The following is a 109,981-nucleotide window of genomic DNA, read 5'->3' as shown; positions in this document are numbered from 1 at the left end:
TTAATTTTTCTACGTCCATTTTGAAGCTCCGATACTGGAGTTCAGCTAGCAGAAAAATGAAAAATTTAATTCTATCATCTATGCTCGTTTATACCAGCGCGTATGAGTCACTAGTCGCAGCTTCGTTGTGCACGCTCACATTTGAATGTATTATGTTTTTCTTTAAGCGCTGATGCCTCACTGCTACCATCACTGCTATCATCTATGCTCATAGCTCCGTTGTAAACGTACCCTTAGTTTACTCGGCTAGCGGGACACCTTTATGTTAATGGCCTCTTTACTCTATAATCAATTCTCCTCCTCCCGCCTTCCAGAAATTACGTTGCTTGAGAGAAAATGCACTGGGTTTTCCACAAAATTACAAATAGAGGTACTTCCTATTTTTCCTTTCCTTTCGGTCTTCCTTTGACTCTTAAACTGTAAGGAAGAGGGGGGATCACTGGTATAATAACTTCTCCCGTTTTCATAACAAGTTACACACCTTTATTTTATTAAAGAAAATTAACACAAAAAAGCAAAACCCTACAACTTCCTTGGCTGACAACCTGGCAGTCAAGTTTTTCCAAAACAGGCAAAAGATCCGATGAAAAACCGCCAGAGTTGAAGCACACCTCTCTCCATCACAGCCGGCTTGCTACTCTCGGGCCATGCCTGTCCACTTGCACACGCGCCACACCCCGTATTCTATTGTTCATCTATTAGGGTTTTATTGTTTACAATATTCTTACATTTCTAACTATTTTTTTTTTCGTCGCTCTATTACACTGCGAACCGTAACAGATTCCGTGTAGTGTAGCCCTTAACCGTATGACTCCAGAGCTTTAACCAGTTAAAGTACCAGAATTCGCAGTTATTTTTTAATAATGTCCGTTCCCTAAAAGTTGGCAATAGTCCTTCTTTTTAAGGCACGCCTGCTGACTTTTAATCCGTACTTACTAAACGCATGATATCTGAATGTGCAGGCACATATTGAATTATTTATTTGAACCCTCGAAGAAAGGAAGCGGCTTATAATAAGAAAACTTTTACCTGAACCAAACCAACTATTTGAGAATTTATTATCTTCACTGCAAAAAAAAACAGCAGTCTTCGAGTAAACTTTTTTAACAAGCTGGGAGTACACAACAGATCTTCAAAAAATTAGGTTGCATTTATTTTTTAGTAATGTTACAGTTATTTACCACTAAAAAGATTTGCATTTCAGAGTTTTTGAAGCATTAACTTTTGTGAAAGAAGATCTTGTTAATAGTTTAAAGTTTGAGTGGCAGAATTGTAAATAGATAACGGTCATGAATTTGTAAATCTCTAAATGAGGCAACAGAATGCGCTGTAAGCTTTTTAAAAAATTAATTTAGGTTTTAGTAGATGTAAAGTTGTGAGTCAGTGTCAGCTTGCTGTCGGTAAATTGTATTTCTCACTTTGCTAACTTTCATTATATTTGCTGCCAGTTAGGCAATAATGGTGTCTCACTTTACAAACCTATGACTTCTGTTCAAGTTTCTTCGGTATCAATTCAGCTAAAGTAGAATTAGTTATGTATCGCAGTTTGAAAAGTAATGCTTTTTTAACACTCATAAGTGTTGAACTGCGCAGCCTATCTCTCTCTTCTGATCCACAGTAATCCCCATGTTTAATATTTTTCTGCAACCTCATTTAAACTATTCTTAACTTAACAAATCTGAGGATTAATTTTGTCTGCATGATATTTTTACTATCATTATTATTATTTTAATGAATGGGTTATGGCTGGATTTCACTCGCCAAAGTGGCGTGTTTAAGAGATTTACTCGGATAAATAGAACTAGAAAAAGAGGCCAAGATGAACCAAGAACAATTAGTGCTAAAATATTTTTGTTAAGTACCCGAATAGAGATACTTCGTAGAATACTAATCTACTACTATTAGATTAGATTACAACATGGGTAGGTCCATTCAGTTACTGCAGCTAGAAGAGGCTTGCTGTGCTAACCCCCTGTCTAGAACAGGTGTTCTCAACCTTTTTTGTATCACGGGCGCATTTGAGCTTGCAAAAAATAGTGGCGGTCGTAATCCGATTTATAAAATAAATGAAAAATATCATAATCGTAATAGCATAAAAAAGTGATCAGTTATGCAATTTAGCGAGTTTTATTTTCTTTATTTTTTTTTAATTTTATATTAATTTTTTTAAATAGGTGCATCGACTGCATTAGTCATTAGCGCCGTGTCGTCGATAGTCTTCGCGAACAGGATGGCCCAAAATGTTTCGAAACATCCATCACGACTTCTTTATGAAGTCAGTAAAGCTTAAGAATGGTAGCGTCAGGCTAGAAGCTGCTCGTTTCGATGCCAGCTTCGCCAGTGAGGCCTGGAACCCATGTAAAAATTACTTGAGATTGCAGTTGTATAAGAAGATTGTATTTTTCCTAATAAATGGGTCTAAGGAGACTACATCCCGAAGAGCCGTGAATGCACTTGATGAGCCCGAAATGATCATTACTTTACTGTGTTTATTATCGAGTGATGTTTGGAGGGCCTGGACGATTGCGTGTAGTTCTACTGTATATACAGAGCTATAACGGGGTATTGTGTCCACGTTTCTGTGATTCTATATGAGTATATGGCACTTCCTACACTACTGTCTGCCTTTGACCCATCCGTGAATATGGATCAATATTCTTCAAGTTTATGTAGAATATATAATAATTCTTGTCTATACAAAGTGGAAGGAATGTTTTCTTTTCGATGGGCCGCCACTTTCATGTAGATGATGGCGGGTGTTGTTTGCCAAGGAGGAAAGTCATGATGTATTCCTCCACAGGCCCTAGTTACAGGCTCTCCGCCTCTAATAATTCCTTCACCCTTGTCCTTAGAGGTCGCGTCCGGGTCCTTTGCTGGCTGAAATCATCATGATTTGTGTTTTCGAACAATATCGCAAATAAAGGGTGCCTAGGTCAAATTCCAGCAGCATAGGTTAGCGTTAATTGTTCTCTCCGTAATTTGGGCGGCAGCATACTAGACTCTACATAAAGATTTTGGAAAGGACTTGTTCGGAACGCTTCTGTGACTAACCTACTTCGTTGTAGACTTGATCGATTACTTATAGCCGTGACTTGTAGATTTGAAGATACCGAAGTTTCACATTCCAATTTTGAACGAGTCATTGACATAAATATTCTTTTCAAAATTTCCGTTTCCATTCCCCATTTATAATTGCTTAGAAATTTCAATAGATCAAGGGTTCTCTCGGTTTTTATAGCAGTGACATTCAAGTGTTGCTGCCATGGCGATTTCTCATCACAAATAAGGCCCAAAAATCTCATACTTTCTTTATACATAGTGGGGTGTCTTCCATGTACAGTGTAGATAGCGTGGGTTCGTGGTTAAGCCTGCAGAAATGCAGGCATGCAGTTTTTGAACGTGATAACTTGAATCCTTTCCCTGAAGCCTTGTCAGAAATTCTACTTATGGCATCCTGCAGGGCAGCGTGGACCTCGCATAGATCTATTCCAGGTAGATATATAGCAAGGTCATCCACATACGTGACACTTTAACTGGACGATCTATCACTTGAACTAGGCAGTTCACCGCTGCTGTGAATAATGTTGCGCTGAGTACCGATCCCGGAGAAATTCCATTTTCTAAGGAGTGCAGTACTGATTGGTCTAGTTGTTTTCTGAAGGATCGTTCTACTAGAAAGCTGCGTAGAAAATTTGGCAAATTTCCTCTATGTCCCCAGTCATGACATTGTAGGATTGCGAATTTCCATGTGGTATCGAAGGTTTTGTCAATATCGAAGAATACAGCCAGCACGTATTCTCGACATAAGAAAGCGGTTTGCTTATAGTTTTTGAGGGTAGTCATCTGCTCTATTGTGGATTGATATTAGCGCAGTCCTGCCTGATATTGGCGTCTCTTGTTTCTAAGTAATGTATTAGTCTGTAGTTTACAATGGATTCGAGGACTTTATACAGGCAGTAAGTTAATGATATCGGTTTGTAACTCGTTGGATCGTTTGGATTTTTGCCTTCTTTTAGGATAGGTGTTACGATCGCTTCCTGCCAACCTTTTAGATATTGACTTGTCTCCCAAAATTGGTTATAGAGGCAAAGGAAATGCTGTTTTGCAGCTCTACTTAAGTTTCTGATCATTCCTTCAGGAGTAGAATCCCTAGTTTTCTTTAGAGCGTTTTCTAGTTCCGTCATGGTTAATGGAGAATTAAAGACTAGATTATTATTTTTTATTGTTTAATTTATGACTGGTGTAGGCGCATGTAAAAAGTTCCTCGGGCGCATATGTGTCCGTGGGTACAACAAAGTGAGAACCCCTGGTCTAGAAGAAGAAACCAACCTCCCCTTTCATGAAGTTCCAGGATTTTCCCCAACAATTGTTTTTGCAACATCATGCTCTCTTAAAGATCTATAGCAAACTAGTGATTGTAACGCAATAAACAAGGTGAAGGAGACAATCTTCTCGTCCTTCTTCCACTACATACTCAAGGTTTGTTGAGTTGATTAGTCCCTCAATTAGAGGTGTAACCTTCTCTTCCCTTTTAAAAAGCACAAGGCCAAATTTGTTCGATATGGACACTAATCAAATCGGAAGCCAGCATGGAGGGTACAGAATGCCGTGACCTACAGAGGTTTATTAGCCTTCTCATTGGATGGGCTACTTCAGCTCAAAAGTTCAAAAAACCATAGATGGCAGGGAATGTCCCGCAACAACCGAAGGGTATTTTTACTGTAGATCGCTCTGATCACATCAAACGACTGCCCCTAATTTTAGGTTGTTGGAAACTCTTACTAGAAAACTTATTTTAAAAACAAGACGTGGAAATGAAGGGAGAGGTTTAGGCACAGTGAGCTTACTTTCTCCCGCCAAGCACTACTTAACTTTCTGGTAACAAGTCACTAACTATTGTAGAACCAACATGAAAGAATTCCTTATAAATTTAACTAGTTAAAGATATTGAAGATCAAATGAAACGGAATTAAAGATGTCTTTGCTCCAGTATTGCACGTTACTGTAGCGTAGACAAGCTAAATGAGTAAGACACCACCTTACAAGCTTTTGCAGCTCACATGCATTGTTCCGTAAATATTAAATTTGTAAAAATACTTCCCCTAAATTCTGATCATACTCACCTGAAAAAATAAAAAGAAGGTTTTAAGGGAGTTTGTTAAAACCCTGTGTAGTAAAGTTATAACCTGCTGGTTTAGCAGTCGTGAGTTAGAGGTTACATAGAATTTTTAATTTTATCTCTGGCAAGAGGTCTAAAAGTCCTATCTTCACAAATTTAACAAAGTTTGTTACTTTCTTCATAGAGAAAGTATTGCGATCGTGCATTTCGAATTTGAGTTTTCACTGTAATAAACGTTTTGAATTTAACTTATATAACTTGATTGTCTCATTTCTTATTTTTCTAATTCCTGTAAGAAATATATATATATATATATATGGTGTGGAGATAGTACATTTTTTCGCTAGTGATTAAAAAAGCTAAAAGTTTATTGAAACAAAAATATCAGAGTGACTTTTTAGTACCTGAGTGTAATCCTGCAATTAATTGGTGCAATACGTTAGAGTAAGCATGCTCCAAACTGAACTAAAGCTCACACAGATCACACCATTACTTTAAAAATCTAGGAAGCAAACTAACTCAGGCTGTTTTTCTGTAGACAAAAATACAAAAATTAAAAAAAAAAATTAAGCCCAAAATAAAGAAATTAAATGAGAAGAAATTAAGTGATAGTTTGTAGGTAGGTAACTATAAGCAAATTTTGTCTTTCGCAGCCCACTAATTATCAAAGTATAGATTTTAAAAATCTCTTCAACAAAAAACTTACTTAAGTTTAAAAAGTAAAGTATAATGTTGTTTTATTCCACTGATTTCTGTATAACACATTCTTACAAAAAAAAATCCAGTTATTACCTTGCTAAGGTATTCCAAAAAAAACGAAAACTAATTTCTATTAAGGCCCAAGAACACTAGAAATAATAATTTCTCTAATTGCTTTCCTTTTAAACACAAATAGTAACTATAGATTAACGCTCAACATAAACACAAATTTTTGAAGAGCGATTTAAAGCGTGTATTCACTCAGCGACGGTGGCGCTACGACTCCCATTTTTTTATTTATTATTACTACTTATTATCATGTCTTATGGCAGTGAGGAAAAATTGCCCGAATTTCAAAATTCATGATAGCCAGATTTTTAATCACATGTATCTTCCGCAAGCTGGCGTAAGTTATAGTCTTGGATAAAATAATAAGCTTATTATTGGTAAACATTAAAAAGTATGTTTGAGCATTCAGAGAAGAATACGCAGACTTTCTTGCGCCCTATAGTGACTGCCGAACCTATAGTTATCTCTTTTGGCATGGAAATACCCTGTCATCCATCTTAGGTTGCTTTTCTTACTTCTGATCCCATTACACTGCTCCAGCGATCCTTACTTCATCGAGAAAGAAGTGCGCGCGCACACTTCGGTTTAGCGCCCACAATTTCAACGGTGTTTTTTTTGTTATTTTTTGTGAGTACAGTCATTATTGACTTAATTTTTCTAAATTATTTTAAAAGTTTGGAAAATATAAAATGAAACTATTTTCATTTAAAAATTGCGTTTTTTTGAAAATAGCTTTGCAGTAACTAAAAGTTCTACATACTAAGCTAATGTGTATTTTACTTATGAATACCTTGCCAGTGAGAGGCGGGTGTTGGTCTAGTGGTCAAGAGCGTGGCTTTGTAAGTGGGAGATCCCCAGTTCGAATCCCGCGTATGCAGGCATTCTTATTACTTCAAAATAGTAATACTTTTTTTAATAAAGTGTAATCACTCGCGGGATTCGAACTGGGGATCTTCCACTTACAAAGCCACGCTCTTGACCATTAGACCAAAACCCGCCCGTCATTGGCAAGATATTCCTATCATAATCATAGGCCAAGAAATCTTGCATATGGGGTACATTAAAATGATGTGATGGTTGCTTTCATTGATGATAAAACAAATTTATTCTGATTCACCCACAACAATATTACATTACATTTTTTAAAATTTTCAATTATTAATATTTTTGTTATTTGCGACATAAATAACAATTTTGCAGTCAGAGGACCTCCCAAAACGTGTATTTGTGATGGAAAATTAATATTGAAAACCGTTCACGAACAGATAAAATTGTAACTTTGATCTTAAATATCTCGACAAATTTTAGGGATATCGAAACCGGGTCAACGTCATTTTCCACAGTTTTTTATGTAGTTTTCATAATCATTGTCAAAACCAGTGGTCCTTATGAAACCCCGATCAGGGTTTTGCCCGTAGCTCCGCCAAAAATGAAGATTCAGCATCGGGGGTAGAAAATACGAAAACTAGACCAAAAAGAACACATAGTTTACTTCGTGGGTTTTGTCGGAATTGCGCTTTCCTAAAATGTTATTAGCGATGGTGCTTTTTAAATGGATCACCCTGTATACATATAAAATCTCTTCAATTCAAAAATGATTTGTTTACTCACTTTTCAACTTATTGCTGAAATTTATTATTTTGTGTGTCAGACTAGCTAGAGTAAAACTCATAATTCAAGTCTTCAATTACTGAGAACGATTAAGAGACCCGCTCTTTTGCGTTGTTTTAGCTGAATGAAGTCTGTGTTCGTCTGTTACCGCGCACTGACAACAATGAATGGAGCTGTCGTAGTTTTATCACGCGCCATCCTTCATTTATAATAATAATAGTAGTAATGTGTTTATTTAAATATTAATTTACAAATTGCAGAGATTTTATTACCTTCCAAATACTTAGGCATGGACTCAATCCATCTGCTACAGATGTGTTGTACATTAATTAATATTAACAACAACTAGTGATAACTAAACCAAAGAAAAGTAAAAAAAAATAAAAATTAAAGATATTAAAATATTTATAAAACCAGTCTGTAAACAGTTATAATGAACTTAAATTATGTTGCCATCTTCTACTGTAATAAATAAAACAATTTCTAAAGTAAATATTTACAAACATATAATCTCGCTCAAATACATACAAACTCATCCACACATAACCACAGCACACACAATAAAAAAAAACAAAAAATAAATTCATTTAAATTAAACATAAAATAATTCTTGTTAAAAGTTAAATTCCTCTACCAAAAACTGTCGGTACTTCATTGCTTGTAAGTGATAATAATATAACATTTTCCACTTCTTACCATTTAAAATTTGAATTACCTCTTCAGTTAATAAATCCTTTCCTAACCACCTAATCCGGAATTCCCGCATAACAGGGCACTCCTCTATATATCCAGTTACATAATGAACACTGTCTTTTATTTTCTGTTCGGGAAACATTAAAGTTCAAATTTTTCAATTGGCCTCTAAGCATAAATATGGACCTCATGAAATTAGAATTGTTTTCTTCCGTTGTGTAATGATTCGAACCTAAATTCGTTTTCAAATCTTTATACAAGGAGTGAAAATAAGAATTTTGGGCCCTACTATTTAACATTTCCAAAATATTAAAAATTAAATTTCAGATACTTAATGATCTTTATTTTTCACAACTTCCTCATAAGAGAATAAATAAAATTTTAAAAACAATTCCAGGTTTATTTTATGCCAATAGATTTTCTTTTTCATTCTTTCTCTGCTAGAACTTTTGGAAGGCGGTCATTTGGTAAGTTCAGAACTTTTCTGATATAATTTAAATATAAATATTTAAATTAAATATAATTTAAACGGAAAATTTCGGCCTCCAAGTAGATGATATAATTTGGGGCATTCCTAGATAGGGAAAAGTAACTTTTGAATAAAAAATAAATTTTTCAACTTCCTCATGATTTTCGAAAAATTAAGACTGCGCACCATAACAAATAATTGCCCTCATTAATGAGTTATACATTTCAAACTTACTGGAAATGGGGACCTGTGGTTTCTTCAGCAAATTTTTGTAAGTTGAAACTATGGCAAATTTGGCGGAGCCCATTTTTTCTTTAAAATATTTTGTAAATGAAAGTTGTGGGGTCAGGCCAACGCCACAAAACTTGTAATAATTTACTATTCCTATCTTGTCTCTAATGTCCATGATTCGTTTTTCCCCCCTCCTTCCACCTCTCCTTAAAATCATAACTTTGGACTTACTTAGGTTTACCTCAAGGTTCGCATTTAACAGTATTCCGGCAATCATCAATTTCACTGAAAAGCTGTACTTTTCTTGCGAATAAATGTCATCAAAACAAATTGAAAAAAGTTCTACATCGACTGGTACAAGATTATTCGAAAAAAATTTTGACTGAAACAGATTTTTTAGAAAAAATTACACGAGCAATACTCGTCTACACTCTATGACTGCACAACAACAATTTATTCATCATTTATATGTTGCAAATCTTTCTGCTCGGGGGATGGGTACTGATAGTTGGTTTTATCTAAGCTGTTGGGTCAAGTCAGCTAGAGACTTGTGAGGGGAAACGTTTAATTCATCAGATAACCTGCAAGGATCCGCTTCTACAGCTGGTGACAAAGGAGGTGATTTTTAAGTTAGAGAACTCCCTAGACCATGGTTACTTGCCTGCCACCTCATATCTCATACAGCAAATTACTTATAACTGCTTGAGCGTTCGTACTGGATCGGAACCTTCTGCTTTAGCATAGTAATTTTTGGAAGCAGTGAAACGTTATAGCTTTTTATTCTGTTTTTGTTTAAATAGTGACGCATAGTCATCTGAATGTTTACATTCAACTTATCATTTAATTTAAATCACGTAAAATCGGGCAAAGACTTTGGAACTTGGACCGCCCATTATGTTCTGTTCTCATAAAGCCTGTCCAGTGTCTTGCAAGCAGAGGTTTATCGAGTTCCATTAGTAGGGCAAGTTCAATGTAAAAAGTTGAATTAACTTTGGAAAAGACAAAAGCTTCTAAACCAGAGTTCACAGTTGCAGCTGTGCGCTTGCTATCTCCAATCTGCTTGACAACTCACGTTCCTTGCATCGCTGTCATTACTGTACATGTATATTAAAAATGTTGTAACTACATTGTTCCCATTCTTCTGTGCCTATACCTTAATTATTATATTGTGATATCTTCATGCCTAATCTACTTTAACAAAAATAAATAAATATATAAGAAAAGAAAAATAATAAACTCACATTCGGATTAAATCAAAATTTTAATTATAAGAAATAAATCTTGCAAAGTTGTAAGAAGTAATGTAACAGTGTTTGAGGTTATGTTAGAGTTGGGAAAGTAGAAATGTAGAAACGATTCAAATTTTCTTATAACGTTTTTTGTTCCTAGAGATTGCTAGTAGCAGTAGACTCTGAGGGGTTCTCAATATAGTGTTTCTCACTGACTTTCGACATTGCCTCAGATTCACTGTCTAATTCAAGTCTCTGGATATATTTATAAATAGTCTAGTAAGTAGTTAATTACTGTATTATTTTTTAAAAGTTAAATTATTCAATTTCAAATGGACCGCTAGGCTAGGTCTGTAAAGGATCCGCCTTATGCTTTTGGGTTACGTATCAAAAAAATGAATGTTTTTGAAATTAAAAATATATATATATATATTTCAATTATAATTTTTTTTTATGAATCTTCACTAAATAAACCATCCTATCTGACTGATTATCGTTAGGGATTCTTCTGCCTTCCGGCTGTTGGATTTCTTGCTCGAACCATTACTTCTGCTTGGAGTCAAATTGGCCTGCTCTTCAGCCTCAATTGAAGTATTTCATTTTCTCCTGCAAAAAAAAGTGTGCCTTGGTTCGAAATATTGTCTGGACCAATAGGATGGTTGATACAGAATTCAATGGTATCAAGTTCTTTAATTTATGTTCAGCAAGCAGTTAAGGTTGGAATTCATGTCAACTATCCATGAGAACGAATTCGTGATGACTTATTCCTTCATAGTTCCAGCAATGCTGTTAACAAACGTTGATCATCAGACTCTGGATTTCATTAGTAAAACCACTTCTCTAAACGGTACTATACTTGCGTAAAAGTGCATGTCTAATGGTTATTTAAGAGAAGTTAGTAATGTTTATTGTAGGACAGCCTGTTGAGGTATGCGTGAACCTAGACTATATTTTCTTGGCCATACTAGCACCGACGGCTTCCATTTCAGCCTAATAAATCGCCACAAATAAATTTTTAAATCAACAAACGAAGTTTCTTGCTGGCCAGATCCGCACCCTTGCCCTTTTCCAAAATCAAGGGATCTTGAAATTATTTTGTAAGTTGAGACAGATAATTACTACATTCAAATTAATGTTGCTGAATAAAAATAACGTATGAAATCAATATATATATAAATATTGAATCGTTTCTGCATATTTTTACTTTCACTTATAATGTTTTGTAATTTTGTTGCTTATGTTTGTAATTTTTAAATTTATTTTCACTTTGAATTGGAATTTTATAAATTTGTTTATTTTGTATTTAGCAGTATTGGGCGCTGTTGGAAAAACCCAGAGATGAACATTATTTGAAACAATTCTAATTAATTCTAATTCGAAACTTAAAAGTAGTAGTTATTTGAAAAAATGTTGAACTCATGTGAAAATGAATAAATTAGTATTTATTATTAGTGTACCAACATACTACCAATACTTCTATAACTATTCTGAATAGTTCGAAATTAATTTGCCTTCAAATTAATACTTTTCTGATACAGCTTTTTTTTTAGCTTTTTTTTTAAAAAAAATTAAAAAAAGCAATAATGAGCGCACTGCGACCTTGCTTTTGATTCTTTGTGCCCCTATTAGGTAATTTAGGACGGACTCTCCTGCACTCTTCTTTCTTAATGAATTCTCGTCTGACGGAACACAGGATTCGGGAGGGTTCTATGCATCTAAATTTTCTTTGAATAATTGCATTTTAGTCAGTTAGAAGGTTTATTCAATTTTTTTCCACAGGATTTTATGTCATCTCATCCCAGCCTATGGCCCTTTATGGAAGTCAGATTGCGAAACTTATTTTCGCTCAGACTGAGGCACACCTCAGATCTCTTCTGGTTATCATTTCCTAGAGAAAATCACAGTGCGTAGTATTCTAACTTGTATTAATCTATTATTTAATTCATTTCTTGCGGAACCCATACCCAAATGTAAGTTCAGCATTTTCAAATATTTTGGATATCACTTAAAATTATTTAGGTACTAATGCTATTCCGAATGAGTTCTAAATAATCTACCGAACGGCGGAATAGAAGTGCGAGGATTAATAATTCTCTCATCAGTTTTATCATACAAAAACCATTAGATGCGCCAAAATTTTGAAATATTTAACAGCAATTTTATATTTTATTGTACGAAATTGGGTATTTGAAATTTTGGTTTAATAATGTTGTTCAATTATATGTAAACGGGTCAAGACGTTCGTTAAGATATACTTTTATATATATATATAAAAGATATATTTTTATCTTTCCACCTTATAATTGATAAATTATTTTGCCAGTTCGTGGGTTTTTTTGCTGGTTCAATGACCTCCAATTCTATATTGTTATGGGTTAATCTTGGGCTTTATTATAATATACATAGTTACTGGTCACTCCCCAGCTTGTCATCAAATAATTAATGTATTTTATTTTAAATTCCTTATCACGTGTTCATTTATTGATTGTTCCTCTTTCTCAACTGATGTAGTACAAATAACGAATTATTGATCTCATTATCAGAAGGATTGTACTTCTGCCGGTTGGGTTTTGGCTTAAATTTTGTAGCTGTTTTGGGGGGCTTGGGTTGGTACTTTAGAAAGCAAACCTTTACAAAACAATTAGATTTTTTGCACTTGTTTGTACACCTTTTACCAAACGCAGTACATTCTTCATTGAATGGTTGTCTGTGCAGTTAAGATAGATATTGATCTCATTATCAGAAGGATTGTACTTCTGCCGGTTAGGTTTTGGCTTAAATTTTGTAGCTGTTTTGGGGGGCTTGGGTTGGTACTTTAGAAAGCAAACCTTTACAAAACAATTAGATTTTTTGCACTTGTTTGTACACCTTTTACCAAACGCAGTACATTCTTCATTGAATGGTTGTCTGTGCAGTTAAGATAGATAACAATTCTAATTATCTGAACAGTTTTTGCCTAGCCTGAACCTCAGTTTTAAATTGTCTATGGCCAGAAGCTATTGTTTCGACAACTCCGTACATTTCAAGTAGTTTGCCATCTGCTCCAGATACATTCCATCGTTCTGCGAAATAATTTAGTTTTTACATCTTTGTTAGCTGTATCCAAGCACATAGTCAACTTACTTTTAATCCAACGTCTTCTTGATTAATCAAGGTCACATTGAAGTCTAATAGTACTGCTGATAAAAACAGCGTTGTACCAAAAAACGTTTTAGCGCATTACAGTTAAATTCTTTTTTAGATCAAAATGCCTTGGTCATTTTTATAATTCATCAGTATTCTATCCTTTACCGACTAATTAAAGGATTAGAATATATTTAAACATTTATTTTCTATTAAATCAAGTATTTTTACTTAAGTGTTAAATAATTTTGTTGGGCTCACAATTTAAATTGTGTGATTTCTTAAACGTCTTTCCGTTGCTTATCGAACAAATAATTCCTTTCCTAATTGCCATGGAATTACATACCATGATTGCAGCGTAGTTAATACAGGCAATGAATCGTCCCTGGTAACTTGTGTTTTTCCAATATTTATTAAAATATAAAATATTTAAAACGTTTAAATTTTGACATCATTCTTACCTTATCTAATAAATGCAGGTTCTAATGAGAACGTTCAAAAATTTTAATTTGAGAGGAAAGTAGATGAAAAAAGGGGTCTTCTAATTAAGGTTAAATACAAGCCAATAAATAGTCATTTGCTTAAGAAGAGGTTAATTTATTCGTAGTTGGAGCAAAGTTCGAATAATGGTCATCACTAGTATTCAGTTTCTCGGTACGTGGTTTTGGAATAATGAAAAGACATTTAGGCAGTAAAGAAGGCCGCAACGTATCGTACATACTAAAATGTCCTTTCATTCAAAAACTAACGTGCAGCAACTAAATTACAAAATAATCAAATCTAATAAAAGAGGTCAATATGAAATTGACATATTTGTTTCAGTTCTTTGTTTATAAAATATTGAATTAACAAAAAACTTGAAATTCCGATCCAAGTTGATTTTTTTAAACAATATTTTGCGATGTACTTGATGTTTTTGACCTTCATACATTCAATATAAAGAAGTTTTTGAATTTAACTTAATTGGTGGTGTAGTTAGGGAGTCGCACTCCAATTAATTCTTTACAACTATTAAGTAACAAGTTTGCGCACAATTCTTTTTGATATTAATTATAGAATTTGTATACTCAAACAAAAAATTGCATATATGATTGTAAAGTACCTGTTCTTAATATACATTAAGTGATTAGAAGTATATATTGTGTATTTAATTACAAGTAATTATTAATTTTTATTTTATGTTTTTTTTTTAACAATCCTACCGCACAGGTTTCTATCCAACCTATATTTTAATACAATTTTTCACATTATTAGTCCCAGTAACGTGGTGTGACCGAGTTTTCGAATTGTGATGAAATAATAACTTATATTTCAATTTGTATTTTTGTAAGCTTTTCAGTTTCAAGACGATTATGTATTTTGATGAACTGAAATAAAAACTGTTTACACCAGTTGAAAAAATATTACTTTGTCAATATTTAAATTATATACATATATAAAAAAAAGATTTTCTTTCTTGAATAAAATATGTTTTTGGTTGTTTTGTTTTAAAACTGTGTGTTTTTTGTACTCAGAAGTGACATAACAAAAAACTGATCCGGCAAAAAAGTGGTAACACTTACAGGACTTTCTCCTAATTCAATTCCCAGTTTTTATCAAACATCGAATTTTGAAGTATATGTTACTGGGCGTCAATTTTAGTTCGCAACAGGTCTTCTCACACTCAAGTTTATGAAGTTATTGTTATTAGAATTTTTATGACAGGCACACACCACATAAAACCATGCGTTAATAACAATTTTTGTTTCTCCGGGGCCAAAAACAGAAATTTCCAGTAAAAATTCAATTTCAAAAATTGGACACCACTTTAAAGTTCCTTACTAAGAGTAAAAGAATGTCAACAAATTTACTAGCTAATAAAAATAATTAATAGAACTATCATAGCTTCAATAAGTTACACCCTTCGAAAATTAAGATACCCTATAGAGATTTATCATTTTGAATCAGAATTGCCTAAAAATTTCTAATCACTACTAAATTCTTAATCCTTAACAAAAACTTACAGTTTAAAATGTTAAGTAAAAAAAAAAGAAAAAAGTAAAGTAATCGCCTATTTTTTCAGGCGGGGCTTAACGTCCAACTACCATTTACTAGGTGTCGTGGACGGAGGCGAATAGCAAACGTACTTTACTATTTCTCATTTAACCATTAAATAAAATCCAAGGCCAAGACCAGGAATCGAACCAGTACCACAATGCATATTAGCTTTGCAGGTCTCGCCTCTTAACCCGCTCGGCTACCGTAGCGCCTAAATGTTAAGTATAAGGGTTGATTAAACGCCAAAAGGTACACAAATCAGCAAGTACCCAACATTTCATTAATACTTCATTGATATTATTTAAGTAATTTTCCTGCATTAACTTTTCCTTCACATTTTTTAGAATTTATTAGATGTCACAGACCCTTAAGCTGGCCATTTTCATCTACAAAATATTTGTTCAAGTAACACTGTAGATTGACTTTAATATCTATTAATCTATAATAATCAAACTATTAATGACATGTTAAAAAGAAAACGTTATAAAAAAATATTTATGATGCTAAAAAAATTAACTTTTTAAAAAAAATGCTTACATCAACATACATCAATGATTTTGTTTATTTTATTTATTTATTTTATTTTTAAATAAAAAACGTCGGTTTAAGTTCATACTTCAATTATAGTAATTGTTATTTTATGTAGTAATCAAACGTTTATAATAATAGGTTATAATTATATGGCTTTATCGCAAATTACATTCTCAATCTAGATGTTCTTCCCACAATGTTGTACATAAAATATGTAATAGAAAATAAATAAAATATGCATATTTTTAGGACAGCTAATTATTCCAGTATTTTACTATAAGTAAAATTAGGTGGACTAAATTAAATTACTACTTGTTATTAACTGTGAGTTATTTGTGCTCACAAATATTTCGGTAAGACGAATTCAAGACTGAAATATTGTTTTAAATCCGTGATTCAAATTTAAACAGTAGCAGACTCTAACTTTGTCTTTTTCTACTTTTAACATGCATGTATGTGTGACTACTCAGAATAAAGGGCATATTATAGATAAATCAGAAGAATAATTTGGAATAGAGTTAAAATAAAGCACCTGTTTAATAACGAAGATATAATGTACATTTTATCATAATTATAACAAAAAAATATTATGAATAAACTGGCCAGCATAAGGGTCTGTGACATCTAATAAATTCTAAAAAATGTGAAGGAAAAGTTAATGCAGGAAAATTACTTAAATAATATCAATGAAGTATTAATAAAATGTTGGGTACTTGCTGATTTGTGTACCTTTTGGCGTTTAATCAACCCTTATACTTAACATTTTAAACTGTAAGTTTTTGTTAAGGAGATTTTTGTACCTTTTGGATAGATTTTCATTTTTGTCTATTTTGCAAAGTTACATATCTGATTTACAGATTTTTTAAAATTTGGAATAAACAATTCTATCATTATAACCCGATAAGGTGTTAAGTCGGAACCGTAACTACCACTGGAGAGAACTTTTTAAAAAATGATTATAGTTGCGGTCTCCAAACCATCCTCAATAACAATTTTTTTGAGAAAGCGTTTTGAATAAAATAGGAAGGTATTTGTACGTAAATAGTAACATTAAACTGCGATTTCAGTACTTCCTTTTAAGAGGAGTAAGAAAAATAAACTGCGATTACAGTACTTCTCTCTAAAAAGTAAAGAGGCAAAGATTTTGTATCGAACGACAATTCATTGATGTAAATCGGTTCACTCATTGATAATTTTAACGATTGCAGTACTTCCTCTTAGTAGGTGTAAGAGCATGATGGTACTTCACAGCCACGTAGATGAGCTTTAATCACTTCTTCGTGCTAAATTTTATCAAAATCGGACTGAGCGTTACAGAAATATTGGTAATAGTTTTAGAAAGGGCCTTACTTGGGTGGGACAAACTCCCCTCCTTATGAGGCACAGTGTCGAGGCTTTTAAAGTGCAAATCTGTACAAAATTTCGATTCGAATGACACTTCATTCATGAAAATCGGTTCACGTATCGATAATTTGAAACGATTGCTATATTTCCCCTTAACCAGTGTAAGAGCAGATCGTCGCTTTAATGTTACGTAGGGGAGCTCTAACCCTATCATCCTACCAAATTTTATCAAAATCGGGCCAAGATTTACAGAGTAATTAGTAATAATAATTTTGGAGGGGGCCTTACATAAAGGGGGCTAACTACTCCTCTCCCATACGATGTACAGCGTCGAGACCCCCAAAAGGCACATCTACATAAAATTCCGAATCGAATGACACCTCATTCATGAAAATCGGTTCATGCGTTTTAGGCGCTACGTAGTTGACAAAAAAAGTAACAACTAGAACAATTTCTGAAAATGCCGTTTTCTCATTTTCGGCAACTTTTTTCTCGAAATCTATTAGATCTGGGTGGTTGCAAAAAAAATTACAGTTATAAAGGAGGGTTTGCCCTATATTTTAAAGAAAATTTGGGAATTTTATCTTTTATAGAAAAAAAGAAAAAAATTGTCAAAGTTGGGTGTTTTTCAACGTTACGCTTTTTCATGCAGTTTTTGACGATCAACCCTTATACAACTGTCCTACCGGACAGTTTTAATCATGACTAAAATTGTGAAGTAACGTCAGTTGTTCGTTATGGCTAATAGGTCATTGATTATTATTCAATTTATTCTTTCTCTTACTAGGTAATTAAGGTATTGCGAAAAATCATGACAAATTTTCGATTTCGATTTTTCATCAGGAATATTCCTTTTGAGTACCCCTGAGTAGTTTTCTTTTATCAGTTTTTAGAAATTTGGTCTTCATGAGTGTGAATTGGACAAAATATCAAACTAAAAGTCACAGGAAGCTGAAGCTTCTTATTTTTTCCAGAAGACATGATGAGAGAACAGAAGACTCAAACGAAAGTAAATCTTTATTAGAGTTGTTTTATCCTTCAATTTATTCTTCAGTGATACTTTACGTGAGCGATGGAATGCAAAAAACACTGCAGCGAATCATCTCTTCAAATGTATGAAACCTGGTTTCGGAACATGTTCTTGAGAAAGTAACAAACTATATATAATATTAACTGTATATTGTAAATAATATATGCAAGATTCAAAGTAGTATTATAGGCGGGGAAACAATTTTTCAAACTTTATGAAATTATTTTAAAGTTCTAAGACAAAATTAACATGTGACTTGTAATTAATCGCCTATTAGATCAATATAACGCTAATTGTACTGGAACTTTTTAAACAGTGTCCAATAAGTTATAAAACTAAATTTTTATGGCTGGAACATTATTACAAAAGGAAAAAAAATATTGCCAATCTCAGTCATTATTTTTTTTATTTTTCGCCAAGCTTTCAACTTTAGGACTAGGTCATCTACGGCTTATGTTATTGACAATTACATTATTTTTTCTGCCATATTATTTTATGTAAATGTCTGTGCTTTGTTTAAAAATATCAGTTTCAAAACCATGCTTTAAACTTTTGAAGTATGGACGTTACTGAAATGAGTTGTCCGCAACCAATAAATTAAATTAGATAAAACCATTGTATTTATATTTATATTGTTTTAATCGACATAATTTCAAGAGTAACTGAACAGGTGGCAGTTTGCTTCACTGTGTGGTGATTTGCCGGCTTGCAATCTTCACCAGATCTTCGCTCAGTTACAAAATAGAAACATGCAAATACCAGAAGCACATACGCCATTGGTTTATAATTTCTTATATATAAAAGCAAATTGAAACTATTTAATATACAGGTCTGACGCCGCCGTTGAGGTCATAATTCTGCGGGCGATAATAGGAAGAAAGTGGATAAGAGGTTTGCGGATTTGTGCGTACACTACTTCTACTATTCAGATGTTCCCTGATAATTTCTTTCATCTTATCAGCTTTCACTTTGCGCAGGTGCATGATCTTTCTTCTCTGCATGAAGCGTTCAAGGAAATCATCAATCTCCACTGATCCATCAAGAAATGATTCAGCAATGCCCTGCAAGATAAGGAAAATATATAATTAAATAAAAATATCTCGTGGGACGAACTATTAATCACTCTACTTTTCTTTTAATGCGATCCTCAAATCTAACTTGCTAATTTTCTACAAGATAAAATTTAATTGTAGTTAACTTTAAAAACATTTATTTCAATAGTTGGAATATGTAGAATGGAAAAAAAAACACAAGTTATTAGGGAGAGATAACAAGTTGGTGGAAAAAAATGGAGACTGAGAGCAATGTTGTGGGATAAAGTGATAAATAATTACATTCCATAAGAGAGATAATAAAAAAAAATCGCGATTTCAGTACCCTCCAGCAAGAGCGGTCATATAAATTGTGATGTGATAACATTACTTTCTCTTAAGGGTTGTAAGAGAAATTAAGCTGTGATCACATTAACTTTTTATAAGAAAAATTATCTGCAATTACAGTTCTTCTCCCTAAAAAAGGCAGAGAACTAAAACTGCAAATACAGTATGATTGCAATACTTCCCCTTAGTAGGTGTGAAAGCAGATGGCACTACGTGTCACGCCTTCTAAATTCTTCTTCTTACCAAATTTTATCAACATCGGGTGAAGATTTATTAATAACTCCTTAACAAAAACTTACAGTTTTAAAAGTTAAGTATAAGGGTTGATTAAACGCCAAAAGGTACACAAATCAGCAGTTCCCAACATTTCATTAATACTTCATTGATATAATTTAAGTAATTTTACTGCATTAACTTTTCCTTCACATTTTTTAGAATTTATTAGATGTCACAGACCCTTATGCTGGCCATTTTCGTCTACAAAATATTTACTCAAGTAGCACACCATTTAACTTAGATTGACTGTAATATCTATTTATCTATAATAATCAAACTATTAATCACAGGTGAAAAAGAAAACGTTATAAAAAATATAAAAAAAATAAGAGGCTAAAAAATTCATAAACTTTTTTTACATCAATGATTTTATGCATTTATTTTTATTTTTAAATAAAAATCATTGGTTTAAGTTCATTCTTCGATTAAAGTAATTGTTATTTTATGTTGTAGTCAAACGTTTGTAATAATAAGTAATAAATAATCTGGCTTTATCGCAAATAATATAGTTTTCTTCAATTACATTCTCAATCTAGGTGTTCTTCCCACAATGTTATATATATGTAATATAAAATAAAGAAAATAAAGATATGCATATTTTTAGGACAGCTAATTATTCCAGTATTTTACCATAAGTAAAATTAGGGGGACTAAATTAAATTACAATTGAGAAATGAGTAAATATTGTTGAATAATCTACTTGTTATTAACTGTATGTTATTTGTGCTCACGAATATTTCGGTAAGACGAATTTAAGACTGAAATATTGTTTTGAATCCTCCGTGATTGAAATTTAAAAAGTGGCCGACTCTAACTTTGTTTTTTTCTACTTTAACATGCATGTATATGTGACTACTCAGAATAATTCATCACTCATTTTATCATAATTATAATAAAAAAATATTATGAATGAACTGGCCAGCATAAGGGTCTGTGACATCTAATAAATTCTAAAAAATGTGAAGGAAAAGTTAATGCAGTAAAATTACTTAAATTATATCAATGAAGTATTAATGAAATGTTGGGAACTGCTGATTTGTGTACCTTTTGGCGTTTAATCAACCCTTATACTTAACTTTTAAAACTGTAAGTTTTTGTTAAGGAGATTTTTGTACCTTTTGGATAGATTTTCCTTTTTGTCTATTTGCAAAGTTACGTCTGCTTTACAGATTTTTTAAAATTTGGAATAAGCTATTCTATCATTATAACCTGATAAGGTGTTAAATCGGAACCGTAACTACCACTGGAGAGATCTTTTTAAAGAATGATTATAGTTGCGGTCCCCAAACCATCCTCAATAACCATTTTTTTGAGAAAGCGTTTTGAATAAAATAGGAAGGTATTTGTACGTAAATAGCAAAATTAAACTGCGATTTCAGTACTTCCTTTTAAGAAGAGCAAGAAAAATAAACTGTGATTACAGTACTTCTCCCTAAAAGGCAAAGATTTTGAATCGAACGACAATTCATTGATGTAAATCGGTTCACTCATTGATAATTTTAACGATCGCATACTTCCTCTTAGTAGGTGTAAGAGCATGATGGCACCTCACAGCCACGTAGAGGAGCTTTAATCACTTCTTCGTGCTAAATTTTATCAAAATCGGACTAAGCTTTGTAGAAATATTGGTAATAATAGTTTTAGAAAGGGCCTTATTTGGGTGGGGCAAACTCCCCTCCTTATGAGGCACGGCGTCGAGACTTTTAAAGTGCAAATCTGTACAAAATTTCGATTCGAATGACACTTCATTCATGAAAATCGGTTCACGTGTCGATAATTTGAAACGATTGCTATACTTCCCCTTAACAAGTGTAAGAGCAGATCGTCGCTTTATTGTTACGTAGGGGAGCCCTAACCCTATCATCCTACCAAATTTTATCAAAATCGGGCCAAGATTTACAGAGTAATTAGTAATAATAATTTTGGAGGGGGCCTTACATAAAGGGGGCTAACTCCTCTCCCATTCGATGTACAGGGCCGAGACCCCCAAAAGGCACATCTACATAAAATTCCGAATCGAACGACACCTCATTCATGAAAATCGGTTCACGCGTTTAGGCGCTACGTTGTTTACAAAAAAGGTAACAAGAACAACAACAACAACAACAACAACAACAAGAAGAAGAAGAAGAACAAGAACATTTTTTGAAAAAGCCGTTTTTGCTCATTTTCGGCAACTTTTTTCTCGAAACCTATTAGATCTGGGTGGTTGCAAAAAAATTACAGTTATAAAGGAGGATTTGCCCTATATTATAAAGAAAATTTGGGAATTTTATCTTTTATAGAAAAATAGAAAAAAATTGTCAAAGTTGGGTGTTTTTCAACGTTACACTTTTTCGTGCAGTTTTTGATGGTCAACCCTTATACAACTGTCCTACCGGACAGTTTTAATATAGTTTAGGTGGGGGCTTTATTTACGTAGGGCGAACTCCCCTTATACAGTAAAGTATACAGAATGAACACGGAGGAGAGGTCGAAACTTCGGGAGGTGATTCAGCAGCTCAAATGCAACAAAAAATATTCTATTAATTTTGCCCCGATTCTCAATAGTGTCCGGGATTTTTGCATTTTTAACTTTTCCGCCGATATTCGCGTTTTCCACCACAAAAACGGCCGTAATTTTTCTATCCTTTGAAAACTAGACAAAAAACATAGTTTATTTAATGGGGTTTTCCGGATTTCAGCTTTCCTAAAAATGTATTAGCTATTGGTGCGTTTTAAATTGATCACCCTGTATATAGCTTGTGAGGAGATCTAAATTAAGAACAACAAAATAAAAAGCGATTTTTTTTATAAGGTCCATGGCAAAACATTACTCTAAATACCCAACTCTAATGTAAACTTTTCTACGATTATTAACATTAATGGCATTAAAAAATATAAAAGTTCAACATATAAAAGCAATTTTTCAACCAGAACTGCGACACTCAAACTCTAGTCTACGACAAGCTGTACCTCAGACTCTTCTTCAATTTCTTGAGTTGCCATTTGTAACACGGACAGTTTCGTTTCTAAACTGTTCACACCCCACTTCGGTGCTGAAACAAACAAGCAAATTATATCGAATCTTATTCAAGTCTAAAGCGTCTGGTACTTTACAAATTACAGGGCTTAAACAAAATGACCATTTTTCAATAAACAAGCAATTTTTTGTTTTTTCCCTCTCTATATTTTTTAATGACAAAAAATTAAGCTAAAGAAAAACTTGAACATAACAAAATCACCTTCCTTTCCACCAGCCAAGAATTAGGGACGTAGCCTTAACCATACCATAGCAACCGTAGAGTAACTGAATGATGTAATAAAAACTAATAAAGTAATTGGCTCATAAGGACATAAAGAAAACTTAAGAAAAAGATGCAAAAAGAAATGATAACAGAAAGTTCTTCACAATTTCAGAAAATAAGAATAAAGCAGCTTGGAAAATTATTAGTGGTAATTAGAAAATAAATTATCATTCTACAAAGCAAAAGTGTTCGTTCACTTAATAAAGTTTTTAGGAACTACCTTTCAGTGAAGATAGTTCACGTAGAGTTCAGAATTTGAATTTTTTTTAAAAAGTGAGGAGAATATAAGAGAAATGAATAATAACGGAAAAAAGGACCTTCATACAGTCCTTCACGAATTAACAAATCGCTGTAATTAGTTCTATAAACTGCTACAAATTTCTAAAGTAGCACGTTTATTTATTTCCTACGAGGTTTTAACAACTGAACGCATTCAAATAGCCTCCAGTAAAACTGTAAATGCCCACACGTCGGTTTTGTTTACATTGCCCTATATTTATTGATTAGATGCCTCAAAAAATAAATCAGAAATTAATAAAAGTGACTTATTTGTATGCTATTTTTTGGGGGGTATCACAATAAGAACAATAGTAACTACAATCTACTCACCAGATCCACTGAACTTATTCTCAATGGATTTATAAAGGTCTTGACAGATTTCACTAAGTTCCACTAACTGTTTCTTGGAAAGAATTAGCATTGGTTCTTGATTTAAATTATACTCAGCCAGCGATCGATTCGACACTAACAGCATCTCCTTCTCCTTTTCGATATCCTTACACTGAAAACAATGCAAATTATCTTATTAGAACAGATTTGCATCACAAACAAGATACAAAAATAAAGTATTTTAAGAAATTATATTTTCACCTGTTTAACATCTTTGACCATCTCTTCTAATTTGCTTTCATCATTTAATACACTGCGCAATTCTTCAGTGTTTAGATGAGCCAAAAAGCCAAAGTTTTCTGACACTGACTTTATTTTATACATCATTCATACACGATAAGGACAGACTATTTGAAAACTGATGTTATTTTACGTGCAAGGTGCAGGTAACCTAAACCCACAATGTGTAACCTCCAAGACTACAAATTAGTTATGGGCTACTTGAGCGTACTCGGTCCACTGGAACGAATCTGATGGTTGAACGAGTTGGATCAAATCCCTATTTAAAAAAAGTGATTCCGCCCCGCCCCAAAAAATTAAGGCAAATAAAATTTAAATAAATAATACTGAAGTTACTTATATAGATGTTATACTGTAATACAATTTTCACCTGACTTGAAGCTATTATACATATAGTACTTAACTGACTAATATGATAACTAAGTTAAACAACTCCGGTTCCAATCCCAGCATTTTCATTGGTTAAATCCACTGGACCCGGTGGAGTTGAATCCGGAGTGATTTAAATCCTTTTGAGTCCGGACTTGGTCCATTATTTCGTTCACAGAATCTAGCCAATAGAAATGCACGCTATCAACTCTGGTTCCAAGGAACGAGGCCATTGTCAGGTAACCAGGACTGATTCCACTTGCACATTAGATCATTCTGCATTTGTATATTTTTTTTTTTTTAACATTCTTCGTATTTTATAAGAGTTATGGCCAACAAATTTTAAAAATGAAAATAATTTTGAGAAAGCGTTATAATGTTTTTTGCATTCAAATGAATATTTTACTAAAAAATCTTTCTGATCGATGAATGTTTGTGAAAAAAGTAAGAGTGGGAAGGATACTGTAGTAAGTAAACCAGTTAGGTAATACAACATTTTGGCTCAGTTTCACTTTGACCATCACTTTTGAACTTGTACTTCGCTAGTGTAGATACAAGAGTGTCCAACCTCTAAGTTAAAGATTATGAATTGAGCTTTTTCTTTTTCTAAAATAAGATAATATTTAAAAGCTTCATATTCAAATCTTAGTTAATAAATATTTCTTTTTTTATTAGTAATTATCATTTTGTTTGAAGGGTTAGCATTTTTTTTATGGGAATAATTTCCTAACCATTTTCGTTTCTCTGACTATCTTGAATCCTCTTGAAGCAAGTTAACTTCTGTCTTCCCGTGGTCAAGCTAGATAATGACAAAACTGCATTGCTTTAATTTTTATTCTGGCTAGCCTATTTTTGTGTTAATATTTGTGTTGCTTTGTTATTTATATTTATCAGAGTAATTGGAAATTAGGTTTATAATATCGTTTTGTTATTGACTGGAAAAGCTAACATTTAATGCTATATTTTAATAAATTGCGTGACATCTGTGCTAATGTATAGGGTAAGAACAGAACTGGGATCAGTGAACGAGTTGATGGAATCGATTCCAACCCTGGAACTGATTCAAATCTAACGATTCCAAAGGCGGTCTCATTCTGCCCATTACTAAAAATGTGACTTCGACTGGCAAACACATTTAAGCGTGAAAAAGTGACATTTTTTGTTGGTAACCGCATACTTGTAAAAATAAACTGTTCCTAACGTCATGGACCCTGCTGTATTATATTTTTTTAATTTACCAGACTGTTACAATTTTTGTATATACAGGCTGTTCATTTTAAGACGGCTCAAATGCATTTCATACTTAAACGGTTAATCTGAGCAAAAAATGGTAGAGGAAAAATTTGTTGCCCATCACCTCTAGTTTCAGAATATGTGACTTGATTTTAGAATCCTGCCCGCATACGCGGCTGACGCGCGACCAAAAGTGAGGGTTCGCAGTTGACCCCTATTTTCATATACACAGTTTCAAAGAGCATAAAAATGAAAGAAACTGGAAACCGCAATTTGATATCTTCAAAATTAAAGGTGCTAGGCCATTTCAAAATCTGGTATTTATTAATCATATTTCAATTTTTGAACTTGTTATCAAAAAGAAAGAAGAGCACGCGATAGGTCATTTTTATGTATTTTTTCATCCCCTTTCTACTAAAAATATTGCCAAGGCAGTAAAGCTAGTATTTTTCTGAATATCGGGAAATAAGTCGTTTTCCGAGTGATTTTTCTAAGAAAAATCAAATGTTAAGAGCTTTAGATGTTCTCAAGCATACACAAAATAGCTAAAAATTAATTTTATATCTGTTACAAACAAGAAGGTTTAATAATTATTTGGTAATTTTGGGAGAGTTGCGTTTATTTACTAAAGATATTGATCACTTAAATATGTGGCAGGAGGTTTCCAATTTTTTTTGGTAATTAAACGCAATTCTCCCAAAATAACATCCTGTGTATATCACGGTTCGCCTAGAACGATTTTAATTGAAAAGTTCACCAACATTAAAAAAAAATTTTTCTCCTTATTATTTGGGTCAAAACTAACCAAAATCCACTGAAAACCAAATCGGTTTACGTTGCGGATTTTTTTTTTTTTTATTTTTTAGGTAAAAAAAGGCTTTTTTTTGCATTGTTAAGCTTAATAAGGAAAAACAATACAGTTTTTTGCAAAACCAATGCATGCATTTTGAAGCTGAGGGAATTTCCGACAGATTGATGTATTTTATAAATGATAAAAATAAAATTTCGACATTCAAAATCAATAAAAAAGAAATTTTTGAGCAAAATAAGGCAAAAACAAAGTGTTTCTCGCATTTCAAAGCTTACTTAACAAATAAATCATCGTTATTTTGTGGAAGGGTATGGGACTTGTACTTTCCTATGAGTTTAATAAAGTATTAAAAAAAAAAAAAAATTGTAATCATTTGTCTTTTAATTCAAAAAGTTTCATTAAATGAATTTGAATTGGAAAATTTCCCTTTTTCCAGTGTATAAATATTGTATTTTGCAGGAATTTTTCTCATTTTTGAAAAGTCCCATTCCCTTCCACAAAAAAACGATGATTTATTTGTTAAGTAAGCTTTGAAATGCGAGAAACCCTTTGTTTTTGCCTTATTTTGCTCAAAAATTTCATTTTTATTGATTTTGAATGTCGAAATTTCATTTTTATCACTTATAAAATACATCAATCTGTCGGAAATTCCCTCAGCTTCAAAATGCATGCATTGGTTTTGCAAAAAACTGTATTGTTTTTCCTTATTAAGCTTAACAATGCAAAAAAAGCCGTTTTTTGACCTAAAAAATTTAAAAAATAAAAAATCCGCAACGTAAACCGATTTGGTTTTTAGTGGATTTTGGTTAGTTTTGACCCAAATAATAAGGAGAAATTTTTTTTTTTAATGTTGGTGAACTTTTCAATTAAAATCGTTCTAGGCGAACCGTGATATACAGGGTGTTCATTCTAAAAATGGTAGAGGAAAAATTTGTTGCCCGTCACCTCTAGTTTCAGAATATGTGACTTGATTTTAGATTCCTGTCCGCATACGCGGCAGACGCGCGTCCAAAAGTAAGAGTTTGCAGATGACTAGACTGACTGTCTGGAGACACTCTTTCGCTTTTTATATTCCCGTAGAATGTTCTGCAATTTGCTAGAAGTTCGCGGTATATTCTAGGCATGGCAGATCTTACTAGTTTCTTATAGTCCTCATCCTATGCTAGCTCTTCCTAGTGGCTCCTTCGCGATCTAGAGGTTCCATCTTCATTCAAGAGATGACGCCAAAGTTACTTCGTTGCAATGTTTTTTTTGTTTCACATTAAACTCACATCGTCTCTCTCGTCACAGGTTGCCCTGCCCAGTAATAAATTCCATCTAGTAGGGTGTAGGATAACGTTTTTCCCCAAGTTTTTGAACCGAACTAGGTATTTTCTTTTCCTCGGCAAGATATTCTTACTGTCATCGTAGGTCAAGATGTCTTGCCTACAGGGACATTAACATGACGAGATGGTTGCTGTTTTTGATAATGATTAAACAAATTTATCCTGATTCTCCCACAATCATTATATTACACTACATTTTTTAAAATCTTTAATTTTTTTTTCTTTGCGACACAAATAAAACAGTAATGATGATATAGGTTAACACCTAACTCCACATATTTTTTCAATACCCAGAAGAAGGTATTATTTACCATAACGTTGGTATGAAGAAAGAACTTTGTTTGTGAATTTATTAACAGAAGAAGAATAATAAATATTTATTATAAAAAATATATACAATACATAAAATAAATAAAGAAGTATAAATGTATAAAAAAAACATTTCAAACTTCTTAGCTAAGTAAATAAGAGAAAAGTTAGATGAGGAGGACCGGAATGCAGGGAAAAAGGAGGAAAAACCTGCAGCTTGTGAATTTATTGACCGCACCTCAATATTCCCCAAAATCATCAATTAACAACAGTCAAAAACCAAAACTATCATCGTCACAAATAACATTTTCTACAGTTAGAGGACCCCCAAAACATGCATTTTTGATAGAAAATTAATATTGAAATCTTATCACGAATAAGATAAAAAAATTTATTTAGTTTTCATAATAATGGTCAAAACCAGTGTTTCTTATGAAGCCCCGACCAGTTTTTTGTCCGTAACTCCGCTAAAAATGAAGCATCAGGGCTGGAAAATTTGAAAACTAGACAAAAAAAATAGTTTATTTAATGGTTTTTCCGGATTTTCGCTTTCCTAAAAAGTTACAAGCGATTGATGCGTTTTAAATGGATCTCCCTGTATAATTTATATTGGGGACTCCAGAATGTTAGGGACTGTCTCGTTTCTGTTGATACTTGGTTCGCGCTTCCAAGGAGAAAAGAACATACGTTTATGAAGTCGGTAAAAAAAATATGGTGTGACCCTCTCAAGACTTTCTGTTACCGCAGTTTACGCAATTAAATTCTCTTGAAACTTACAACTTGCACAAAAAGAAGATGAGTTTATAATTATAGATTTCCAATATGTAGTTAGGTCCACAATGTCTCAGCATGTGTAGTGTAGGACAGAAACATAGTATGAAGTCAAATTTATACACTAAACTCATTTACGATCATACTTAAATAAATACTTCTCATACTCAACAAACATATACATGCTTATTTGTATGATTTATAATCTGATGATAGATGAAAATCCTAAACCTGTCAGAAATAGAAAAACCGTGTGGGTTACAACGGATAAAATCAGCGATTTTGCGCATGTTCACTTTGTACAATTTTCGCTAAAAACTATTTTTAAAAAAATCTATTCAGTAAATGGCAATTTCGGTCACAAATATAATTTCTATTAGTATTTAGTAAGTGGCACAATTGAAGAAAGCTAAGAATTTTCTAATAGTGCCCAACTGGAATTTTTTTGAAAAAGTTTTACATAAAAGTTATATAACTGAATGCAACTGGTATACTAAGTTTAAAGAAAACGGTTGTATTGGTTATCAAGAAAATTCTAAAAGCTGAAAAATTTATTCAGCAAAGCGGTACTTTCAGTCTTCAAAATTTTATCGAAACCCAATTGTAGCGCTTCTATTGGCACCTAAACTAAAAATCAAATTTGAACTACCTGCTATTTTACTATTTTTGTTGCAGTGGGTATTCATACTCGCACAAAGAGGGTGAGAGGGAGAAATACCCTTTATTCTGTTTCTGGTGGCCAAAAAAGTGGGTGTTTCCGGTAAAAAATCTTCACGATTATAATACTTTTACTTTTTTTACTACAGTAGACTAAGAGAAAGTAGAAAGTGATTTATCGCGTGGGAATCAGTGGGGCCGATTCCTGATTCACCATCTCTAAACCTGCTATAAGTAATAAAATAACCTGCTAAGTATCAGTTATATAACCTACTCAGATTTAAAGCATTTATTTACTTCTTATTTAAGTACAATAAGAAACCAAATTAGTTATTTTTTTAATTGACAGTATTGGTTCATTTTATCTGCAGTTTGTACGTTTTTTTTTTTACAATTAACTGTTACGTGAATTTACTCTTATTTCAAAATTAATAAACACATGTTTCAATTTTTCTTTGGTGTACTAAGGCGATAAATACGTTTAACTTGATAATCGTTCCATCAAAGATGTGACGTTAGCTTCTATTGTGATAACCTTGTAGCCTTGAAAATCATTAACTAGTTTTGTTACAAATAATATAGATTGAGTGATCAACAGTGACCAGTGGAAGAGTTAAAACTTCAGTTCACAAGGTAAGTACAGCTTGTTTCTTGAGTCAACACAAAATTGTTTATACTATTTTTTAAATAAGTAAAAAATTACATGATTTTCATGCTTTCTTTCCATGTTAATTTTACTCTTACCATTAATTTTAAAAGTTAAAGCGAGAGAGTTTTAAACGTTGTTGGTTAATACTTTCAAATAATGGCGCCTCTGTTGTCAACCCTCTCCACAAACTTATTTTATTTCAGAAATTTTAAGTATATGTATATTAGTTCGACTTTCTCACGCACACTTCAATTAAAAATGGGATTTATTAATACATACGTACATAACAATATAAAAAATGTTCATATTATCCTTTGTTATTTTTAATGTGTTCATTGCATAGCCAGTTGTCACTGACCACGTACTGTACAGGCAGAAGCCTTTTTTTTTTTAACCCTCGCTTAGGGATGAGCGATACCTGTGTAAATATCGATAGTAGGTATTGCAAGACTGAAACCAAATTTGTAATGCTGGTAAAAGTTTCAGTACTTCTAAAAATGGTATTCAGAAATTACTTGTTCAAATGCCTAAAAAATGCTTTATTTTTTGGAAGTGATTATTTAACATCAAAGGAACAAAAGTAAAGAATTATTTGGTCAAGTTATTAAAACTGTCCGGTAAGACAGTTGTATAAGGGTTGATGGTCAAAAAGTGCACGAAAAAGCTCAACTTTGAAAAACTCCCAACTTTGACAATTTTTTCTTTTTTTCTATAAAAGATAACATTCTCAAATTTTCTTTGAAATAAAGGGCAAATTCTTTTTTAAAACTGTAACTTTTTTGCAACAACATAGATTAAATAGATTTTGAGAAAAAAGTTGCTGAAAATGAGCAAAATCAGCATTTTCAAAAATTAGTTTTGTTCTTGTTACCTTTTTTGTAAACAACGTAGCGCCCAAACGCGTGAACCGATTTTCATGAATGAGGTGACATTCGATTCGGAATTTCATGGAGATGTGCGTTTCTCAACGCTGTACATCGAATAGGAGAGGAGTTAGCCCCATATACTGGGTGTACACAAAGGAGAGGTTGAAACTTCGGGAGGTGATTCAGCAGCTCAAATGCTACAAAAAATACTATATTCACTATGGCCCGATTCTCAATAGTGTCCCAAGATATTTTCATTTTCAACTTTTCCGTCGATATTCGTGTTTTTCACCTTAAAAACGGCCGTAACTTTTCTATTCTTTATCCTACAACAAATCTGCTTATTGCAAAAGAAAGAGCATTAAATTTTCTATAAATCTGCTTAACCTAGAGCCTCAAAACGTTTCTTATTAACAATGAAATTTTTACTCTAATGTCTAAAAAATTCGTTCTCGATGATTTTTGTTAAAGTTTCTACTGTATTTTTTCAATGAGTCACCCAATTACATTAAAAGTTGTGCATTTATTAAGCTTCAAGACCATACGGATTTTTTTGGTTTTTAATAAAACCCTTCCACGAACTGAGGGGCGTAAATGCAGAAAACTGGGATGTTGCGTAACCGTCTTTTCGCTGATATCAAAATTTTAAAGATGTCTCCAGTGGTTACTTAACACCCATATCACGTTATAATGAAAGTATTGCTAGTTCCAAATGTTAAAAAAATTAATGAAGCAGATATTAACTTTACAAACTGACAAAAAGAAAAATCTATCCAAAAGGTACAAAAATCTCTTTAACAAAAACTTAAAGTTTAAAAAGTTAAGTATAAGGGTTGATTAAATCTTTAGTACTATTATCAATATTAAATATACTAATGAAACCCTCAATATTCCAAAATAAAAATTTAAAGTTTATATTATTAAACTCTATTGAGGAAACAATTTGGTTATTAGGGACAAATTACTTTGGAGACCATAGTACTAAATATAGTATCATAATACAGTTTTACTTTTCCTTTTTGGACAGTTATGACGTTATGGTTAATGGTTGTGAATTTAATTTGTAACATTACATTGCGGCCGTTAGAATCGTGCAATTATTATTCCTTTAGTATTGTAATAAGAAAGATTTTTAAACGATGGAAAATCCAACGTCCTTCTGCTGAAAACGTTTCATCTAAATACTTGTAGTTACTAGCCTGCTTTTGCTAGCCTTTTTTTGCAAATCTCGAACCATTTTATTATATTTAAAATAAGATTGGAAGTGCTAAATAATATCGTTCATTGTATCTGTTAGTAGCACACTATTTTTTATTTTTCTGACCGATTTCGGATTTTCTTCCTTCTTGAGGTGATTCTTCTGTTTGGTGTAGAGAATTTGACTTCCTTTGTGTTTCTGTCGCACACGTTAATTTGGAATGTCGAGGTAGGTAACCTCCTTCAAACTGCTATATTTGCTCAAATAATTCATCGATCATAACTTCTTCATCCGTTTTTTAAAAATAAATTATGTAAGAACAAAACGCAAAATATACAAAAGTTTGCCTGTGCCATCCTTCAGTTTTTTGCAAAACTTTTCACCTACATGAAGAGGCATACAGCGGTCATTCTGTGGATGTTCAAGCTCATCTATTTTTGCACATCTTCGTCAAGCGATCAGCTTCTTAATTTCCAAATAAAGCTCAATGCTCCATTGAAATCTTATTTCTTACTGCAGCTATTATCGCTACACTTAACTAGTGCAGACGATTCTGCGTGACTCATGCTACTTTCGCTTCCTAAAATAAATGAGTAAAAACGATAAAGTGCTTAGCTTCTTCCTTGATAAGATCGAGTGCCCGTGATATTACTGCCGCCATCCTAATTTGTGACTTTCTTGCCCATGGGAACCGATTACTTCTGTATACATTCCGGCCCACACTTTGTATCTTGCACCATCAATGAAAACAAGGAACTGTTCTGATAACAGTATTCTATATGTATGTCTTCCAAAATGATAAAGTTTAATTCGCACTCTAATTCCTTGTTTAGCAGCTGGAGGTTGCACTGTTCCTAACCTAGTCTGTATAGTAGTGATGGGCAGAACGAGTCCGCGTTTGGAGTCGTTGGATTTGAATCGGTTCCAGGGTTGGAATCGATTCCAACAACTCGTTCACTGATTCCAGTCTGTACTTACCCTATGCATTAGTACAAATGTCACGCATTGTAATTAAATAAATCATTAAAAGTTAGCTTTTCCAGTTAATAACAAAACTATATTTCTTTAACACACATTAAGTAGTTCCCTAATTTCCAATTGATCTGATAAATATAAAATTAACAACGTAACCAAATATTAACAAAAATAGGCTAGTCAAATATAAAAATTAAAGCAACTGCAGTTTTGTCGTTATCTAGCTTGACCACCGGAGTTAACTTGATTCAAGAAGAAAAACGCAAATGGGTAGGAAATTATTCCCATAAAAAAAAATTATAACCCTTCAAACAAAATGATAATTACTCATAAAGAAAGAAATATTTATTTACTATGAATTAATATCAAGCTTTTAAAATAGCTTATTATTTTACAAAAAGAAAAAGCTGTGTGCCAAATCTTTAACTTAGCGGCTGGACGCTCTTTCTCTTATCTTCATTGGCGAAAGTTAAATCGTGTACATGTCATGACGACGATCAAAGTAATACTGAGCTAAAAAATAGTATTACCTAACTGGTTTACTTACTGCTGTATCCCTCCCACTCTATCACCTATTTCACAAACATTCGACGATTGGAAGTAGGTTTTAGTTAAATATTTGTTTCATTTGAAAACAAAAAACATTATAACGCTTTCTCAAGATGTTTTTAAGTTTTAAAAATTTGTTTTTGTCCATTACTCTTGTAAAATACGAAGAATTTAAAATAAAATATAATGTACAAACACAAATGATCTAGAATGCAGGTGGAGTCAGTCGTCGTTGTCATGGTGATGGAACCGTTTAACGACTCCGGTTCCAGCTCCAGCATTTTCTATTGGCTAGATTCAGTGAACGAAAAAATGGAACGAGTCCGGTTTCAAAAGGATTTAAATCACTCCGGATTTGACTCCACCAATTCCAGTGGATTTAACCAATGAAATTGCTGGTGTTGGGCCGGAGTCGTTAAACGGTTCCATCACCATGACAACGACGACTGACTCCACCTGCACTCTAGATCATTCTGTGTTTGTATATTATATTTTATTCGAAATTCTTCGTATATTATAAGAGTAATGGACAAAAACAAATTTTTAAAAATTAAAAACATCTTGAGAAAGCGTTATAATGTTTTTTGTTTTCAAATGAAACGAATATTAAACTACAACCCATTTCCAATCGACGAATGTTTGTGAAGTAGGTGATAGAGTGGGAGGGATACAGCAGTAAGTAATCCAGTTAGGTAATACTTTTTTTTAGCTCAGTATTACTTTGATCGTCGTATTAACATGTACACGATTTAACTTTCGCCAATGAAGATAAAAGAAAGAGCGTCCAGCCGCTAAGTTAAAGATTAAGCACACAGTATTTTCTATATGTAAAATAAAATATTAAATAATAAGTAAAGTAACTACAGCATTGCTTTTTAATTTATGAGATGGGTGTGCCTGGTGTTTATTTGCAAGGTTCGCTATATTGGGTACGAAATTATTTTTCCTTCGACTCCCTGTCTTAGATCGACCCCTACTTTTGTTTAGAAATTAACAAAATAATAAAATGAATATTATTTTAGAATTGATATTCTAAAAAAACCTTCGAACCTTCTTCAAGCATCAGTATTTAAGCTCGCCAGGTTTTGTATTTTGGTGTGGATTCCTCTTACAAGTTGGAATGTGTCAGTGAACTTCTACATAGTAGCCTTAAGTCAGTTTTATTTTAGTGTAAACGACTACAGTATTAATTATTTTCATTTTAATTTGCCTCAATTTTTTGGGGCGGGGCGGAATCACTTTTTTTTAAAATAGGGATTTGAATCAACTCGTTCCACCATCGGACTCGTTCCAGTGGAACGAGTCCGCTCTAATAGCCCATCACTACTGTATAGTAGTGATGGGCAGAACGAGTCCGTCTTTGGACTCGTTGGATTTGAATCAGTTCCAGGGTTGGAATCGATTCCAACAACTCGTTCACCGATTCCGGTCTCTGTACTTACCCTATGCATTAGTAACATTGTCACGCAATTTATTAAAAAATATCATTAAATGTTAGCTTTCCCAGTTAATAACAAAACTATATTTCTTTAACACACATTGAGTACTATCCCTAATTTCCAATTGCACTGATAAATATAAAATTAACAACGTAACACAAAAATTAACATAAAAATAGACTAGTCAATTATAAAAATTAAAGCAATGCTGTTTAGTCATTATCTAGCTTGACCACTGGAAGACTGGAGTTAATGTGCTTCAAGAGGATCCAAGATAGAGAAACGGAAATGGGTAGGAAATTATTCCCATAAAAAAAAATCTAACCCTTCAAGCAAAATGATAATTACTCATAAATAAAGAAATATTTATTTACTAGGACTTGTATATCAAGCTTTAAAAATATTATCTCATTATCTTACGAAAAGAAAAAGCTGTGTGCTTAATCTTTAACATAGCGCTGGACACTCTTATTCTTATCTTCATTGGGTAAGTTTAACCGTGTACATGACCGTGAGACAGTCAAAGTAACACTGAGCCAAAATTTAGTATTACCTAATTGGTTTACTTACTGCAGTATCCCTCCCACTCTATCACCAATTTCACAAACATTCATCGATTGGAAATAATTTTTAGTTAAATATTCGTTTTATTTGAATACAAAAAACATTATAACGCTTTCTTAAGATGATTTTAATTTTTATAATTTGTTTTTGTCCATTACTCTTATAAAATACGAAGAATTTCAAATAAAATATAATATACAAACACAATGATCTAGTGTGCAGGTGGAGTCAGTCCTCGTTACCATAGCAATGGAACCGTTAAACAACTCCGGTTCCAGCTCCAGCAATTTCTATTGGCTAGATTCAGTGAACGAAAAAATGGAACGAGTCCGGTTTCAAAAGGATTTAAATCACTCCGGATTCGACTCCACCAACTCCAGTGGATTTAACCAATGAAAATGCTAGAGCTGGGCCGGAGTCGTTTAACGGTTCCGTTGTCATGGGAACTACGACTGACTCCACCTGCACACTAGATCATTCTGTGTTTGTATATTATATTTTATTTGAAATTCTTCGTATTTTATAAGAGTAATGGACAAAAACAAATTTTAAAAATTCAAATCATCTTAAGAAAGCGTTATAATGTTTTTTGTATTCCAATGAAACGAATATTTAACTAAAAAATATTTTTAATCGATGAATGTTTGTGAAATAGGTGATAGAGTGGGAGGGATACTACACTAAGTAAACCAGTTAGGTAATACTAAATTTTGGCCCAGTTGTACTTTGACCGTCTAGCTGACATGTACACGTTCAAACTTACGCCAATGAAGATAAGAGTAAGTGTCCAGCGCTAAGTTTAAGATTAAGCACACAGCTTTTTCTTTTTGTAAAACAATAAGATAATATTTTAAAAGCTTGATATTCAATTCTTAGTAAATAAATATTATGAGTAATTATAATTTTGAAGGGTTAGAATTTTTATGGAATAATTTCCTACCCATTTCCGTTTCTCTACCTTGAATACTCTTGAAGTAAGTTAACTCCAGTCTTCTAGTGGTCAAGCTAGATAATGACAAAACTGCATTGCTTTAATTTATATTTGACTAGCCTATTTTTGTGTTAATATTTGTTTTACGTTGTTACTTTTATATTTATCAGAGCAATTGGAAATTAGGGGTAGTTCTCAATGTGTGTTAAAGAAATATAGTTTTGTTATTAACTGGGAAAGCTAACATTTAATGATATAATAATATAATAAATTGCGTGACATTTGTTCTTATGTTTAATCGTTCCAAACCTTCTGCTGCCTCATTTTCATTTTTATTTGCCTAAATTTTTTGGGGCGGGGCGGAATCACTTTTTTTAAAAATAGGGATTTGAATCAACTCGTTCCACCATCGGACTCGTTCCAATGGAACGAGTCCGCTCAAATAGCCCATCACTACTGTATAGATATACTTCTCAGCAGCAGAAAAAAAAATATATAGCAGCAGTCAGTTCCCTTTCTTTCGGGGGATTTAATTTTGTAGGCATTTTAGATTTTCTCTTAGTGCTGTAATAAGTAACTAATTATTTTTAGTTTTGCTCGTAAATTTTTACAAGATAAAAAATAATGCTTTGAAATTAGAGAGTTGTTCAGATCTGTATAAAGCTGCTTAAGCTTATTTCAGTTGTGGTTCCAAACTTGCAAATAGAGTAGCGAAACCAGGCAATTGATTACTAGAGTATTTAATATTTTTAAGATGCTGTCAATACGTACATTAGTGAAGATGGGTGAGTTATGACGTCAACCTGCCCTTCTCCGAAAATAAAAGAGAATGTACCTTTCTCTTTACGATAGGATATCTATCGTAAAGCTATCAATATAATATGTAACAAGAAGTACGATCTATGGGAATATGTATTATCTAAGATTATTGGTATCTCTGCGATACTCAATGTAAACTGTAATTAATATATAAGGACATGCAATTATGAATATAATAATTAGTTTTAGTCATTCATCAGATCAGTCAAGTATTAGTCGAGAATTAGTAAACTTAGTAGTATTGTACGTTACTAGAAGTTAGCCTGTATTTAAATGTTCTCAGTTTGTGTATAAAATACCAATAAAAGTTTTTTGTGATTCTGCTAGTCGCGATTCTTTAATTGTGCACCGGAAAAGCCTTCAGATTCGATTGATGAGAAGGCCATTTCTATCTTTATATTATGTTAATAACACTTTATACTATGGACTCTTGCTCAATTCTGAAGGTCTTGTAACCGAAAAATAGTCGTAGATGGCAGGAGCGGCTACATAATGTAAATTTGCACTTTGGACTGCAAGACCAGGTGCTATTTACAGCCAAGATTCCAAAATATAAAAAAAATTCATTCTCTACCGTGCGTTCGGCCTGGCCAGTGCCTGCTTATGTTATCTATCGTCTGTGAGTTCTATATTTTTATTATTATTTTGTATCTAGTATAAGTTTTCCTTTTTGTATGAATTTTTCCTTAAGTAAAGGTATTTTGTCGTTTGGTTCATTAAGCACAAGAAAGAATATTATTTTACTCCCTATCGCCCCGGGTGATTGTCTCTAGGACCCTCCCTCCTCTCACCAGTGAGCTATCCCGCCAGAGGCACCCTTAAGGGTATTTTTCTAATTGAGGCTGGTTAGGGATATCGTATCTGATAGCTTCGGCTATCTGGCGCCCGCAAAGATATCGTCCATGACCGGTAACAGTAGTAATAAACTGCATACTTGTAAAAACGTTTGTGATGAGAACGATTACAGTAACTTTCTACGAATTGTTTGATATACTCTCGCACTTGCCCTTACAGTATATCATAAATTAAGCAGCTAAGAATTGCTTGTTTGTACAGATGACAGTAATTCACCTATACTCGTGCCCGGGACTTCAGTCGGGACGTCTGCAAAGGAAGAAAGAGGATTTGATGGCCCTGTGTCCAAACATTATTGAGCTAGTGACCGAATGCTGCCATAATATCGAAGTTACCAAGGAGCTCACTAAGAATGAACTGTCCATTGTGCACTGGCTACTGTCCGATCCGTTCCTTAACGAGAAGCACTCTGATACGTCCAGTCTTCTAGAGGAACCCAAGTCAATACTGGTGGAGATTGGCCCAAGGTAATGTACTTTTCGGCTTCAGGACAGAGTTTAGTGAACTCGCCAATGAGTGTTCTATTATTATATGTTCTGTTATTATTTTACAGGCTTAATTTCTCTACAGCGTATTCAAGCAATGCTGTCTCAATTTGCAAAGTTATCGGCATCACTTCTATAACAAGAATAGAAATATCTATGCGATATCTTATACGTTTTGATTCTAAGTTCTCCATTGATAAAAATTTAAAGTTTAAAGTAAGTTTTTATTTTTTACCAAAATTAAATACTTTAATCACATGTTCAATAAACTTAGAATTTTCACCAAAAGTTTGTGAGAATTTTTGGAACACTAAAATAAAATGGCGTTTGTTTATACCCAGAAAAATTACATGAAAACTGAAATTAAAACAAAAAGCACTCCCAAGCGTTCTGTTTTCTTCTTTGTGTGTTTTTTCCTTTACTGAATGCTTGAACGCACTTTGTACTATTTGCTGTTTATGTTCACCATCAGTTCCTTTATAGGCAGTCTTTTACTTTTTTACTTTTATTTTTAAACAAATTATTTCTAGAGATAAATGTATTAATTTCGAACAATCTAAGCCAGCGAAAACAATTGAATTGATAAGGCCAGTCAGCTGTATCCGTCTCCGAATGGAAAGATTTGAGAAGAAAGTGGTCCTGTGCATAAGGTGGTGGAACTACCAATGCCTCATTTTGAGCTGGTTTTTTGCCCAGCTAGAACGCGTACTCACAGTTTGGACTAAAAAATATCGCTTTTTCGTTACCTCGAAAAAGTGTACTTAAAAGAAAAGGCATTATTGTAATATATTCCCTATAAGTTATCAGCTTTAGAAGAAAATACAAATTATCAGTTTAAACTGTGTAACTTCTAAGTTGACTCTTTCATCGTTATCGCTTGTTATTTTATTTAATTTTATGGTGTGCGCCACCGAATGTGACAGTTAATAGATTTACTGCACGATAAAATGACTGAGTGCCAGTATACGAGCCCGCTGGATACTTTCTCGCACGGCATCACACCGGCCAGTTGGAGCGTAGTGGACGTTCTGACCCAAGGAAGAGCTGCTCTCCAGCGAGTCAACAGTGAATTAGGTTAGTCTGATTTGCTTAAAAGCATTCCATACTTAATGAGAATCCAACAACTTCATCTGGCAGTCTGTAGAAGGATTCCTGTGAAAGCTTGCATAGGTACGAGTTTGTCTTTTACAAAGCCAAACTATCAGCCATACATACCCGTCATACTGACGCAGTACAACGCTCCAGAGTCGTCAACCAAGTTAGCCGAGTTGTTATACGAGCGATAATTACAACACTTGTTTGTATCAGAATTTGGGATAAGAAGTTTCACGAGGTTCTAAAAACCAAAAATAGGTTATCACGGCTGGAATGGCAGATCGCCGCTTCATTGGAGCCGAGCCCTTTTGCGGTATAACTTCGTGAATAAGTCGCAAGAAGGATTAATGAAAAACTCCTCGTTAGAGACAGGTGGATAAGTTTATTTGTAGAATTACTCTAATAAGACAGGTTGAATGTTGGGCATCCTATAAACAAGGGCCTGGCCAGCCTAGTTTTATCCACTCTGCAAGAGCAGCTCTCTTGCCTTTAGTCAATGTGAAGGACTTGTATGACAAATAGTTCGGCTCCTCAGAGAGAACAGATTCTTACCTTCAATTTAATCAGCACTCCTTCTCCAGATTGCTGTCTGGATCACATAAACTGGTCTAAAAAATACTTATGTAGTGGCGGAGAGATTGCCTGGTCAGCTAATCCCCAGGCAATTCATCAATTTGTACTTCTATGTTAGATCTCTTGCTAAAGGAAAAATGAAAGAAAATTAATTTCAGGTTTAGCTTTCGATACATGGGACTTAAACTACTACACTGACCTGTTTAAGAATAAGTTACGTCGGAACCCGACAACAGTTGAATGTTTTGATCTCGCCCAATCAAATAGTGAACACAGTAGACATTGGTTTTTTAAAGTAAGTACATTTGGAGCCTAACTTGATTACTTATTCTTTTATGGGTCTTTTTAGATGACTACATAGCCACTTCTTGTACTCATCTAGTTGTAATGAAAGACAAGGAATGTATCCTCCGTATGATGATAATTGTAGTGAATATTTCTGTTTAGGGTAAATTATTCTTGGATGATTGCGAGCAGTGCACGTCCCTCATCGACATGATCATTGCAACACAGAAATCTTCCAATTCAAACAACGTCATCAAGTTTAGTGATAACAGCAGGCAAGTTTGCCGACAAATTAAATATTTCAAATCATCTTCATCAATGGTTCTTAATCTTTTTGTACTCGCATCCCCCTAAATATTCTTAAAAATTCAGTTAACCTGTGTGATCGTTTCTTAATCGCGCTCAATTGTAAGCATCACCTTAAATTTCAAAAAATTTGTTGTAAAATAAAAATACATAAATAAAGTTTTTTACGAATAACTTTATGAAAAATTAGAGATACTGCCAATCTGTTGAAAATGTTTATTTATAAAGAATTGAGAAAAACGGAAAGCTAGACAGAAGTTTTAAAGTTTTTGCAAAGTAGTAAAGGTAACACCATAAAACAATCCCAATTCATATCATATTCTTTGATCAACTTTATAATACTCTTACTTCAATTAGTTATTTAATGAGATTGTGCTCGGTTGTTGCTAGCTCTAATTATTTGTCCCATTTTTGGGTCACTCTTCTATTTTCTTACCGCTGTCAGTAAATAATCAGAGTGTGTTGATAGATTGAGTCAGAGATGCACAAAAATAATTTGAGCGGTAGTTTAGAGCTTCGGCGCTTAATAATATTTTATTCTACTGTTGACCACTAATAAAATTTTCACACTTCCTTTTTCTTGGTTAAGAAACATTGCTATAGAAGACAATTCTTTTTATTAATCTAAGTTGTACTTATTGTAATGTGAATATTCAATTAATATTCAATTAAAATTCTTGCAGCGCAATAGAAGGTTTTGAAATTACCCGTTTAATTCCAGAAGAGGTGTGCCAAGCGAGTGCTTTCAAGAGAGATACTGTTAAATTAAATTTAATATTTACTGCAGAAACTCACAACTTCCCGACTGGTGTAGCACCATTCAGGTAACTATCACTAATCTGGAAGAATATTTATGGTTAGAGAACTTGTAATCCTAAGGATACATAATATGTCACTTGCAGTGGTGCAACAACTGGTACTGGTGGAAGAATTCGTGACGTGGAGGCGGTCGGTAGAGGTGGCAACTGCATTGCAGGCACTGCGGGTTATTCTGTCGGCAATCTGCTCATACCAGGTAACTTTGACTAGAAATAAAATTAGAATTAGAAACGGGACGGGACCCCACGGAACCGCAGCCAAAAGAGGCTTATTGTGCCAGCCCCCTTTTTGGGGGTAGATGAACCTTCCCCTACTAAAGAGGTTGAGGACTTTCTCTACTAGTTCTTTTTGCGCTACTATCTCCTTTGGTCTCAAGGTTCCAAAGGTTTCATAGCGCAACCGCTCGATTGCAACGCAATCCAACAACAGGTGAGAGGCTGTCTCCTCCTCTTCCTGACACAATTTGCACAACGGTTCCTGAACCTACCGTGCCCCGTGAAAAGGCCTGTAATCAGAGAAAATCTGATTTCTACCCAAACACAGGGAATCTTTGGCTCTTTGCTTACACAGCCAAGGCATAATAGTCTTGCTATGTTTAACCCCAGGACACATCAATAAGTTCTTTTCGTGCTCCCTCCACATCCAATCTCTGAGAGCCGCATGAACCGCGCCCTTGGTGATCCCCAGGACAGGCTCCTGGTCGATGAAAGGAGTGTTAGCTCCGTTCTTGGCCAGTTGATCGGTTGTCTCATTCCCTTTAATCCTGACCCGGCACCCATTGCAGCCGAACTTTGTTGTGCCGAGCCAGTAGTTCTAGGGCTTTTCCGCATTCCCGGACTAGGAAAGAAGTAATTCTGAAGGAAACAAGGGCCTTCAGTGTAGCCTGGCTGTCCGAAAAGATGCAAATCTCTCTGTTTCTAGGATCCATCCGCAGGTTTTCCTCAGCACATATTTTAATCGCAAAAACCTCGGCCTGGAAGACTGTGCCGTATCTCTAAGAGATCTCTCAATGAGTACCTCGGGTTTGACCCCTACACTCCAGCCCCAGTCCCACAGGCCATCTTGGAATCATCGTTAAACCAAATGTCTTCCTTCCGGCTCTGTTCCGTCACTTTCCACTCAGTCCTTGATCTGAGGAACACCTGAAACGGAGCCTGAAGCTGAATATAGGACTTTTTAGTCTTAAATAATTAAGCGGAACTACTACTTTAATCAATTTTTTAGTTTCTTTTACATTTTTTTTTTATTTTAAATAAAATGATTACAATGATTTCGGTTTACAATTACAATAATAGGTTTTTGGGAATTTTGTGAAGAATAGAAAATTTGTTGGTTGTTCAGGCTTGTTCAACTGGGTTCAGGCAGTGGGTTGATTATTTCAATCAGGTCTTGAACCCTCCTATGCAGGCCTCGCCGATTTTGTATGCCCTCCCTATATTTCGAATGAATCTTCAAATAAAGCTTTTCAATTTCAAGAAATAAGGCAAGCGTTAAACAGAGCTAAGAATGGTAAAGCTCCAGAATACGACCATATTCCATATGAATTCTTTAAAAATTGCCCGTTTTTTTTTTTTATGGAAAAACTTTTGCACTACTTTAATTTGATTTACAGTAGTTCCAATATCCCATACAGCTTCTCAAAATCAATAATTTTCCCGCTGTTTAAGAAAGGGAAAACCAATACTGTAAGTAACTAGTACTTCCTTTTAAGAGGAGTAAGAAAAATTAAACAGCGATTACAGTACTTCTCACTGAGACGGCAAAGAGAAATTAAACTTCAAATACATACGATTGCAGTACATAACTTTAGCAGCTGTAAGAGTGGAATGGCCCTTTAATGTCACGCAGTAAAGCTCGAAACACTTCTTCCTGCCAAATTTGATCGATATCGGGCGAAAGTTATTGATAATAGTTTAAGAAGGGACTTACTTAAGATGGGCAAAGTACGAGTACCTTCCCTTTCTAATGTTGTAGACATCTAGATCTACAAAATCTAAATGAATGAAAAAATGAATGACAATTCATTCATGTAAATCGGTTCACGCGTCAATAATTTGAACGATTGCAGTACTTTGAAGATTGCACCTTAGTAGGTGTAAGAGCAGGATGGCACTTTAATGTCATGTAGAGAAGCTCAAACCACTTCTTCCTGCCAAACTTTATCAAAATCGGGCTAAAATTTACAGAGTTATTAGTATTAATAGTTTTAGGTAGGACCTTACTTACGTGGAACAAACGTCTCTCTTAAACAGTGTACAGTTCGAGACCCGCAACAGCCATATGTAGATAAAATTTCAAATTAAATGACATCATTCATGAAAAACAGTTCACACGTCGATAAATTGAAAAACTGCAATACTTCCTTTTAGTATGTGTAAGAAGAGCAGGATGGCGCTTTAACGTTACGTAGGGAAGCCTTTTATCGTGCCAAAATTCATCAAAATCGGCTAAGTTTTGCAGAGTTATTAGTTGAATAATAGTTTTAGAGGGAGGCTTACATAAATGGAGCTAACTTCTCTTCCATATAATGTACAGCATCGAAACCCTGAAAAGACACATCTACATGAAATTCTGAATCGAATGACACCTAATTCATGAAAGTCGGTTCACGCGTTTAGGCGCAACATTGTTTACAAAAAAGGTAGCAACAAGAACAATTTTTGAAAATGCTGTTTTTACCCCTTTTTGGTATCATTTTTCTCAAAACTAATTAATCTACAAGTTTTTTTTTTAATGATTTAAGGCGCGTCGATGTCTGAAGTTATTGGCGCCCTGAGCTTTTTTCAGTACACTGCTGGCCTCCGGACAGTGTTCTTTCGTTACAGACAACACTGTCCATCACCGGACCGTCAGCTGTAAAAAGCTCTTAGAAAGAGAAAATCTAAGGGCCAGCATCTGGGTTCGAACCCTGGATCTCCGCGTAGGAATCTAATACGCTAACCGCATAGCAAATCCGTTCCTTAAATCTACGTTATTGCAAAAAAAAAATTGTGCTCTGAATTTTAAAGAAAATTTGGGAATTTCAACTTTTATAGGCAAAGAAGAAAAAAAATGTCAAAGTGGGGTGTTTTTGAACGTTACGCTTTTTCGTGTAGTTTTTGACTACCTACTCTTATACAACTGTCCTCCCGGACAGTTTTAATTTGTAGGAATCAAATTTCTGACTAAAACTTCAAATATAAAGAAAATCTGTCTACCTGAAGAGCGACTTTACTGATTTTTTTTGTCGATTTTCTCGAAAAATGGCCGCAAAATTTGTTTCTGTAATGTTCGAGTATACATTAAGTAAACGAAAGCTTGTCATTTTTTTTGTTTTTCAATATTTAACTGGACAAAATGATGTTTTAGAAACTGCGTAAACTTCGACGTCCCTAGAACGTTGATACTAGACATGCTGACATCCAGTTTTTATATTGTTCTCACAGGATACGAACAGCCGTGGGAGAACACCAAATACCACTACCCGGACAACTTGGCTACACCTTTGAAGATCCTTATAGAAGCCAGCGATGGTGCGTCAGATTATGGTAATAAATTTGGAGAACCAATTATCGCTGGATTCACCCGAGCGACTGGCTTGGAAGCGAGTGGCGAGAGAGTGGAGTGGATCAAGCCGATTATGTTCACGGGTGGAGTGGGCACGATGGACCATCGACATACAGAGAAAGTGCGTCCGGCTAGAGGTAAGATTAAGATTAAGATTAAGGTAGTAGATGGGACGGGACCTATGCCCCAAGGCACCGCAGCCACAGAAGACTTATTGTGCCAGTCCCTTCTTAGTTCTAGTAGGCGAACCCTCCCCTCCTAAAGAGGTCAAGGACTTTCCCTACTAGTTCTTTTTGCGCTACTATCTCCTTCGGCCTCAACGTTCCGAAGGTTTCATAGCGCAAACGTTCGATTGCAACGCAATCGAACAACAGGTGAGAGGCCGTTTCCTCCTCTTCCTGACATAATCTGCACAACGGCTCCGAGCTGATAAGCCCCACCTTGCGCAGATGCTTCTTGAACCTACCGTGCCCCGTGAATAGGCCTGTAATCAGAGTAATCTGATTTCTGCCCAAACACAGGGTCTCTTTGGATCTTTGCTTACACAGCCAAGGCATAATAGTCTTGCTGTGTTTAACCCCAGGACACATCACCCAGTTCTTTTCGTGCTCCCTCCAGATCCAATCTCTGAGAGCCGCGCGAACCGAACCCCTGGTGATCCCCAGGACAGGCTCTGGACCGATGAAAGGAGTGTTAGCCCCATTCCTGGCCAGATAATCAGCTTTTTCATTCCCTTCAATACCCACATGACCCGGCACCCATTCCAACCGAACTTTGTTGTGCCGCGCCAGTAGTTCTAGGGCCTTCCTGCATTCCCAGACCAGGGAAGAGGTGATTCTGAAGGATACGAGAGCCTTCAGTGCAGCCTGGCTGTCCGAAAAGATGCGAATCTCCCTATTTCTAGGTTCCATCCGCAGGTTTTCCTCAGCGCATATTTTAATAGCAAAAACCAAATGGGACCCAGTCCCACAGTCCATCTTGGAACCATCGGTAAACCAAATGCCTCCCTTCCGGTACTGATCCGTCCAGTTTACCCTCCATTCAGTCCTCGGTTTAGTACACACCTGAAAAGGAGTCTCGAAACTGTATTTAGGACAGATACTGTCCCCTGCCATGTCAATAACCGGCCCAGGGTCGACCTTATCTGAAATAATCATATGGCCAATGCAGGAACTTATACGCCTCCATTGCCCATTGCTCGCCATTCTGTACGCACTGGCCCTTGCCTCCGCCTGAATAACATATTGAAGCGGAGCCAACCCCAGAAGTACCTCCAGCGCCGCAGTAGGGGTGCTACTAAAGGCCCCCGTGATTATCAGACAGGCCAGTCTCTGCACCCTTGCTAGAGCCTTAATTGCCGTCTGTTGTTCAGTCTTCCTCCACCACACCACTGAACCGTAGGTGATGATAGGTATGACTGTACGTGTGTAGAGCCAGTGGGTCATCTTTGGGCTAAGACCCCATGTCTTCCCACAGGTTCTAGTTATTCCACAAAGGGCCTGTTTAGCCCTTAATGTAACTCTCTCTATCTGCGCCTTCCAAGTGAGTCTGGTATCCAGGACAATGCCCAAATACTTGACCTCACCCGACACATCCAGAGTTTTACCAAAAAATCGAAGGTTTTTGTAGCTCTCCTTGTCCCTTCTCCTTGTAAAGGGAACCAGAGTAGTTTTAGAAGGGTTCACTGAAAGCTCTACCCTTCTACACCAATTTTCTATAACCTTGAGAGCTTCCTGCATGAGTTCAGCCACGATTGTCTCATGTCTACCCCTGACCACTACAGAAATATCATCTGCATAGCCAAGGACCGAGAACCCACGAAGGTCTAGCACCTCAAGTAACTCATCTACGACCATACACCAAAGGAGCGGGGATAGAACCCCCCTCCTGAGGGCACTCCCTAACTGTCGTCAACTCCAGCGATTCCCCAAAAAGGGTCGCTGTAATTCTCCTTGACGATAGCATGTTACATATCCATCTTGAAACAGTGGACTCTACGCCATTTCTATCCATCGCCAAGGCAATTGAACTGTAGGTAGTGTTGCTGAAGGCTGAAGACACGCCCACAGCTGTCTCCTTGCAAAATACCGAAGCCTCCAACTCCTTACCCAGGCAATGGAGGGCTGTCTCGCAAGATTTGCCTGTTTGGTAGGCATGCTGATTGGCATGCAGAGGCCGTTGCTTTAAAGCCACCTCCTTAATATACATGTCAATCAGTTTTTCTAGCACCTTCAACATGAACCGGCTAGAGGTAACTCTTCCAATTCGTGGCTAACCTGATGAGCAGGTTAACAAATCTTAGATGGGCTGCCCAATGGCCCTGACCATTTAAGCATTCAATAATTCAATTTTAAAGCATTCAATTCCATGTAGCCAAAAGATTATTTTACACTCGATTTTTTCTTTTTTTGTCAATAGGGATGAAAATCATAAAAATTGGAGGTCCAGTCTACCGAATAGGAGTTGGAGGAGGTTCTGCAAGTTCTATCGAGGTAAACATAAGATCACAGTAACAGTGATAATAAATTGAACTTGATTACTCTTGAGGGTGGAATGTTTCTGCTTTAAAGCATATTAAGACGATTTTTTGATGACTTCATTAAGGTGATTTCTAAACTGTGGGGCGCGCCTAAGCAATCGCAAGGGTGGCGAAATAACATTATCAGAAATGACATTTTCTAATCAAACAAACCACAAAGTTATAAATATTAGGTATGAGCCTCATTGGACCATAAAATAAGCAAGGAATGAAAAATGCAGAAATTCGCATGACTGAATTAACTAGTACATTACAATTAATAAAGGATAAATTTTCACTTTTTTTCACTAGGTAAGAAAATTATTACGGCCCTACCAACTGTTTAAAATACCTAGAAACATCCATTTTAAGGTTACCAGTGTCCAAAAAAGTGTGGTTTTTAAAAATGTTATCTGTGTAACATAAACAAAAATTTCTGCAAGTTGAAATTTTATAATTCAATTTGTCTTCCAGGAGACAAATTTCTTTCCAACCGGAAATACGTTTTTATTTTAAGTTTTTTGAGATATGCGCAATTTTATTTTAACTATGTGTGTTTACATTTGGAGTTGTATAACTTCTAATGACACATTTTCTCTGGAAAATTTGATTAAGAGCAGACAGGAATGTACAGTCCTGAGAAGTATATCATTAAGTATTATTAAGGAGGATCAAACGAATGGCTAAAATTCCGAATTCTAAAAATTCGCTCAACTGATTGTCTTGACAATTTTTACTTTTTGAGATTTTTTCGAAATGACCAATGATTTCCTCGAAACTTCTTATTTACATTACATGCACGTTGATCTGTAACTTTTATTTAAATAATTTATCTAGGAGAATTAAATTTTAAGCATTGAAGGATAGGTTCTTCTTTGAAGTCCCTCCAAACTCACATCATTGTATGGTTTTTATAATCTAGAAAGAGTTAAATATTTATAAATTGAGTTTGAAGAAAATTTACAGGCCAAATGTTGACTATAGTAAGAGAATGTCTATGTAATTTTACACCTATTTTTGTACTTAAGAACTTAAAATGTAGAATATTGATCCATTGAATTATTGTCACAAAAAGATTAAGGATTAAAATAGCTGGGCGGGACCTGTGCCTTATGGCACTGCAGCCAAAAGTTGTGCCTTCCCCCTTTGGATCTAGTAGACGAAACCTCCCCTACTAAAGAGGTTGAGGACTTTCCGTACTAGTTCTTTCTGCGCTACTATCTTATTTGGTCTCAAAGATCCAAAGGTTTCATAGCGTAATCGCTCTATTGCGACGCCATCAAACAACAAGTAAGAAGCCATTTCCTTTTCTTCCTGACACAATCTGCACAACGGATCCGAGCTAATAAGCCTCACCATGAACAGATGCTTCCTTAACCTACTTGGCCCTGTGAATTGGCCTGTGATCAGAGTAATCTGATTTCTGCCCAAAGCACAGAATCACTTTGGCTCTTTGTTTACACAGACAAGGCATAATAGTCTTGCTGTGCTTGACCCCAGGACACTTCAACAAGTTCTTTTCATGGTTTCTCCAGATCCGGTCTCTGGGAGCCACACGAACTGCACCCTTGGTGATTCCCAGGCAATAGGGGCACTGCTAAAGACCCCTGTAATCAACAGACAGGCTAGTCCCTTCACCTTGGCAGAGCCTTGATGGCAGACTGTTGTTCAGTCTTCCTCCACCACACTACCTCACAGTAGGTGATAATAGGAATGGCTGTTTGTGTAAAGAGCTAATGGGTCATTTTGGAGCGCCACAGGTTCTAGTAGTACTACACAGAGCCTGTTTTGCCTTCAGTGTAACTTTACCTAATTATGCTTTCTAAGTGAGTCTGGAGTCACGGATAACGCCCTGATACTTAACCTCAGCCAACACATCCAGAGTTTTGTCAAAAAGTCTAGGATTTTTGTAGCTCTCTACGCTCCTTCTCATAGTAAAGGGACCAGAATAGTCTTAGGAGGGTTCTGAGTAATATCTACCCTTCTAACCTAATTTTCTATTATCATGAGTGCTTGCTGCTTGAGGTCAACAACGATTATCTCGTGCCTGCTCCTGATCACCACAGAAATATCAGGAGCGGAGATAGGACCCCCCTGAGCATCCGCTAGCAGTCGTTATCTCCATCGTGAGGTGGGAAGATCAATGATCCCTGTGGCAGACCCCCACTATCACAGGAAGGCTATATTACAATGGGGTTTCGCCTGGTGCCCCAAGGTGATCGTTACCGCGCATACAGGGTGATTCACTTAAAACGCACCAATCGGTAATAACTTTTTAGGAAAGCGGAAAAACGGAAAACCCATTAAATAAACTGTTTGTTTTGGTCTAGTTTTCAAATTTTCCACCCCCAATGTATCTTCATTTTTGGCGAAGTTACGGCCAAAAAACTGATCGAGGTTTCATAAGGACCACTGGTTTTGACAATGATTATGAAAACTGCATAAAAATTGGTGAAAAATGACGTTGACACCGTTTCGATATCCCTAATATTTGTCTTGATATTTAAGATCAGAATTACAATTTTATCTTATTCGTGATCGGTTTTCAACATTAATTTTCCACCAGAAATACACGTTTTGGGAGGTCCTATGGCTGCAAAAAATGTTATTTGGGACGCAAAGAAAACTAATAATAATAATTGAAGATTTTAAAAAATGTAGTGTAATGTGGATACGGGGTACATTAACATGACGTGATGGTTGCTTTTATTTGATGATAAAACAAATTTATTCTGATTCTCCCACAATCATTACATTACACATTTTTTAAATCTTCAATGATTATTATTATTATTATTATTATTTTTCTTGTGTCACAAATAACATTTTTTTGCAGTCAGAGGACCTCCCAGTGGTCCTTTTAAAACCCCGATCAGTTTTTTGGTCGTAACTCCGCCAAAAATGAAGATACTGCATTGGAGGTGCAACTAGACAAAAAAAAACCATATAGTTTATTTAATGGATTTCTCTTTAAATGTAGTAAAAGCTACTCTTGTAACCAATTTTGTATATTGATTACAATAATATATATTGAATTATTTAATGGGTTTTTCCAGATTTCCGCTTTCCTAAAAAGTTATTACCGATTGGTGTGTTTTAAATGGATCACCCTGTATATTTTACTACCCTGTACGCACATAGCCTCGATACGAGTCCCCATCTCAGCTTGGGTAGGGGTCCGGGTAGCTATGCAGTTGCGTATTGCATTCCCACGCGGAAGTCCCGGGTTCGAATCCAGCTGCTAGCTCTTAAATTTTCTCTTCCTAGGAGCTTCTTACATCTCACTTTCCGGTGATGGACAGTGTTGTCTGTGCCGGAAGCCGGAAGTGCACTGAAAAAAGCTCTGGGCGCCAACAACCTCAGATGTTGACGCGCTTAACGCTTTCGCTCCCATTGGCTTGTTTTTGTCCCGCAAAGAATTTAAAAATTCTTGTGGAAATAATATGTCCCATTCTTATTTTTAAAATGTTTATTTCAGTAGTTTTTATCTTCGCTTCGTGTTAGAAGGTTATAACATTGAAAATAACCTGATTGTAATCTTAAAAATCTTGGTGATATTTAAAAAAAAAAACCCTACTGGGATATTAGTACCCCGTTAAAAAACCTTTTTGGGACATTAGTGCCCAACGTTTTCGACAGTATAATATTGTAAAGTTTTTGTCCTTTTACTAAAAACTTTAACTACAACTAGTGACTGCCACTAGTTAATTTAATGAAAGTGTGGGTACGATAAATAATAAAACTCGCTAAACTTATAAGTAGTAACCTTATTTATTAGCACATTAACATTACTAACACTAACATTAACATTTACTAGCAATTATCGCTATTCATTACATCTACCAATTACAACAGTCACAACAGTTTACTGTTACTTACTGACTACGTAAATACACCACAAAACTGTTCCACGACTGACTACTGGTCCGCACTGCACTGAATTGCACTAGTCTCAGCTGCACTAACAAAGCTCTACTCACTAACTGACTAACTCTGAAGCACTCCGCAACACTGACTCTCTCAAACTGTCACTAAATAACCGGCTAACAGCCCAACTGGCTAACTCCGACTCAACTCTGACTCTCTCCAACTGTCGCTCGCTGCAACTGTGTCTCCCTCACTCCAACTGCGACTGAGACACTCCAATTCCGACTGTCTCACTCCCACCTGCCACTCACTGACTGGGAAAACACATACTGCCCCCACCCCAACTGGGGCCGCTCCCTTAGCTTGCTTTTACACAGTGGTGGACCGTTATAGGCTTCGGTCACTAAACTCCCTGAACTATCTAGCCCTTTCTTCTCCGGCTCAGGTAAGTCTGGCCTTTTGTTTACACAGTGGTGGACCGTTATAGACTTCGTTCACTCAACTCCCAGAACAATCTAGGCCTTTCTTCTCTCCTCAGGTCAACTTTGTTACAATATGTTTCCAAAAGTATCACATTTTTTCGTGATTTTTTCCCTAATCCTCTCTCAATGAACTTAAAATGCATGAGAATAATTGCATTTTTTTAGATTTTTAAATGCCGTGGGGAAAGGGTTAAATCATAAAAAATAATAATCATCATCTTCATAGTGGTAATGATAGTTGGACAATTGGATTGGTTCCACAATGCTGGGTAAAACCAGTGATTTCATCATTCATGCATGTTTTCCGTAGTTCTGTTAGGTTTCGGACTTTCATCCATTTTCAGAGATTTGAAATTTCAGTTATAAAACTTCTGTCTGTGTCGCTGTACTATCTTATCTGAGTCTGATAGAATTGTAAAAAACGAAGTTTTCAAAATAAACGTAGAGATCAAATTTCTCTACAGAATAAAAATTTCAGAGATGATTTAATAAGATGAACTCTGAAGATGGATGAAAGTTCGGTACCCACCGGAATAACGAATAAAATGAAATCATTGACAAAATATTAATACTTCTTAATGTCAAGACCTGGATTCTTCATACTAACGTCACCTAAATTATTTCAAGCGAAAATGCTTTACTGGATTATAGAGAAGTACTATAAACTGAGGCAAATAAATTTTGTGAATTTTAGGTGCAAGGAGATAACGAGAGTGATCTTGACTTTAATGCCGTACAGAGAGGAGATGCAGAAATGGAGAACAAGCTAAACCGAGTGATTAGAAGCTGCATTGAGGACTCGCAGAGCAACCCTATCTTGAGTATCCATGACCAAGGAGCCGGTGGCAATGGTATTAGTATTAGTTTTTATTCTCTCTCTTACTACTTGTAGCAGGATGTGTTGTGGTAATGCCAAATTTTTGGTTTTGGGTTTCCGCTGAAAATAGATCCCCTGAGTCTAGAAAAAATGAAGTATAAAATTAGATCTTGCATTCATGCAACGTATTTAAAACATTATTCCAGGAAACTTCAATTTAGGTTACTACTGTAAGAGGGGTGGTTTGCTTTCCTCTTAAGTACTATTACTGTTAATTATACTGTCTAGTCACATGTCAAGTACCAGTAAGAATCAAAAGAGGGAATGAATTTCTAAATTTGAAGAATAATCGGATGACCCAAATTGACACTCACACTCACTTTACTTAATAGATTTTTCCGTTTTTTGAAATTTTTTCGACTCTTACGTTTTCATCTAAACTTTATTTAGTGATTGCAAACACATAAATCTAAAACTTTTACTAGAATTCACCCCCCCCCCCCCCACCGACTAAGGGTACTTCTGAGAGAAAGGGCGGATAGACTCCTTCAAAAGGGATGTGAAATAAACATGCAGAATTTTGCGAAAGTTTGTGAGTTAGAACTTTCAGATTTCTAAAGAAAACTCGGGTGAGTGTTCACACCTGATTGTATACAGGGTTATCCATTTAAAACGCACCAATCGCTAATAACTTTTTAGGAAAGCGGAATTCCAAAAAAACCCACGAAGTAAGTTTTTTTGGTCTAGTTTTCAAATTTCCCTTCCCCGATGCTGTATCTTGATTTTTTGCGGAGTTACGGCCAAAAACCCGATTGGGGTTTCATAAGGATCACTGGTTTCGACAATGATTATGAAAACTACATAAAAAACTATGAAAAATGACGTTAACCCTGTTTCGATATCCCTAATATTTGTCGAGATATATAATAATAATAAAGCCTTTATTTATACAAAGGATATACAAAAAAAGATATAATATATAATATGTACAATTTTAAATTAAAATAAATAATTATCCTACATTTCAGTATTATATGTATAAGAAAAATTAAACTTAAAACAATTTACTTTTCACTTAATTTTTTTATTTAATTATTTACAATAATAATTAGTCCCTTCCTGAGATCTGGTGGCCGCTACCTTCCTCAGAGTGGCTCTTTTATCACATTCGCGCGCATAGTGACCGATTTGCCCACACGCATAGCAGGTAACTGAACGAGCAGTACCACCTTTCCGCGGGGTGCGGACGTTAGGGGCTACTCTTCCCTGGGAGACCTTTGGTCTTCGCTTACAATCCCTGGCGAAATGGCCCTCTAGGCCGCACTCGTAGCACACGCCCTTTTGCTCTTGGTACGTCTGACCCGGAGACTCCTTTCGTATAGCCCACACCTCTCTGGGGTTGCCTACTTTCACCTTGACTTGCTCGATCCGGGCAGCTTTAGTCACAGCCTCCTGGAACGTGCCAGGAGGTGTGTACTGCAATTGCCGACCCGCTTCTCCTCTAAGGCCTTTAATATAAACAGCTATTAGAAATTTTTCTAAATTCGCTCTCGCCCAGGCTGCCTCTTGAGCAGAAACCCCTTGTTTGAGTGTCTTTTCGCCCAGCCTCTGACAACGGTCCGCAAATTGTAACGCATCTTCCCCCGGGAGCTGTTCTACTGCGTTTAACGCTATCAGATGTTCCTCTGGCGTGGCAGTTCCTGCGAATCGGCGCAACAACACCCCCTCGAAATCTTTGAAGGTGGACGTAGGTTCTAATAACTCAGGGTGTCCGGCTATACAGCTGGCTGCTGCACCCGTCAGTTTCAGCCTACAAACCATCAGCTGCTCTGCATCCGACCAACCACCATTTCTCGCCACTATGTTGAAGTTAGTGAGGAACTGCTCCACTGGTTCCTCTAATTCACCTCCTCCCCAGGTCCTAATAAGACTCTGAAGAGTTAAGTCCTTTTGTTCACGTTTTTTTGGACTAGAGGATCGTTGAGAGATAGACTGTCTCACACTATGAAGCTCCGCCCTCAATTCCTTAAGTTCGGCTTGCATGGCTTCCATGATTACTTCAGTCAAGGTTATTCCCAGTTAATAGAGCTCGAAGAGCTGGTTCGAAAGATACCCAACACTTAGATGTCGTAACAACGACTATACCACAATTTACAGAAACGATATTTTCCGAGGGAAATTTATATGTAGGAAAATGAACTAAAATTTAAGACGTTCCAAATTGTATATATAGGGATCGCTAAAACCAAAATTTTAGTCAAAATCGATGAGCAACGTTGCGTTTCCCAGATACAGGCCGAGCGCTGTTCCTGTGGGAGCGTTGCTACTAGCTCTGACCGCTACTACCTGTCACCAGTTGTAAACCTCTCTGAGTGCCAACCTACGGCACAGCGCGCGGTCCTTCAGACGCGCGCGCTCTTCTTCAGCTTCTGCACACACTCACACGGCCATTCACACAGGTAGGGGGGAGGAATAAGTTACAGTTAATTTGTTAGCTCTTTATTACCTAATGACTTATTCTACATACACTCAATATTTACAAATTCTCTTACTATAACTGAATGTCCACAACATAAAAAAACCCTGAAATAACTTGAAATAATAACCAACAACTATAACGCAAAATAACTAAAAGCCAAATAAACTTAATTTCTTCTAACTAAAAAAAATAGATACGTTAATTATTAATTGATAAGAGTTAATGCCCGAACCCTGGTGAGTGGTTAAGGGTACACAGAGGGCTTATTCTGGAGTCAGGCTCACCTCACGCCAATCGGGTAGAGATATAATTCTCAGCAACTTGTGGACTTAACTCGGCACTGGCTTCGCACCTCCTGCCTCTGTCACTCCTCCCCACCACTCACCAGGGTTCTTACCTTACTGCACTTTGTACTCTACCTACTCTACATATTTATTATTTACGATTATTATTATTATTATTATTGCGCACAACTAACACTTTACATTATTATTTTTTTTTTTCTTATAATTTTTTATTTTTTTACCTTTGTCGAGATATTTAAGATCAAAGTTACAATTTTATCTATTCGTGAACGGTTTTCAATATTAATTTTCCTCCAGAAATACACGTTTTGGGTGGTCCTCTGACTGCAAAAAATGTTATTTGTGACGCAAAGAACGAAAATAATAATAATTTATGATTTAAAAAAATGTAGTGTAATGTAATGGCGATGGGTGAGTCAGAATAAATTTGTTTTATCATCAAATAAAAGCAACCATCACATCATTTTAACGCACGCCTTATGCAAGACTTCTTGACCTAACACGGTAAGAATATCTTGCCATGGATGGGCGGGTGTTGGTCTAGTGGTCAAGAGCGAGGCTTTGTAAGTGGGAGATCTCCAGTTCGAATCCCGCGTATGCAGTCATTCTTATTATTTAAAAAATAATAATACTTTTTAAAATAAAATGTAGTCATAGGCAGGATTCGAATTGAGGATTTCCCACTTACAAAGCCACGCTCTTGACCACCAAACCAACACCCTGGCAAAAGATTCTTACCGTAATGTTAGGTCAAGAAGTCTTGCATACTGGGTGCATTAAAATGATGTGATGATTGCTTTTATTTGATGATAAAACAAATTTATTCTGACTCACCCAACACCATTACATTACACTACATTTTTTTAAATCTTCAATTATTATTATTTTTGTAATTTGCGTCGCAAATAACATTTTTTGCAGTCAGAGGACCCCTCCAAAACATGTATTTCTGGAGGAAAATTAATATTGAAAACCGTTCACGAATAGATAAAATTGTAACTTTGATCTTACATAACTCGACAAATATTAGGGATATCGAAACGCGGTTAACGTCATTTTTCATAGTTTATTATGTAGTTTTCATAATCATTGTCGAAACCAGTGATCCTTATGAAACCCCAATCGGGTTTTTGGCCGTAACTCCGTGAAAAATGAAGACACAGTATCGGGAGAAAAAAAATTTGAAAACTAGACCAAAATAAACATATAGTTTACTTCGTGGGTTATTTTGAAATTCCGCTTTCCTAAAAAGTTATTAGCGATTGGTGCGTTTTAAATGAATCACCCTTTAATATGTATATAATTTTCTTTTTTTTTTTGACAGGCAACGTGCTGAAGGAGTTAGTGGAACCAGAAGGCGCTGTCATTTTCACAAGGCTCTTCTCTCTGGGCGATGAGACAGTCAGTACCTTGGAGCTGTGGGGCGCGGAATACCAGGAGTCTAACGCTGTCCTGGTCAGCCAGGAGTCACTCGACAGGATCAGGGCGATGGCCCTGAGGGAACGATGTCCCATTGATATCGTTGGCACAGTCACAGGACAAAAGAATGTAAGTTCCAATTGTAGTCACATAAACAAAATTTGTGCCATTCCCAAAAAAAATCTGCAGACGAGCCTCGTAAGCTACATTAATGATGAGGAAGAGAAATATTTAAATATTCCACTCATGTTCGATTCAATCTAATAAATTTAGTTAAATGAGGGAACTTTGAACTTGGGACTCCCATTTGCAAGTCCACGCTCATGAGCTATTTTCACTGATTCCACCATAGTAGCCCCTCTGAGCCGCTGCCGCTCTCCTACTGATTTAGATTATAATTTTGAAAGCTGTGATTGCCACCAAAATACTTATCTTGGAAGGAAAATCTGAAGAGAGAGCATGATTTGCTCGGATAGTCGAGCTGATCGCACTATATTAACGTTTTTTTAGGTGGTGCTCTCTGAGGATGCCCCAAATGAAAACATCTACTTGGATGGAAGTTACAAAAACGCCGGTAAAATTCATCCATTCGACCTAGATCTGGATCTAGTGCTTGGAAAGATGCCAAGAAAGGTATGTATTGACCAATCTATTATATAAAGGCAGTTGTAATTTTCTCTTAAACTTTGGTTGCTTGTGTTAGCAATGGTGTTTGCCTTGTATATCGTGACCAGTTAAAAATAAGAGACGAAAGCTTCTAGGGCTGAAATATAACAACTTTTATTTGGCAAATAACAATTACATCTTCACAATTACAAACAAAATGTAGTGTCAACTCTTACACTGTGTTTACATTTCCCGACTAACATAATCACATATACTGTATTGTTACTTTTTTTTCATATATTGCTACTTAAAATGTTTACTTTTTATTTATTTGTTTTCAATGTTTTGACATTCAAGCTCCCGCGGTCTCCTCATAAAATTATAGTTTCTTTGAAAAAATAGTTAATCAAAAGTGAACTTGGTTAGTGCACTAAGTTCATTAAGAAGACCCATTGGTGTCTTTACCGAAAAAATCAGGAAACTGAAAAATAGATTATGCTAATTTGCATATACGGTGAACTGATTTTCTTGAAGCTCGGGATTTGGGTAATTCAATGCTAAGTAACATTAAAATCATCTTTTCAAAGATCGTAGCACCTCTCTCTTTCAGAATCCGTATCAAATGAATTTTACTGGAAGAAATTCTATATAGTAAAGTTGGCACTTCCGGTTGGTCGAAAATAGAGCAAACTGTTGTTAGAGCTACCTAGTTGACACCATTATCTAATTTGAGCTTTCCATGATTTTCCGTATTAAGGTTTATGGCAGTCCACATACAGATAGTCGCGTACTAATTTGTAAAATTCATTTTTTCGTACTTAGAGAACTTCACCATTTGTATTACCGTATAAATAAAAAATATAAAATCTTCATGATTGCAATACATTCTCCAATATGCCATGGTTGCCGAGAGGTTAGAGGCGAGGCCCGCAAAGTTATGATGATCGATTTCCGGACTAGGCCTTGAATTTTATCTAATGGTTAAAGTAGGAATTTAATAGTAAAGTATATTTGTTAAACGTCTCCGTCTACACCTTATTTGTTTGTGTGTAAAGCCCGACTGAAAAAAATAGACATTACTTAACTTTTTTTTAACGCTCTCCAACATTAGAAAAAAGGAGAAAAATTGATAAAATGTGATGGCTTTGGGACAGTATGCTGTGAATTCAGTAACATTCAGTCGTAACCCATTTTGGGTTCATCTATCCTATCCTGCCAGCATTTATTGTTTAAAAAAATTGATTTAGAGGTCAGCAGCGAGTCGAAAAATTTCTTTAACGTACAAATTAAAAAAAAAAAAAGATTAGTGTAGCTGACTCACTTCCAAACCCTAACTAAACTCAGCTGCAGTGATTTTGCTACTTTACCAATCATTTTTGTGCTTTTTTAGAACTTTATCCACATACCATACTATTTTGTTAGGTTTGCCCTGATTTATTAAACTTTTGTCCCAGTTAATGAAAATTCTGTGAAAATGTAAAAGTTGGAACAGAACTTTAGACACACCTGTTTTTAATTTGCTATCTTTTATAAGCATAGTCGACGGCGAAATATTTTGTAACTCTAAGAATGGAAAGCTGGATGATTAACTAATTTATCAACAGATATTAGAAGTAATACACGTGCCTTGGTTAAGTCTACCATGCACTTAGTTCAGGCCGACTGAATTTAAAGTTTCATTAATCTGGCTGATTTTTTTCAATTTGTTTTTTCGGAGCTTTGTCACAAGTAAACCAGATGTAGTAGGCACAAGAATTGTCTGGGCTTTATATTTATTTGTTTTAGTATACTATTTGTAATGTTTTATAGGTCTCCCGGTGGCTACCAATTGTCTAATTTAATAAACAAGTGGAACTTATAATTTAAAATTTTTAGACAAAAAAGAAAACATTAAATAAATTGAAATTGCAAATGCGAGGTGTGTTCAAAAAGTAACGGGAATTTTTAAATTTCGCGGGTTTGGAGAGTCTGATTGTAAATTTTTTTTTTATTATGTTGGTATACATGCCCCTGAAGTACGATAAAATTTTCAGTAATATTCATTGTTTACTTCTTAAGTGGCAGCCGTTAAGGTTAGACGTGTTTTTCGAGCTTGGCGATTTTTGTTTGTTAAAAAAAATGGATCAAAGAATTTGTATTAAATTTTGCGTAAAAAATGAAATAAAGTGTAATAAAGTGTGTGAAATGTTAATAAAGGCATATGGTGAGTCTGCTATGAGTAAAACAAGGATTTACGAGTGGTATAAGCGTTTCCAAGATGGCCGCGAAAACGTTGAAGATGACGAACGACCTGGACGTCCAAGCACATCAACAACCGATGAAAACGTGAAAAAAGTGAAAGAAATGGTTATGAACGATCGCCGAATCACAATCAGAGAAGTCGCTGATGATGTTGCCATATCAATTGGCTCATGCCATGAAATTTTTTCGGATGTTTTGGGTATGAAACGTGTGGCAGCAAAATTTGTTCCAAAATTGTTGAATTTCGAACAAAAACAGCGGAGAATGGAAGTTGCTCAAGAGTCACTCAATGAAGTCGACAACGATGTGGATCTACTGAAACGTGTTATAACAGGTGACGAAACATGGGTTTACGGATATGATGTCGAAACTAAGGCTCAATCGTCCCAGTGGAGGCATTCTGGATCGCCAAGACCGAAAAAGGCTCGACAAGTGCGGTCGAATGTGAAGGTTATGCTCACTGTGTTCTTCGATTTTAATGGCATAGTGCATCATGAATTCTTGCCACAACGTCAAACAATCAATAAGGAGTACTACCTACAAGTTCAACGCCGTTTGCGTGAAGCAATCCGAAAAAAACGCCCGGATTTGTGGCAAAACAATTCATGGATTTTGCACCACGATAATGCACCTGCTCACACTTCATTGCTTGTTCGTGAATTTTTGGCCAAAAACAAAACTTTAACGATGCCCCAGCCTCCATATTCGCCAGACATGGCACCATGTGACTTTTTTCTATTTCCAAACATAAAGAGAACATTAAAAGGCCGTCGTTTTACAAGCATAGATGACATTAAAAGCGAATCGCTGAAAGAGCTGAAAGCTATCACAAAGATCGAGTTTCAGAAGTGTTTCGAGGATTGGAAAAAGCGCTGGCACAAGTGTATTGTATGCGAAGGGGACTACTTTGAAGGCGACAATATTAATGTAGATGAATAAATAAATATTTTTTTCAAAAAACGAAAATTCCCGTTACTTTTTGAACACACCTCGTATATTGTATTTCGCAAACACTTCATAAACAAATGGTTAGTTTAGGAGAAATTTAGGAATAAAATCTTTACTTCCATTATTAGAAAATAATAATAATTATGCCTTAATAATGGAAAAATAACATAAAAATTACCGAAGAAAAATACGAAAAAAGTTTGGTGAGAAATTAACATCTCATTATTTATAAACAAAACTATTGTTCAGCATGGATAAATCAGCTTTGTGGTAAACCATTAATTTTTGTTAAGTTTTTAAAAAAGAACAATATAGAGGTAGAAAATAGGTAATACTAAATTATAATTAGATTGGAATGTGACCATTTTAAATGAGAATTGAAGTATTTTGAACATATCTGAAATTGTTTTGAATGTTTATAAAAACCCAGCGAAAAGAACGAGGAATAATCCGTCATAAAGGAAAAGGATCTTTACAAGTAGAATACTTTACAAGGTTATTCTACATAACGGAAATCATTCAGTCCTAAACAGGTTTATACATTTTTAAACACTGTCACCAGCTTGGGCTACACTGTCATGGATAAGATCTATGTTTATTGGAATTCTCTTACTTTTTACGTATTTATTTTTTCCTCCTAGGAATTTCATTTGAAGGAGAAGAAGATACAGTTGGAGAAGCTGCGGCTAAGCGCTGGGCTGACGGTGGAAGCCGCTCTGGAGCAAGTACTGCGCCATCCTTCAGTTTGCAGCAAGCGCTTTCTCACGAACAAGGTAGACCGCTGTGTGACAGGCCTGATCGCCCAGCAACAGTGTGTCGGTCCGCTGCACACCCCCATCGCAGACTATGCAATCACAGCGCTGTCTATGTACAACACGGTATCTGCTCTTTTTACTTGATTTTGTATATTATTTACTTAATTTAAGAGGATGAAAGACTGAACGGTTTTCACTTTACAATGTAAGAATGTGGGTACTGCTGATTTGTGCACCTTTTGGCGTTTAATCAACCCTTAACATTTTAAACTAAGTTTTTGTTAAGGAGTTAAAAACAGCACTAAAGTCTAGCTCCGTTATGAACAAATATGTGTCTATGATTTTTCCTAAACGGTACTGGCGAGGTCAAATATTACCTCTTTCAATTTTAGTACTGTCCCAATTAAATCATTAGTAGTTGAACTTTGTGATGAAAATTCTCCCGGCAAATATAGAGTTTGTCCATATACAGATTCTGCTACGCTAAAATCTGTATCTTTCCTAATTGTGGTACGCAAGCCCAGTAGCACGGTAGGCAGCTCTGTCCAATTGCTGAAATCTAAATGAGCCACTAGTGCAGACTTCATTGCTCGGTGCCACCTTTTTACACAACCGTTAGGTTGTGGATGGTAAGGCGTTGTTCTTAATTTTTAATTTTTTGAACTTAGAATGTTGAAACAATGCGCTCTCAAATTGTCTGACTTGGACGGTAGTCAATATTTTGGGTACACCAAATCTTCTATCCACCCTCGGTAAAATGCTAAAGCCACAACTTCTGCAGTTCTGTTTTCTACTAGTACTACTTCGGGCCAGCGGGTAAAATTTCTAGATCGATTATGTTTGCGTAATAAACTATACCGGTTGATGGCGGAAAGGGTCCAATAATGTCGATATAGATTTGCTCAAAACGCCCTGTTTGAACTAATTCTGCCAGTTTAGTACTGGCACGCGGTGTAACTTTAGATCTTTGACAAGCAAAGCAGCATCTGACCCATTTCAAAACATCTGCCTTTATGCTCGGACAAAAATATATTTTTCCGATTAATTTCCATGTAGCATGTTACCTATTTACAGGCCCCTGTCCGCGGCCAGCTACAGTGGAGACGGGGTGGATCAAAAATGAAATAAATAAATATAATAATATGAAATATGTTGAGCGCCACGCTGTTTATTTTGTTACCGTAGCAACAGCGAACCTACGGATAAAATAATAGACAAAAAAAAGGAAAAATTAAATAAACCAAAATATGTATATATTATACCAAAATACACTGCTCCACAAAAAAAGTGGCGCACTTTAAAAATGCGTTATTTTTTTTTCTCTGTAACTTTTTTATTCTACATTTTATTTTAGTTAGCAAATATAAGAAGTATAAAGTTACGGGAAGGCTAAAATAAATTAAAAAATGATCTAAAAGTAATGAAAACCTTTAATTTAACAAAAAAGTACTTCTCGGCAAAATATGAGTTTGAAAAAAAAATGTATTTCTTCCGATTAAAAAAGAGAAAAAGAATTTTAGTAACGTGTATTGCTCGCATTACTGCATCCAACCTCCTCGGCATACTCCTTATTAAATTTCTCACGAAATCTTGGGTTAATTCCTCCCATATCACCACCAGAGCACCTCGCAACTCTTCTAAGCTCCTGGGAGGATTATTTCTCCATCTTAATCGTCTACCCAGCTCATCCCAAAGATGTTCGATTGGATTTAAATCCGGGCTGCGTGCTGGCCATCTCAGAACACGAATGCCAGTATCGTGGAGATATTGAACAACACAGGCGGCAGTGTGTGGTCGGGCATTATCTTGCATAAAAATAAAATTCTCCCCAATAAATGGTGCATAGGGTATCACATATTGCTGCAAAATTTCCCTCACATACAAATCTGCATTCAAGATTGCCCTGTTGAACACGTGGAGCTCAGTCTTAGCCTCCATAGAAATCCCAGCCCACACCAGCACTGAACCACCTCAGAATGGTAGTCTACCAGAAATATTGCTCGGAGCGTAGCGCTTTCCAGGCCTTTGGTAAACCCGTCGCCTCCCATCAGGTGCATAGAGAGCAAAACGGGACTCGTCTGAAGAGAGAACGTTTCTCCAATCGTTTTCAGACCAGTTGCGGTGTTCTCTAGCGAACTCTAGACGGGCTCTCCGATGATCTACGGTGAGCAATGGTCCTGTGGCTTGCTTCCTAGAGCGTAAATTCATTTCAGCGAACCTTCTTCGTACGGTTTCGGCACTGACTAAAACTCCACGAACTGTAAGCAGTGTTTGAGCTGTTTCAGAAGCAGTTGATGTACGATTTCTTTGAGTGTGGATTCTAATAAATCGGTCATCAAGTGCTTCTGTGGCTCTTGATCGACCCGAACCTTGTCTGCGAGTGCAGAGGCCTGTCTCCCGGTAACGATGGATGGCTCTACGGTCGGTGGTCTCAGGCAATTCTAACGTTAGTGTTGCGTACCGCTGACTCCGTCCATCCTCAACTAATGCAATAATACGGGCCACTTGCTCTGCTGTAATTGAGAGTTTGCAATGCTTTCAGCTTGAAAAAAGTCGAAACGCAACTGTAGAGGTCAATAAATTTATTTACTGTTCACGTTGTTCTTTACACAAAAAGATCGAAGGGGATAAAACGAGGCATTGCTTCCCTATTTCCAAGAAACTTTGGACCTTGATTCGATTAATTGTTCCCTGACAGTTTATGAAAACAATTAAAACTAATAATCTTTCCCCAAAATGTGATAAAACAAAAAATAAACGCTTATTTCAAAGTGCGCCACTTTTTTTGTGGAGCAGTTTATATATGTTAATTAGAATAATGCAGGTATTAAATAGCAAATGTACTCTTCTCTATAACAATAAAAAGTAATTGAATAATAAAAAAAAATATATATAAATAGTCCAAACAGTATCTGGGTGAAATCACTCTCTCACCAAATAACCCTCTGCAAGAAAAAAACAGCACATACAAAAATAATAATAATGTTCGAAAAGTCTATGTCTAATAATGTTAATTCTAAAATATATATACACCAGATGTGAATGACTATACGTAAGGATGGCTTCTCTCTTCGGGCCCACTGCAGGAAGTGCCTTCCAGTTCTTCTACTTCTTCTTCGGAGACAATCCCTCACCGCTTGTCTAGGTAAAAGTCCAGAATTGCTTCCACGTGCCTCCTATTTCTTCACCTGAAGATTGAAACAGTATTTCCGGCAATGCGGATGTGCACTCGAAGCTCGCTTCAAAACTACTGCTCCTGGGTTGATCTTGGTCTCTCGTTGTTATTTCCAGATTTTCTATTGTTTGTTATAATTTCATATGGTCTATTGTTGAATTTTGGACAGTTGAAAAATACTGGTGCAACATGTGTTTTCTACTAACATCTTTTCGAATTTATGGGGAGTACATTTGCTAATTAAATATTTAATAAATTATTGTAGAATTTCCCTAAAAATCTAATGTATCCAATTTTTATCGGTAACAAGCACACACTCCAGGGTGACTACATCCGTGGAAAGCGCCGAAAATATCTTTCCGTAAACCTTCTAGATAGTAGATTTACCATTCGATGTTTCCCAAAGTATTGTTTTAGTGGAGGCTGGCAAGCTTAATCATTGCAAGCTAATCTGGAAGGTGTATTTCCTCTAACCACGATAAGGCGTCTGCTACTTGATTCGCTTCACCTGCCGCATGCTTTATATCAGTATTGAACTGACTTCTAAAGGTTAGCCATCTAATTCTTATTGGAGATGCCGAGCAGGATTTCTGATGCACGGCATAAATTAACGGTTTGTGATCAGTATAAATAATTAGTGGTGTTCCTACGATAACTGGCCGAAAGTGCCGTACTGCGGTGTATATGGCCAGCAGCTTCCTATAGTATGCTGAGCATTTCTGCTGCGCGACACTAAACATTTTAGGAAAAAATCTCAATGGAATTCAGCTCCCGGAATCTTTTTGTTGAAGCACAGCTGCCATACTGTGATTCGAAGCACCACAAGCCAATGAGAGTTCGGCTTCCGGTTTCTGATGTGCTAACATGTAGCGTCTTGTAGGCTAACTTTACTTTGTTTAAATGCAGCTGTGCCCTCTTTATTCCATGAGAGAGGTGACTTGTCATTTTTCTTACTCCCATGGAGATAAACGTTAAGAGGTTTTTAAATCGATGCAGCCTGAGGGATACATAGCCTATAAATAATTGTTGAATCCTTTTATGATCAGATTTGTTATAAATTCTAATTAATCGCGTCTTTAAATCTTCATATGGGGTATCACTTGGGTGTTTGACTATATCAGATACCTGTTGAAGCACATCAAATTCAAGTTGGGGAATAACTGTTCGAAATTTTGTCAAACTATTTCTTACCCCACAACGTGAGAACACTGCTTTTAACTGGCAAAACCAGAGTTTCGGATCGGGATCCAAAAAGGCGGAATATTATTATTAGAGGTTAAAGCTACGATCTCTTCTTTTGCTTCTTCCTTTCTACTCATGATTAAATGGAGCTAAGAAAAAAAAGAAACAAACAAACAAAAAGAAGCAATCCAAATATGAATAATAATAAATAGTTATTAAATCGAAGATAAATCGTAATTATGTCGGGTTCACCACTTATCATTATTATTATAGCTGCAATCAGAAAAAAAACAACCGCACAAAACAAAGAACACGAAAAAATAGATCTTGAAACACCTTGTAACCTTCCTCACATTATCGATAGCAGTTGTTATTACTTCATAGGAGGAATCCTCCCCGCTAAAAAGTCTTCGCAACTTTTGAGTATACATTTCTGAAACTAGACTATTATGTCCTAGGTGGGTACAGCCACCTCAATCGGTGAACAACCAATCAAAGGTCTGCTGTGTCCGCAAGCAGGAGCCAGAATGTCTGTGGCCGAGGCAGTCAGCAACCTGGTTTTTGCCAAAATATCAACAATTAAGGTAAATTGTAATTATTACAACAATGTCTGTGTCATCTAATGAACCTGTGTACTACAGAAACTAAATAACATCTATATAAAATTCTGTTAAAATTGCAGTAAGTGAAAGGTGAGGGTTCATACCAGATTTTTTATGACGTTTTCCAGGATGTTAAATGTTCAGGGAATTGGATGTGGGCAGCTAAACTGGATGGAGAAGGCGCCAAACTGTACAAGGCGTGTCAAGCGATGTGCGAACTCATGATCAAGCTGGGCATCGCCATAGACGGTGGTAAGGACTCCCTAAGCATGGCGGCCAGAGTCGGCCGACAAACTGTCAAGTCACCAGGTGTGTATCGAATAGTTTTGCTGTACTATACTTGAGCCGCAGTAGATCCATTGGGTCGCGGTGGCGTAGGCCTTTGGCCGCCCTAACTAAACTTGCACTTAAATCAGATGTAAAAAAAAAAAATGTCGGTAATTTAAGTCGGCATATGCTTTTTTTATTTGATTTTTTTTAATAGTTAACATCATAATAATTATATTTTTATCATTATTTTCTTTAAAAACTTGTGCATGAGTAGTTTAATACCTCCTAATGCAATCAATCTAAGTTAAGTGGGTGCTACACTTTACTGGACAAATATTTTACAGATGAAAATGACAAATCATAAGGGTCTGTGACATCAAAAACTAAATTCTAAATATTGTCACGGTGACTAGCGCCATCTCTTGAGAAAAGTTGGAAACCTCTAGTTCGCTACGGAGCCACTAGGAAGAGCTAGCGAAGAAAGTCTGCAACGATCTGGAATAATCTGGACTTACCACTCCGAGTAAAGTATCGTAGTTTTTGCCTAGCTTATACTGTAAGCTTCTTGCCGAATTTAGAACATTCTATGACAGTATAAATAACGAAAGAGCCAGTTTAGTAGTCTTTATTGTGAACTTATGAAGTAAACTTATGTGTGTAAAAGTGCTGTTGTGACTTTCGTGAATTGATTCAATAAGTTGTTTTTTTGTAAATGTTATTTACTTTGTTGTGCAAAAGATCAGTGTTGTTAACAGTTTAGTGAGCATTATCATTTACGTTCCTGCTTATTGGCTAGTGTCAAAAATACAATATTGTTACGAAGTTACTTTGGCGCTATCGCTTGAGAGGAGATGGGAACCTCAAGTTCGCTATGGAGCCACTAGGGAGAGCTAGCGAAGAATTTCTCAGTAAAGTGACGTAGTTTGTGCCCAGCTTTTATTAAATCGAAATTATGTCGGGTTCACCACTTATCATTATTATAGCTGCAATCAGAAAAAAAACAACCGCACAAAACAAAGAACACGAAAAAATAGATCTTGAAACACCTTGTAACCTTCCTCACATTATCGATAGCAGTTGTTATTACTTCATAGGAGGAATCCTCCCCGCTAAAAAGTCTTCGCAACTTTTGAGCATACATTTCTGAAACTAGACTATTATGTCCTAGGTGGGTACAGCCACCTCAATCGGTGAACAACCAATCAAAGGTCTGCTGTGTCCGCAAGCAGGAGCCGAGTCTAGAACATTTCATGACTGTTTAATCCAGGGGTGGCTAACACAGTGTGGCACGGCTGAGTTTTGACAGAGCACGCGAAGACTTACTGAAAAATTAAAAAATATCGAAATTATAATAACGTCGGCTTCAGGGACTTAATCAAATCCGTAAAAAAATTGTACCTTCCAAATTTACCCGATTTTTCTTCAGATATTGTTGTAGGTTTGGATGAACTAACAAATGTTTTTTTCCATTATGAACATAAAAAAATCAAAATATCGTTCAAGATTAACTGAAATGCCCCAAAACACCTAATTTTGTTAGCAACTCCAAGAACTAATCCTATTATAGATTTGGTGAAAAAACTACAAATTCAAAAGTCACATTAATTAAGTACTAACTCAGTGATTCTCAACCTCTTTTTCTGTAGCGGTACACTTTTAACAATTTCAATATTTAGCGGTACACAAACAATAAGATAAGTTTAAAGGTATTTTACTTATCCATAATACACTGTGTTAGAAATAGAAAATGTATGGGGAACTGCATAGAAAATGCACAAACACTAAGTTTCTTTATATTTTCACAAAATCAAACGTACAAAAATACTTTTAATATATTCACACATACAACATACATATACATATATCCTTTTTCCAACTCTCTACCGCGCAATAATCTCCTCTACACAGTGTTGCTCTCTTCAATAAGAAAATTCCCTCACCATTCCCAACATACTCCCACCTTTCAGTTTATTTTTACAAAAGAAATTGAAACACACGGACTATAAGTCCAGTTTCCTCGGGACTTGAATGATCCTTGTTCTAGTTCTTTTGACTTCCGCTGCTCCCTCCTTCACCACTTTCTCTGTTTTCTTTTCTACTGCTCGGGTCGCTGCACCTTGATCAGTACTTGACAACTCTAGTGGGTAGAGTCGTTGAAACGGTCGAGTATAAGTTCCTTCTGCGGTCTTGATCTTGGCCACTCCAACTTCTCCGTCTTTTCCTGGGAAGGTCTCAATAATTAAGCCTAAAGGCCAATTTATTCTTTTTACCTGGTCCGCTCCCACCAGTACCACGTCACCTACTTGCAGCTCCTTCCCTTCTCTCTTTCCTCGATGCACCAAATAGGCTAGGTACTCCTTTCGAAACCTTAGTCTTAAGGAAGTCCGTAGTCTTTGTAAAGAATTTTCGTCTATGTTATCTAGATCGGGTACCTCACTCGAAGGCAGATTATGAAGAAACATAGCAGGCGTTAAAACCCTCATTTGATCCACATTGTCCAAGATATATGTGAGGGGTCTGGAATTTATAGTTGCCTCACAGTCACAAATTATGGTATTGAGTTCCTCGTATGTGACTGTAGTTCTGTCTAAATTTCTTTTCAATAGATCCTTAATCATTCGCACTAATCGTTCCCATCAACCACCCCACCATGGAGCCGCAGGTGGGTTGAACTTCCAATCTATTCGATTAACTTGTGCAAATTCTACAATCCTCTCCCAGTCTAAACCTCTCAGAGCATTACTGGTCCCTACAAAGTTTGTTCCGTTATCTGAAAAAATTGTACAAACTCTCCCTCTCCTTGCTATGAACCTTCTCAAAGCACTAATGAAGGCTCCAGTCGATAACTCTTGCACAATCTCTAAGTGCAATGCTCTATACACCACACAAATAAATAGAGCGATTCAACATTTCTTCCCTCCCTTCAAATAAAGAGGCCCTGCCATGTCGACTCCCGTCACTTCAAATACAGAGGAAGCCTCTATCCTTTCACGGGGTAGAGGCGCCGGTGGTGTATTTGCCTCCTTCTGCCGATGCCTTTTACAAATTATACATCTAGATATTATTTTCTTAATCGTTCTTCTTGCTTTTATAATCCAAAATCGTTCTCTCAATTTTATCAATAATGTGTTAACCCCGGCATGTTTAAAAGACTTATGATAAAACCAAACAAGTTTGTCTACAATATGATGTTTCGAAGGTAATAGTATAGGAGGTTTGAAAGATTTGGTTATCCTATCCTTTAAACCTTCTTTTTGCGCTATCTGGATATCCTTCTCCTCCGCCCTTTGAAATTCAGTAAATGACAATTTTCCCCGGAGTGTGTGTCTAAATTGCTCAAATGACAATCCTTCACAAACAATTTTCTCATTCGATGGATCTCTCAACTTCCGAAGAAAACGCCAAATCCAGCCCACATGCGAACCATTTTTAAATAACTTGAAAAATATTTCAATCTATCGCTCAGAGTACTTTCTTCACACAATGTTGCACATACTACTGTCTTCCGCTTTTCGCGGTTCACTTCCTCTTCTTCTGCGGCAAAGACACTGGAAGGCCACAATTCCTCTCCTGCTCTCAACCATTCGGGGCCCTCCCACCAACGACTTTCGGCTAATACCTTTGCGTTGCATCCCCTCGATGCAAGATCTGCAGGATGCTGACTTCCTGGGATATGTCTCCAGTCATCCGGACAACTATTTTGGCAAATCTCTTTACACCTGTTCCCTACGAAGGTGTTCCAGTTACCTTTTGTTTTTATCCATGTCAGAGCTACAGCTGAATCGCTCCAATAATAACTTTTGAATTCCATTGATAGTGCCCTTTTTGTAGCTACACCTAAACGTGTTGCGATTACCGCAGCCATCAACTCCAGTCGCGGTATCGTCATTGCCTTAATAGGAGAGACTCTTGACCTCGCCTGTACCAGCCGTACTATTACTGAGTCTCCGCATCTACTTCTTATGAAGACGCACGCTGCGTAAGCATCCTTACTCGTGTCACAGAAGACATGCATGCTAACTTCTTCCCATGTTATACATATGTTACGGGGAATCTGACATTCTCGTAACCAGGCTACAGTCTTCAACCAGGCGTTGAACCTTTTCTTTAACTCTATGGGAAGATCACCATCCCACCTACATTTTAGTAACCATGCAGCTTGCAACAATAGTTTAGGTACAAGAGTACTGGGCACGCTAAACCAATCGGATCGAAAATTTTCTGGGCCACCGACAGTAAACTTCTTTTTGTGACAGAACCTGAAACAAAATCAACGCTGTTAATATTACAGTATAATTTATCGGAGGTGGTGTCCCACAGTAACACGGGTTCCATTATTTTGTTAGCTTGATTCACTGTTGGATCATTACAATTAGAGTTCCACTCTCTCAAATTGAAATGAGCTAAGTTCATTGGTTCTTTAGCTTCATTAATGAATTTTGTCAAGTCCGAGGTGTTCTCTACACTCGTGAGGCAGTTATCTACATACAATGATTCCTTCAGTTTTCCTGCTGTCTCTCTCAGATGTGGTGGTGCTTGCTCGAAATGGTGGGCTATTGTGGCAGCCAATAAAAACGGGCTTGACGAAACTCCTAAGACCACACGACAATGTCGGTAAATTTGTATCTCTCCCTCAGCTTGTCTTTTCCACCACAGAAATCTCATGAAATCCCTATCCTTTTCGTACAAACTCATCTGAAGAAAGGCCTTTTCGAAGTCTGCAATAACTCCGATAGCATATTTCCTGAACTTGATCACAATCTGAGGAATTAGCTCAATCATGTTAGGCCCCCTTTCCAAACATTCTTTAAGTGAAACTCCGTTTTTATCCTTTGCAGAAGCGTCAAAAACCGGCCGCACCTTTGTAGTTGCACTTGTCTCCTTTAAAATCATGTGATGTGGTAAATAATGACAATCAATTTCCTTCGGGTTTGCCTTCACCTCTTCAATCACTCCCAACTCCAACCATTCCTGTAATACAGACTTATACCTGTCAAAATTTCCACTACTTACTAGCTTCTTGGTGAGGCCAGTCAACCTCCGCTCAGCAAGATCTTTGTTCGACAATAGTAGGGGATGACTTTCCTTCCAAGGTAGACTAACTTCATACCTTCCCTCTTCGCTTCTTCTTACTGTTTCTTTGAAGTGTCTCAAGGTTTCAGCTTCTACTTCCTTCTTTATGTCATTTTCATGCTGATCTGTAATGCCTAAAACATCAGGTCGCCATAAGTCTGAGATATCAAGCTTATTACCACAATATAACTTGTAAGTGTACGATCTTCCATACAAGTCTGTTTGCCCAAGACAGTCCATCCTAATCTTGTTTCAACAGCTAGCAAACCGTTCTCAATCTCCTCTATCTTTCCTGTGAGCATGAGGCAACGTGTCTGCTCCTAACAATAATTTTATTTCCAAGTCACTCCGTCCCGTGTCTGTTAATAATATATCTTTTGACATTAAAGACTCTAAACATTTCATGTCTTCTAATCTAGGAACCCAACTGCAAATCTTTCCCTGATCTAACACAGACGTTTTACATGAAAAATGCTCGGCTAAATCCTGTAATTCAACCTCATAAACATAGTGGGTTTGCTTCTTGACTTCCATTCCACCAAAAAGGCTGTGCGAAAAAGTCTCCTTGCCGACCTCTTTGAGTCCTAAATATTCTACGCATTCCCTTTTAATGTAATACTTCTGCGACCCCGAGTCTATGAGCGCTTGGACGATAAGTTCTGATTTGGGACCTTTGATCTTTACCATTAGAGTTTGAAGCCTAACCTGAGCTGTAATTAATAAGAGAAGTTCCAATCTGCGTCTCTTTAGAACCTTCTTCTAAGTTTGACTTATGTTCTTTTTCCCGTTGCTCTGGGCACATGACTGACAAATGACGTTTATGGCATATGAAACATTTAACAAAATTCTTGCACTGTCTAGCTAAATGTCCTTGTCGCAGACACTGAAAACATCGTTTGTTCTGAACCAATCGTTCTCTCTTCTCTTGAAATGTTAGACTACCAGCATTAAAGCAATCTTGTGGTCTATGAGTTTTATCACAAAATACACAAGTTGATTTGTCTGTATTTATCAACGCGGCTGCTGAAGGTAATTGGCGTATACTAGCCCTCTCATTAGTAGCATCTTTTACGAAACTAGCACGCGTAACAATCTCTCCTCACACTCGACCTCTTGCTTCAAAAATATTAGTAGTTTTTCTAAAGATTTTATGTACTCCCATTTCTTGTTCATCCTTTCCTTCTTCTGACATTCTCTTTCTTTCCCAAATTTTCCATAAGTCTTCAGGCAAAGCTGATTCGGGCAAAGGATACAAAACAAACGAATAATTATCCATCGTCACACCAAGAGACTCAAGTGCTTTTAATTGTGTTTCGAGTTTGTCAAAAAGGTCGCTTAAATCACTCCTCTTTTCCTTAGTATTCTGTTGAAGAACTAACTTCAACAATTCTCTAATGTATACCTCCTTTAATAAATCGTCTCTTCCAAATTTTCTTTTCAATCGTTCTATGGCTGGTTGATAATTTTCTGCCGACGGTGGGAACCTATCGATAAATTTTCGAGCTTTCGAGCCCTCTTTCATTGATTGAATTAAATACTGGAATTTATCTTCTAAAGATAACTCATCATCGTCATGAATTTTCTTGAACTGGGCCCAAAAGTTTATCCATTCCTTTATGTCACCGCTAAATTTTCTTAACTCTAACTTAGGTAAACGTAAACATTTTTTTTAAAAAAAACTCCCCTTACTCTCAGTTTGTGAGTCTACATCTTTATCCTTTAATGATAATTTATCTGAAGCACAAAGCTTTCTTTCTACCTGATTCTTTAATGTAATCCACCTGTCTCGGTAATTTTGTACCTTATCATATTCTTCAGATATTTCTTCCTCCGTAACCTCTTCCCTAATAAAAATAATTTCACGTACCTTACTGTCCAGCCCAAATAATTCCATTGCTTGATCTTCCAATTTTCTATATTCTATCTCCAAAAGATGAAGATCTTGATCACTTGATTTTACCATGTCCTCCACTAAATTAGCTGTTACTGAAAACAACCTCCTCCATTGTGCTCTTTCTCGTTTTAATACTAACAATTTATCATACATTTTCTTTATAATTCCCCACAAGGGATGCCACTATGTTAGAAATAGAAAATGTATGGGGAACTGTATAGAAAATGCACAAACACTAAGTTTCTTTATATTTTCACAAAATCAAACGTACAAAAATATGTACTTTTAATATATTCACACATACAACATACATATACATATATCCTTTTTCCAACTCTCTACCGTGCAATAATCTCCTCTTCACAGTGTTGCTCTCTTCAATAAGAAAATTCCCTCACCATTCCCAACACACTGTGTAAAATAATTTGTTTATTTTCAATATAAAATTATATATTATGTACTACAAAAATGTTTATTAAGGGATTAATTACAAGTTAATAATAAGAATACTTTCAATAAGAAATTTGAGCTTGATGTTTTTTGATAATTTCGTTTATATTTGGTCGTATTTTTGTTTCATAATAAAAAAAAGCGTTACAATTTGTATTGTATGCATTTCTAAAATTTGGCGGCACACTTCAAAACTTTTGCGTGCCGCGACTCAGTGGTTGAGAATCACTGTACTAACTGTTATTATAATATTATAATAATGTAATATTATAATTATAATTATTTAGAACTAGCTGTACTCGGCCTCGCGTTGCGGTGGCTCAGATTGGGTAAATGGACCTATTCTATGGTAAGCTGGTAAGGCTGTGTCATTTTTGGATCGAATTGCTGCCAGAATCTATCAAATTATGAACGTTTTACCAGTTTCTCCTGGCGCGTCTAACAAGATTTCTCAAACCCCTTCTTGACAGTTTGCATTATTTGATCGTAAAAACCTTTTTGCTCAAACGTTAGCTTAGGAATATTTGATTGCACGTTTGAAAAAGATCACCAATGTTGTGATTTTGCTCACGACGCAAATCTACGTCGAACGAAACAGCAGCAGGTCGATTTGATGATGACATTCCCGATTGATTAAGAACTTTGTTCCCGATTTCTAAGCGCAAATTTTCAATCATTATCAACGCTTCGTTGTAGACTTCTGTTGTGAACGGAAAATATCTTCAGAATGTGCGATTTATATTTCTTCCATATTCCTGTTGGAGATGAAGGAGAGCACGCGATCAATATGATTGCAAACAATGCACGAATTTGATTTGTATGTGAAGTGTCAAGCGTTAGCTTAGGAATATTTGATTGCACATTTGAAAAAGATCACCAATGTTGTGATTGTAAAATGCCAATGTAACGAGGCACTAGAATTAGTTGCTATGTTTATGTTTACAGCTGTGTATTTTATTTGGAAAAAAAGGATTTTATTTATTTTGTTCATTCTGAGTTGGGACTTGCTGGAAGTAAGACAAGGACAAAACTGTTTGGAAAAACTTGTGTTACCTCTTGTTGACCTGCGAGTTTTCTCGTCTACGGCCCTGACGTAATTGATGTTATTAAATAATTTGTTAAAGAATTTATCCTATGAAACTATTCTGATTAATGGTAAGATTGGCTATCGTTACTTTAGCTTATGTCAAATAGTTTATTGGTCATAGCTCTCTCTGTGTGAGTGTGTGTGTGTGTGCGAATAGGATCATTGCCCCAGTAAGTGAGAATTGGGAAGAGTCAGCGGCTGGCGTACACCTACATCCCAGAGTCGGTCGTTCCCCAATAAATTCAAACCTTGACATGCACTGCGGAAGTGCATGTGTTATAACGCCGCTGACAATTTTCAATTGCTGGAAGACGTTGGACCGGACACATTTACCAACTGCATGCGATAAAGAAGCGATTGGGATGCACGATGTACAATCTGCCTACCGTTGTTTCTTTAAATATGCCAGGCTGTCTGTCGACTCGCTCTCCTCGTTTGCGTCGTTTAAATGATTTTCTATTCGCATTCCTATGTAATTCGTAGATACTTTGAATACAGCAGTGTTTTCACAAACGCGTCATTTTGACATATCGTGAAGAAAGCAGTTAACATTGTAACCGGTGGATTCAGGGCTATTTGTTGCGCATTGAAATCTATGAACATTCAATTTAACAAGGCAATCGTAAACATTGAAATGTACTGTAGGTAATTAAAAACACGCCCGTATTCGAATGCAACGTTGTCAAAATTTCAAAGCAATCGGTGAAGAACTTTCGGAGAATTAAGGTTTTGAACAAACGAACATTTACATTTTTATTTAAGTAGATTAATCATTTAACCTATTTAAATAAAAATGTAAATTATTGTAATGTAAAGTTATTCATTTTTATTTTATACATAATCTAAGTGACTGAACCTTTAAAAATGTTGATGACTAATAAAACTCAAGTTTGATCTTTTGTTTTATTTATTAATCCACTACTCAGACTAAAATGAAAAAAATGTGCTGTTTGCGAACCCATAATCAGCCTATAAATAACATTTTTTACCTTTTTATATTTTTATAATAATATTATATATTATTTATTATATTTTATACAACATTTTTTTAATAGTCGAGGAGTCTTTTATTGTGTACTTATAAAGGGAAGTGCTAAGAGGGTAAAAGTGAACTGTAGTAACTTTTGTGAATTTGTTCAGAACACAGTTGTGTTTTAGTAAACGTTATGTACTGTGCTGGGTAATCATTGTTAAACACTGCATTGCCAATGCTCGAATTTAGGCAGTTATTGTCAATGTGTGTTTGTAATATAAAGTGAATTTGTAAATATTTATTGAATACTTTTTAAATAAACGCAATTATATTATTTATTTTTTTTTATTTTGTTTAACGATTTAAGGCGTGTCAACATCTAAGGTTATTGCCGCCCGGAGCTTTTTTCAGTGCACTGCCTGCCTCTGGACAGTGTTCTCTCGTTACAGACAACTCTGTCCATCACCGGACAGTGAGCTGTAAGAAGCTCCTAGGAAGAGAAAATCTAAGGGTCAGCAGCTGGATTCGAACCCGGGACCTCCGCGTGGGAGTCCAGTACGCTAACCGCATAGCTAATCCCTTTCCTCCCTTCCCTATTATTATTATACTTAACTTTTTAGACTGTAAGTTTTAGTTAAGAAGATAGTATATTTTCATTGTTGCTCAGTGTAACTGCAGCCTGCTGGAGCAGTGCGTCCCACCTAACTTGATTTACTTACCTTGGCTCTTATCATCTGTTTCTGATTTTGCAGGCACTCTGGTTATTTCGGCGTACGCACCTTGTCCTGACATCACAAAGAAAGTGACACCGGACTTCAAAGGCCCAATTAGAGGCGAACTATCAGTGATAATTTGGGTGCATCTCTCTGCTAAATTTCGGCTTGGAGGGTATTTTATTTGTATTTATTTTATGTGGAGGGTATTATCTGTTCTAATTATTTCTCTTATTCGCGACTTTTAACAAATTATTCCGTGGACCTGCGCGTGGATGGCGTTACTTAATAACGAAAAATTTCTAAAAAGTCGATACTTGGTTGAGATGATATAGATGATTGGTGACAACCATTGTTATTTTGATGATTTTTCATTTTTTTGGAATTTAAAATGAAATCTCCAGCAGTTTTCTACACATATGTTGTGAGCTTTATTTGTAAAATTTTTGCGAAAAAATAATTTTTATGGCTCTAGAGGAAACTACTAGACGTGTCATTAAAGATCTAAAGTGTAGGTTCTATTGTAACTATCTACGGTACTAATAAGAATCGAATTCATGGTTAGAATTCTCAAGTTAAAATAAAACTGTTTGGATCGAAAAGTGACGCTACTTTATCATTAAAAGGAAAAAGAAAAGGAACTGATGTTAGTTAAAAAAAAAAAAATAAATAAATAAAATTATAATCTGAAAATAGGAGTGATTTTTGAGAAACGTTTTTCTTATTATTAAAAATGTAGTTAAATGAAAATCCAAAACTGATTACAAATACAGAATACAAAAAACCAGCGAGAGTTTCTTTAATATTTGTTCACAAACTAATTATTAACTTGACATATAAGTATAAGTCGCTATAAGTGTAACTTAATCGCTTTAATTGATTTTGAAAAGGCCTTTAATTTTTGATCGAACTTTGCTTAATCAAGGAGTACCCTGTATACAGGGTGTACACGGAGGAGTGGTCGAAACTTCGGGAGGTGATTCAGCAGCTCAAATGCAACAAAAAATATTCTATTTACTTTGATCCAATTCTCAATAGTGTGCAGGATATTTGCATTTTTAACTTTTCAGTCGATAATCGTGTTTTTCACCATAAAAACGGCCGTAACGTTTCTATCCTTTATCCTACAACAAATCTGCTTATTCCAAACGAAAGAGCATTAAATTACCTATAAATTTGCTTAACCCAGACCCTCAAAACGTTTCTTATAAACAATGAAATTTTTACTTAAAGGTCTGAAAAATTCGTTCTCGATGATTTTTGTTAAAATTTTCAACAATATTTTTTCATTGATTAATGAATCTAGGGGTCACCCAACTGCCGGCCTTAGATTTTTTCTTCCTACGCGCTTCTTACAGTCACAGACTGGCACTGGACAGTGTTGTCTGTGACGAGAGGCCGGCAGTGTACTGAAAATGTACGTGCCCTAATAACCTCAGATGTTGACGCGCCTTTAATAAAAATTAAAAAAAAAAAAAGATTATATGTAAATTAAAGCGATACCGCGGTAATTTTCACATAAGCTTTTCTAACACCTTTTAAGAAACTGTTAACTTTGAATAACGTTGTACAGAATGTTCTTCTACAGAGTTAAAGCGTATTTGGAGCCCTCTGCAGAATTTGACTTCTCGTGTTTGCCAACTGCTTCTTTTGCAGCTTTAAATGTGATTGTATTTTACAATTTCCAGCTCAATATTGGCTCAGACGTTCGGCCAGTTGGGTGATCAAGTGCCCGATGTAGAGGATGCGGCTGCATTACTTCATGCTTTCACTGTCACCCAAGAATTTATATCAGGTAAGATTAAAGATGTTAATTCAAAGCGTTTATTGGATTCAATATTAATGGCTTGATAATTTCAGATGGTTCTATACTGGCTGGCCACGATGTCAGTGATGGCGGAATGATTACTACTTTGATTGAAATGGCAATCGGTGGGATGAGTGGGTTCCAGGTGCAGCTACCCGTAGATGCGGCAGAGAGCAAGGAGATGTTGTTCGCCGAAGAGGCGGGCTGGCTGCTGGAGGTGAGCGCGCCGAACGTCGAAAGGTTCGAAGCCGCTTGTTTGAAGCACGGCGTCTTTACGTTCAATCTCGGTCAGCCCGCAGGATTCGGTTTGAAGTCCACCGTAAGTATACTTAATGCCTCTACAATGTGGTCTACGTTTGAAGAAAAGATTTATATATATTATATACCTATATTTTTTAGTCTATTATTATTTTTATTATTTTTTTATATTTTTTTTTTGGTCCCGGGCTGGTTCCATCAAGGAAAACGAAAAAGTGAGGTTTTTTAGTGGGCAGGGATCCCACATAATCGCTCATATGGTACCTTTATGAAGGTTTTCCTCACTTATAAAAAAAAAATTAATAATTATTATTATTTTCATTATTATTGTTATTATTATTATTATTTAGATCGCCCGAATTTCGAGATTCATTTCAGTATTTTGTAAAACGCGTGGATCTTGATATGCTGTTGGTAATGAACCTGGTTTAAAAGCTTTACTAATCTTGGTTGAGGAGAACCTCCTCTCCTTCTAGAGAAAGATTTATAAACAAAAATGTGTAGTCCAAAATGTCTCGTCTAAAGGACGAGTTTAGAGGCGAAGGTCAAGGTCCAACTTACGAGTTGTATCGTCTCTTTATAGAATCTGTTATACGACCAAGTTATGGCTTTGTTTATATCAACAGATAGCAAAAGATTATGGTATGCCTCCAAAAAATCATTCATACTAGATTTAAGATTTCAGCATCTTGACGTTGCCAAATATCCGTTCTACCTATAATGATAAGCTGCTTCATTTACCTCTTCTGCCCAGTTTAATAAGCTAGGCACCTACAAATTGAGCAATCTAAAGTAAAGAATCTTCGGATACCTAGTATTATTCATTTTAAAGATTGCATACCACCACCCTATCAGAGGTTTGAATACCTTGAAAGTCGTATGTACTCTACCTGTTTCCATTTTTAGGTAACAAATAGTCGTATTGAGTTGTGAATGGGGGATGTATTTGAAATATCTTAGTTAGCACTTTTTTATTTGGCCCAATTGCCCAAACTTTAGCCGCGTTTGACATATAAGGTGTCTTATAGGTTACATATTGTTATCCAATTGAAACATTTAGAGGATATAAGTATTTTTAGTACGACCACGTTTGCTGCAGATTTCACCTTAAGGAATGAATTAGCAGCTAATTTAAATTGGCCTGTGGTTGAGAACGGGATTCCTAGATAAGAAAAGTTTTTACAGATTTAAATCTGTTCTTGCTAATAAAAAAAATGTAACTTTCTCAGAGACCCACTTTTCCTGAAAGCCATATAAAAGATTTTTGTATTGACTCGCAGTGATTTTCCTTGGCCATATGTCTTTAAGATATTGACCTTACGTTGAGTGTCGCTCCAGCTATCTGCCAGGAGATTGTCATCCGCATACATATTAGAAAATGAACTCCTTTCATAGAGTACCGAAATGCGTCTTGCTCCTTGTACTTCTAAATAGTCTACAATGTATCAAAATGTATATTAAGCTAAATTCACAAATCAAAACTTTTGGGGTATAAAAATTATTATAGTACTCTACAAACCTTGCAATACTGAGTGAGCTCTCTAGAAAATTAAACTTTTTTTCACATATTATAGTTTATATTTACCATTAGTGTTCAGTAATGTGCACTAAAAGTGCGGGAAGCCAAGCAAACAAAACTGTATTCCCACTTAATGTTTAGAGACATCATACGATAATTTTAATGAATGAATGAACTTTAATAATGAATTTTAATGAACTTTTCCAAACTGATTGTGTAATAATTACTCGTTAGAAAGTTTTAAAACTTTACTTGATAGTTCACAAAATAATGAATTTTAAGTACACCAAAATTACAACTGAAAATTACACATCATTCAAATCATTAAACTGGATGACTTAGTTGTTATAGACACATTGCCCTGATGGTTACGAAAATCCCTAAGATGTTACTGTCTGAGTAGCTTTAAGGTGTCGGACGGCCGCGTCTTAAGTGGAGGATAGCGAGAGTGAGAGATTGTGGAGATAGAGAACTGGCGTAAGCCACTTTAGGTGGCCAAAACTCAATAATATAATGTAATGTCACTCTAGTGTAGAAAATTACCAACGTTAGACTTTATGGAGACATCACAAGAGGAGGGCCATTTGTCGTTTAGTTCAATCAAGATTGTAATCAGTGACGGTCTTCGATCGGTTATAGCCAGATTGTTTTTGGTTGCTTTTAAACCAGAGTAATTGAAGAGTATTATTGAGCCTCCAAATCTTTGTTTTCAGGCCACAATCCGTGACAAGCATGGATCACTTGTCTTAATGTCAACGGTAGGAAAATTGTACAAACTCTGGGAGGAAACCAGCTACAAATTAGAATGCAGACAGGCCAACATCAACTGTGTGATTGAAGAGTTCAACGGTCTGGAGAACAGAACCGGACCTAAGTACAAACTAACTTTCGATCCAGACAGTATGCCAAGGCAACAGCGGAACTTTACGAAAAGTAACTTATTATAATATTTTACTAAGGTGAGAAAAGTCTGTGCGTTTTTTATCTTACAACTGAAAAAGTTTTATTTACTCAATTATTAAGATTAAGCTTCCTCCTCGAAATGCAGGCTAGGACTTAAACCCTACTTTGAGTCAACAATTCCATGCTTTTCTACCACCAGTTCTCTTTGCAAACAAATTACTCCGAACATCCGTTTTCTCCTGTTATTATTGTTATTGTACAAAAAGTGAACCATGGAGCGGAAGAGGTGCTAACTAAGAGGTGTCTGTCTGGATTGTAAGCCAGTTCAGGGAGGCCAAAAGACAAATTTTCTATTTCTAAGGACGTTTGAGTGGTGCATGGCTTTAGGATGGTCATTTTCAAAGATTATTCTTCTAGAGTAACTAAATTTTCGCCCAAAACAGAGTGTTGACTTCTTTTTCAGGGGTTGGATACTACTGATTGGAATTATCTACCCTTCTATTTTGTATTTTAAAATTGATAAAGGAATTCACTTTTTATCACAAGTTATTATAATTCGTTTGCTGAAACGAGAATAATTCGGGTTTTGAAGAAAGGCTTTACATGTTTTAAGTAAAGGCAAGCTGAGGCGTTAATTGTTATAAAATGCTGCTACCAGCTGACCAAATGATTGGATTTCACCAATCATTGAGTGCTAATACTATATGCACGCTTATAAAGCTGGCTCAAAAGTGCTTAATTCTAAGAATATAATATAGGACGCTTACTTTCCACGCTCACATCTCCCTCACTAAGTTGTTTAATCAGATTTGACGATTACGTGTAAAAAAGAGTCTTCCCCCGAACTTCATTAATTCTAGAAGTGTTTTTATTTGCGTTGATGCTTTTTAAAGTAGTGACGTAAGATCCCCTGAATTTTTAGATTCATTTCAGTATTTTGTAAATCGCATGGACCTTTGATACAAACATCAACATAAGTTGAAGTTAAAAGGGATAGGTTATGTAACAGTTTATTGGCAGTTAGTCAATTTACTGCGGGCAGACCAGTCAGTATAAATCTGCCTTATAATCAAAAATGTTATGGAAACTGATAGTGAACACAGTTGATTAACAGCTATGAAAGCTTGAGTACTCAGAGAAAAAACGCACAGACCTGAGTTTCTAAAAAGAAATTATGAGAGCGTAAGATTTTTTTTTTTTTTCATTAGATCCTGTGGTGGCGATCATACGAGAGGAAGGCACTAACGGCGACAGAGAGATGGCTGTATCAGTACAAATGGCCGGCTTCGACGTTTGGGATGTGACCATGCAGGACTTGCTAAACGGCACAGTTACGGCGAACCATTTCACCGGTATTGTATTCCCAGGAGGCTTCTCCTATGCAGGTTAATTTTTTTCAGATAAATTAGTATTTGAAGCAGATCTGTGGTGTGATGTATTGGGGGGGGGGGTCTGTGTACAACGTTTCTTGCTACACTTAATTATTTATTTTATGTTTCCACCGATATCTTTGCCGATTTCAGCTATTCTGTGTCGAATAACCCACTTAAGTTTGATCGTATAAACGGACTATGTCATTTCTACTTCACTTTGGCAGAAAGGACAGTGGTATGAAGCAACAGCTTCAATGCTGTTAAGGTATTTGCTTTAGACACTATGACATGTCTTTGGAAGCAGACCACCCTAACGTCACACAACAAATTCTTAGGAATTGTTTTTCTGTGAAATAGATTTCTTCTAAACCAGTTTAGGTGAGCTCTAATAATTTCTTTGAAGTCCCTAGTTCTCTCGATTCAATTGGATGTGCTAAAATTTGAGAGTAGGCTTTCGTTGAAGGTTAGCCGACAGGCTGATACAATGAACGAGAAGGAGTTCCAACACGAGCTCCATGCAAATAAACTCAAGGGATGAATATTCCTTATCGCACCCTAAGATTCGATGAATGAAACTGCCATTACCGTGATTAAAAGGTATGGTACTTGATCCAGCACTTAAGACCTACTTTAACTGATAAAATCTTGTGTGGACCTCATCATTCCAGTTTTCTTTTCCCGTTCCATATTATATCTTCTACTTATCCTGGATTACAGTCAACACGAGAGGTAGCATTTTAATTCCTATAGTATCATACTTCATTATAAGGTCGATATCAACACGTGCAACAGCCAGGATTTTCATGGGAGATAGTTATGTATAGGAAATATCTGACAATTTTTGGTAGGATAGGCTAATCTGATGTAGTATATCACGAACACTAGACGTCAGTTTGTCTTTAGGCGGGAGAAAGAGTTTTGCATGTTGACTGAAAGGAGTATTTGGCAAACCTTAATAACCATTCCATAAACAATTTGGTGTAAACACTCAACGAAATTCTTTTATCGCAGTTTACTTAATTAAATTTTCTTGAAACTTATGTAGAGAGTAAGTATTACATTTTATGAACAGAGAGACTTCATTAGTTTATACATATATCATTGATATTATTTAAGTAATTTTACTGCATTAATTTTCATTAATATTTTATAGAATTTATTAGATGTCACAAACCCTTATGCTGGCCATTTTCATCTACAAAATATTTGTTCAACTAGCACACCATTTAACTTAAATTAATTGACTGTAATATCTATTTAGCTATAATAATCAAACTATTAATTACAGGTTAAAAAGAAAAACGTTATAAAAAATAAAATAAAAAAAATATGAGGCTAAAAAATTCATAAACTTTTTTTTAAAAAATGCTTACACCAACATAAATCAATGATTTTATTTTATTTATTTATTTTTATTTTTAAATAAAAATCGTCGGTTTAAGTTCATTCTTCGATTAAAGTAATAGTTATTTTATGTAGTAGTCAAACGTTTATAATAATAGGTAATAATTAATCTGGCTTTATCGCAAATAATATAGTTTTCTTCAATTACATTCTCCATCTAGGTGTTCTTCCCACAATGTTGTATATATGTAATATAAAATAAATAAGATATGCATATTTTTAGGACAGCTAATTATTCCAGTATTTTACTATAAGTAAAATTAGGGAGACTAAATTAAATTACAATTGAGAAATGAATAATTATTGTTGAATAATCTACTTGTTATTAACTGTGTGTTATTTGTGCTCACGAATATTTCGGTAAGACGAATTCAAGACTAAAATATTGTTTTAAATCCTGCGTGATTCAAATTTAAACAGTGGCTGACTCTAACTTTGGCTTTTTCTATTTTAACATGCATGTGTATGTGACTACACAGAATAATTCATAACTTATTTTATCATAATTATAACAAAAAAATATTATGAATGAACTGGCCAGCATAAGGGTCTGTGACATCTAATAAATTCTATAAAATATTAATGAAAATTAATGCAGTAAAATTACTTAAATAATATCAATGAAGTATTAATGAAATGTTGGATACTTGCTGATTTTTGTACCTTTTGGCGTTTAATCAACCCTAATACTTAACATTTTAAACTATAAATTTAGCACGAAGAAGTGATTAAAGCTCCTCTACGTGGCTGTGAAGTGCCATCATGCTCTTACACCTACTAAGAGGAAGTAATGCAATCGTTAAAATTATCAATGAGTGAGCCGATTTAACACCTTATCATGTTATATTGATAGAATTGCTTATTCCAAATTTTAAAAAAATCTGTAAAGCAGATATGTAACTGTGCAAAATAGACAAAGAGAAAAATCTATCCGTATCTTTTGGATAGCTCGATAATATCTACTTCACGCTGACAGCTAATGAATTTGAAAACTAAACAGTCAAGGGGGGGAAAGAGAAAATATCAATGTATGTATATCTCCTTAACAAAAACTTACAGTTTAAAAAGTTAAGTATAAGGGTTGATTAAACGCCAAAAGGTACACAAATCAGCAAGTATCCAACATTTCATTTATACTTCATTGATATTATTAAAGTAATTTTACTGCATTAACATTTCCTTCACATTTTTAGAATTTATTAGATGTCACAGACCCTTATGCTGGCCAGTTCATTCATAATATTTTTTAATTATAATTATGATAAAATGAGTTATGAATTATTCTGTGTAGTCATATACACATGCATGTTAAAATAGAAAAAGGCAAAGTTAGAGTCGGCCACTGTTTAAATTTGAATCACGCAGGATTTAAAACAAGATTTTAGTCTTGAATTCGTCTTACCGAAATATTCGTGAGCACAAATAACACACAGTTAATAACAAGTAGATTATTCAACAATAATTATTCATTTCTCAATTGTAATTTAATTTAGTCTCCCTAATTTTACTTATAGTAAAATACTGGAATAATTAGCTGTCCTAAAAATATGCATATCTTATTTATTTTATATTACATATATACAACATTGTGGGAAGAACACCTAGATGGAGAATGTAATTGAAGAAAACTATATTATTTGCGATAAAGCCAGATTAATTATTACCTATTATTATAAACGTTTGACTACTACATAAAATAACTATTACTTTAATCGAAGAATGAACTTAAACCGACGATTTTTATTTAAAAATAAAAATAAATAAATAAAATAAAATCATTGATTTATGTTGGTGTAAGCATTTTTTAAAAAAAAGTTTATGAATTTTTTAGCCTCATATTTTTTTTTTCTTTTTAACCTGTAATTAATAGTTTGATTATTATAGATAAATATATATTACAATCTACAGTCTTGAACAAATATTTTGTAGATGAAAATGGCCAGCATAAGGGTCTGTGACATCTAATAAATTCTAAAAATGTGAAGGAAAAGTTAATGCAGTAAAATTACTTAAATAATATCAATGAAGTATAAATGAAATGATGGATACTTGCTGATTTGTGTACCTTTTGGCGTTTAATCAACCCACTTAACTTTTTAAACTGTAAGTTTTTGTTAAGGTATGCTATATATGTTACCTGCCTGTCAATATGTTTAGTTTATTTTGTATTCCTTAATTTTGATAAAAGAATTGCTTTGGTTTATGTTTATTTTAGAATGTCCAAATATATCTATCAAACGTATCCGGTATAGTTTTTAATCAAAACGAGTATCTTTCACAGTCGGGCCAACACACTTCCAGACCAATTTGTCAAAAATTACTTTTTTGAACTCGTGGGACCTTAAAACGGTTATTTCTGGTGAAAACTCGAAATTGAAAATTATTCGCGATCGCAATATCCTCTTTCTAATATGGTTAGAGAAATAGATTTTGTTTTATTTTCAGATGTGTTGGGTTCAGCTAAAGGTTGGGCTGGCTGTTTAAAATTCCACAACAAACTCAGAGACCAATTCGAGACGTTCAGATCTCGCAGCGATACATTCAGTTTGGGCGTATGCAATGGATGCCAGCTAATGTCGCTTCTTGGTTGGGTTGGCCGAATTTTAAAAGGTATATTCTTAATTTTGATTTTATCTGATATATTTATTTAAAAGTAAGAAGTAAAAGCTCTTCTTTAGAAGTAAGAACTAAGCTTTGTATTCCTCTGCAGACAATACTGCCGAACAGGGAGTCTTCCTGGACCACAATCTATCTGAAAGGTTTGAGTGCAGATTCAGTACAGTAATGGTGGGTGATTCTCGCTCGATAATGACACGAGGGATGGAAGGAAGCTGTCTCGGAGTTTGGGTTGCACATGGTGAAGGTAATTACAAGTATTTTCTGACTCCGCCCTCGCATATTTTACTTTACCTTTAACAAACTTTATTGCAACTTATAGATTTTATTTTACAGGACGTTTCACATACAGAAACAAGAAAATTTTAAATTCATTGGAACAGAATAAGTGTATATCATTCAGGTATGTGGACGACAGTGGAAATCCAACAGAGGTGTACCCAATGAACCCTAATGGAAGTGTCGGTAAGAAGCACATGTTGTAGATTTAAAATTAATCAGTGTAATGAACGAGTGTTTGTAAAAGGACTTCCCACAAAGCCAAAGATGGCCGCACTCCTTAGTCTGTATCGAATTAGTACTAATGTTTAGATATAAACGCCGAGCAATGTGTAGATTTTTCCCCTTGGATTTATCGTTTAGCGGCACATCAGCGTACTCCTCACATCAACGTACGATTCATTAGTAATGACGTAATGAACTACTAATACTTCGCAATTCCACAGACTTTTTTAAAGTAAGCTTCACAACAGAAGTGGCTATTTGAAGGGTTTGGTAATACGTATAGAATAGCTCTGCTGAGCCTAAAGATAGAAAATGGTACATGGTAAGAGGTTTAAAGTCCATGGAACTTGAAAAAAAAGTTACTTTTTTATTATTCACCTTATTATATGACAACACTTAACACTATTGTATGTAATTTGAGGATTGATATACGGCTTTTACAATGAGTCTTGAAAATATCCTCTTAGTAATTTTTCATTTAAGATAAAAACACCATTTCCGAACAAATTTCTTGCTTTTTTTTTTATCCGGTTGCGGCTGGTCAACAAATAACGAATTCGGACTAATTGCTTCCTTCAACTTTTCTAGGTACTTAATGTGCTTACGACCGTCGAGCGGAAATTTATTTTGATAGGTTTGTATCGGTTTAGAGCCGGTGTGTGAGCGGTAATCCGCAAAATCCAGGCTACAGTCTGCGCAAGATCTGTTTTGAGATGGCCACATGTCGTTTCAGACATGACAATTTCTGGCTTAGTTCCATTGGTAGACCAACACGCGGGCTAATACCCACAGCATGAATGTTAGCTTGATTAAGGTGATTTGGCCATCTTTTCAAGAGCTTTAAAAGAAATTTTTGCTCGTCTTAGTACAGGCCAGACCACGTTAATGATAAGAGCTGAGAAGTTAATGTTTAGTATTACATTGAAGGCTTCACTAATGAGCTGGCCGAATGTAGCTAAGGAGAGAGATCACGTATATACCAATGGACTGTTTTGCAGGTGGTGTAGCAGGGATTTGTTCGGAAGATGGACGCCACCTGGCGATGATGCCACACCCGGAGAGGTGCACCCTGATGTGGCAATGGCCTTATGTTCCAGCCAACTTCAAACATCTCAAAGTCTCGCCCTGGATGAGACTGTTCCATAATGCTTATCAGTGGTGCTTGCAAAATGCTAATTAGTCAACGAGCTTCCTTTAACTGTTTTTAGGAACAATTGTAGAATTAGTTTTGTTATGTCAAAGAAAACAAGATTGATTCCAGCAGTAAAAGAGCTTGAATCCTCCTACTCTGCAATTTTTTTTATTTAGTAAATTTTGAAAAAGTCTATTTTTATTAATATTTTTAATTTCTTAATTTAGTGTGTCTATAGCTCTAAAGGACCCAAAAAGATCAAAAGCAGTGGGCCGATTCAGATAGTGCCCCAGAACAATGGCTTCAATTGAGAGATTCTAAAATCTAATCTGGGTAATTCTTCGCGTAAAAGTTTTATGTAATTTCTGGCGATTTGGTTTTTCATTTTTTACATTACATATTCTCCTTCAACATGATATATAACTCATCAGAATAAATTTGCTACCGTTAGCAATCTATATTACTAAACTGTATTAAAATTGGCGTCAATTTAACTCCCCAACTTTCATTTATTTTTTCAAAAAACTGTGGTAATTTTATATTGATAAACACAGAAATTAAAGTAAAGTATTGTTATAATTTTTATTTTTTTTTTAAAGGCGCGTCAACATCTGAGGTTATTGGCGTCCGGAGCTTTTTTCAGTGCACTGCCGGCTTCCGGACAGTTCTCTCGTTACAGACAAGACTGTCCATCACCGGACAGTGAGCTGTAAGAAGCTCCTAGGAAGAGGAAATCTATGGGTCAGCAGCTGGATTCGAATCCGGGACCTCCGCGTGGGAATCCGATAAGCTAACCGTATAGCTAATCCCTTCCCTTTAATAAAATTAATAAAATTGTTGTTTATTAACTTGGAAACATTATTACACTTCAAAAAATTATATAAAATAAATAAACTATGAGAAAAAAAATCAACAATAAATGCGGAGCGCTCAAAGTACAATACATCTAGAAATAAAATGGATCAATTTATTTATTTTATTAATTTAAGGAAGGTCAACATCTAGGATCATTGTATCAACAGCATTCTCAGAGCAATGCCTACCGTCGACTGTGACTTTCTCTACAGACAACATTTACATTATGAGCTAAGAAGCTCTTAGGAAAAGAAAACATAATGGCAACACGTCTGGCTTTGAAACCGGGTCCTCCGGCTTACTAATTTAGCATGCAACCAGTGAGCTAATCACTCCCTTCTTTCTAAACTAAATCTTATTTTAAATGAGCTAAAATATGAAATGGTTTGTTAATGTTCAAAATTGTACTTTTGCATTCCTCTTGTGTCCTGTAGTATAGAATATTTGGGGGGAGCTACCAAGGCAAGAAGGTGCAGCGGCTGCAAACAAAAGTTCGCTGCTTTTAAGTATTCATAGATTATGACATGACAGCTTATTTAGCTTAAAGTTGCCTGAACTGTGCCAAATGGAATGTCCCCCAGCAACTTAAGATGAACTAACAGTTTCAGTAGCGTAAATAGAAAGAACAGTCGCACACCAGTTTCGTTAAAAAATTTTATAAACTGTCAATACAGCCAGTAGAATACAAATATTTTAAAAATAAAAATAACCGATTTTAAGGGTAATTTTATGTATAAATATACATTATACCTTACCAAAAACTTAATTAACTATGTCGATGAGATACATCTTTTATTATTATAACAGAAAAATATTAATGAATAATAAAAGGCCAGCATAAGGGTCTGTGCCACCAAATAAATTATAAAAAATATTAATGAAAAGTTAATGCAGTAAAATTACTTAAATCATATCAGTGAAGTATTAATGAAATGTTGGGTACTTGCAGATTTGTGTAACTTGGGCACTTAATCGACGCTTATACTTAACTTTTATAACTAAGTTTTTGTTAAGGATATAGTTTAGGGTCACATACTTGGCGCTAACTCCTTTCCCATAGAATGTACAGCATCGAGATCCCCAAAAGGCACATCTACATCAAATTACGAATCAAATGACACCTCATTCAAGAAAATCGGTTCTCGCGTTTAGACCCTACGTTGTTTTTAAAAAAGGTAAACATTTTTGAAAATGCCATTTTTGGCAACTTTATTCTCGAAATCTATTAGATCTGGGTTGTTACAAAAAATTGAAGTTATAAAGGAGTACTTGCGTTACATTTATACAGAAAATTTAGGATTTTATCTTTTATAGAAGAAGAGAAAAAATTGTCAAAGTTGGGTGTTTTTTCAACATTAAGCTTTTTCGTACACTGTTTGGCGATCAATTCTTATACTATTGCCCTACCGGGCAGTTTTGACATGGGAATTTCTAAACTTGTTTTCTTATGAATATTGTTTCATTGACATCCTTACATTTATGCGATCTTAACAAAAACTTACAGTTCAAAAAGTAAAGGTAAGGGTTGATTAAATGACAAATGTATACAAATCAGCAAGTACCCAAGATTTAATTCATCCTCCCGCTCGAAATTTCAAACAATTATTTAGAAACGTTCGAAAAAGCTTATGTGTTTTATTCAAATTTTATAACAATTGATCATTTAAGTTAGCGTTTCCAACATCTTGTACGCGTACCACTAGTGGAACGCGAGTTGCTGGTTTGTGGTACGCGAAAAATAATCAATAATGGCGGACATAAAAAATAAATAAAAATTAAATCATAAAAATATCATAGAAACGTGTAGCATGTTGTACTACCAAATTGTACGCGAACCAAAAAAGGTTTGGAAACGGTGATATACTTAAGTATTTTTACTGCATTAAATTTTCAATAATATTGTTTAAGAATTTATTAGATATCTAAGACCGTCATTTCATTCATAATATAGTTTTTATTAAAATAATGATAAAATGTATATTAAACAGTGATAAATAGGCGCTATATTTTATCTCTATTCCAAATATTCTTCTGATTTATTTTGATTAAGCCCTCTATTTTGAGTAGTCATCACATGAACATGGATATTAAAATAGAAAAAGTGAAAGAGTTAGTATGATAAAATCGTAATTCCAATAATAGTTTAAAATGATCAAATTTGGGTGTTCTTCAACATTACACTTTTTCGCACAATTCTGACCTTTTGATCGACCCTTAAACAACTGTTTTAATCTGTATGGTAATAAAGAGAGTTGTCCTTAAGACTGTACCAGCCTTGGCACTAGTGGTAGTCAGACAAGAACACTTTCTAAAATCTGTAGCATGAATGTGGACAATGCTGGTTAGTCTGGTAAGTTCTTTATCAAGAACGTTCTGGTAAGTAATTTGCAAGAACTAACAGGTAACCTCGAACAACTCTCGCATTATGTGCCGGGCAACCATCTTGTTGAAAATACATATTTAGCCGACGTTGTAAAGGAATATCTTCAAGCAGAATGGCAAAATGTCTCTTAAAAAAAGTTAGATACCTTGCACCAGTTAAGTTCTCTCAGTAGAAGTAAGGACCGATTAGTTGATTTCCTAAAACTCCACACCAAACTTTTGTAGATAAAACATCCTGTACGTCGAATAACTCTAGCCTGCCTAGATCTTGACTTCGCCACCATAAGTGCTGCTACAAGCAAAGCGTGGAAGTCCAGAGTTTTGGCTTGCCTATCCGTTGATTGTGCCCAGTTTGAACAAATTCTTTAAAAAAAAAAAAACGTATTTTTGACAATAAACTTAAATTTGTTTTTCATATTTTAAATTACCATAACTTTTGAAAAACCTAACTGATTTCAAAATTTCTTTTTGTGTTTTTTTAAGGAGCTCAAATACTATAAAAATATGCAAAAAAAAATATAACGTTCCATTTGAAAAAACAAAGTTGGATGCTGTATCTCGAGATACTTGGGTTTAAAAAAATGGGTCAATCACTGAAAATAAACTAGACTAAAAATGATTAATACGTGTTTTTTATTTTTTCGAAATTTCCCGCCGTTTAAACAAAAAGTGGGTGGAGCATATAACTCTGGTCACCCTGTATATTTATAGCAATATTGTGAGTATTTTTTTAAATTTATTGTCATTTATTCTTAATATTATACTATACTTAATATTATTTCATGTCCCTGATATAAATTCTTACGGATAGATCCCTATGGAAATATTGTCCATTATGAAGAGGTATTATTTTTAAATTGATCTTTGATTCTTACATATAAAATAAAGACAGTGGGTCACTATCAATCAATAAGGAGTACCTTAGGATTCAAAACTTGTATCCAACCTCAATTGAAGAGATTAGGATACGTCTGAAAAGAAGCGACGAAAATGAAATTAAGACGCTTAACAGAGGCTATATCAGAAGGCCGCCGACTAATAATGGGCTGGCTTCCTTGAGAACATTTAAGCGATTGGCCCAAAAGTGAAGAATTCGATTAAAAGAATGGTTCAGAATAAAGAGAACCTTCTTTATCAGTTGGATAAGAGGCCTAAGCTCTTAGTTAAAGTTCATTAATTAAATGAAGAAAAAAAAAGGGTTGCTAGAATAAAACAGCCAGAACTGTAACAACTATATTTAATTTCAATAAAAATGCAATATTGCACACATTTTGTATATTGCACAACACTAATCTCTAAGTATAAAAAAATATAAATTTTTAATTTATCACATTTTGTATTATACAGGGTGTCCGGGCTAAGTTAAGTTGCCCACCCCCTTTTTCTCGGTAATTATTGATGATGGAAAAAAAGTTCAAATCGTAACTCTCTTTATTTTTTGAATAGTATCTAACGATATTACAAAAAACTAAATTCTGCTGCTTATATGCAGGTTAGAGAAACAAACTCTTTTTTTTCAAATAGGGAACCCCTATTTTTTATTATGAATTCTAAAAGTACTTTTTTTTGTACAAGACAGATTTACTAATTCCCAGAGCTCTAGCCGCATTTCGAACTGAAGTTCTCTTGCACATACAGTAATACATCAAGCTCAGTATCCCAAGCTTTTTGAAGATTTACAAGAGAGCATTTGTGTAAAAATTCAACTTGCATTTTTGTTTTTGCTTTTTGGACAAACCCTTTGCTTTATCCATGATCATTTATTGTTTTTTAATAAAATGCCAGCAGACAGCGGTAAAAAAAATTGTTTTTTTATTTTTGTTCAAAAATGCATAACTTGGGGACTACAAAAGCAATTTTAATTTTTCAAAAACAGTTTTTCTCCCCAAAAAAATGTACTTTTAGAATTCATAATAAAAAATAGGGGTTCCCGTTTGAAAAAAAAAGTTTGTTTCTCTAACCTGCATATCAGCAGCAGAATTTAGTTTTTTATAATATCATTAGATACTACTCAAAAAATAAAGGGAGTTACGATTTGAACTTTTTTTCCATCATCAATAATTACCGAGAAAAAGGGGCTGGACAACTTAGCCCGGACACCCTGTATGTATAAAACAGTCGAATTTGAAATGAACCTATATTTTTTATTCATTCTTAGCAAAAATAATTGTAGCTTTGTGGTAACCAATAAGTAGATCACTACATGCGAAGATTCCGAAACATCCAATGGGCTAACTCATCTACTGCGGATCTGCCAATACCCTTGTTCTCTCTCAGGATGTAATTCTCGTTTCGCACGCAGAAATATGAGGAGATTTGTGCCCTGCATTTAATAAAACTTTCTATGTGGCTTGTTGCATTGCTAATTTTAAATTCAAAAAATAAAAAGATATCTGATCTGGCACACTCACCCGACTTTCTCTTCTGCAATCAATAACGTTCTAACTTGCAAATTATCTTCAATTTGAGTTTTTACCATATGTTTAGATAAACTGGAATAAAATGGTCCCCTTAGTGGGAAGAAGCATTCACAGAAACTTTCCCTAAACAACGTTCTTGCCTGATTTTTAGAAACATCATATTTCATCAATTTTTATACTGTGTACTCCTATTTGGACCCAATTTCAAGCAGTAAACAGAGTACAGCTGGTGAAGCTATAGGGTAAGATCTTCTGGTTAGATCAGCGGACTAAGTCTTCAAAACCCTTGAGCATGCAGAGCTGGCTGTGATTAAAGCCACCATAACGAACCATCTTCAAACTATAAGAAAAGTAAAAGGAGATGAAGAGAAATTCTACAAGAACTCACATCTCAATGGGTCGCTAGGAAAATGTACATTTGCCAATGTCTCTTAAACTGCCATCAGTCAGAATTTTAGAAAAAATTAGTGAGATAAGAGAAGTGGATGTACAGGTGAAATCTTTTGACAGATAATAAGCAATAAATCGCCTGGACCAGGTGGAATAGCTATGGAGCTACTGAAGGAAAGAGGTCCGAAAATTATACAGGAACCGACGAGACTGGAAAGGATTTTGGGAGGGGACTCAATGCCGGAGGATTTGCGAATGAGATACATCTCGTCAATACATTAAAAAGGAAACAAAAATGTATGTGAAAATTATAGGGGCACTTGTGTTCAAAGCGCCATTTCAAGAGTTTTTGGAAAGCTTTTGAAAAATAAATTGAAAAATCATTATTTGAACCTAGGAGAGCAATGTGGCTTTACAGCTGGGCGATCCAGTATAGACAATATTTTTGTCCTTAGGCAGATCATCGAAAAGTGCACAGCCAAAAAAGCAGAGTTGCATTTAACTTATATTGATCTGGAAAAGGCTTACGATTATGTCCCAAGGTGCAAGGTATGACACTCATTGAAAAATGCAGGCATAGAGATAAGCCTAATCTCAGCTATACAAAAAATGCATGAGAACAACATGTATAGAATAAAATAGGTGGGAAATTATAAGCTTTGATGAAGGGGACCTAGAAATAAATGGACAGGCTTGTAGAAAAGTGAGTAGCTTCAGATACCTCAGAGCAATGCTGAATGTAAAAGGGGCTGCGAGCTGGAGGTGCGAAACAGAAGCAAACAAGCCAAGAGGGCAACCAGGATGCTTCTCTCAGTTCTGTGGAACAATGGCCTATCAAAAGAAAATAATAAAAGAATCTTCTACTCTATCATTGAGGGAATTTTAACCTACGGAGCTGAAACCTAGACTATGACAAAGAAAATGTGAACTAAATTAATTTCTGGAAGAAATGCACACGCAAGAGGCTCATTGAAAGTGAAGTACCCTTATATCCAGACCCTTAATTACCCTGAATACCCTTATATTCACGTCAGTTATTCCTCAAATAAAAAAAATCCAGTGAATCAACCTCTTAACATTAATGAAAATGAAACAACTGTCAGAATGGTAGAAAACAAAAAGCAGAAGCAAGTTATGACGGTTAAAATCATTAATAATATTCAGTAAAAACTGCGTTTTAAAAAATTTTGAATTTAAAAATGAGAATAGTTGTATGAGAAAGTCGGTGATGTTCAAACCAGATTATTTGAAAACAAAATAGAAAAAGCTACCTGCACATGGGGCAAGTGTTAATGCGGCTAAAACATAATGCACAAATGCAAGCATGGCGACAGGGCAGCAGCACTCGTGATAGTGGGAAAAATTGGCATACTACGCACAGCAGCTCTTCTTCCTCGCGCACTTCCCCATCGTTGAAGCCAGTCACTACATAGAGCAGCTGTAATCGGAACAAAAGTTAATATTTCAAAGATATCAATCCAAAAAATACAGTTGGCAAATAACTCTTTGCTTAATCGAAAGTTAAGGTGAAAAGGGTGAGTAAACAAAAAGTGGGAATTTGATTTTTTGATAAAAATAATAAGTAATTGTAAATAAAAATGTAAGATGGTATGGTATGCCCATTTGAGATGTATGGCCCTATGAGAACCTATCATGTTTGGTTGTAGTTTCCTTTCTTTCAGGAGTGTATTAATGCCGGTACCATGCTAAATTTATCACTAAATTTATTTTTTCTACAGAGAAATTGTTTTCTACAAATTAGGGTAATTATCTGGCGACTGAATGAATGATCACTGTTTATGGGTTTGAAGCCAAGAATGTTGAACTGCAGCTGACTTTCTTTAAATAGCTGAATATCCAGCCCTAAACGAAACGGGCCAGTGATTAGAACAAAGTTAATTTCTGAACCAAAGCTTCTTACCTACGTTCCATTTACTTTCTAAAAGGTAGGAATCAAGGTTTTGCAAGATGAGATGGACATAACAGATAATTTCCTCGCACTTGCTACAAATTAATTGACAACATCCTTTTTTAAGTTGATCTACTTTCTATTGGGTAGAAGAGAATGGTATTTATTTGATCAATGAAATCTGGATTAAGCTAGTAGATCCAATTTTTAGCGCACCTAACAATAAGATTGGAGAAACGACCATCCCGTGGTTTTTGAATTAGCGTGCGGTCAAGATTCTATTAACGCTTAGCTTGAGTTAGAGCCAACTTGCGATATTAATACCACCAATTTATAGTAAATAGAAACAGTCAAAGGTCACATGATAGTACATTCACCGTACTTACGGCGAGAGATACACAATCACAAATAAAAGTCGAGTACATTCTTTCTTTCCAAGCTACTGTGCACACTCTTGAATTTTTTGAATCAACGATTAACAGTTCATTCAGCGCTCTTCCCCTTCTTCTTTACAAATTTCCTTGGTTGCACGGGTGTAAAAACATTTTTTTTTCAATATATTGTCTCAGAAGCACTAATCCGTCATATTGAATAAACAAAAGCTAAACGCAAGAAAATGAATTGTACAATCATAAGAGAGCCAATTAAAATTAGAAATATCCTTATAGAACAATTTATCCAAAGTAAAGGATTTAAATAATATTACGTTTTTTACTAAGTAAAGACCAGAATTTTTTCTTTACTCACGCCAGCCATGATCAGGTAACAACCTTCAGAGTAATTTGATAATTTGACAAACCATGTTAAAAATAAAATAAAATTAAAATAATCTGCCAGAATCCATGCACCTAACATCGTAACTAAGTTTAAAAAAAGAAGTGTTTCGAGAGATAACATGATACTTTCCTAACTGATTTTTCAATTCAAACATGCAAAAGTATGAAATTAAATACTACTGCAGAAATCTTTTAGAAATTAAAATCTGTTTTTGTTTACTTCACTAAATTTATTTTCTCTACAGAGAAATTGTTTTCTACAAATTAGGGTAATTATCTGGCGACTGAATGAATGATCACTGTTTATGTTTTAGACACATAGTAATTTTTTAAAGTATTTTAAAAAATGGCCAACTTTGGTACGCAACTAAAAAATTATTTTATATAAACTACTATATATTTAATTTACTGCGGATAACATCTGTCGGCGCCTGAAGTCATTTCTGTTCAATTCCGGTCTTCTGACAGACTAATCTCACTACAGACAAACCTTGTCTATAAAGTACCGTGAGCTTAGTCCACCACGCTACCAACTGAGCTAATCCCTTCCCTACAAACTACTATTATAGTAGTAGTTTTACAGTATTTTAATTCAATGTTCTTAAGAGAAGCTTTAAAGAAAACCGTTTTTAAAATTAATTTAGAATTCAGGTAACAAATAAAAAAACAGCATTTCCCAATCAAAAAATACATCATTTATATACAAACAATTAGACTTAGATGCGGGATTTTAATATGAATGACAATTACAGATTTTTAACGGCGCGATTAAACTGCAAGTTTCGATTAGATATGATAAATTTAAATATGATAATCCGTGGAGGACTGACACTAAAAGTAAGTGCTCCCAGGGTTACATGAATGAACAAGAGAATTAATACCCCTTCCTGGGTGAATTTCCTGTATTAACCGAATTCAGGCTGTCATTTTTTAATAATAAAAATGTTATTATTTAAGAGAATATATAAAAAAAAAATCCCAATGGAAATGCTTGGAAAAATTGGTTAAAATCAGTTAATGTAAATAAAAGGTGTAGTTAATTGAATAAATGTATTTTATTAGCCTTTACGCCGAGAATAATCAAGTGTGGTTGAAACATCAAAGAAATATAACGAAAAAATAATAGCTAAATAAAGTGGCTATTGAAGGAAGAAGGGTAGCCACGATAGCCGAGCAGTTAGAGGCAAAGTCAGTCAAACTAAGATGTATGAAGTGATAGGTTCGATTCCTGGTCTAGGTCTTGAATTTTATTAAATAGTGAATACGAACAATTTATAATAACAATAAAATTATTTATGTACTTTGCTAGTCGCCTTCGTCCACGATATCTAATTTGGTATATGGAAGTTAAGGACGCCTGAAAATATGCATTACTTTATTTAGTTATTCAAAGTGTAAAGAATGGGTTACATGGTAACCACCTTCATTATCAATATTATGTTACATTTTAATACCTTATTTGTAAATTCTTCTAAGAAATGTAAAACGTAAACTTCACTTGTAGACGGAGCATTCCCAAAAATAAATAAAGAATAAATTGCTATTTAAACTCGTGTAAATATAGTTTACCTTTAAACAGAAGTGCATTCCGCTGTACTGCTTCATGTACTGAGCCAATACGCTCGTGGGCAGTGTACATTCTTGATCTTCAATATGGATGATACTGATTAGTGCTAACTGAAACACCACAAAATTAATCTGGTTAAAAACGAACATTGTCTACTGTACCGACATCTAACTCATTTTTTCGTTTTATGCTTTCAAATTTAATTCAACCAGTGGCGCTGAAAACAGATGTCGTCAAAATAGCCGCAGTAATAATTTTCTCGTTCTGGCCATTTACAGTACAGTAGTGGGTTGGTGCGCTGTAACTAAAGATCTCTTTGGACAAACTTGCGGTCACTCTTTGGGATCAAGATTTGAAGACGATGACTCCCTCGTGCTTACTACATAACGGTGATTCAGGCGCGCTAGTCAATAGTTACCCGGGCCAAGCCCTAATACCAAGATCGCACAAAGAAATTAATAAGGACGGCGATTAAGTGAAGTAGCACTTTGATCCTCAAGCATGTATTAACATTTTGGGAAGTACAATTACTTTATTTGTTTTATTAAGTTTTAATTTAAGGTCCTTAGATGTTGATCCAAGATCTCTGGTGCCCGGAGCCTTTTCCAGGGCACTCCCAGCCTCCGATGTGTTTTCTCGATAAGACAACACTGGACAATGAGTTGCAAAAAGCTCCTAGGAAGAAATAAGCTAAAAAATCCAGCAGCTGGATTCGAACCCGGACCACCGCGTGGGAATCAAGTACTCTTACCATTGAGTTGGTGGTTAATTATTCCTTTACTACTACTTTACTTTTGATTTACGGCACATCAACATCTGAGGTCGTAGGCGCCTGAAACCTTTTCAGTGCATTGTAGGCCTTTGAGCAGTCTTCTTTCGTTAAAAATACTGTCCATCACAGACAGTGGAAGAGAAAAGTTTCAGGGCAGCTACCCCAGTACTTCCACGAGGAAGTTCAGTGCATTACCTACTTAACTAATCCCTTCCCTAATGTCAATTATTGCTAACAGAGTGCGCCAAGGGCACAAGCTCTGAGCTTAGGGCATCAACTGTTGAACTACCAAAGTTAAACAGTTACAACTCCTAACGAGCTACCAATGCCTACTATTCAGAAAGAAACAATTTTTTGTGTATCCCAGCCCAAATACCCTTTACACACACTTAAACCTGGAGACCCCTTTTTTTAATCTCTAATTACCCTGTCACTGAATAGTTTTTCAACAGCTGGCTCAGGGCCTCAGTACGTTGCCGAGCCTAACCGACTCATCCGCTCTCTCACTGCTTTTTAACACAGCAGTGTTGATTGCTTCAAAGTACTCATCTGAACAAAGCTCTTGATTCCTCTCCCAAATCCTCTTATCAATTTGGAACTCCAGCATGGCTTGCTTAACAACTTAAACGCATACTGATAATCTGAAAATATTCTTCCCTCTCTAAAATCTCTCTGCCATTTCACTCACTTACGTAATATATAAGTGTAAAAGGTCTACTATAAAAACATCAAAAAAAAGGGAAAACTAGTAATATTTTGGAGCGCGGCTCGAAATATTTTCGGTTACATACCGTATCATCTATCTGAGCGCCTTCATCTGACTCTGTCAGCAAAAATATAACAAGAGGGTAATACTTCCTTGGAAACACCCCAAAGTCCAGTCGCTCCGGGGGTATTTTGAAGCGAATAACTTTCTGACTATGCTCTTTACAACTGTGGAAAAGAAAGAGAATTATTAGTGAACCAAGTAATTTTTAACCGGTGCTGAAAGTATAAAGTGATCTAGGTAATGAAAAGGAATGTCGGCAACTACTAGGCAGCCAGAGAAGTACCTGTAATGTGGACCCGGACACAAAAAGTATCCTCTGGGCATTGTTCCCTCTCGCATCTCGGCAATGATGGTGACCCATGATTGCCTCAGCAACATATGCAGCACTTGGACATCGAAGCCCCAATATGATATTAATTTATAGCCGACTTGACATGAAATTTTGCACCCAATTTCTAAAAATTTAAATTCTGTGAGTATATTTGGATTGCAAGATGAGATTATTATAGACAATTATTTATGTGTACGAATAGTAAAAGAAAGTGCACACATGTACATCTAGAGCAGTGGCGAGTTCTGTACCGTCAGTCGGTATTTTTTCACAAGTAGGCGTAATATCATACTAGTAGTAGTAGTGTGTATGTATTGCGTTGTGAGCAATATTATGTTAATTGCAAGCCTTTGTTATGGCTTTGTGAGACTGATAACATTGTAAGTATGCTACAAGAGTATTGCCTTTGAATTAGCTTTTACCCCAAAGAAGTCGCTCTCCTAATGATATCCTCCAACAGCGTCAAGTGCGGGGTAAATCAGATTATACAATATATCATATCATATATGAGGTTGTATATGATAACACAACCCTTATACAACTGTCCTACCGGACAGTTTTAATATTTATCCTACCACATATGCATGATTGTTGAATTATGCTTTCGAGTGTTCACACTCGCACGCGCATGCATGCACGTACATTTACACAAACACACAAATTAAAAGTGTCAGAAAATTACAAAAACAAGTTCTCATATTTAAGAATAGTCACGGAAAGGAAGTGGAGACCTTCATTAATAAAAATAAATTACTAGACAAAGTGAGCTGTATTAGATATTTAGATGCTGTTTCTAATACTTATCTGTTCAGTCTTGCCTCTAAGCCAGGGATTATTAAAGCGATCCAGCATAACTGCATCCAGCGCGGTTCGAGAATATTGGTGGCGAAACGTTACTTTAATTCATGTGCCGCCAAAATTCGTTTATTTGAAAGTACGGTTCGTTCGGTTTTGCTATACGCCAGTGAAATTTGAACCTTAAGATACTTAAACGACAGTGAAATAGTTAAAACCAAATTTTTAAGCCAGTAATTTCGTGGCCCATCGCTACAAATGGATAAAAAAAAAAAATTGTCGAAGTTGGGTGTTCTGTAACGTTTCGCTTTTTCGAGCACTTTTTGACGACGAAACCTTATACAACTATCTTACCGAACTAAAGAAATTTAAAATTACAAGTTTTAAATAGTAATTTAATATGTACATACATAGTATAATAAGCATGTAATGCTGAATTCGGCTGTTATGTACAAGTACGTAACAGTTTAATTTTTTTTTAAGGCACGTCAACATCTGAGGTCATTTGTGTGCTGAGTTTTTTTCAGTGCACTGTCGGCCTCTGGACAGTGTTCTCCGTTACAGATAACACTGTCCATCACCGAAATGTGAGCTGTAAGTGGCTCCCAGGAAGAGAAAATATAAGAGCCAGCAGCTGGATTCGAACCTGGGATCTCCGCGTAAGAATCAAGAATTCGCTAACATCTCAGCTAATCCCTTACCTAAAGAATTTATAATTTAAACTTTTTTTTCTTGAAAAATGTAAAAAAAAAAATTGTTAATTTTATTGTTTCTTAGCAGTTTTTGAGTAAGCCGTGCGGGAAGTGAAGGATTGCGAACAGAACACTACACGCTAAACAACACTAAACACACTTTAACGAATCCTAACGTTTTAAAATTATTATTTTACATACGGTCAATAGGCGAATTGGAAGTCGATCGAAAAGGTATTCGGTCGAACCAATCTTCTATGTATAGGAGTGGTGATTTTATAAGATGGGTTGATAAAACTGAAAATCATTTCTAAAAATGGATAGCTGGAGCACTACATGTATGAATTCATGGAAATGGATAATTTTTTGTAAAGTTTCTTTTTTTATTTATATAATTATTTTATAGAATTAATGTTAATTTATATTATATAATAAATTGAATGAGTATACATGAATTGATTACTCAATAAATCTATTACTGCGGATTTCAGTTACCCACCCTAAGAAATAGAGCGGTAAACAATGTGTTGATATGATATGACAAGTTGTTGTTATGAATCCAGTTTATACTTTTTTTTGCCAGAACAGAAACAGAAAAAAACTTTTTGATCAGATTATTATCATGGCAGTAAGATGAACTAACTAATGAAAACCAAGACACAGATACTGAATGAACAAAACATGGTTATGCAGTATACGAAAATTCGTTAGAGCATATATTAGTATACATATACGAAATTTTGGTTACCTCTGAAGGAAGTTAACGGGCTTTCTGCCAACTTCAACGTAAACGGATTATGAACTTTGTTCATTTTAATTTCTGGAACACCATTCCGAACTGTAGAGTGTAAGTCTCCAATCAAGACTGGTTCACCTCGCAACCAAACCGCCAATACATATCTAATAAACCAATCAACGCTAGTTTCTAGTTTCACATATGTACACAAAAATATAATTTTCAATATTTACAAAAAAAAGAATAATAAACAAATTATTCATATTTATGTATTGCAAATATCGTATATTATAATACTAACTTTATAAATAATAAAATCAAACTCCATAATACCAATTGTACAATCATAGCTGTTATTAAAGTAGAGCATTCAGCTAATTTGGCTACTAATTCACTTATTGCTACAATCATGGCGATTAATGTAATTAATTAATTTTAATTTGAAATAACGTAATTTTAAATTTTCTCCTCGTTTTTAGCAATTTATTCCATAATAAATCATATCTAGTTAATCATAATCAACACCTAAAGATCAAAACATTACATTAAAATAAATCCATATGAAAGAATATTTAGTATAAATTGGAATAAACAGGAAAACAATCAATTAATACCAACAAAAATCAAAATTGCGCCAAAAAAAAGGGTGCCCCTTAAAAGGGGCGACATTCGCTCAGTGTTTGCTAAAAATCTTCCCTTACAAAAGTCACATTGCGAACCAAACGAGAGAACTGTCTCCTGCGTTCAACAGTCAGCTGTTTTATCTCAACCACACAGGTATCAATAAATTAATCATACACCTATTTTATCGAAAGCTTATTCCAAACATCAAATTCAATAATCAATTGAAATATTAAAAAAGAAAATTTTTACTTCCATTTCAAATAATAACTTATTTCTCATAAATGTTTAATGCAAAGTTTGAAATGCTTGGGGGGCCGCCAAACATTTATTATCTGTTAACTTTCGCTAGTTTACACTTGTCGATAATAAATCAATTGCTTGAATTTTTTAATTAGAAATAAATTGCAAAATTTAGCCGACTGTGACTAATTGATGAAAGCGTAAGAATAGGCCTCTCAGTTTGATCGAGCCGTTCTTGCCGAGGATTATGTGAAAATAAAATAAAATTTTCTAATGAGGCCAGGTCCTGAACATTATGGTGTACGGTTGTGTTAATAAAAAAATAAAAGATCATAACTTAGGATTAGATAACATCTACTTTTATAGCTAGCAGCCTCGTCAGATATCAGATATCTATACGTAGAAGGTAGGAATCCAGCCGCAGACCTCCTGGTTTTTGCTGACTCAGTATTGGATTGATCATTGCTTAATCTTCACCACTACATTTACGATGCATAGTTGTTTTTGGCAGAATTATTTTATAATTTTTTGTTTTGTTTTTGCATCATTCAAATCAATGACTAAGACTAGTTCCGTCTTACGTTGTCAATAATATATTCTTAAATATGTCAACTGATGAAGTATGACTGATCAGTATGTTGTGTTGCACATCAATATAATTGGCCTGCCCCACTTATTGTTTGATCAATAACCATCTCTCTAAATTAAAGCTCAAGAAAAACCTGAGGAAGTTAAAATATATTATTTAAATTTCTTGATATATCGATTGAAAGGTTAATTTCCAAATTTAATGAGGTATTCTTGTATCTTAAGAATGTTGTTGACCGTGGGTTTTTGTTAGAATTTGAGGAAACAACTTGATTTATAAGAAGTTTTTTCAGTGTTTGAAAATAGGGGAAACTTAGCTGAAAACAGTAATGTCAGTTCTTGTAGCACATAAAAGCTGAAGAATTTACATCTATTAGCTTCATTTATTTACAAAAATAAATAAATAACAAATAAAATAAATAATAAAGGAAAGAAAAACCAGCTAACAAATTTGCTTAAAATTCTGAGGACTGACTGCTGATATACGTACTCCCTGCTAGTTCACATGCTGGTTAACGGAGTTTTCCTTTCTTTTTTCATTTGAATTCATTATTCAGCAAGGGAGGATAAACTTGGCATTTAGAGAGTACTCTGCCTAAAAGTACCATCAACAAGTGAAGATACAGCGCAGCAATTCTTTCAGGAACCAGCAATTAGCAACTAAAACTTTAAGAAGAGCATCTTTTATTTTTACTGAATGAGAGTCAATGTAGTGTTTTTGTTACTATGTGATTCTGTCGAATAAAACGCTATGGCAACTTGAATTTTTATTCTTTGAATTGCAGAAAAAGTTAGTTTATGTCTATTTTCACTTAATGATTCAAAATTCACTCAAAGTTATTATTTATTATTTTTAATAGTAATGGTAATTGCGAAATTCGTTGTAGCTAATAAAGTAGAGGGCGGCCGAAATACTCAAGCAGTCCCTCAATTAAACATGAGTTCAAACTAAATGGCGACCACACTATGTTGTAGGCAAGCACCTTACCGAATGATGAAACTTGTTCTCTATACTACTTGGTAGCTTGAACCCAACTTTAACAGAACTTAACTTGTACTCATGTAGGACTCTACCCCAGCTCTTACCTGCTCACAGCTTCATTAATCTATTATCCCTCTCACAGCTAATATGTACTTTTGGAATCCTACAGCACTGCATTTTGCCCGGGAAATTTAATTACCATATTAAACGTAACTGATTTTTTAATTTTTGTTGAAAATATAGGCCAATGTGATTGACATTTAGTGCGCTATTGGACCCCTCGCTCATATCATTCCTTCGTTTTCCAAACCAAAGCCTCCTGCAGCCGTACTAAAATTGTCTCCCTCTAAAAAAGTATGCCAAGAAAAAAAAAAAAGGCTACAGGTTTGAAGTAAAAGGAATAATATGCCATTAAATTATTCAATTTCATCTCTCTTTTGAATGTAGGCCGTCTTTCCTACCGACAATACGTGCAGTGCGGCTTATATCCTTCCCAGGGTATTCAATAACTGGTCAATGCGATTCAGCACCTCATTCTGCAGAGGGCCGACAAGAGGGGTACATTCATCCAAATGTTCACCCCCTTAACACCACTCGGCGTAATACCACTGTAAATTTTGGTGAGTACCTATAATGAACTTATGGCCTACATGGGGTTTATATTCCTGAACATAATTTCTTTAATGGCTGCAGTTTTGAGGCATTAAGCAAAAACGGCTCAAGTCACGTGAAAATTTACGATACCTTCCCAGGCCAAGCGATCTGCTGCCTTAATGCTCTACATCCCGAATTACCTGTCGCCAAAATTATTGGACAAGATGTTCTTATTTTTACGCTTTCTTTAACATCTAATTCATACCTGCTGTAAGGTAAATAAGTTGAAAGTTAATAAAAAAGTAATAAACATCAGTGTTGATTAACTTTGGTATATTTGGTATAGCTGCAGTTGTATTTGAGTGTACAAATTGCCGAACGCTGCAATGACGGACACAAGACTGGGTGGTCAGTAGGAGTAGTCGCGGTAATCGTCAATGTAGTCATCGTCCACACCGGGTGGCACTAGCGCCCCGTCTCCAACCTCTGAGATACTCTCGCCGAACCCGAACATCGTTGCAAAGCCATAAATTAATCTCAGCACAAATAATCGTACAAAATTTATTAGATTTGTCTCTCTTGGCAGTTTTTGAAGAACAGTGTCACGATGGTTGCCTTGAACACTTGAAATCTGCAAAATAATAATAATAAAACACAAAATAAGAAAAATAAATAAATAATATGTTCCAGTGCGCTTGTTAAATGCTAAATTCAAAACACTGGCATTACTAACTCCGGAACCTGGATATTTGAGTGTACCTTAACTTGGTTAGTTAAAAAAATCAGTTAAATAATTAAATTTCTTATATTTTTTTTAAATGCTACAAGGTCTAGTACCTCAATTTCCACAAACTTTTTTGTTTTTTGTTCTGTTTGGGAATTTGGAAAATTTGGGCGACAGTTCATCCAAACGTTCACTCGGTCTTGTCGATTTGCTGCCTTAATGCTCTATATTCCGAATGACCGGTTACCCCGTTGTAAAAGGCCTTATTCTTCTAGTTATCAATTCTTATCAGGTCCTTTATCCCACAGTAGCCTTGAGTAGACCTCATAGGACTTGATAGCCAGTAAGACCGCCTGGCAATTCAAAAAGATGACAAGTTATATAATTATGTGATCTCAACAGCACTTTGAAATATTGTGATTAGCTCTGAATGCATGGAAATATTTCAGTCGTATTTATTATGATTTAATTATTGATATCGTTTACAATTGGTAGAAAAGACCATATGTTTCCAAAAAAATCAATAATATATAGAAATGTATAATATACAGTGTTAAAAGTTTTAGTCATGTTTATTTCCTAAATACTTAAAAGACTGTGGATAGTCTACTGAGGAGTGTTAATCCTTGGATTGGTCCTTCACATACCGGCTCCTACTCTTTCTTTTCTTGTGGCTGACAGTTTACGACTTTAGGGTAACTGGTAGTCTTAGTTTCCCATCATCTTTGTTCGGTTTAAGAACTTTGAAGAGCTTAATATAGTTGAATTTAGGAGCTATTCTTTAGTTATAAATATGATGTTTTATTTATCAAATGGTTTATTTACCAATACTTAAACTCGAGGGACTACACCTTGACATAACTTTTTTTTAAAGTAATGTTAAAACTATAAACTAGTTAAAATGAAGATATCTTACGGCCAGAGCTAGGCAGACTGCACTGAACTGAATGAGCTGTGTCCAAGTCATAGTCACCTAGGGTACAGTAACAGCGTATGAAAAATTTATTCAGTTAAAGATAAAGTTGTAAAGACACAACTTAATAACTAAATTAACTCGAGAATTATATTTATTCTCCAAACGCCAACTTTGCAACACACCTGGGTGTAAAAATAACTCGCAAACACTCACTCAACTTTCTCTTATTGCAATTATAACAATGTGATTAATGAAATGTACAAATTATTATACTCAGTGGTCAAATTGGGCCAGAATGTGCGGGCTTGGTTCATTAGAGCAAAGATCTATAAAGTATACCGGATTAAAAAATAAGTGAAGAACAGTTTTTTAGGCAGTACTGGTTGCAATAATCGTTTGTTGCTGTAAGGGAGGATAACTAATTTCAGTGCCTTTTTTTTAGCACTCAGGCTATTAAGTTCTACTAAGTCAGTTCAAGGTCTATTTGGGACTGCCTGAACTTCCTCATGAGAATTGGTTACCAAAAATCGTGCTTGCCTAGGTACTTGGACGTTCAAGTCACAGAGGTAATTTAAGAAAATATTTACACTATCTTGACAGTTTAAATTTATTTATTCATCTATTTACTCTCTAAAGAACCAGCCTTAAATCTGATGGAAGAAGATGAACTAAACAGACATTGTGGTTTCGTTCAGGCCCTATCTTTAGACAAAAAGAGGACATAAATGAACTGATTATAATGAAGGATAGAAAAATAGGATATTTTGCGATTTATGTTGCTACAACAATAGTAAAGCTATTCCATGAAAATATTTGCGCTAAAGAAGTTTACAAACATTCCGGTTGCTGTGGCTCGGCAGGACTAGTTTTTGTAAGTTGATAAAAACCTATTTGTCGAGATCGCAAGATCGTTTAATTGAACGATTTTTTTAAAAAAAAAGAGTGACAGAAATAAAGATTAAAAATTTCGATCTGATTTAGTTTGAACTGATTCTTTTTCCGTTTGTTCATTTTTTATTTTGGCATTATTTACTTTTCTTTTTCTTTATATTTAATTTCGTTACTTCCAAAATAAGCAGATTAAAGTTTCACTCTCCAGTAAAGTAAAGTAAAGTAATCGTCTATTTTTTTCAGGCGGGGCTTAACGCCCAACTACCATTTCCTAGGTGTCGTGGACGGAGGCGACTATCAAACGTACTTTACTATTTCTCATTTAACCATTATATAAAATCCAAGGCCAAGACCGGGAATCGAACCCAGTACTACAATGCATATTAGCTTTGCAGGTCTCGGCACTTTCATCCCCAGTATGTGAAACCGTACCCTAAACTGGAGCGGCGTTTTACAGGTTCATACTTCCGATTGACGGTTTAAAGAAAAACGTAGGAGCCATTTTTTAAAAAATCTCAAAAAGTGTAACCTTCATTCTGTAGTGATACCTCGCGTTGATCGCTAAGTTACAGTCGGGCTTACTAATAGGACGGAAACCTAGTGTCAAAGTGATCGAAAAACCTAATTTGAATTCATGCAACTTTTCATTTTGTTTCTGTACTCTTACACACGTGTGAATTTCATGTGTTGGAAGCTATTTTCACATTCAAAAGACCTCAAAACATAATTTCTGATGAAAACTCATTGTGGTAGAAGCAATATGTATAGTTCATGAAATACTGGTCAATTATGTGGGAAACGAACAAGTAAAGCAGACATGTGTACTTACAGCGAAGGCAGTTCGTCTGTAGTTGAATGGATGCAACCGAAACAATGTGAACCGTTCTCTGTACACGAGAGAATAACGGCACTTTATCATTCCATTACTTCCCACTATTTAGTCCACAGACTTCATTGCTCGATAAGAAACTAACATTAATTATCATTCGAAGCTTTTTTTAGCTATCAGTCTATAAATGACGACATTTAAGTTGGTCAACACAAACACAATTACACACTCCATTACATTTTGATATACCTTACCCCGAATTACATGTGTAAAGCACTTGTAACTTTACATAACACATGTAATATACATAAATGCTTACTCAGAATACTATGTTTCATCGAATTCATAATTTTGTGCGCAGA

General features: G+C 35.2%; 5 protein-coding genes and 1 long non-coding RNA gene across 7 annotated transcripts; 1 reads left to right on the top strand and 5 right to left on the bottom strand.

Moving 5' to 3' along the window:
- Nucleotides 1-18,574: 18,574 nt before the first annotated feature.
- On the bottom strand, nt 18,575-24,256 carry Vps37B (vacuolar protein sorting 37B). Its single transcript, XM_074139556.1, has 4 exons — nt 23,998-24,256; nt 23,737-23,908; nt 22,796-22,878; nt 18,575-19,246 (listed from the first exon to the last, which is right to left on the bottom strand). Exons 1-4 carry the CDS (start codon nt 24,121-24,123, stop codon nt 19,004-19,006), a joined length of 624 nt encoding a protein of 207 aa, XP_073995657.1. The 5' UTR covers nt 24,124-24,256; the 3' UTR covers nt 18,575-19,003.
- A 5,711-nt stretch (nt 24,257-29,967) lies between these two features.
- Nucleotides 29,968-89,032, top strand: Pfas (phosphoribosylformylglycinamidine synthase). The gene is made up of 25 exons (XM_074139550.1): nt 29,968-30,144; nt 38,558-38,823; nt 38,910-39,057; nt 39,765-39,915; nt 40,668-40,804; nt 40,957-41,069; nt 41,784-41,924; nt 42,003-42,115; nt 45,345-45,602; nt 47,884-47,957; nt 53,027-53,183; nt 57,258-57,481; nt 57,863-57,985; nt 61,789-62,025; nt 66,718-66,843; nt 66,990-67,170; nt 77,361-77,496; nt 79,010-79,116; nt 79,182-79,447; nt 81,619-81,838; nt 83,017-83,193; nt 87,031-87,195; nt 87,296-87,448; nt 87,538-87,666; nt 88,704-89,032. Exons 2-25 carry the CDS (start codon nt 38,558-38,560, stop codon nt 88,883-88,885), a joined length of 3,984 nt encoding a protein of 1,327 aa, XP_073995651.1. The 5' UTR covers nt 29,968-30,144; the 3' UTR covers nt 88,886-89,032.
- Nucleotides 68,911-92,432, bottom strand: LOC141459963 (uncharacterized). Its single transcript, XM_074139551.1, has 2 exons — nt 92,221-92,432; nt 68,911-74,509 (listed from the first exon to the last, which is right to left on the bottom strand). The coding sequence occupies exon 2, from the start codon at nt 72,442-72,444 to the stop codon at nt 71,275-71,277; it is 1,170 nt and encodes a 389-aa protein (XP_073995652.1). The 5' UTR covers nt 72,445-74,509; nt 92,221-92,432; the 3' UTR covers nt 68,911-71,274.
- An 862-nt stretch (nt 92,433-93,294) lies between these two features.
- LOC141459964 (cell growth regulator with RING finger domain protein 1-like) lies at nt 93,295-104,005 on the bottom strand. 2 transcript variants are annotated; one of them, XM_074139553.1, is made up of 8 exons: nt 103,850-104,005; nt 103,533-103,756; nt 103,244-103,395; nt 100,961-101,132; nt 100,700-100,841; nt 99,139-99,246; nt 96,156-96,322; nt 93,295-94,397 (listed from the first exon to the last, which is right to left on the bottom strand). In XM_074139553.1, the coding sequence occupies exons 2-8, from the start codon at nt 103,640-103,642 to the stop codon at nt 94,274-94,276; spliced, it is 975 nt and encodes a 324-aa protein (XP_073995654.1). In that variant the 5' UTR covers nt 103,643-103,756; nt 103,850-104,005; the 3' UTR covers nt 93,295-94,273. The 2 variants fall into 2 exon arrangements, with proteins under 2 accessions (XP_073995654.1, XP_073995655.1); XM_074139554.1 differs by having other exon boundaries at nt 103,846-103,997.
- On the bottom strand, nt 101,482-103,237 carry LOC141459965 (uncharacterized). The gene is made up of 2 exons (XR_012461663.1): nt 101,996-103,237; nt 101,482-101,962 (listed from the first exon to the last, which is right to left on the bottom strand). It is a non-coding gene; the product is annotated as an uncharacterized lncRNA (long non-coding RNA).
- Nucleotides 104,006-106,575: 2,570 nt separating the features above from the next.
- Nucleotides 106,576-109,769, bottom strand: LOC141459961 (uncharacterized). Its single transcript, XM_074139549.1, has 3 exons — nt 109,620-109,769; nt 107,900-107,956; nt 106,576-106,890 (listed from the first exon to the last, which is right to left on the bottom strand). The coding sequence occupies exons 1-3, from the start codon at nt 109,707-109,709 to the stop codon at nt 106,669-106,671; spliced, it is 369 nt and encodes a 122-aa protein (XP_073995650.1). The 5' UTR covers nt 109,710-109,769; the 3' UTR covers nt 106,576-106,668.
- Between the last annotated feature and the right edge of the window lie 212 nt (nt 109,770-109,981).

This window comes from Rhodnius prolixus, unplaced genomic scaffold (assembly GCF_049639745.1).
Source record: "Rhodnius prolixus isolate KJV_2025 unplaced genomic scaffold, Rpr scaffold_35, whole genome shotgun sequence".
Classification (NCBI taxonomy): Eukaryota; Metazoa; Arthropoda; class Insecta; order Hemiptera; family Reduviidae; genus Rhodnius; species Rhodnius prolixus.
The sequence above is the reverse complement of the archived record's forward strand: the minus strand, read 5'-3'. Positions and strand labels throughout refer to the sequence as shown.

Coding starts and splice junctions, on each gene's coding strand:
- Vps37B (XM_074139556.1), bottom strand. CDS start 24,123: ATGATGTATAAAATAAAGTCAGTGTCAGAAAACTTTGGCTTTTTGGCT. Junction 22,879..23,736: donor GAATAAGTTCAGTGGATCTG/GTGAGTAGATTG, acceptor TGTTTGTTTCAG/CACCGAAGTGGGGTGTGAAC. Junction 19,247..22,795: donor AAATTGAAGAAGAGTCTGAG/GTACAGCTTGTC, acceptor CTTATCTTGCAG/GGCATTGCTGAATCATTTCT.
- Pfas (XM_074139550.1), top strand. CDS start 38,558: ATGACAGTAATTCACCTATACTCGTGCCCGGGACTTCAGTCGGGACGT. Junction 45,603..47,883: donor GAAAGTGCGTCCGGCTAGAG/GTAAGATTAAGA, acceptor TTTTGTCAATAG/GGATGAAAATCATAAAAATT. Junction 47,958..53,026: donor GTTCTGCAAGTTCTATCGAG/GTAAACATAAGA, acceptor TGTGAATTTTAG/GTGCAAGGAGATAACGAGAG.
- LOC141459963 (XM_074139551.1), bottom strand. CDS start 72,444: ATGGACTGTCTTGGGCAAACAGACTTGTATGGAAGATCGTACACTTAC.
- LOC141459964 (XM_074139553.1), bottom strand. CDS start 103,642: ATGATTGTAGCAATAAGTGAATTAGTAGCCAAATTAGCTGAATGCTCT. Junction 100,842..100,960: donor TGTCCGGGTCCACATTACAG/GTACTTCTCTGG, acceptor TCTTTTCCACAG/TTGTAAAGAGCATAGTCAGA. Junction 99,247..100,699: donor GCGCTCAGATAGATGATACG/GTATGTAACCGA, acceptor GTGGTGTTTCAG/TTAGCACTAATCAGTATCAT.
- LOC141459961 (XM_074139549.1), bottom strand. CDS start 109,709: ATGATAAAGTGCCGTTATTCTCTCGTGTACAGAGAACGGTTCACATTG. Junction 107,957..109,619: donor ACAGACGAACTGCCTTCGCT/GTAAGTACACAT, acceptor ACTGTACCCTAG/GTGACTATGACTTGGACACA. Junction 106,891..107,899: donor CAGTCTGCCTAGCTCTGGCC/GTAAGATATCTT, acceptor ATTATTTTGCAG/ATTTCAAGTGTTCAAGGCAA.